Here is a 144,179-nt window from a genome sequence, read left to right as displayed (position 1 = left end):
TGCCTAAACTCCTAACTCAGGAAGGATTAAAGATGTCTTATTGAATTCTGATTGGTACTTTGTATATTTAATTTAATGCCAAGAAATGTGTTGGGACCAGAGGTATAATGGTGAGTGAATAAGACAGAAGTGCTATGTGGCTCAAGAATCTCATGGTCTGGTAAAGAAGACTAGATGATTACATCATATGTGAAAAGTGTTGTGGTGGAGGTAACCATGGAGTGTGGTGAGGGTACAGAAGAGAGGCTTCTTACCAAGTGTAAAGGGTACAGATGACAGTAAAATCTGCCAGGAAGAGGAGAAACCTGAGTTGAAAATCACAGAAGGAATGTTGTCGATGCACAATTGGATAGCAAATGCAAGAAGTAAGATTTATCTTTTCCTCATTCCATAGATATTAACAAAGTAGTCCTTATTTACAATTGATATGTTTGTTCTATTTTGATTTTAAGGTTGGAAGTGAACATTTATTTAGTTCCTACTATATGTAAGATGCTGTGTCTAGGTACAATTAAGGGATCTTTTCTGAAATTTGTGCTTTGGAGCTGAGAATGTCCAGCTCTACTACTGAACCTAATACATTTTTTTTCAAAGCTAGAGTCTTTTTATTTTCATAGAAATATGTAATTCAAAAGAGGATACTAGTAGGAAAAATGCATACAAGATAATACTACCTGAGATTTCCTGTACTTTTGAAAATGTAATTTAATGGAATTAATATGTTATCAATTCTCTTTTTCTGCTATTTTATTTTGTTGTTTTTTTGGTGACTACACTTTTATAAATATTGAAGACCAATTGAATGAATGTGGCATATATATGTGTATATACATATTGAATATTACCATATTAGAAATTAAAGGTGATACAAGTATAAATTATTAAAACTAATGAGTCATTTATACATTAATCCATTAATATATTAATGCATTTAATGCAAAATGTCATTTCTAAAACCTGGCTTCTTAAGAAAGAACTGAAATTTCCTATCTACTTCATTCATACTGTGAAGAAAATATGGCCTTACACAGATATATTGATAAATATTGGGAAGCATTTGATTAGCTTTTTAAATCAACATTCTTTCATTATTCTAATAGTCTACAAAAGTTCAACAAGGAGTGATTTATAAAAAATAGTTGCAGTTTATAATCTGAGACCATATTAAAAAACTTACATATAATGTAATATTTAAACCCATTGAATTAAAAGTACTGAATTTATTCACACCCATTCATGATTTTGTACCATTATATATATTTTTCATCTAGAAACTCTTGATTTACATGGAGATGATGAACTTCCAAATAAGAAACATCTCTTAAACAATTAAAAAACACATTTATTTATAAAACTAACCATTCTAACACACAAATCTTTAAGTTGGAGGCTTCAAAGGTTATGTAGGGGACACATTTTTATAAATTTCACCAAAAATGTATAAAAGTCTACAGGATAAAATGGAAACCATCATGTAAACCATAATGTAACTAAAAACTTAAAAAAAAAGTACAGTCTAAAATATAAGCCATAATGTAAATCAAAATGAAACCATTTTTAGTAGCTATGTTTCAATATCTGTACATCAGCTACAGAAAATATAATATGAACATGTAAAAATATCATTTCTGGGGAAGGAGGAAAGGGTTTGATGTTGGATATATGGAAGTCCCCTATATTGTATATGTGACTTTACTGTGATCTAAAACTTTTTAAATTATAAATTTAAAAAAAGAAAAGGATATAGACACTGAGGAAGGAATGAAAGAAATTGCCTTGCCACTGTACATACAGGGCATCACCTATTACAGTGATGAAGGACAAAATGTCAAAAACAAAATTTTATGATATTTTTCATTTTTTAAATACCCCAATTTATTTTTTACTTTATTTTAGTTTTTCTAAATTAGTATGTATTCTAATACATTTTATAAGCAAATGTTTCCAGAATGAAATTCCATAGAGAACTTAATTTTCCCAACTGGAAATTGTACTTAATGAACAATATTGACTAAACTTGTTATTTTCAATATGTACTACAATGTTATGCTTTTGTATATTCCTTTTTCTTTTGATTCTGTCTCTCATTTATAGCTGTGTGAGGCAACGCACGTGTTTGTTTTTGGTTTGTGAGGATGCATCATTGTTGTTCAAACCTTCCAAGTTGGAATTCACAGAAACATATGTCCCCTAGTGATTTTATAACTGACCGCAAGAAAAGTTGATGAAGTTTTCCTAAATATTCTCCAAGCAGAGTTCTGTTGGTCCTTTTGGCCACCCAAGGACACATAGACAGACTCTGGCTTTGCTATCAAGTGTGCCACTGAGTGAAGACCAATGACATGAAGATCTGCAAATCTTAGAATTTATTTTTGAATTTTCTGAAAGTCTACTTTATTGAGAGTCCGTGATATCAGCGTAACTGTTCACTTAACACTTTAGTTTACTCATGAAAATCAATGTATCTGCCATGCCTGCTAACTGACAGAATCAATATATTTGTTCTGGTCAACTTAGTTATGAGTGCTTGGGTTATTTCAAGCATGATGTTAAGCACTTTACATGGATTATCTCTTTTCATTTTCACAGCAACCCTGGGAGATAGGAGCTACTATTAATCCTATATTACAGGTGAGAAAATAGAGGTTAAGTGATTTGTACAATGTCATATGATAAGTGGCAAAAAACAGTAATCAAATCCATGTCTCTCAGACCTAAAAAGCCTATCATCTTAATCTATATACTGTCCTAGAAAAGCCTGCATTCAGCTGCTTTTTCCCCAGTTACTGTATTGGAAAAAATATGACAATTACAATGGATATTGTGATGGTTAGTCTAATGTGTCAACTCAGCCAGGTAATGGGACAGGGTTTTCTGGTCAAGCAAGCACTGGGCTAATTATAATACAAAGGCATTGCATGGACTTTAATCATCAAAGAGCAATCATAGATGATTACTGTATTAGTCAGCCAAAGGGGTGCTGATGCAAAATACCAGAAATTGGTTGATTTTTATAAAGAGTATTTATTTGGGGTAGAAGCTTACAGTTACCAGGCCATAAAGCATAAGTTACTTCCCTCACTAAAGTCTGTTGCTTTGTACTGGAGCAAGATGGCTGCCGAGGTCTGCCAGGGTTCAGGCTTCCTGGTTTCCTCTACTCCTTGGACTTGCTTCTCTCTGGGCTCAGGGTTCTTCTCTTCCCAGGGCTTGCTTCTCTTTCCTCATAGCCAAGGTCCTCTGTGTGCTTACTTCCTAGGGCTCCAGCTCAAGACTCCAACAACAAAACTCTAACATCAAAACTCTAGCATCAAAAAGCTCCAATTCTGTCCTTTTCCATGTCTTTTATCTGTGAGTCCCCACCCACCCATCAACACCCTACTGACGTGGCCCAATCAAAGCCTTAATCATTATTTAGTGAAGTAAAAATAAAACATCTGAATCCAATACACTCTAATACACCCGGAGGAAAAGACCAGTTTACAAACATAATCCAATATCTCTTTTTGGAACTCATCAATAATATCCAACTGGTTCAATTGTTGACATGTACAATCAACTGAGGAGATTGCTGTCAGCAGTGAGTGATGTCTCCTCAAATCAGATGGTCTTAAAAGGAGAAGTGATTTCAGCATTCAGAAAGAGAATAGCCAGCATTGCCTGGGGACCTTCATCTGAGTCCCTGACTTGCAGCCTGTCCTACAAGAATTTGGACTTGTGCACCCACATGGTCATGTGAGACAAATTTATAAAATCTTATACTATTTACAGACATCTGCCGTCGGTTCTGCTTCCACAGAGAGCCCTGATTAATACAGAAAGAGTAAGGTGGCAGGAGTGGTGACCATAGGCAATTGGTCCAATTTCTCATGTAACATTCCTATGCCTTCAGGACCCACTTGAGCCCTGTCTCATATATACCACTTCTACTTTATTATGGAATGCTGCCATGCATTCCCAACTTTATGGTTTGGTGGATCAGGCAATATCCAGCTCATGGTAGGCAACTCAGTTCGCATGGTAAATTGGTGGCTCATGGTTAAGCATTCAGTCTCTACAAAGGCCTAGTAGCAGAGCAAAAGTTGTTGCAAAAAGGAGAGTAGTTATCTGCAGAGGATGGCAGGGATTTGCTGCAAAATCCTAAGGGTCTGCATTGTGATTCTCCTATAGGGGCCTGCCAAATGCTCCAGGCAGCATTTCCATTTGTCACTGCCACTTCAAGTACCATTGGATCTGCTGAATCAGAGGCTCCAAGTGGCAGAAAAGCTTGCGAAGTAGCCTCGACCTGTCGCAGAGTACCTGTTGTTCTGGTCCCACTCAAAACTAGCAGTTTTTCTGGTCACTCGGTAAATGGGATGGAGAAGCACACCCAAATGAGGAATATGTTGTCTCCAAAAGCCAAATAAGTGAACTAAGCATTGTGCCTCTTTTTGGTTATGGGAAGGGCCAGATACATCAGCTTATCCTTCACTTTAGAAGGCATATCTCAACACGCCCCACAACACTGGACACCTAGAAATTTCACCAAAGTAGAAGGCCCCTGTATTTTGGTTGGATTTATCTCCTATCCTCTCTTACATAAATGCCTTATCAATAAGTCTAGAGTAATTGCTACTTCTTGCTCACTAGGTTCAATCAGCATGATATCATCAATATAATGGATCCACATGATGTCTTATGGGAGGGAGAGACAATCAAGGTCCCTGCAGACAATATTATGACATAGAGCTGGAGAGTTGATATACCTCTGAGGTAGGACAGTGAAGGTATACTGCTGACTTTGCCAGCTGAAAGCAAACTGTTTCTGATGGTCCCTACTAAAGGCAATTGAGAAAAAAGCATTTGCCAGATCAATAGCTACATACCAGGTACCAGGGGATGTATTGATTTGCTCAAGAAATGATACTACATCTGGGATAGCAGCTGCAATTGGAGTTACCACCTGGCTAAGTTTATGATAATCCACTTTCGTTCTCCAAGATCCATCTGTTTTCTGCACAGACCAAATAGGAAAGCTGAATGGGATGAGGTGTGAATCACCACTCCTGCATCCTTCAAATCCTTGATGGTGGCACTAATCTCTGCAAACCCTCCAGGAATCTGGTATTGCTTTTGATTTAATATTTTGCTAGATAGGGGCAGTTCTAGTGGCTTCCACTTGGCCTTTCCTATGATAATAGATCTCATTCCCCAAGTCAGGATTCCAATGTGGGGATTTTGCCTGAGTATGTCTATGTCAATTATCCATTCCGAAACTGGGGAAGTAACACAGAACGGGTCCAAGGACCCACTGGACCCACTGTGAGATGGACCTGAGTTAAACTCCATCAATCACCTGATCTCCGTAAGCCCCTACTCTAACTGGTGGACCACAGTGATGTTTTGAGTCTCCTAGAATTAGTACTGCTTCTGAGTCAGTGTCTAATAATCCCCAAAATGTCTGATCATTTCCTTTTCCCCAATGCATGGTTATGCCATGTATTGTCAGTTAAAGGGGTGCTCATGTAAAGTACCAGAGATATGTTGGCTTTTATAAAGGGTATTTAACTGGGATAAAAGCTTACAGTTACAAGGCCCTAAAGATGGCAACTCAAGTTTGATTTTTTGCACAAAGTCAGTTGCCACATGTTGAAGTAAGATGGTGGGCAATTTCTGCCTGGTCTGTCCTGCCTTCTTCCTCTTAAGGCTCTGTGAACCCAACTTCTTCCAATCTCAGCTAAAGGCTGGTGTAGCAGTTCGGTATTATTTATGAATTCCAAAAAGAGGTATTGATTATGTTTGTAAATTGGTCTGTTCCTCAGGGCATGATACCCTTTGATTGTATTAAATTCAAAGGTTTTATGTTTATTTGATTATGTTAAGATTAGGGCTTTCATTTGACTGCATCATTAAGGCATGCAGGGTTGAGTCCCTGCCTCCTTGGTGGACTATATAAACTGACACCCTATCAAGAACACAGAAGAAGCAGATACACAAAAAAAGAGGAAGGGAGCTCCATAGACACAGAAGAGGATCCTGTGGCCCTGGGAAGAGCAATGAGACATTCACCTGATAGTTTACAGCTGACCTTGTGAAGAGACCAGAGCAGGTGGGCCTGGAGAGAAACAAGTCCTCCAGCCTACAGCTGAGACCAGAAGGAGCTGGGACCATGGAGCCTTAAAAGGAAAGAGGAAGGCTGAACCCTTGCAGACATTGCCTGTCATCTTCCATCAACACGTGGCAACAGACTTTGGGTTAAAAAATACCTCTATGGTACATTGAGTTGGACTCTTTAGGGCCTTGTAATTAAGCTTTTACCCAAAATAAATACCCTTTATAAAAGCCTACAAATTTCTGGTACTTTGCATCAGCACCCCTTTAGCTGACTAATACAGCTGGCATAGGGCTCAACTGCTCTGTTCTCTTCAGATGCAAGCCATCAGGCTAATGGCTTAGCTATCTCCAGGGCCAAGGATCAGAACTACCAAAGTTTTCTCTCTCTTCTTCCATGCATCTTCTTCTTTGTGTCTACTTCTGTGTGAGTGTTCATTTTTATAGCCCACCAAGGGAGAGGGGACTCCACCCTGCATGCCCTAATGACGTGGTTGAATCAAAGCCATAATCTTGATTTAATCAAGTAAAAGTAAAACCTTTGAATTTAATACAATCAAAGGTTTTTACACCCAGAGGAACAAACCAGTTTACAAACATAGTCTTTACCTCTTTTAGGAATTCATAAACAATATCAAACTGCCACATTGGTAAAAGATTGTAGGTCTTTTTGGGGAAATCTGGGAGGAAGATTAACATTATAAACTTTTGACAACAGGATCCTTCCCTAAGGGGACCTCACCCTCCCTTCTTTCAAGGGTCTCTGGGTCTGTTAACTGTCTCAAGTCCAGGAATTGATTAGGAAGCTGTAACACTCATTTGTGTAATTCAAGTTAGGGTTTTGTTCATTCAACCTGGAACTCTTCTGCTTATACAGATAAAGTAGGAATTTAGTAGACTGCCTATCTATTTTATTTTATTTCTAGGTACCCCATGATTTATCAGTCAATGCCATAGGTCTACGCAACACAGACTCTTTTGATGGCTGCTTTGAGTCTACCTTTCATTGTGGTAGCCATGCCTACATTGTTTTTGGCAATTAAGTACTGCTACTTGGCTTCAACCAGCCTGGGATCCAATCATCCCCACAGTGTTTAAGGGTCCTAGTTCTGTGACAGCAGTCCCCACACTAATATCTGACCTACAGATAAGAGCAACTACAGAGCTCTTCAGGGAAGATGGAATTAGTCTCACAGATTTCGTCCTCACACTCCTGATGAAAGGTGTGTCCTCTGGACATCTCTGAGGTGGGTGGGCAGGTCTTCAATGGTAAATCCATTCCAGCATCCCAATCTCTCTAAACCTTTGGATCATCTCATCGACAATATACCATGTAAATCAGGCTTCTCAACATTAGCATTGTGGGCGATCATTTAGTTAATTTTTCAGCCAACCACCTGAACAACTGTTGGAGCACTTTTTAACCCCTCAAGATACAATATTGAATCCAAATACTCTGCTTAGTGGGTCCAAATCAACAAATTTAGCCTGATTCAACTTTATATTCCTTTCACCATTATCCCATATCCTTAATTTCCATTCCCATACATATTCCCCTGAAGTCTGTCTATATAAATTGGAAAACTCATGTAGTTCTTTTTGAGAATAGCATATTTCCTCATGGGTCACACTTTGTACTTAACCTTTGGGGGCCTGTTGTGACTTTAGTCTAGTTATAGGTCTGGAAGAGACTAGGAGTGGTGGGGGTGGGTAAGGAGAAGCAATAGAAATGTCATGCAAGTCAATTACCTCAGGACATTGCCTTGCAGGTTCATCTGGTGAGACAGGATTAATCTCTTCAGGTGGGTGTTGGATGGCAGACTCTTCAGAGCAGGGTGGAGGTTGCATGATGGTTTCCTGAGGGCAGGGAGCAGGACAGGATTCTTTGGAGCAGGCCAGAGATTAGGTGGTATAAGCTTGACATTGGATGGTCTCCTCAGAGCAGACAATTACAAGATTATCTGACAAAGTCTCAGCAGAATTTAGGGTTTCCACATCCCCACTGCCCTCATTGTCAACCCATTTGTATTTGTCCCAATCCTCAGGATTCCACTCCTTTCCAATCAATGCCCCCACTCTAATAGCAGACATGCTGCAAGATTGAGATTTTAGTTTCCTTTATAGTTCTGCTACTGATATAATGAGACTCTCAGTCTGGTTTTCAGAGATATCAAGTCTGCAGCTGCATGAAACAGCAGCTGCATGAAACAAGATTTTATTTGAGAGCACACATAGGAACTTTCACATTATTCATACAGCACTAAAATTGCAAATATGAAAACTTCAGCTCATCCCTTTCTTTTGTAAGTGTATCCAGCATATTTAGGAATAGCTAGTCAACATTATTGTATCTTTTCAGTCCACAAAACTTTGTTAAGGTTTTAAAAACACTCTCTCCCAGATCCTTGCCTCTTATAAGCTTTGAACTAGTCATATCCAGTGGTGATATTTTGTGTATCTCTATTGCCAATTCATGTCATGGACTGTCAGTGACATCTTGATTATTGGAAACAGAGTCATTAGTGCCCTTGAATCTAACAAAAGTAGAGAGCCAACTGCAAAAATCCCATAACCAATTAAGAAATCCCATTTTTAAGATTCTATTTCTCAAGTACCACTCCTAGTATTAAACTGAATTAATCAGGGTTCTCTAGGGAAACAGAGCCAATAGGAGATATGTGTAAACAGTATTAGATTTTATAAAATTGTCTCACAGGAGCATGGGGATGCATAAGTCCTAATTCCATAGGGCTGGCTGCAAGCCAGGGACTCAGGGAGGTCCTCATTGAATTCTCCAAAAGATGCTGGCTATTTGAAGTAGAGATGACAATCCCCTCTCTGCTAAAGTCACTTCTCTTTGTAAGCCTTCATTCCATTATGATTGTTGAAGATAAAATATATGATTTCAATATCTTTTAATATATTGAGACTTGTTTTATGACCTAACATTTGGTGTAACCTGGAGAATGATCCATGCCCACTAGAGATAAGTGTGTATTATGTTGCTGTTGGGTGACATGTTTTATCTATCTGTCTGTCTGTCTGTCTGTCTGTCTGTCTATCTAGCTAGCTAGCTAGCTAGCTATCATCTATCTATCTATCTAACTAGATTTAGTTGGTTCATAGAATCATTAAAATCTTCTATTTCCTTATTGGTCTTCTCTCTAGATGTTCTATCCATTTTTGAAAGCTATGTATTGAGGTCTCTTACTATTAGTAGAGAAGCATGCTTTCTACCTTCAAATATGTCAATATTTGTGTCATATTTTTAGAGCTCTGCCATTAGCTGCATATATATTTATAATTTCCATGTATGTTTGTTGAATCGACCTCTTTGCTAGAGTATAAAGACCTTCTTTGTACCTTATAACAGAACATAGTCTAGTTTATCTGATATAAGTATAGCTACCTCAGCTCGCTTTTGGTTGTTTGCAGGATATATTTTTCCATTTTTGCTCTTGTAAACAACATATAGTTGGACCATGCTTTCTTATCTGTTCTGCCAATCTTTGCCTTTTGAGTTGAAAATTTAATCCATTTATATTTAAAGTAAGTAATGATAATGCAGGACTTTCCTCTGCCATTTTCCTATTTTGTCTTTGTAAGTGTTATGTCTATTTGTCCCTCAATTCTTCCATTAATGTCTCGTTTCATATTTATTTGATTTTTTTGCAGTGTACCAATTTGAGTACCTTTTCATTTAACTCTATATATTTTTTTCAACTATTTTCCTTATGGTTACAATGGAGCTTAAATTTAATGTACTAAATCTAAGAATCATGTTTGTTTTGATACCAACTTAACTTTAAAAGCATAAACAAATATTGTTCTTGTATTCCTATGTCCCACCACCTCTTTTTTGTACTTGTTACAAATTATACCTTTATACATTGTATGTCCAAAATCATAGAGTTAATATTACATTTTATATATTTGTATTTTGAATTAAAAAGTGGAGTTACAAACCAAAAAATACAATATGGTAGTTTTGGCACTTATAATTACCCATATGGTTACTTTACTGGATGTCTTTCTTTCTTTACACCACTTTGATCCATTGTCTACAGTCCTTTCCTTTCAGTCTCAAGGAATCCCTTTAGCATTGCTTTCAGGGCACGTCTATTGGTGACAAATACACTCAGCTTTTGTTCATCTAGGTATGTCTTAAACTAACCTTCATTTTTGCAAGACAGTCTTGCCAGATATAAAATCCTTGGTTGAAAATTATTTTCTTTCAACACTTTAAATACTTCATCCTACTGCTGTCTGGCATCCATGGTTTCCAATGAGAAACTGGCACTTAATCTCATTGTGGCTCCCTTATACATAACACATTGCTTTTCTCTTATAGAACTCTCTCCTTGTCTTTGGCATTCAACAGTTTTAATACTCTGTGTACAGGCATGGGTCCCTTTGAGTTTATCTTGTTTGGGGTTCACTGGTGTTCTTAAATATGCATATTCATGTCTTTCATTACATTTGGAAAGTTTTCCGTCATTATTTCTTTGAATATTCATTCTGCCTCTTTCTCTCTTTCTTCTACTTCTGGGACCTCCATAATGTAAACATTCTTATACTTGATGGTCTTTTAGGCCCTATTCACATTTGTCATTCTTTTTTTGTTTCCGCCCTTCATCATGAACCAGTTCCATTGTCTTGTCTTTGAGTTCAATGATTCTTTTTTATGACAGCTCCAGTCTGCTGTTGAAACCTTCTAGGATATTTTTTTTTTCATTTCAGTTAATGTAGTCTTTAATGCCAGTATTTTTTAGTTTCCTTTTTAAAATTTCATGTCTTTATTGAGATTGTTCAGTTTTTCATCATTTTCCTGATATTCTTAATTTTTTTCTCCATATTTTCCTCTATCTCCTTGAGCATATTGAAGATCTTTTTTTTCTTTTTTTAAAATTAAAGTTAATAGATCACAAGGAATTTTACATTAAAAAAACATAAAAAACAAAAAACATAAGAGGTTCCCAAATAACCCACTCCTCACCCCCACCATATCATTTTTGTAAGTTATAATTTTTGAAGAAACATACATCACAAAAAAAGTTACACTAAAAAATATGAGTTTCCTGTATACCCCCAACTCCCCCACCCCACTCCTCCCACACCAACAACCTCCCTCATCATTGTGGTACACTCATAATACTTGGTGAACACATTTTGGGGCACTGCTGCACTACACAGATAATAGATAATAGTTTACCCTGTAGTTCACACTCTCCCCCAGTACACTGAGTGGTTTATGGCGTGATATATAAAGTCCAGCATCTAACCCCCCAATATCATTAAGGACAACTCAAAATCCCCAAAATGCCCCCACACCACATCTCTTCTATCCTCTCCCTGCCCTCAGCAACTACTGTTGCCACTTTCTCCACCTCAATGTTAAAATTTCTTCTATTACTAGTCACAATAGTTTTAGAATAGAATATCAGTAAGTCCACTCTAGTCCATATTTTATTCCTCCATTCTGTGGACCCTGGGATGGTGATATCCTCTCCACCTCTAGATCAAGAGGGGGTTTAGATTCCACATGGATGATATATGCAATTTCTCTGCTTGCAGTTGTAGGCACTCTTGAGTCCCTGGTGTGGTGGTTGACCATCTTCACCTCCCTGTTAGTTGACCTGAGTAAGACCAACGAACCAGAGAGTAGGAGTCCAGATATTCAAGTCTCCTGAGTATGGACTATCCCTAGCACCAACCATAGGTTCAGTAAAAGTGACAGAAGAGGCATGTGTAGAGAGGTCACACCTGAGTCCAGCTCCATCACTCTCAGGGATACCAATTCCAAAGTAGGGCCCTCTGACATGGCACAGAGCTCCAAGTCAATCTGCCATGACTATATACCCTGTGGATCTCCGTAGACTTCAGGATAACCAGTACCTAGGGTTGTATCTACTTGGCTTTTTCTGGGGTCCTTCATGACCTCCCGGCTCTTTTTGGAAGACTCTTAACCGTATCAACTCATTTGTCTTTGCCATTTCCCCCTTTCATTCAAGGTCAAAGAGCAGTTTTTAACACTTGATCCAATATGTAGGCTGAGATATTCTGCTGGCTTGAGTTGACATTTTTATTCAAGGCGTTCCCTATATACATGCCCTGGAGAACTCCCACCCACTCATGTGCCCCCCATCAGTAAGACCCCAAATCAGAGTTCCTCCCCTGCCATAGTTGAACCTCTCTATGGTCCAAAACTTCTTCAACAATGAATCCTAATATATTGCCAAATTCAATTACTAGGAAATTGAAATACAGTGATGGGTATAAAGTTTAGAAATAGAATACATAGTAATTTAGAAATACTAAAATAAAGTAAAAATAAATTGGTGTATTAATAAAATGAAAAATATTATAAAGCGTTGTTTATAACGTTTTACCTTTCATCACTGTAATAGATGTTGTTCTGTATACAGTGGCAAGGCACTTTCATTTCTTCCTCAGTGCCTAAATCCTTTCTTTTTCTTTTCTAATTTTTTATTTTGTTTTCAAAAAAGTTTTAGATCACAGTAATTCACATACACAATATAGGGGACTCCCGGATTTCCAACATCAAACCCTTTTCCCCTTTCCCCAGCAATGATCTCTTTACATGTTCATGTTATATTTGCTGCAGCTGATGTACAAATTTTAAAACATAGCTATCAAACATGGTTCCATTTTGGTTAACATTATTTTTTGTATTTTAGACTGTACAAATTTCTAAACTTTTAGTTTCCTTATGTTTTACATTATAGTTTACATTTTAGTTTATAGACTTTTATACACTTTAGATGTAAGTGGACATGTCCATCATTTCATGATCTTGTGGAGCACTTCTACTGCCCTCCAATTGCCCTCTAATTGCCCTTCTTTCGTCCATGCTATACCTCTCTCCCCCTCCCCTCAGGGCACACCATGACACTCAATCTTCACTGCTTCAGGAACCAGATATACAGATACTGCAAGAATGCTGAGGGCTTGACATACTAGACTGTCCTAACTAATTGGGAGCCAGTGATCTTCTTGAGAGACACAATTCCCTCTCTTTGGGAACATCAGGTCTCCCCAGGATGTGGGTACACCTTCACACTCATCGTATGGATCTCCACCCAATGATATAACACACTATGACAAAATGAGCACTCACATACTCCCTAGAAGCTTGCCCCTGTACCAGATACTCCCCTTAAGCACCTTAAACACGTGATCCTTACTTATTATATTTTCTAAAGTGTTTTCTCAACAGTACAGCTTCAAAAATATGCCTGACATTCTGCCATATTCAATGGTTCCCCTCAGCCATATCCCCAATTCCTTGGGTCATCTGACCCATCCTTCCAACCCCAGCCCACCTCAAACCCACAAAGCCCCACCCAAAGGTATCCCTATGCCCCCATCATATCTCTTCCCTGTACAAATACTTACCTCCAGCTTATAGTAGACTTCACACATGTAGGCGTCAGCTTGCAACTTTCCTCTCCCCCTCAAACTCCTTTAAGCCTATCTTCCAATCTTTAGCTCTCTGAGACAGCTTGGTTTGCTCATTTCATATCAAAGGTCATGTAGTATTTGTCCTTCAATGCCTGGCTTGCTTCACTCAACATAAGGTCCTCAAGATTCATCCAAGTTATCCCATATGTTTGCACTGTATTCCTTCTTACAGCTGAGTGGTATTCCATTGTATGTATGTACCATATTTTATTTATCCATTCATCAATTGATGAGCATTTGGGTTGATTCAAACTTTTGGCAATAGTATATAATGCTGCTATGAACATTGGTGTATATATATCGGTTTGTGTCCTTATTTTCAGATCATCTGGGTATATACCCAGCAGTGGAATTGCTGGGTCATATGGCAAATCTATAGCTAACTTTTTGAGAAACTGACAAATAGTCCTCCAGAATGGCTGGATCTTTCTGCATTTCCACCAGCAGTGAATGAGTGTTCCCATTTCTTCACATCCTCTCCAGCATTTGTATTCTTCTGTTTTTTTCATAGCTGCCAATCTTGTGGGAGTAAGATGGTATCTCATTGTAGTTTTGATTTGCATTTCCCTGATAGCTAGAGATTTGGAGCATTTTTTTCATGTGCTTTTTAGCCATTTGTATTTCTTCTTTGGAGAAGTGTCTGTTCAAATATTTTCCCCATTTTTAAAATGGGTTGTCTTTTATTTTCAAGATATACGAGTTTATTATATATGCAGGATATAAGTCTCCTACCAGATATATGGTTAACAAATATTTTCTCCCATTGTGTAGGCTCTCTTTCCACTTTTATGACAAAATCCTTTGAGGTGAAAAAGGCTTCAATTTTGAGGAAGTCCAATTTGTCTATTTGTTCTTTTGCTGCTCATGCTATGGGTGTGAAGTTCATAAAGGCATTTCCTATTACAAGGTCCTGTAGATGCTTCCCTACATTATTTTCCAAGGTCTTTATGGTCTTGGCTCTTACATTTAGGGCTTTGATCCATCTTGAGCTGATTTTTGTATAAGGTGCAAGATGGTAATCCTCTTTCCTTCTTTTGCATATGGATATACAATTCTATATACACCATTTGTTGAAGAGGCCATTCCCTCCCAGTTGAGTGGGCTTGGTGGCCCTGTAAAATATCAGATGACTTTATATATGAGGATCTATATCAGAACTTCCAATTCTGTTCCATTGGTCAGTGTGTCTATCCTTGTGCCAATACCATGCCGGTAGTGTGATTCCTCCAGTTTCATTTTCTTTTTCAATATGTCTTTGGCTATTCGGGGCCTCTTTACTTTCCAAATAAATTTCATAGTTAGTTTTTCTAGTTCATAAAAAAATGCTGTGTTGATTTTTATTGGGATTGCAATGAATCTGTAGATCAGTTTTGGTAGGATAGACATCTTAATAATATTTAGTCTACCTATCCATGATCAAGGAATATTCTTCCATGTGTTTAGGTCTTCTTTGATTTCCTTGAACAGTTTTGTGTAATTTTCTGTGTATAAGTCCTTTACATTTTTGGTTAAATTTATTCCTAGGTATTTGATTTTTTAATTTACTCTTGTAAATGGTATTTGTTCTTGATTTCCTCCTCAGATTGCTCATCATTGGTGTACAGAAATGCTACTGATTTTTGTGCTTTGATCTTATACCCTGCGACTTTACTGAACTCATTTATAAGTTCTAGAAGCTTTGTTGTAGACTTCTCAGGCCTTTCTATGTATAGGATCATTTCATCTGCAAATATTGAAATTTTGACTTCTTCCTTTCCTATTTGGATTCCTTTTATATCTGGGTCTTGCCTCAGTGCTCAACCAAGTACTTCTAACACAATGTTAAATAGAAGGGGTGATAGAGGTCATCCTTGTCTTGCTCCTGATCTGAGAGGGAAAGACTTTAGGATTTCACCATTGTAAATGATGTTTAGCTGTGGGTTTTCATATATACCCTTTATTATTCATATATACCCTTTAAAAAGTCTCCTTCTATTCCTATCTTTTACAATGTTTTTATCAAGAAAGGGTACTGTATTTTGTCAAATGATTTTTCTGTATCTATAGATATGATCATGTGATTTGTTTCCTTCAATCTGTTTATGTGGTGTACCACGTTAACAGATTTTCTTATGTTGAACCATCCTTGTATACCAGGAATGAAGCCCACTTGGTCATGGTGTATAATTTGTTTAATGTGTTGTTGAACATGATTAGCAAGTATTTTGTTGAGGATTTTCACATCTAGGTTCATTAGAGAGATTAGTCTGTAATTTTCCTTTCTTGTGGCGTCTTTGTTTGGCATTGGTAGTAGAGTAATGTTGGCATCATAGAATGAATTAGGCAATGTTCCTTCTGTTTCAATTTTTTGGAAGAGTTTAAGCAAGATTGGTGTTAGTTCTTTCCAGAATGTTTTGTAGAATTCACCTGTAAAGCCATCTGGCCCAGGGCTCTTCTTATTTGGGAGGTTTTAATGACTGATTCTATCTCTTTACTTGTGATTGGTTTGTTGAGATCATCAAATTCTCCTTTCATCAATGTAGGCTGCTTATGTGTTTCTAAGAATTTGTCCATTTCCTCTAAATTGTCCTTCTTATTGGAATATAGTTTTTCAAAGTATCCTCTTATGATACTCTTTATTTCAGTGGGGTCAGTGGTGATAGCACCCTTCTCATTTCTTATTTTGTGTATTTGCATCTTCTTTCTTTTCTTCTTTGTTAGTTTAGCTAAGGGTTTGTCAATTTTATTGATCTTCTCAAAGAACCAACTCTTGGTTTTGTTTATTTTTTCAAGTGCTTTCCTATTTTCTATTTCATTTCGTTCTGCTCTGATCTTTGTTATTTCTTTCTTTCTTCTTTTTTTGGGGTTAGCTTTTTGGTTTTTTTTTTTACTAATTCCTCCAATTGTGCAGGTAGTTCTTCAATTTTAGCTCTTCTTTTTTGATGTGTGAATTTATGACTATGAATTTCCCTCTCAGTGCAGCTTTTGCTGCATCCCATAAGTTTTCATATGTTGTATTATCATTTTCATTAGTTTCAAGATAGTTATTGATTTCTAATGAGATTTCCTCCTTGACCCACTGTTTTTCTAAGAGTATATTGTTTAACTTCCATATCTCAGCACCAAATCTGGGCCTCTGTCCCTTGCAGATTTCCAGTTTCACTCCACTGTGGTCAGAGAAATTATTTTGTATGATTTTGATCTTTCTGAATTCATTGAGCCTTTCTTTGTGGCCTAATATGTGGTCTATCATGGATAATGATCATTGTGCACTTGAGAAGAATGTATATCCTGCTGTATTGGGATGTAATGTTCTGTATATGTCTATTAGGTCCATCTCCTCTAATATATTGTTCAAAGTCTTTGTTTCTTTATTGATTCTCTTTTGAGATGTTCTGTCCAATGATGATAGTGGTGTGCTAAAGTCCCCCACTACAATTGTAGAGACATCTATTCCTTCACTTAGTTTCTCCAGTGTTTGCCTGATATATTTTGAGGCAGCCTTGTTAGGAGCATAAATGTTTATGATTGTTCTTTCTTCTTGAAAGATTATCCCTTTCACTCATATGTAGTGTCCATCTTTGTCTCTCATAAGAGTTTTCCATTTAAAGTCTATTTTGTCTGATATTAATATAGATACACCTGTCCTTTTTTGGTTATTGTTTGCTTGTAAGATTTTTTTCCAGCCATTCACTTTCAATCTCCTTGAATCCCTGGGGTTAAGATGAGTTTCTTGTAGATAATATACAGTTGGGTCATATTTCCTTATCCAATCTTCCAATCTGCATCTCTTAACAGGTGAGTTTAATCCATTGACATTTAGTATTATAACTTTCAAGTAATTATTTATATTAGTTATATATATTTTTTAATTTGTGTTTGTCTTATGTTTTTTGTTTGATTTTTCCCCTCTTTTTGTAGTTTTAGTTGTTATTACACTCTCCTCCAACTCTGTCTCTCCTGTTTTTTTTCTTTTCTCCTGCAGAACTCCCTTTAGTATTTCATGAAGGGCAGTGTTCTTGTTGGCATACCCTCTTAATTTCTGTTTATCTGTGAATATTTGAACCCTCCATCCCTTTTAAATCCTAGCTTTGCTAGATAGAGTATTCTTGGTTGGAAATTCTTTTCTTTTAGTACCTTGAGTATGTCATACCACTGCCTTCTTGCCTCCATGGTTTCAGATGAGAGATCAACACTTAATCTTATGGTGCATCCCTTGTATGTGATGGTTTGCTGCTTTTAGTATTTTCTCTTTGTCTTGTGCATTGGATAATTTGACAAGTGTATGTCTTGGGGTAGGCCTGTTGGGATTTATGCTGTTTGGGTTGTGTTGTGCTTCCTTCATATGTACATGCATCTCCCTCAATAGGTTTGGGAAGCTTTCAGCCATTATTTCCTCCAACACTCCTTCTGTCCCCTTTCTCTTCTCTTCTCCTTCTGGGATTCCTATAATGTGTATATTTGTGCATTTTGCATTGTCATTCAGGTCCCTAAGTCCCTGCTGGATCTTTTCTATCTTTTTATCGATTAATTCTCCTCTCTGTTTGATTTCAGATGTACTCTCTTCCACATCACTAATTTTCCCCTTTGCCTCTTCAAATCTGCTGTTATTTGCTGAGAGTGTATTTTTGATTTCTTGGATTGTGCTATTGATCCCCATCATATCTGTGATCTTCTTGTGCATGATCACAATTTCTTCTGTATGGCCTCCAGGTGCTTTCTTAATATGCTTAATCTCTTCCTTCACTTCATTGAATTGGTCCATGATACATGTTTTGAGAGCTTTAATTACTTGTTCAATGTTCCACTTCTCTTCCTGGTTTTTAGTTTGTTCATTGGATTGAGCCATGTTTTCATGATCATTGTTATGGTCTGTAGTTTTTTGTTGCTATCTTATCATTATTTTATCTTCTTGGGTTTATTCTGTTGATTATCTTCTTCATCTAGTCTTGGGGTTTAATTAGTTGTTGTTTTTATGTGCCTTTTAAATCTTCTCTTTGTCACTTTGTTCTTCTTATTCTATTTCCTTGTTGTTGGCTAAGTTCCCTTGAAGGAAAATATTAGGTCCAGAGAAAGCAAAAGGCATAGGAAAAGAAAAATATAATAGTAGTATTGATATGGAAGGTTAGCAGAAGGACCATGTGAGATCTAGGAGATTGGATATTGAACTCATGTAAGCTATATATCGTTATAACCATAAAGAAGTGAATACCTATATTGAGATAGTAAACTGAATATCGGGAGGAATATAATATGAATTAAAAGGTCAGTGTGGTCAGGCAAGAGAGAAAAAAAAGAAAGGACAATAATATAAGGAGCAAATAAATGATAGAAAACAGATTAGATGTATTAGAGAGAAAAAGTCAGAAATATTGGGTGCTAAACAGAGAGAGGTGGAATGTAAGAAAATCAGTAAATAATGGAGGAGAGAATGATGTAAAGGAAAGAGGATAGCTTTGGTAGCCAAAATCAGTACACACAGAAAAGAGGAATTTGAGGATGAGGAAGCATAGCAAATAAGAAATGTTGCCTAAAGCACTAATAAAAGAAAAAGAAAAAAAAATAGGAAAAAGAAAGAGAGAAGGAAAAAAGCATTGCAAGATAAAGAGAAGGGAGAAAAATGAAAAAGAAAAAAAAGGGCAGTGGGGGGGATAAAGAGGAAGGAAAAACAAGAAAACAACCCAACAAAAAAGACCAGACAAGGCCTCAGGCAAAGAATCCTCTTTGCAATTGAATAAGCTGCTTAGGAGTCTGGCCTTTCCCCTTTCTCCCTTCCTCACTTCCCTCTCTCCCAAGGCAGCAGGAAGGCTGCATGAGGGCTCCTGTAGGAAATTCAAATGGGTCCCTGGTGAACCAACTCACATGAGAAAATAATGACTCTTAATTTCTTGAGAGAGCACCCACTCCTTGCCAGGAACCCCAAATATGCTATTGAAAGCCTGTAAAGCACCTCCTACTGTCCCTCTCCCTTAGGTGTGCTACAATGGGGCTAGTTAATTTTCTGACTCCACCTTCTTCTAGACCAAGTTTCCTATCCCAGGGCATTTAGGTAAAATAGGCTCTCTCACCAGTTCACCTCTCCTCTCTACCTAGGCTCTCACTAAATCAGTTGTTATGCTCCTCCAAACTCAATAAAAGTGGGGGGGGGGACCAGAACATTGAACCTGGACTCCTCGGCCCCTCTGCACATCCCACCTAAACTCTCCCACTCCCAGAGTTAGCCCATGACCAGAGGGGTAGGGCAATGCCAGATTTCCGGGGGTGTTGGGGTCAGGAAACAGAGACGTGGAAGAATGTGAACTCGGAATATATGGGTCTGTACAACATGGGCCATAGGGATTCAGGGGGCACAGGCTTGGGATTCACCCATTTGGGAAACACAGGGCTAGGAAACGCCACCCCACGACTGGCAGTTCTCAGTGAATGCGATGGCTCTTAGCCCTAGGGGGAAGGACTTACCTTCCCACAGTTTCTGAGTTCAGTGTTAGAAACCCACAGTTCTACCTTGAGCAAGCACCAATTCTGCTGCAGTCTCTCCAGATCGATGTCCAGATACCTCCTGCCCTGCAGGTTCCCGAAACAGCCTGCTCCAGCAGGACTCTGTCACCACACAGCCGGTTCTTTGTAAGGGAGATGACGACAGTGTACTTACTCAGACACCATCTTGCCCCACCCCTTTGAAGGTCTTTTTTAAAGTCTTTGTCTTTTATGTGCAAAATTTTGTCTTGTTTGTTGATGGTTTCTGAATTTTTATCTTGTTCTTTGGGATGTGTTTTAATTTGCCAAAAGGCTGTTGATTCAAAGTACAAGAAATGTGTTGGTGTTTACAATGGGTATTTGTTTGGGGTAAAATCTTACAATTCCAAGGTGGTGAAAAGTTCAGGTCAAGGCACCATAAGAGGTCCTTTCTCATCCAAGCCAGCTACCATGTGTTGAAGCAAGATGGCAGGAGATGTCTGCTTGGTCTTTGCCTTCCCCTCCAGGCTTTACCATCTCCCAGATTTCAATTGTGAGCAACCAAGCATAGGGCTTGTCTCTTACTGAGCCTTCTCTGTCAGGCTCAGATGCTTCAGTTTCTTCCTGATCTCAGCTGTAAGCAATCAGGGATACAGCACCTCTCTCCCTGAGACCTCAGCTCCTTGAGCCTCTCCTTTCTCTCATAAGGCAGGATCAAAAATGGCAGAGCTCTTTACCTGTGTGTTTCGCTTTTTTTATAAGACCCAGACAGAAGAGTGATTCATGCCTCACTGATTTAGTCCAATTTAAAAAGTTCTCAAACCCACAGTAGTGGAACAGTCCATGAACATAATCTTTATCATTTGGGATTAATAATTTCAAACTGCCACAGGATGTGTTATCATTTCCTGTTTCTTTCTTTGTTTCATAATCTTTTGTTGCACACTGTACATTGTAATGTTTTAAAGTGTTAACTCTGAGATTTTTTTCCCTAATCTGTCTGTCCCTAAAGTTTATATTCAGTTGGTTATACATAAAGATTTTATTGAGTGACAGAAGCCAACAAAAATAATTAAATCAATGGAAACAAATACGTTTAACACCCTTTCCAAATTGGCTCTGCTGTGGCTGGTGCCCTCCTTCAGAGTTAGCCCTCCTATCTAGTAATGCATCCAGAAGCAAAAGTGAAGTGCATGCTCTTTTATGCCTTTTCTGAAACGTGTATCTTGCCCCAGGCTTTTGCTTGCTCATGACCTTAGGAATTTCTCCATTTGTAGGACTCTGAATGTCCCCTTTACTTCCTACAAGATAGACTCCCCTCCCTCCCATCTTTGCTGCTCAATTGTATATCCTAAAGCCAGTACTCCTTTGCTGCAGACAGCATTGATTTAATTAATTTTATACTTCTTTAGCTGTCTACAAGGTGCTTCCATGCTGCAAGGTAAATTAGAGAGGAAGGTGAGCTAGAAAAGTGTTTCCTAGTTCAGTCTTCCTGCTACCACCTGATAGATTGACATAGACATACAGGCACTCCAGGCATGTGCATTGGAGTAAATCTTCTCCCTGTGGATCAAGGAGAGGACCCACAAAGGAAACACAGGTTGAATCCACACCATGCTGGGGAGGGTTAAGGGAGGAGCCATCAAAGGCACCATGAGTTTCTCCTACTATATTCAAAAGCTGTGTTTGCTTGATTCAGCACACACCCAGTTACCAAGTTACTGCAACCCTTTAAACATTTTCTGGAGTTTTGAGGAAGAAGGCTCTGCCAGTTTTCTTAGTTGTTCAAAGACTCTGCAGGGGAATGTCACCCTGGAACATCTTACACCACCATTTTGGTCGACTGGTCTTTTGTGTCTCTTAAAAATGATGACTTAGAACAATAACTTATACAGGTATTTATTGATTTATCTCATTTGTTTGCTTATTAACTCTGTGAGGTGGATAGGTCATATCAGAAATATGTTTATTCTTGTTTTATAAATGAGGAAGTTGGGCTTCACAGAGACTGGTTAGTACACACCTAGAAATATCATAATCTAACCACTGAAATATAAGACAGTGAGTGTTTTGAAAGCAGCAAGACATAAATGACTTATCATGTACCAGTGATCCTTCATAAGATTATCAGTTGATTGCTTGTCAGAAAATATAGAGGTCAGAAGGTAGTAGAATCACATATTCAAACTGGTGAGGGAATAAACTCTTAACCAAAAATTTTATATCCAGAAAAATTATGCTTTAAATTTAAGCTGAATTTAAGATGTTACCAGATAACCAAAACTGAGAAATGTTGTTTCTAGTCAACTTGTTTTACAAGATAAAATAAATGGAGTCCTTCAAGCTGCAATGAGCAACATTAGAAAGAAACTCAAATTCATGTGAAGAAATGAATAACACTGCTAAAGTTATTGACAAATTTATTTTAATATATGAGAATTGAACAAAGTAATACACCATGTCAATAGACTAAAAGACAAAGACTACATGATCATATCAAAAGGCTCAGTAAAAATATTTGAAAAAAACACCCAAAACCTTTTCATGTCAAGAAGCTAGGAATAGAAGGCATTTCCTTAACCAGTTAAAGGACGTCTACAAAAAACCTACAGCTAACCTCATACTTAATGGTGAAAAACTGAAAGCTTTCACCACAAGATCGGTATCAAAACAAAAATGTCTGCTATCACCATTTCTATTCAATATTGTCTTGGAGGTTCTAGATAAGGAAAATAGGCAAGAAAAGTAAATAAAAGACATCTACATTTGAAAGGACTAAGTAAAATTATCTCTATTCCCAGACAACAGATCTTGTCAGAGAAAATTCTAATAAAGCCACTAAAATTAGAACTAATACCCCAATTTATTTTTCACTTTATTTTTTTTCTAAATTAGTATGTATTCTATTTCTAATCTTTAAACCTATCATTACTATATCATTTTCCTACTAATTGAATGTTGCAATATATTCACCTTCATTTTTGAAGAAGTTTTGGACCACAGAGGGGTTCAACTATGGCAGGGCAGGAGCACTGGTGTGGGGTGTTATTGATGGGGGACACATTGTTGGGAGGGAGTTCTCCAGGGCATGTATATAGGGTATATAAAAATGTTCAAATATTCGTTGGGTATTTTCATGGTAGTTACAGTTACAAATGACAACTGAGGAAGTACTGAGTTCTTAGCCAGGGGAGATCTGTTACATTCCCCAGTGGATCAGCAACAATCCCCCAAGTGTATGGACAAAGATAAGTGAAGAAGGATGGTCCAATGATGAGAATTTGATAATGAGACTATGCTCATGAATCTGTGTGCCTGAAATTTCAGCTAGGCCTAAAATTGTAGGATGCCTAAGAGTTACCTCCTGAGAGCCTCCATGCTGCTCAAATGTGGACACTCTCTAAGTCAAACTCAGCATGTAAATGCCTTCCCTTCCCCACAGTGTGGGACATGACTCCAGGGGATAAGCCTCCCTGGCGCCAAGGGATTGCTACCAATTACAAACTAGTGATGCAACTAGAAAAAGACCTTGAATAAAAGGGGGAATGGTAAAGATAAGAGTTTATATGGCTAAGAATCTTCAAAAATGAGGCGGGAGGTCATCAGAGGGATCATGCTTACACACACCTCAGCAGGATCCCAGAGACAGTCAAAGTAGATACAACCCCAGGTACTGGATCTCTTGGGGGCTATGGAGACACCCAGGTTCTACAGTCTTGGCAGATGGCTCTTGAGTTCAGTGCCATGTCAGAGTGCCTTGCTTTGGAATTTGTGCTCCTGGGTGTGATGGAGTTGGACTCAGATATGACTTTTCTACACATAACTCTTCTGTCACTTTTACTGAAACTGTGTTTGGCACTGTGGTTGGTGTATACACAGGATACTTGAATCTCTGGACTATCCATGTGCCAGCTTTATCCTGAGCCTCAGCAGAGTTGCAACTCTTACTCTCCCATTTGTTGGATTTGCCAAGGTCAGCTAACAGGGAGGTGAAGATGGTCAATGACCACACCAGGCAACCAAGAGTGCCTACAACTGCAAGCAGGAGAATCACATCCATCAACCATGTGGGACCTAAGGCCCCCCTCTTGATATTGAGGTGGAGGGGACATCACCATCCCAGAGCCCACAGGATGGAGGAATAAAATACAGATTAGAGTGAGCTTATGGGTATTCTACTATAGAACTATTGTGACTAGCCATGGAAGAAACTGTAGCATTGATGTGGAGACAGGGGCCATGGTAGTTGCTGAGGGTAGGGAGAGGGAAGAAGAGATGTGATGTGGGGGTATTTTTGGGACTTGGAGTTGTCCTAAATAATATTGCAGGGACAGATGCTGGGCATTATATATCCTGCCACAACCCACTGAATGTACTGGGGAGAGTGTAAACTACAATGTAAACTATTATCCATGTGGTGCAGCAGTGCTCCAAAATGTATTCACCAAATGCAATGAATGTGCCACAATGATGACAGATGTTGTTGATTTGGGGGGAGTAGGGGTGGGGTGGGGTGTGGAGTATATGGGAACCTCTTATATTTTTTGTGATCTATGTATCTTCAAAAAATACAATTAAAAAATAAAAATTGCATTTACCTATTTAAAAAAAAGAGTTCAGAAAGTAGCAGAATAAAAAAAATCAATATACAAAAACCAAATGTATCACCATACATTGACAGAGAAAAATCTGGAAATAAAATTTCCTAAAGTTCTATTTAAAATAGCATCAAAAATAAGAAAAGAGTTTGGCAAAAATTTTAAACCTGTGCAAAACTTGTGCTCTTAAAATTTTTAAAAAATATGGGGAAGTGGATTTGGCCCAACAGACAGGGCATCCACTTACCACATGGGAGGTCCAAGGTTCAAATCCAGGACCTCCTGACCCATGTGATGAGCTGTCCCATGCGTAGTGCGGATGAGTGCAAGGAGTGCCCTGCCATGCAAGGATGTCCCCCATGTAGGGGAGCCCCATGCACAAGGTGTGCACCCCGTAAGGAGAGCTGCCCAGCGTGAAAAAAGTGCATCCTGCCCAGGAATGGTGCCGCACACACAGAGAGCTGATGCACCAAGATGACGCAACAAAAAGAGACACAGATTCTGGGTGTCGCTGACAGGAATACAAGAAGAACACACAGCAAATGGACACAGAGAGCAGACAACTTGGGGGGCAGGGAAGGGGAGAGAAATAAATAAATAATAAATCTTTATAAATAAATAAATAAATAACATTTGGAAGAAATTAAGGAAGACCAAAATAAATGGAAAAATATTTAATGTTCATGGACCAGAAGATATAATATTGTTAAGATGGAAATACTCCACACATTGATCTACAGACTCAACACAGATTTTATCAAATCAAAGCTGGCATATTTTCCAAAACTGACAAGATGATTCTAAAATTCATATGGAAATCGAGGGGATCTAAAGGAGTACAACACAATTCAGAAATAAGATAACAAAGTTAGAAGACTCACACTTTCCAATAACAAAATCTACAGAGAACTGGCTTGGGCGGTGGGGCAAGATGGCATCTGAGTGAGTGCACCTCATAATCTCTCCTGCAAAGAAGTGGCTGAGTAGGGTTGGAGTCCTGCTGGACTGGGCTGTTTCGAGTGCTTGCAGGGCAGGAGGTGGCTGGACGTCAAATTAGTGAGATGGTGACAGAGGAGATTCTTGCAAGAGGTAGAATTTTGGGTCTCTTTCATGGACGTCGAGGTTGTGGGCTGGACTCTTCCCCCTGGGGCTGGCAGCCCCACAGCGGCAATTCCTGAAGGCTTTTCTGTTTCAGGGGCCTGCAGGGTGGGAGGTGTCTGGAAGTTGATTTGGTGAGACAGTGATGGAGGAGATTCTTGCGAGAGGTGGAATTTTGGGTTTCTGACATGGAGGCCAGAGGGTCTGGGTGGAGCCCCTTCCCCTAGGGCTGGCAGCCGGGCCACGGCGATTCCTGGGATCTTTGTTGTGTGGGGTGTTCCCAAACCCTGAGAGGACTGTGTCAGGGGCTTGCAGGGCAGGAGATGTCTGGATGTCAATTTGGTGAGACAGTGACAGAAGAGATTCTTGTGAGAGGTGGAATTTTGGGTTTCTGACACAGAGGTCACAGGTTACAGGCGGGATCCCTCCCCCTAGGGCTGGCGCCTAGCTGCAGGGATCCCTGAAGGCTGTGCTGTGCTGCGGTTCTCCCAGGCCCCCTGTTAACCAGATGCGTGGTTCCCAGATCTGTGTCCCTTAAACCCTGGTGGCCCACGCTCCAGAGACTCGCACACCTTGAGTCTGCAATATCACAGACTTCCCATCCCTGAATCCACCGCGTCCTGAGGCCCATCTGAGGTCCTTGATTACCCTAGCCCTTGGTGTTTGTGGTTTTTTTTTTCTCTCTCTCTCTCCTTGAACTTGGAGGAGTGTACCAGCTGTCTTGGGGAGAGTCTAGGAAGAAAGGAGAGGTGAATCTGCTGAGAAAGCCCAATTTACCTAAACGTCCTGGGATAGGAAACTTGGTCTGGGAGAAGGTGGAGTCAGAAAATCAATTAGACCTCTCCTAGCACACCTAAGGGGAAGGGACTGTAGGAGGTGCTATCCAAGCTTCCAATAACATATTTGGGGTTTCTGGTGAGGTGTAGGGGCTCTCACGCTGGAAATAAAGAGTCATAGTCTTCTGTGTTGAGTTGGTTCAACACGGACCTACTTGAATCTCCTACAGGAGCTGTCAGGCAGCTTTCCTGCTGCCCTGGGAGAGAGAGAAGTGAGGAAAGGAGAAAGGGTGAAAGTCAGATCCCTAAGCATTTTATTTAACTGCAAAGAGGATTCCTAGCTTGAAATGTTGGTTCTTTTTTTTTTTTTTTTTTTGACGTGGTTGCTAATATTGCATTGTCTCCTCGTCTTCTCTCCTATTGTATCCCCCAAGGTCCTTTTTCATTTATTTGGTTTTTTCTCTGTTTCTTTTTCTTGCTTGTTTCCCCTCCTTTTTCTTTGCCCCCCCTTTTACTCTTCTCTTTTTTTTTCTCTTTTTCTTCTTTTTTTATTTTATTTTCTTTATATAATAGGTGCTGCAGGGAGTACTTCACGCTTGCTGTGTTTCCTCATCCTTCATTTCCTCTTTTCTGTGTGTATTGATTTTGGCCACCTACACTATCCCCTTTCCCCCACATTTATCTATCCTCCATCATCTGTTGTTTCTCTTACATTCTACCTCCCTTTCTTTGGCCCCCGTATGACTTTTTATTTCTAATACCTTTGTTCTGTTTTCTGTCTCTTATCCACTCTTGATATTATTGTCTTTCTTTTCTCTTTCCCTCTCTCATGAAAACAAAATCTACAATAATTACAAAAAAGCTACAATAATCACAGCATTGTGATATTTGCATATATAATAGTCATAAAGATTAATGAAATAGAATTGAGAAGCTAGAAGTAAACACATGTATTTATGGCCAATTGATTTTACGAACGGTTCTCTCTTAGTTTGCTAGAGCTTCTATTAAAAAGTACCAGAATCTGGGTGGGTTGAAACAACAGAAATTTAGTGTTTCCTGGTTTTGGTTAGATATCTAAATCCAGGTCAACAGGGCCATGCTTTCTCTGAAGTATGTATGGTTATGGTGGTGGCTTGCCAGCAATCTAGGTTTTTTGGCGGGTTTCTTTTTTGCTTGTGGCATAACTCAATCTTAGTCTCTGTTACATGGCTGTCTTCTCTATTCATGTCCAAATGTCCTCTCCTTGCAAAGGTCATCAGTCATATTGGATTAGGGCCCAGCCTAACGCAGTTTGACCTCATTTTAAGTAATAATATCTTCAAAGACCTTACTTACAAATAGGATCACATTAACAAGATCATATCTTGGGTTTTGAACATATTCTTTTGAGGGGCATAATTTGATCTGTAACAGGTTCTAAGATCATTCAATGTGAAAAGTATAGTCTTTTCAACAAATGATGTTGCTACAACTGGATATCCCCATGCAAAGTGATGAAGTTGGATCCTTACCTCATACTATATTAAAAAATTAATTAAAAATATATCAAAGTCTTAAATATAAGAGCTAAAGCTCTAAAACTCTTAGAAGAATGTATTGGTATATATGCTCATAGTCTTGGATTTGGCAATGATTCCATAAATTTGACACATAGAGCATAAGCAAATGAAGGCAAAATAACTATATTGGAGTTCATAAAAAATAAAAGCTTTGTACCTCAAAATACCTATCCAAAAAGTGAAAAGACAATGCAGAGAAAAGGACAAAGTATTTGCAAATCATGTATTTAGTAAGAGTCTGTATTAGCTTCTTATGACTGCTGTAACAAATTATCACAAACTTGATATCTCAAAAAAACAGAATTTTATTCTTCCACAGTTCTGAAGTTCAGAGGTCTGAAATCAGCATTAATGGGCCAAATGGAGGTGTTAGCAGAGCTACACTTTTGGAAAACCCTTTCATTTTCAGTATAGATAACATTCACAATTACACGGATTAGGATGTGGATATCATTTGGGGGTTATCGTTCAATCTACCACAGGTCTAATATCTAAGATATATGATTAACTTTTATAATGCGACTATAGAAAGAAATAACCATATTTAATATGGGAAATCCAGAGGATTGTGGGATGATGGCAGAGTAGCGAGCACCAGGAATCAGTCCTGCCACCAGAACAACTATTAAACAGGTAGGAACTGTGTGGAAACAATTATTTTCAAACTCTGGAGGCCAGTAAAACACTGTACAGCATCCAAGATATAGTAGAAGATAGCGGCTGGTAAAATGCAGTGAAGACTAGTACACTGCACTCTCTACTCAGTGGTTACTGGTGCCCATCCCCACAACCCCAATATTCCTGGCAAGCCACTGTGGGGTCCAGCCCCTGGCTATCTTGCTAGTGACAGAAAGGGCCATAAAAATTCTCTTTCCCAAGACCAAGTGTGGGCATGACCAATCATTGCTCATGGCTTTTGATTAGCAACTTTGGATGGCTGCAAACCCTTGTCTGAAGGCAACCATTGTCTAACCTATGTGGGTCTAACCTGCCTGGGACAAAGATGGCAATGGAGGAGATTTAAAAGTACTCTGGTCAAAACTTCACTTATAAACTGATCACCGTAATTTTTCAGCCCTAATTCTAATTAGGTTATTTTTTGTTGGATCATTAATTAATAAGATTGTTCAATGACTTGGTATGCTCCTCTCCCAACTTAAAGGCACACTGTTAGTGACAACTAATCTGGTAGAAGCTATGAGAAAGATTTACAGCACATACCTGTACCAGTGTCCACAAAGGTATGAAGCTATCACTTTAGTCAGAATTCCTAGTTTGTAAACATATTGAGTTTGACAGTAGTGGAGAAGAGGTGTCACTCTCTGATGTAAAATATCAAGGTAGCTGTTTCTTATAATACCAATATTTTTTCTTTTTTTTTCTTTTTTCTTTTTTATTGATTTTGTAAAAATATTACATTAAAAAAAATATGAGGTCCCATTTGACCCCACCACCCCCACCGCACCCCTCCCCCCCCAGCAACACTCACTCCCATCATCATGACACATCCATTGCATTTGGTAAGTACATCTCTGGCTGTGTATGGTCACAAGTATAGACTGATAGCAATGTATTTTAGAGGTGAATAATGGTTTAGTCAAATTCTCATGAACTTGAAAGGAATGGAATTAGAATGTTTGTGATAAGGAGGTCCAGGAGAATTATGATGAAGAATTTCTTGGAGGAGTTACAGATTGTGAGGATATTTGCATCTCATAGAAATGATATAAAAGAACCCACTTCTGAGAATACTCTCAATGACCAGGTCGGTGTGAACATTTCTGTGAATATTAGACTCCTTCCTCTGCACAATTCTTACCCAATAGGCCTACAAACAATGTAGTAATGGATTCAAGGATGAAAGTTATGAATGGACTCAACAACGTAGACCTAACCTCATGAAGATTCACCTGGATAACAAGTGGCCAGCTGAATGCCCAACTTGTCAAGATCAGAGATCATTGTTGAACCCTCCAGCCCACTCCTCATAGAACCAAACAACCATTTCTGGTGGGCTGATTACAAAGAAACACTATTGGTTTGTTCTCAAATAGATCCTTACTCTTGGTATGAATTTGCATTCCTTGGAATCAGACTTGGCCCAGTAGTTAGAGCATCCGTCTACCACATGGGAGATCCACAGTTCAAACCCCGGGCCTCCATGACCCGTGTGGAGCTGGCCCATGCACAGTGCTGATGCACACAAGGAGTGCCATGCCACGCAGGGGTGTCCCCAGTGTAGGGGAGCCCCATGCACAAGGAGTGCACCCGTAAGGAGAGCCGCCCAGCGTGAAAGAAAGTGCAGCCTGCCCAGGAATGGCGCCGCCCACACTTCTCATGCCGCTGACAACAGAAGCGGACAAAGAAACAAGATGCAGCAAATAGACACAGAGAACAGACAACCGGGGGAGGGGGGGAATTAAATAAATAAATCTTTAAAAAATAAAAATAAATAAAAATAAAAGTACTCTGCTACTTCAGGGCTACAGGGAACAGACAGTTGAAAGGCTGCATTAACTGGGCAGGTCAAGAAAGCTTAGCATATTAGCCATTGGGGAAATGCAAATCAAATCCACAATGAGTGGACTTACTGGCATTCTACTACAGAATTACTGTGACTCTAGCAATGGAAAAATTTATATCACTGATGTGGAGACAGTGGTCACAGGAGTTCTGAAGGCAGGGAGAGGAAAAAAGAGGTGTGATATTGAGGCATTTTCAGGACTTAGAGTTGTCCTGAATGATATTGCAGGGACAGATACAGGATGTATTAGTCAGCCAAAGGGGTGCTGATGCAAAATACCAGAAATTGTTTTGTTTTTATAAAGGGTATATATTTGGGGTAGGAGCTTAGAGATACCAGGCCATAAAGTATAAATTACTTCCCTCACCAAAGTCTATTTTCATGTGTTGGAGCAAGATGGCTGCCGATGTCTGCGAGGGTTCAGGCTTCCTGGCTTCCTCTAGGCTCAGCTCCTGTTTTCAAAGTGTTGACCACAAGCCAATACCAGAACACTACAGATTCTGGGCAAAAGCTTGGGTGGAAGATATCTTGATTTAGACTTCTAATCTTGAAAATGAGAGACATAATTTATACTGTTTAAGCCAGCTAGCCTATCGTGTTTGTCATAGCATCCCTGGCAAACTAAGATACCACACAATGGTATCTTGGCAATTTAATGAAATGAAATACTGACACATGCTACAACATGGATCACCTTGAAAACATTATGCTAAGTGAAAGAAGCCAGGCACAAATGGCCACATGTTGTATGATTCCATTTGTAGGAAATGTCCAGAATATGCCTATCCATGGAGACAAAACTAGATTTAGTGATTTCCAGGGTCTATAGCCAGAGGGAAATGAGGAGTGACTGCTAATGGGGAGAGGATTTCTTTTTAAAGTGATGAAAATTGCTGGTATTATTAGTGGTGTTTGTGGCACAGCCTTGTGAGTATACTATACCATGGAATGGTACACATTACAGGTGTAAATTTTATGGTATGTGAATTATATCTCAAAAAAACTAGGCAATAAAAACTTGTGGGAAATGAATTACTTAGTAAGTTTGAGAGATTAGCTCATTCTATGAAAAAAATTTTAGGAGTGGGTGTTTGGGGGGTTGGGTATACAGGAACTTCTTGTATTTTTTAATGTAACATTTTTTGTGATCTATGTATCTTCAAAAATAAAATAAAAGTTAAAAAAAAGAAAATCAGATAGATTAAAGATTTAGATGTGAAGGGTAACATATATCTAGCAGAAGAAAATGGATAAAAATCTTTCAGACCTTGAGTTGGGAAAAAATTCCTTAAACAATATCCAAAAAGCACAAAACAAAAGAGAAAAAAAATGATAGGACAAGCATGTTATTCAAAACTTCTTCATGAAGGATACTATAGACAATAGTAAGAAATGGATGACAGAACGGTGGAAGATGTTTTTAATAACTGAAACCCATAGGAGGTTAATATCTAAAATATTCAAAGCACTCCTGCAAAAGAACAAGAAAAATATAGGAAGTCCAATAGCAAATGATTGAATACATAAGTTAGAGAAGAAATCAAGATAGATAATCCATACATAAAGAGATATTCAATCCAATTACTAATTAGATAAATGCAAATTAAAATAATGAGATAACTCATTATACCCATTAGATAGTTAAAGGTTTGATCATCAGATAATGCTGCCTATGTGACATTATGTTGCATATTATCAGATAATGCTGCACATGAGATTTTATGCCCTCCTGGGAAGACTATACATGGGAGCAGCCAGTCGAATGAGCAGTCTGGTACTGTTTAAAGTAATTCAGTTCAGGTAAACTGTAAAACTTGACAATCCTGTGCCAAGGTAAATACTGTGAGGAAATTCTTGCATAAGACTATAAAGGGGTATGTATGTGAACATAGGATTATTTCCTTATGCGAATTTGCCTTTCTCTAGCTAATTTTCAGATAGTTTTCCTATTTTCTTTAGCTGATGATAGGGAAAATTCGGAAACTATTGAGAGCTCTCTATAAAAATTATGGTATATTTATATAATGGAATACTTCACAGCCATTAAAAATGATGCTGTAGAGCCATTATATTGACAGGGGAAAAGGTTAGCAATATTTTGGAAAAGAAGTAAAGCAAATTGCAAATCGATAAATAGAATTTGGTCCATTTGAGTTAAAAATGGCCATTTATAAATTATAGATGTATTTTTAGTTAACATACTTTGCTTCAGGAATATATGCAGAATACTGTAAATTGGCTGCAATGAGTAATAAACCATGATTATCCTCAGTGATTTTACAGTCTCTAATCACCTCGGGCTCTTTATACTCTTCATGCTCTCCCCAAATGTTTTACAATCATGAACTAGTAATTGGTAATATTAATTTTTGAACAATTTGAAATTTAAAAGATCCTAAAAACAATAAGATCAGAAGTAATTGTCTATAAACAGATGTGATTATTTTAGTAAGAGAAACAAAACCTGAGAAATCACTGTTCTTTTTATTTTATTGCATTATTGTTTGCTTTTTATGTCTGCCTTATTATAAAATCAATGCATCATAATAAAAACACAATAAGGGAATAAATATTACCAAAGAAAAGAATGTAGCTCATAATCTTACTCACCCAGAGACTACCACTATTAACAACTTGGTTCATAATCTTACAGATTATTTTCTTCTATATGAATGAATTAGTTTTAATGGAATCATACAATTTATATTTAGCACCTTAGAGTAAGAAAATTAAATAAATATTGAAAAGGGAAAGTAAGAGGAAAAGAATCCTGTTGGAGTTTTCAGAAGTTTTAGGGGATGAAAGTGATGAGGAGGAAGTTTTCTGAGGAGGTTTCTGGTGTAAAAGAAGAATTTGGTAGGAAGGACAAGGCTGGCAGTGGAAGGGAAAGAGGGAAAAGGAATGCCTGAACATAAGAGATCTCTGACCATCTGCCATGGCACTAGATAAAGTTCTCTAAGTCTTGGAGAACTTGGAAATTGAAAGTGTCATTTTTTGGTCATTGACTTTCATTGTCCAATTTATATTGCGGCCACATAGAAGTTGAATAGAAAATGAGATTTTTAGGTCTGATGTCTCCTTCCCGGTACAGTTTTAAGGTTATGACAGAGACAGCCCAAAGATGTGGATTTGGGGGAGGGGGGCAAAATAGAATTCCCCATTTTAGGTGGCTGGATCAAGACTAAGGATCTCTAGAACAGGGGAGGTTTTGAGTGAGACAGGTGTCCCCAAATCAGTCAGATATCTCCAAGGAAAAGGGAAACCGCACTAGGAGCCAGAAGTCTCTGGAGCCAAGGGGTTTCTTCTCAGGAGAATGCAGTCATACCACTGTGGCCCTTGGGGAATGGTGAGGATCCTGACCTAGCACTAGGTTTTCCCAGTGGGTTGTCTTGGACAATGAAAAAGGAGAAAGAGAGAAACAGCAGGATCCTCCAGTGGAAAAATCCTTAACTTACCCAGCCGAGATTCAATGTCCGGTGATGGATGGGCATTCAGCCATGGCAGAGGGCAGATACCTCACTAGTCAATCAGTCTCAACATGACCCCTCCATTGGGAGAACTTCTCAATAAATACATTCTCTGCCTGTGGTCATATCGGTCTCCATGACCCAGTGAGCACCATTTTTCTCCAACAAATCCCAAATCTAAAATTTAGAGAAACTGATAAAATGCCTCAAATATTATTCATTTGCAAAAAGGAATGAAGTCCTGATATATACTACCACATGGATGAACCTCGAAAACATCATGTTGAGGGAAATAAGCCAGACACAAAAGAACAAATATGGAATGAGTTCACTAATTTGAAACAATTAGTATAAGCAAACTCATAGAACCAGAATCTAGAATATAGGTTACCAGGGACTAGAGTAGGGAAAGGGAATAGGGATCTAAGGTTTAAAATCAATAGAATTTCTATATGAAATAATGGAAAAATTTTGGTCATGAATGAAAGTGATGGTAGCACAATACTGTGGAATGCAATTTATAACACTGAATTATATATTTATATGTGGTAAAAAAATGCCTGAAGTTCCAAAGAATATTACACTTCTTCCTATATTGCACCAATATTACTAATATATTTAAAAGAGTGGTTGGAAATAACATTTTAACAATTCTTCTCTTTGACAAAACTGACGTCTCTATTAAATTTGACTAAAAGTTTTCCTGATAATTTCTGTGCTGCAATGTTTCCAATGCTCAGTCCAGCTTCAAACATCATAATCACATTAAGGATATGCTGCATGCTGAACTCATATCATTAATTCATACATTCATTCAATAAACCAAGTTACAGTTCCAGACTCTAGGAATGGCACAGTGAACAAAAGATACAAAAATCCTTTCCTTCATGGAGTTTCTATTTTGTTATACAGATTTTAAAAATAAGTAAAACAGATGTGGAGATAGGAAATTCTGCTTCTAATTAAGATATAGAAAGTTACAAAAGAACAGCATTCTCTCCCAAACAAAGATAATGAGATGGATAAATTACAAAAGCGTACTTTTCCTTAAACCACCTGAGAGCTAAGAATGTAAAGAAACCCCAGAAAGTGAAAAGCTCATCATAAAAGAGATCATCCCTGGTAAAGAGGCAGAAGGGAAATATTCCCCAGACAAATATAAAGAGTAGCTTTAATGATTTTTTTTCATTTTTTATTATCTTCCTTTGAAAAGATACACAGATCACACAAAATGTTACATTAAAAAATATAAGAGGTTCCCATATACCCCACTCTGCACATCCCCCACTCCTCCCACATTGACAACTTCTTTCAGTAGTGTGGTACATTCATTGCATTTGATGAGTACATTTTAGAGCATTGCTACACAGCATGGATTACAGTTTATATTGTAGTTTACACTCTCCCAGTCCATTCAGTGGGTTATGACAGGATATATAATGTCCTGTATCTGTCCCTGCAATATCATTGAGGACTTTAATAAATGAATTTTTAAGGACTGCATATGAGCTGATGTAAGAGGTTAGAATTCAGACGAGTTCCATCAAAAAGAGGATTCATCTATTTTCTAGTCTTTCTCATATAGCTTCACTGAGTTCTTTGGAACAGTACAACAAAACCTGGGCAGCAGAGAAGGGGAGCTAAGAGATAACGACACCAAGTTATGCAGGACTTTCCCAAGTGCAAAGCAGGCATCCTCTGAAAGTGGAACTCAAAGCAAGTGGGGAAATAATTAAGATATTTACTAGGCTTCCAGCGCCAAGGGCTAGGGGAAAGATAGGAGAACCAAGAGAAAATTCTCTAAGGCATTCCAGATAAAGAAAGAGATTTCTAGATGCAGAAAGCCTGGGGCATGTCTGGAGACCATATGTAATGTTCTGGCAATGCAAAAATATGGAAGTCAGGCTCCAAAATATACTGATATCTTCCATGACTTGGAAAGCTAGAAACTCACCTGAAGAGCACAAAAAAAAAAAAAAAAAAAATCTCCAGAAGTTCACCAACGTTCAGACCCCAAACGCCATAAAAATAAAAACTGGGACTCTCTTATCCAATAAATTGAAGCCACTAATAAATTGAATCAAACTAAAGTTGCAAGAAAGCTTGGACCAAACTCAACTCTTGTTCATATTGACTCATCCCTTCACTCTTCCAGCCTAGTATAAGAATGGACATGCTCTTATCTGGAGGAAATTTTTATGTACAACAATCTTTATTGTTCTTTTACTTTAAAAATTTTTAGCATATAATAAAAAATTATAAGATGAAGAAAAAAATTTAGAAAATGTGAACCAGGGAAACTCAAGCAGGATAAATACAAAGAGAACTTGAGAAACTAACACAGTAAAGATGATGACTGATTTATCACCAGAAACACTGATGCACTGATCAAAATTATGTCTACTAGGAGAATTCCACTCAAAAACTGTCTTTCAGAACTATCCAGATTAAGACTGGGGTGCTACAGCAGTCCACTTTTGTGTGGTGCCTACATATTTTGAACTGATCTTGAATTTTCTCTTATTGAATTAACTAATTGTAGGATATCTCCCATGAGACTACTAGAATGGGCTATGAGAGAGAAGCTGATGTAGTCAGGGCAATGGTCATCTGGGCCACTTGCTCATGCATTTGTACGTACAGGACTTGTTTGAATCTGAGCTAAAATGTCAAACTTCCATTTGATAATGATGTACTGCTCTACGAACCCATATTTGTGCCCTGGTGGTTTAGAGAAGACCCAGTTTAAGAGGGATAGTTTAGGTCACCTGGTAACTTGGAGGATTCCACTAAAGCACAGTAGCAAATCAGATGCTATTTCTCAAGAGGAGAATGCCTGCAGAGGATGGTATATTTCTCTGTGATGGTATATCCTATAAGTCAGTGTTGTGATTCACTTATGAGAACCTGGTAAAGGTGCCATATAACACCTCTTTCTGTCACTGACAATTCAAATGCCATCAGTTCTGCTATGTTATACAGATTAAGTGGTTGGGCAACTTGCCCAGGAATCTGAACCTGATGCAGAGCCCACACAAAACTAGCAGCCTTTTTTATTACTCAGTAGATGAATTTGACTCAACTGAGGAACCAAATAAAGTCCCAAATCCAAAGAGGCCACTAGGCATCGTGCTTCTGCCATGAAGGAATATGTTGATTTGTTCTAGCAATGAAACCATATCTGGAACAGCAAGTGTGACTGAAATGACCAATTGATTACATTTATGGTAATTCATTGTTATTAATTCTCCATGTTCCCTATTCTTTTTACAGACTAAACAGTCTTTAAAGTGCTGAAAGCAAAATAACTCAACTTATAATTCTATATCAAGTGAAAATATCCTCCAAAAGGGGAGAAAGTAATGCCAGAACAGTATTAACATTGAATGTCAATGACTTGAACAATCAAAAGACATATACCATTAGAATGGATTAAAAATATGAGCCATCTACATGCTGTCTATAAGACACTCAGCTCAGGTGTAAGGACACAACCAGGTTGAAAGTGAAAGGTTGGAAAAGATATTCCACACAAATAGTAACCAAAAATGATCTGGAGTAGTGATACTTATTTGGACAATATAGATCTTAAATTAAAAACTGTTATAAAGATGAAGAAGGTCATTATGTATTCATAAAAGAGGCAATTCACCAAGAAGAAATAACTATAACAAATATTTATACGCCTAACCTGGCTGCCCCAAGATACATGAGACACACACTGGCAAAACTGAAGGGAGAAATAGATGACTCTACAATAAAAATTGGAGGCTTCAATATAACACTCTCTTTATCTTTTTTATCTTTGGATATAACATCTGAAAAGAGGAGAAATAAAGAAACAGAGAGCTTGAATAACATGATAAATGAACTATACATATCAGACATTTATGGAGTAATAAACCGCCAAACAGTAGGATATGCATTTTTTCAGGCACACATGGATCCTTCTCCAGGATAGACCATTTGTTGGGTCACAAGATATTCTCAGTAAATATTAATTAAAAGATTGAAATTATGCAAAACACTTCCTTTGATCATAATGGAATGGAGCTGGAAATCAATAATGGATGGATAAAGGGAAAATTCATAAATATATGTAGATTAAACAACACATTTAAATAGTCAGTAGGTCAAAGAAGAAATTGCAAAAGAATTTAGTAAATATCTTGAGATGAATGAAAAGGAAAATACAACACATCAAAACCTATAGGTCACCACAAAAGCAGTGCTGAGAAGGAAATTTACAGCCCTCAAAGCCTACATTAAAAAAGAAGAAGGAGCTAAAATTGAAGACATACCTGCACATCTGGAGGAACTAGAAACAGCAAACTAATCTCAAACCAAGCCAAAGAAAAGACACAATAAAGATCACAGGAAAAAATTAATGAAATTGAGAACAAAAACAAAAATAAAATAACAATAGAATCAACAAAACCAAAAGTTGGTTCTTTGAGAAGATCAACAAAATTGACAAACCCTTAGCTAGACTGACAAAGAAAAAAAGTAAGACAATGCAAATAAGTAAAAAAAAAAAAGAGGGGGGGACATTACCACTGACCTCATAGAAATAAGAAAAAGATCATAAAAGGATACTATGAACAGCTGTATGTCAAAAGAATGCTACCAAACTTGTTCTATGAAGCCAACATCACCCTAATAGCAAAACCAGATAAAGATACTATGAATAAAGAAAATTACAAACTAATATCTCTAATGAATATAGATGCAAAAATCTTCAGCAAAATACTTGCAAACCAAATCCGAAAGTACATTAAAAATATTATACACCGTGATTAAGTAAGTTTTATCCCAGATTATGTGTTTTTCAACACAAGAATCAATTAGTGCAGTAAGTCACATTAATAAATTGAAGAAGAAAAATCACATGATTCTCTTCATTGATGCAGAAAAAGTATCAGACAAAAAAAAACAGCATCCTTTCTTGATAAAAAAAAAACATGACAAAAGATAGGAATAGAAGGAAGCTTTCTCAATATAGTAAAATCCATATATGAAAAACCTACAGATAGCATTGTACTCAATGGTGAGAGATGGAAAGCTTTCATGCTGAGATGAGGAACAAAAGAAGGATGCCCAGTGTCACCACTGTTTTTCAATATTGTGCTAGAAGTTCTAGCTAGATCAGTTAGGCTAGATAAAGAAATAAAAGGCACCCAAATAGGAAAGGAAGAAGTAAAATTTCCACTGTTCAATGATGTTATGATCCCATATCTAGAAAATCTTGAAAAATTCACAACAAAGTTTTTAGAGCTAATGGATGCATTCAGCAAAGTGGAAAGATACAAGAATAATATGCAAAAATCAGTGTTGTTTCTTTACATTACTGATGAACAATCTGAGGAGGAAATCAGAAAAAAAATTCCATTTATAATAGCGACTAAAAGAATTTAATATTTAGGAATAAACTTAACCAAGGACATAAAGGACCTGTATTCAGAAAACTACAGAACATTGTTAAAATTAAACAAAGAAGACTTAACTAAATGGAAGGACATTTGGTGTTCATGGACTGGAAGACTATATATCATTAAGATGTCAATTCTACCCAAACAGATTTACAGATTCAATTCAATCACAATAAAAATCCCAACAACCTTTCTTTTTCAGAAATGGAAAAGCCAATTATCAAATTTATCTGGAAGGGTAAGGGGCCCTGAATAGTCAAAAGTGTCATAAAAAAGAACTAAGTTGGAGAACTCTCACTTCCTGACTTTAACACTTAGTATGTAATTACGGTGGTAAAAATAGCATGGTACTGGCATAAAGATAGATTGACCAATGGAACTCATTGAAGAACTCAGAAATAGATCCTCACATCTATGGTCAAGTAATTTTTTTTTTTAAGATTTACTTATTTTTGTTTTTTTATTCCCCCCCTTCCCTTCCCCATCCCCCTGCCCTGCTGTTTTTGCTGTCTGTGTCCATTCACTGTGTGATCTTCTGTATCTATTTCTCTTTTAGGTCTTTTCTTCTCATTTTTTCTCTTCTAGGATTCACCAGGGTTTCCTGAGGACCTCTGATGTGGAGAGAGGTTCCCTGTCAATCGTGCCACCTCAGTTCCTGGTCTCTGCTGTGCTTCACCTTGACTCTCCCCTTGTCTCTATTTTGTTGCATCATCATCTTGATGAATCACTCATTTGCATGGGCACTGGCTTACCACATGGGTGCTCTTGCTGTGTGGGGGCTTGCTCACCACGCAGGCACTTGACAAGGCTGTTAAGCCCATTCAGTTGGGCTAGAACAATCTATTCAACAAATGTTGCTGGGAGAACTGGATATCCATACCCAAAAGAAAGAAAGAGGACCCATATCTCACACCTTATATGAAAATTAACACAAAATGGATCAAGAACCTAAATATAACAGTGAAAACCATAAAACTCCTAGAAGAAAACATAGGAAATCATCTTTAAGATCTTGTGGTAGGCAGTAGTTTCTTAACCCTTATACCCAAAGCACAATCAATAAAATAGATAAATAAAGTAGATAAATAGAACCTTCTCAAAATTAAACACATTTGTTCTTCAAAATACTTTGTCAAGAAAGTTAAAAGGCAGTCTAGGGAAGCGGACTTGGCTCAATGGATAGAGCATCCACCTACCACATGGGAGGTCCGCGGTTCAAACCCTGGGCTTCCTTGACCCATGAGGAGCTGGCCCATGTGCAGTGTTGGTGTGCACAGAGTGCCGTGTCATGCAGGGATGTCCCCCACGCAGGGGAGCTCCATGCACAAGGAGTGTGCCCTGTAAGGAGAGCCGCCCAGCTCAAAAGAAAGTCCAGCCTGCCGAGGAGTGGCACTGCACACTCGGAGAGCTGACGCAGAAAGATGATACACAAAAAGAGACAGAGATTCCCGTGCCACTGACAAGAATAGAAGCAGACACAAAAGAACACACAGTGAATGGACACAGAGAGCAGACAACTGGGGGAGGGGAGGAGGGAGAGAAATAAATACAAAATAAATAAATCTTTAAAAAAAAGTCATTCTATTCAATGGGAGAAAATATTTGGAAACCATATATCCAATGAAGGTTTGATATCCATGCTATATAAAGAGACAATACAATTCAACAACAAAAAGATAAGCAACCCATTTTTAAAATGGGCAAAAGAGTTGAACAGGCACTTCTCCAAAGAGGAAATACAAATGGCCAAAAGTATATGAAAAAATGTTCAGCATCACTCGCTATTATGGAAATGCAGCTCAAAACTACAATGAGATATCATTTCACACCTTATAGCCTCATAGTTATATTCCATATATAGAGAGTATGTATAATAGAGTGATTCCTGTGGAAGATGATGATTGTGGTTAATAGTATAAAAATAAGAATGCTTTTCTTTTACAAAATGCTAAGAATATGGTGATATACAGAAAAAGTAAAACTAATGTAACTTATGGACCATAGTTAACAGTAATATTGTAATATTTTGCAGCAATGGCAGAAAGCATTTTTTTCAATACTAAGGGACAACAGTATGAGTATGTAAGGGGTGTGAGATTTTTCTTTTGGAATAATGAGAACATTCTAAAATTCACTGAGATGATAGCACAACTCTGTGATGAAAATGAAAGCCACTGAGTGTACACTTTGAATGGAAAGTACAGTACAAAGCATAAAACTGTATAACACAGGTAATCCAGTTGTGAATGATGGACTGTGGTTATCAGGACAAATATGAGAATATTTTCTCCTAATCATAACAAATATATAATACTAATATAGGGTGTTAATCATTAAGTGAGTTGGGAAAAATACACCAAATGTAAGACATGGCTATAGATAGTAGCAATATTTTGATGATGTTCTTTCATAGTTTGTAACAAATATTTCACAGCAATTAAAAGTATTGGTGGTGAGGTAAAGTATAGAAGCCCTGTATGATGATATATAGGTTTTGTAAATTCACAAATGTTTCTATACATTTATTGTTTATGTACGTCCATGTAAAATTTTATTTTAAAAAGTGAGGGGGGAATAAAGATATTTTGGAGAAATAAAAGCTAACGCTAGGACTACAGAAGAGTATCAGAAAGGGAAAATATATAGTTTTTAATTATTAGTGACTCTCTGAAACAAAAATAATAAAACAATAACAAGTCTTTGTGGGGATTTATTGTACTTCACGCCCGTCTTTCATCCCTGATTGCTGACCCTGATGCCTTCATGTCCAACACTAGATGCAGAAACAACTGCCTTACATAGACTGCTTATCCAGATAATAAAACAGCATAATGGAAAACTGCTCTAATAAATTCTTTAGTTTGCATTGATCATAGTGATTCTCCTTCTCTGACCAAACCCTGATTGATACAGAGAAGTTATATGAGTTATAGATAGAGCGTACAGTGTTTCTGACATCCTGGGTAATTCAAATGACAGGATTTGCCCTTTTTGCTTTGTTTGGTTGATCTTTAAATGGCAAAAAAAGTAATTACTGTTTGTTGTGGTCTTTCATCTTTGCTCCTGTAATTTGCTACTCTGGAGCAATGTTTCTTGTTTCAGGTTCTAAGTAAAATGGTAATGCATTTCAAAATGCTGAAACTAAAAGTAAAACTATCAAGAAAGGTGTCCCTTTGACCGAAGACTTCATATGGGTCAGGCAATTTCATGGTTCTGTCCTAACTTAACCTCCTTTCTTTCTATACCTGTGCTGATTTAGAAAATATTATTTTATTTGCAAGGAAAATGAAAAATTACCATCAAAATGAGAACATAGGATTATGTGTAATTATAATTGTCAGAATAATACAATATACACAATGCAAAATCAATCTGGTAAAACTTTCTGCATAGACCCTGTCTTTCTCTTGAGCTCAACTCAACTTACCCTGGGAGATTGCAGTCAGCAGGAACAGCTATAGCAATTCCACACTGAATATGGTCAGGTACTTTCTTCTAACATTGATTGCTTGTTTTTTTTAAAAAAATTAAACTTTGGGGTCTCAAGGGGTGGTGATTGCATTACCCTCCCCTACCAGGATGAGGGAATATCTCAGGAGATCCATTAGATCCCTGGGTCTGGTGGGATATAACTATGAGACTGATGAACCTCATGTGTCCATCCATCTGCACTCCTAGAACAAGTACACGAGTTGATCGCTTTGATATTCTGTCCAGCACTATCTGCTAGCTAGTGCTTAAGAGATGCCTCCCGGCCAGGCCCAAGAAATATTGTGAACCTATGCCTAAAATGTGCAGCCTTAAGGAGGAATAAAAGTAGGTTCTTACTTTTCTCTTCATGACCATAGTTTACCCTCATGTTAGATGTGGTAGGCCAAATAATTTCCCCTGGTCCACACCCCTTGCAAAGTATCTGTGTCTTAATTCCTAGAATCTTCGAATAAGTTGCATTACATGGCAAAGGTAACTAAAGTTATAGATGGAATTAAGATTGTTAATCAGCTGACCTTGAGATGGAAAGATTATTCTGAATTATCTGGATGGGCCCAATGTAATCACAAAGTTCATAAGTGAAAGAGGTAAGCAGAAGAGAATTTATAATATGGCACAATGAGAAGGACTTGGTTCGACATTGCTGTCTTTGGATATGGAGAAAGAAGGTCATGAATCAAGAACTGTGAGCAATCTGTAGAAGCTGGAAAGGGCAAAGAAATGTATTCTTCCCTAGTGCCTCCAGAAAAAACACAGCCCTACCAACACCTTAATTTTAGCCCATTTCAAACTTCTGGCATCCAAAATTGTAAGAAGAATAAATCTGAGTGGTTTTAAGCCATTAAATTTCTTGTAATTTGTTATAGTAGCAACAGAAAACGAATATAACAGGCAATAAGTGTATGTTTCAACATTCAATTGCTTCTGTCCTAATCATGTAAACGTCAATTTGGGAAGGCCTGGGCACTCTCTTCTGGCTTTTTATCTTTGCTCTTCTTCTCTACCCTGTTTTGTACAAATTCTGATTTTTGGAAGCCCTTTTATTTCCCATGTGAAATCTGTTTTTTCAAATCAATTTAGATCCACCTCTGAAAGTCTGCTTATGATCTACTTTAATGTATCCTCATCTTCCTCTTAATCTTGTCTCCCTTAACCCAATCCAGTCTGTATTTTTACATGCTCCCTTGTGGTCCCCAAAGACCTGCTGAGACTTGTCCGAATGTCCCAGTTCCCACACCAAGATTTAAACACAAAGCCCTGGTCCCACTCTCCTAGTCTGTTAAAATTCCTATTTCTCCAGTGAAGCTTGGTTACTAAACATTAGAAAAGCAAATTGATTAATCTACTTCACACTGAGTCCCTTTCCTCCAGCCATCCAACGAGTGTTTGCCACAGAGAAAGTTGGGAATGAGGTGTGTGTTGGGACTATGGATTAAAATATAAGAATTGCTTCCTTTTAATCTACCAGCCTGTTGTGACTGTTTGAAATATCACTTTTCTGATTGCAGGACTATCTCTTCACCTTGTCCCCTCTTCAGATTTCTTTGAGACCAGAGGAGTTATTTATCTGGTACCATATACTTCTGTAATTCCACACTCATTATTCCTCAAAATAATTTCTTCTCTTGTCTTTATACAGTAGCTAAACTGGAATATCACATTTATTTCTACATTTATTCACTCAAAGCACATTCACTGAACACCTGCTCTATTCTAGGCATTCTATCCAGGGATATTGTAGTGAGCCAGTCTTGAATCTCTGAAAGTAGTAAGCATTTTTCTGGGAGGGCAAGGTGTGATGGAAAGTATTTTAAGCAGAAGGAACAGAATAGGCAATGTGATGGTGGCATTAAATAGATAAATCAATTTATAAGGTTAGGAAATTTTTAAAAATTGGTGTGTATAGAGTATAAGTGGAGGAGGGGAAATGAGGGCAAGATATGAAGCTGGAGAAGTAAGAAATGGGCCTAATTTAAATCCACGCTAAGGGAGTGAGTTATTCTTTGCCCTAAGATAAGTGAGAAACTGTCAAATAGTATTAAGCAAAAGAGTGATATGGTGAAATATGTGTGTAACTGTGGTTAATCTAGACTTCATTGTGGAGGCTTAGTAGAGGGGAAAAGAGTCGTTGGAAAATTATTACAATAGTACAAACAAGAAGATATGAGATCCAAAATAAGGCAGTGACAGTAGTGATAGAGGGGAGAGGACAAGTTGGAATAATATTCTAGAAGTTGGTGAATGATTAGAAGTAGAAGGATGAATGAATGTAGCTTGTTTAAGGAGAATCCAAAGAGTCAGTCCTAAGTGATTAATGTGATTAAACAGCTTACAAATACTTTTCAAGTGCCTTTTATGTGCCAAACAAATATCTACAAATGTAAATAAGACACAAGCCTTTCCCTCATGTAGTTTATTGCCTGTAGAGAAGATCTTTTCAGTAAAATATGGTTTGTGCTATGCTAAAAGTCTATCAGATGCCATGGGAGTTCTGAGGAGGGACATATAGACCAGCCTGTAGTCTCTTAGAGAAACTGATTTCTGAGGGTGTGCCGGAATTTTTCTAGATGAAGAAAGGTGGGAAGGAAAAATATGACAAGTCTGAGTCACCATAGTATGAACAGAGAATGACATTTAGTTTAGTAGTAGTAGACTACACAGAGGAAATGAGAAAAGATTGGAAATGATGCTTAAGTGCCACAAAGGGGCCAAATCATGAAGGACCTTGTAAATCATAAGGATATTGACTTATATTCTCTAGATGACAGTTATACATTGAAAGTTTTAAATTGTTTTAAATTGTCAGATTTATGTTTTAGAAATAACATCTTGGCCGCTAGAGGCAAGAAGAGATATTAAAAGGTTGTTGCAGCAGTCCAGACAAGAGATGATGGGGCATGTACTAGGGCATAAGATGGTGTGGCTAGAGAGAAAAAAAAAAACAGGTTGAAAGATTGGAAAAGAATGGCCAGAGAGACAGAGGAAACATCAAAAAAGCTAGTATTATTATGGAAACCCAGGAAACAAAATGTTTTTGAACAAGAGTGGTGGGAAATAAATTTCAAATATAGCAAAGATATCCAATAAGTTAAAAATAGATATCCATTGGATTTGTCAACTTGGAGATAATTGGTAACCTTGGTAAAAATTCTTTCACTGGAGTGATGAGAACAGAAGCCAAATTGCAATGCAACAAGAATTGCATAACAAATGAGGAAGTGGAGAAGGCAAGTATAGGATTTTCTTTCAAGAAACATGGCTTATAAAGGAAAGAGTATAGAGTGATTATCAGAGGAGGATGAAAGTTCATTGAAGTATTTTTGTTTGGAAAGGAAAATATTTGAATATACATCCATATGTGTATAGACAGAGATAGATGATAAGATAAAGCTAGCTAGATAAACAGACTTTGGAGAAATTAAGAGAGAGATTGGGTGCAGGTGAAATATGCTATGAGAGGCTAGTCACCTGGCAAGGTCATCTTATAACTTTATTCATTAAATAGGGCAAGATCATCTACTAAGAGAAATGGTTAGGTGGGGGGCTGTTTTTGTTTTCCAAAGGCTGTTGTTGCAAAATACCAGAAAGGTTTGGATTTTTAAAAGGGCATTTATTTGGGGTAGAATCTTACAGTTCCAAGGCTGTGAAAAGTCCAACTTGAGGCACCATAAAAGGTACTTTCTCACCAAAGTCAGCTGCCATTTGTTGAAGCAAGATGGTGGGCAGTCTCTGCCAGTCCTCAGCCTTCTCCTTCCCCTTGGGCTTCCTCTCTCAGGCTCAGCTGTTCTACTTTCTTCCCAATTTCAGCTGCAAGCTGGTATGGGATTTGTATCTTGAGGCCTTCTATATCAGTCCTGGCTGTTTCACTCTCTTCCCAAGTTCATCTGAAAGTTATCAGGCATATAGCAGGGCTGGTGTCCTCTCGAGCTGTTCAGTGGGTCCAACCACTTGGGGGTTCATGCTTAAGCAATCCTCTTTCTCACATTTCAGAATCACAACTATGCCAGCTCCTTTTTTGTCTCTGTCTCTTTGAGTTAGCGTCAGTTTATATCAGACCCAGCAAGGGGTAGAGACTCAACCTGAGTCATGCCTCACTAACGTAATCCAATTGAAAGCCTTAAAATAATCTCATCAAATGTTCTAATCACTCTCGCGAAACTCCTCTCTTACCCCACATTTACCTCCACACATTTAACATCCATTTTCCCCTCCCCTTGGGGCCCACAGTGACAGTCAACCTCTATTTCCCGAGGAGCCACGTCCAGAGATACTTGCAATAGTGGTCAAGGCCTAACTTGCTCAACTGCCCCAATGCCCTGGGAGCCACCCTTTCTCTCGAGAGATACAGTTCCCTCTATTTGATGGCATTAGTCCTCCCCAGGATGCTTCAGGGACAATCACCGGTCATTGTAAATCCTCCCAGGGCCCACTGGATGGAACGTGGAAGAGTATGGGCTATGATGTGGACCATTGACCATGAGGTGCAGAGATGCCCAGAGATGTACTTACCAAATGCAATGGATGTGTCATGATGAAGGGAGTGAGTGTTGCTGGGGGGGAGTGGTGGGGTGGGGGTGGTGGGGTTGAATGGGACCTCATATATTTTGAATGTAATATTTTTACAAAATGCGTAAAATTAAAAAAAAAAAACAAATGTTCTAATCAATGGCCCCTCGCCTGAATTTAATGCAATCAAAGGGTTTCATACCCAGACTAGGTTAGTTTACAAACATAATCTTTCTCTTTTGGGTATTCATAAAATAATCTCTAACTGCCACAGGAATTCAAGACTAGTAAAATATTGGGAGAGTCCCTGGTAAAAATGACAAACAAAAAGATGGCTCAGCAGTATCAACAAGCCAGCTGAGATTACGGGCTAATTTGTAGCAGGATTTTCTCTAACAGCACAAAGTGACTCTAGGGAGATAGAGAAGAAACAGATTGTTGGATCAATTCCAGATGGTGTTTGGCCAGGAAGATTCAATGAAATAACAGCAATGCAATAAGTGGTAAGTAATGACACTCCCTGAGATAGGGAGATATATTATCTCTGGCTTGTTCTTTCTCCAATGTCCTTTCTGCTTTGTGGTGAAGAAAAAGCAACAGATAGAGGTGTCAGAAGATAAAGGTTCTAGTCCTAACACACATTTATTGTCTCTGAGACCTCGGATAAATCACTTTCCCTCTCTGGATCTCAGTTTCTCCATTATACCAAGAGGACTCTAGACTAGATAACCACTAAGGTCCTTGCAGGCTCTGACATACTTTGACTGTGAAATATATTATGATTCTCTGAGTCAGAATCAAAAAAGTCTGGGAAACATACAAATACATGTGGACATATTGTAATGCCAGGTTCTGATAGCACAATTTGGACAAATTCTCTCATATCTGCCCTCTTCACTGATCCAGACCACCTTTAGTCTCTTAAATCTCTTGAGTCCAAAGGTACAGGCACAAATCAGCACACAAAGTTCTCAAGGTCTTTCCAACTTGCAGCAATTACGTGGCTCAAGTCTAATCATGTTTGACATATTCAGAAAGGTCCCAAAGCATATCTTCTTTACTCTGGCTCAGAGGCCAAATCTTCCCTTTTGCTTATGAATACCAATGCATTTGTTCTGCCCAGAGGGTTCTTAATCCTGTGCTTTTATAGACACTAAACGCATCTTAAATTCGGGAGGAAAATGCCCTCAGCATTTAAGCTATGAGAACCTGAAAGTTTTTCAGTTTTTTTGGTCTCTGTGGAATATATCAAGGCATTTCGAATTTAACTTGACTTGAAATTCTAAGCCAAGTATATAAGGATTAGCGCTGAGGTCACATAAGCATCCTGAGGTAAAATGCAAAATGCATGTCTACTTCTAAAGCAAATCTTCTGATCTGGGTTGGATTTTAGAAGTTATTTATCTTGGATGAAGTTATTTTTTGACAGGACTTGTTCAGTCTTCTACCCATAGGTGGGTACTCTATAATCTTTTTCATCCCAGTACCTATATCTGCCTTTAGTCAAGCCTCTATATGGTCCATACTTTCATTCATTAATTTAGTCAGTCAACATACACTGAAAGAACCTACCATATACTTGGTGTTGTGTTAGGTGGTTAAAATGTAGAAATAAATAAGATATGCCTCTTTCCTTCAAGGAGCACGCAGGCTTTTTGTGGAAATGGGCATAGAAATACACCATTAATTTATAGAAGAGAAATTCAATAGTATGTAATGGTTACAGTCAGCCCAACATTGGTCTGTATCTAAGCTAAGACATTTTCAGCAGTATGAACTTGGGAAAGTTATTTATTTTCTCTTAGTATTAAAGTCTTCTATATATTAAAAAAGATTATGTTGGAACTTACTTTGGCACATTGTAGTGATGATTAGTGGCTGGTGTGTATAAATATAATAAATAGGTGTTTTTATTTTTACTAACAGTAACATTAGTAATAATAATAACTACATGGATTTTTCTTGGAGAGGTGACTGACTGTATGAAGGTTTTACAGCCTTTGAGTCAAGGCCTGAAAGCGTAAAATTTCTCGTAAAGCTAAGGAGGGGGGAGTAATTCCAGAGGAGGCAGTTTGTACAAAGACATAGACATTTATTGAAAAGTTTAGTATGTGTAAGAGTTGGTATCTAAGTCATAGAAGAGCTAGAGAAGAATAGAAAACATGAGTCTGGAAAAGTTGCTTCTCAAATGTAGAGTCATTTGCTCTCTAGTATTTCAAAATAGGATTAAGTGGAAAGTCATATATATGTGAAAATTGCCCAACAAACTCCTAGTTACCAATGGGTTAAATAAGAAATTTCATGGAGTGAAAACATAAAAACAACGTATCAAAGCATATGTTATGCCACAAAAGCAGAGCTTAGAGGGAAATTGTACCTGTATAAACCTACATTAAAAATGAAGAAAAATCTCAAATCGGTAACCTAAACTTCCACCTTAAGAAAATAGGAAACAATAAGCAAACAAAACCAAAGGAAAGAAGAGTTAGGAAATAAGAAAGACAAGAGGAAAAATAAAAAGAATTAGAGAACAGAAAAACAACAGAGAAAATAAACATAACCCAAAAAGGTTTTAAAAATTGATGAAACATTAGATATATTGATCAATAAAATGAAAAGGAGAGGAAACAAATTACTATAACGAAGAATAAAAGATATTACAGGGAAACGGACTTTGGCCCAGTGGTTAGGGTGTCCGTCTACCATATGGGAGGTCCGCGGTTCAAACCCCTGGCCTCCTTGACCCGTGTGGAGCTGGCCATGCGCAGTGCTGATGCGTGCAAGGAGTGCCGTGCCACGCAAGGGTGTCCCCCGCATGGGGGAGCCCCACGCGCAAGGAGTGCGCCCGTGAGGAAAGCCGCCAGCATGAAAAGAAAGAGCAGCCTGCCCAGGAATGGCGCCGCCCACACTTCCCGTGCCGCTGACGACAACAGAAGCGGACAAAGAAACAAGACTCCCGTGCCGCTGACGACAACAGAAGCGGGCAAAGAAACAAGACGCAGCAAATAGACACCGAGAACAGACAACCAGGGGAGGGGGGGGGGGAATTAAATAAATAAATAAATCTTAAAAAAAAAAGATATTACAGAAGATACTACTAGTGGTCTCACAGTAATTTAAAAAGAGGGTTATAAGGGAAAACTAAGAACAATTGTGTAACAACAAATTAGAAAACCTACATGAAACAGAAAAATCTTAAAAAGACACAGATTACTGAAACTGATTCAAGAAGAAATACAAAATCCAAATAGGCTTATGACAAGTAAAAATAACGAATTAATAATCAAAACACTTCCAATAAAAAAGCCCACAATTAGACTTTTTCACAGGTATATCCCAACAAACATTTAAAGAAGCATTAATACCACTTCTACAAAAACTTTTCCAAAATATAAAAAGAGAGGGAAAACTTTCCAACTCATTCTGGAAGGCAATATTGCCCTGACCAGAAAAAGACATCACAAGAAAATAAAACTAAAGACCCATATCCCTTAAGAATATAGACATATATTAGCAAAATAAATTCAGGAACATATAAATATACCATCACCAAGTATGATTTATCCCAGAGGGCAAAGTTGACATAACAAATGAAAAATCATTAATGCAATAACCATATAATAATAATAATTTATCATTATCAATAATAATATATCAATAGACATAGAAAGAACATTTGACAAACTAACACCCTTTCATAATTTAAAAAAATGGTTGTAGAAGGGAACTTCCTCAAATTGATAAAGGGCATCTGTGAAAAACTCACAGCTAAACATCATGGTCAAAGACTGGATGCTTTCTCCATAAGATCAAAAACAAGGTTTTTCCCCGTCAGAACTGAAAGATCTAGTCAAGTTAATTATCCACAAAAAAAAGAAATAAAAAGCATCTAGTTTGGAAAGGAAGATGTAAAAAACCTGTATCCACAGACACTGTGATCTGTTTTTTAAAAAAACTTTTTTAAAGTTGAAGTTTATCATTCAAAAATGAACATCCATAAACAATAAGTGTATAGTAAAAATTGTGAACTTACAAAACAAATACATACATCATCATTCAGGTCTCCTATATATTACCCCACCACAAACAGCTTACATTGTTGTGAAACACTGTTACGAACTATGAAAGAGCATCATCAAAACATTACTACAACCTATAGCCAGTGTCTTACATTAGGTGTATTTTTTATCTTTCTTTTTAAATTTTTTTAAAGATATGTAGATCACAAAAAGTTACATTAAAAAATATAAGAGGTTCCCATATACTCCACTCCCCACACCCCCACTCCTCCGACATCAACAACCTCTTTCATTAGTGTGATACATTCATTGCATTTGATGAGTACATTTTGGAGCACTGCTGCTCAGCATGGATTATAGTTTACATTGTAGTTTACAGTCTCTCCCAGTCCATTCAGTGGGTTATGGCAGGATATATAATGTCTTGCATCTGTGCCTACAATATCATTCAGGACAACTCCAAGTCTCAAAAATGCCCCAATATCAAACCTATTTTTCACTCTCCCTGCCTTCAGCAACTCCCGTGGCTACTGTCTCCACATCAATGATATAATTTCTTCCATTGCTATAATAATTCTATAGTAGAATATCAGTAAATCCACTCAAATCCGTATTTTATTCCTCTATCCTGAGGACCCTGGGATGGTGATGACCACCCCACCTCTAAAGGAAGAGGGGGCTTAGATTTCACATGGCTGATGGATGGGATTCTTCTGCTTGCAGTTATAGACTCTCTTTGTTCCTTGGTGTGGTGTTTGACCATCCTCACTTCCTTGTAACCTGACCTGGGTAAGTCCAATGAACTGGAGAGTAAGTGTTGCAACTCTGCTGAGGCTCAGAGCACAGGTGGCACATGCAAAGTCCAGAGATTCACATCTCCTGCACATACACTATCCCCAGCACCAACCACAGGTTCAGTAAAAGTGACAGAAGAGGCATGTGTAGAGAAGTCACGTCTGAGTCCAATTCTATCATGCTCAGGAGCACAAATTCCAAAGTAGAACACCACTGGCAAGGCACTGAATTCGAGAGCCATCTGTCATGGCTGTAGGGCCTGGGTGTTTCTGTAGCCCTCAGGAGCACCATTACCTGGGGTTGCATCTACTTTAGCTGTCTCTGAAATCCTGCTGAGATCTGCAGAAGCATGACCCCTCTGATCACCTCCCAACTCATTTTGAAGTCTCTTAGTCATATAAACTCATTTGTCTTTACCATTTCCCCATTTTTTTTCTGACATTATTTATTGAGTCATCTACTAGCTCTTTATTTTATTTATTTTTTTTACTTAAAATTATTTTTTACAAATTACATTAAAAAAATATGAGGTCCCAATCAACCCCACCGCCCCCACCCCCCACTCCCCCCACAGCAACACTCTCTCCCATCATCGTGAGACATCCATTGCACCCAGTAAGTACATCTCTGAACATCACTGCACCCCGTAGTCAATGGCATTTCCCCATTTTATTCAAGGTTTTTTTCTAGTTGCATCACCAGCCAGTGCTTGGTAGTAATCCCTCAGCATCAGGGAGGCTCATCCCTGGGAGTCATGTCCCAAACAGGGGGGAAGGTAATGCATTTATATGCTCAGTTTGGCTTAGAGAGTGGCCACATTTGAGTAATATGGAGGCTCTCAGGAGGTAACTGTTAGGCACCCTGCAGCTCTAGGCAAAGACCACATGATCTTGTATGTAGAAAATGTTAAGAAATCCACTAAAAATGATTAGTGTTAATAATCGAATTCAGTAAATTTGCAGGATATAGGAACAATATGCAAAAATCAGTTGTATTTCCATATGCTAGCAATAAACAATCCAAAAATGAAATTAAGCAAACAATTCTATTTACAATAGTATAAATAAATTAAAATTCTTAGGAACAGACTTCACAAAAGGAGTGCAAACATTGTACAAGGAAAACTAAAAATATCACTGAAATAAATGAAAGAAGACATTGATAAATGGAAAGACTTCTCATATTTGTGGATTGAAAGATATATTATAAGGGGCGGGGCAAGATGGTGGCTGAGTGAGCATACCTGATAATATCTCCTGCAAGGAAGTGGCTGGGCAGCGTTGGAGGTTCTTTGGGACCAGGCTGTTTCAGGATTTTTGCAGGGCAGGAGGTGTCTGGACATCGATTTGGTGGGAAGGTGCTGCAGGGAACACCTCACATTTGCTGGGTTTCCTCATCCTCCACTGCCTCATCTCTGTGTGAATTGTTTTTGGCTACCTACACTGTCCCCTTTCCCCTACATCTTGATATCCTCCATAATCTACTGTCTCTCCTATATTCCACCTCCCTTTCTTTGATCCACAAAGTGTCTAACTCTTAATTTCTAGTACCTTTGTTTTGTTTTCTGTCTGTTATCCACTCTTGAATCTACTGCCTTTCTTTTCTTTTTCCCTCTCTCACGAAAACAACAGCTTTTCAATTCACACCATATTCCTCCCATATTCAGTTGACTACCTCATTATAGGTACTCTACCTACTGCTATAACTCTACACAACTTACATGAATCTAACATCCATCCTCCCAGATCTCATATTGTTGCTCTGTTAACATATATCAGCAATACTACTTTACACTTCTTCCTTGCTTACACAATTGCCTTTCCCTGGCCCTAATACTTTGCTTTAAAGTGAAAAATTAGAATAAGAAGAACAAAGTGACAAAGAGAAGATATAACACTTATGGAAAAAAAACAGCTAATTAATCCCCAAGACTAGACAAAGAAGCTAAGGAACTGATTAAACCCATCAAGATAAAATGATGACCAGACAGCAACAAAAATCTACAAACCAAATGAGTAATCAGGAAGACGTGGCTGAATCCAATGAACAAACTAAAAATCAGGAAGGGGAGCAGAACTTCGCACAAGTAATGAAAGATCTCAGAACATTTATCACCGACAAATTTAATGAAGTAAAGGAAGAGGTTAACAACATAAAGACAACACTTGGAGGGGAAATTGCAGACATATGCAAAAAGATAACAAATATCATGGGAATGAACACCACAGTTCAAGAAATGAAAAATACACTTGCAGCAAATATCAGCAGACTAGAAGTGGCAGAGCAGAGAATTAGTGATGTGGAAGACAGTACATCGGAAATCAAACAGATAGTAGAATTGGTCGATAAAAAGATAGAAAAACTCCAGCTAGGACTTAGGGACCTGAATGACAATGCAAAACACTCAAACATATGTATTATAGGCATCCCAGAAGGAGAAGAGAAGGGAAAGGGGACAGAAGGGGTGTTGCAGGAAATAATGGCTGAAAACTTCCCAAATCTACTGAAAGAGACAGATGTACATATCCAAGAAGCACAGCACACCCCAATCGTCATAAACCCCAACAGGCCCACCCCAAGACATATACTTGTCAAATTATCCAACGCTCAAGACAAAGAGAAAATTCTAAAAGCAGCAAGAGAAAAGAAAACCATCACATACAAGGGAAGCTCCATAAGATTAAACACTGATTTCTTATCTGAAACCATGGAGGCAAGAAGGCAGTGGTATGATATAGACAAGTACTAAAAGAAAAAAATTTCCAACCAAGATTACTCTATCCAGCTAAACTAGCATTCAAAAATGATGGAGAGTTCAAAATATTCACAGATAAACAGAAACTGAAAGAGTATGCCAACAAGAAACCTCCCCTTCAAGAAATTCTAAAGGGAGTTCTGCAGGAAGAAAGGAAAAAACAGGACAGGCAGAGTTGGAGGAGAGTGTAAGAGCAACAAAAAAGACAAAAAGAGAAGGGGAAAAAAAGCAAACAAAATATGACAAACACAAATCCAATCAAAATATGGCTAACACAAATAATTCCTTGAAAGTAATAACACTGAATGTCAACGGATTAAACTCACCTATCAAAAGATTCAGACTGGGACATTGGATAAGGAAATATGACTCATCTATATGCTGTTTACAAGAGACACATCTTAGACCCAGCGACTCATGGAGGCTGAAAGTGAATGGTTGGAAAACAATCTTACAAGCAAACAATAACCAAAAAAATGCAGGAGTAGCTATATTATTATCAGACAAAATAGACTTTAAATGTGAAACAATTGTGAGAGACAAAGAAGGATACTACATTTTTGTGAAAGGGACGATCTGTCAAGAAGATTGAACAATCATAAATATTTATGTTTCTAACAAGGGCACCTCTAAATACGTGAGGCAAACGCTGGAAAAACTAAGTGAAAGAATAGATGCATCTACAATTATAGTGGGGGATTTTAATACACCACTATCAACTCTGGACAGAACATCTCAAAAGAGAATCACTAAAGAAACAAAATATTTGAACAGTATATTATAGGAGCTGGATCTAATAGATATATAGATCATTATACCCAAACACAGCAGGATATACATTTTTCTCAAGCACATATGGATCATTCTCCAAGATAGACCATATACTAGGCAACAAAGAAAGGCTTAATGAATTCAGAAAGATCGAAATCATACAAAATAATATCTCTGACCACAGTGCAGTGAAGCTGGAAATTTGTAAGGGCCAGAGGCCCAAATTTCACACTGTGATTTGGAAATTATACAGCACACTCTTAGAAAAACAGTGGGTCAAAGAGGAAATCTCAAAAGAAATCAATGACTACCTTGAAACAAATGATAATGATAACACAACATACCAAAATTTATGGGATGCAGCAAAAGCAATACTGATACGGAAATTTTATAGCCAGAAATTCATATATCAAAAAAGAAGAAAGAGCAAAAATTGAAGAACTAACTGCACATTTGGAGGAATTAGAAAAAACAACAACAAAATAATCCAACAGGAAGAAGGAAGGAAATAACAAAGATAAGAGCAGAACTAAATGAAATAGAAAATAAGAAAGCACTTGAAAAGATAAACAAGACCAAGAGCTGGTTTTTTGAGAAGATCAACAAAATTGACAAACCTTTAGTGAGACTAACAAAGAAAAAAAGAGAGAAGATGCAAATACACAAAATAAGAAATGAGAAAGGAGATATCACCACTGACCCCACAGAAATAAAGACTATCATAAGAGGATACTTTGAAAAAATATATTCCAACGAAAATGACAATTCAGAGGAAATGGACAAATTCCTAGAAACACATAAGCAGCCCATATTGATGAAAGAAGAAACTGATGATCTCAACAAACCAATCACAAGTAAAGAGATAGAATCAGTCATTAAAAACCTCCCAACTAAGAAATGCCCGGGGCCAGATGGCTTCACAGGTGAATTCTACAAAACATTCCGGAAAGAACTAACACCAATCCTGCTGAAACTATTCCAAAAAATTGAAACAGAAGGAACATTGCTTAACTCCTTCTATGATGCCAACATTACCCTAGTATCAAAGCCAAACAAAGACACCACAAGAAAGGAAAATTATAGACCAATTTCTCTAATGAACCTAGACGCAAAAATACTTAACAAAATACTTGCTAATCATATTCAACAACACATTAAACAAATTATACACCACGACCAAGTAGGATTCATTCCAGGTATGCAAGGATGGTTCAACATAAGAAAATCAATCAATGTAATACAGGAAAAAAATCACGATTATATCTATAGATGCAGAAAAAGCATTTGACCAAACACAGCACCCTTTCTTGATAAAAACATTCCAAAAGATCGGAATACAAGGAAATTTTTTGAACATGATAAAGAGTATATATGAAAAACCTACAGCCAACATTGTTTACAATGGAGAAATCCTAAAATCTTTCCCTCTAAAGTCACGAACAAGACAAGGATGCCCACTGTCTCCCCTTCTATTTAACATTGTCTTAGAAGTACTTGCTCGAGCACTGAGGCAAGAACCACATATAAAAGGCATTCAACTTGGAAAGGAAGAAGTCAAAATTTCATTATTTGCAGATGACATGATCCTATACATAGAAAACCTTGAGGTCTACAACAAAGCTTCTAGAACTCATAAATGAGTTTAGTAAAGTCACAGGTTATAAAATCAATGCGCAAAAATCAGTAGCATTTCTGTACACCAATAATGAGCAAGATCAGGAGGAAATCAAGAAACAAATACCATTCACAATAGTAAATTTAAAAAATCAAATAATTAGGAATAAATTTAACTAACGATGTAAAAAACGTATACACTGAGAATTATACAAGACTGTTCTAGGAAATCAAAGAAGACCTAAATAAATGGAAGAATATTCCCTGTTCATGGAGAGGAAGACTAAATATTATTAAGATGTCTATCCTACCAAAACTGATCTGCACATTCAATGCAATCCCAATAAAAATCAACACAGCCTTCTTTAAGGAACTAGAAAAACTAACTATGAAATTTATTTGGAAAGGAAAGAGGCCCCGAATAGCCAAAGACATATTGAAAAAGAAAAACAAAATTGGAGGAATCACACTACCTGACTACAAAACATACTACAAAGCTACAGTAGTAAAAACAGCATGGTATTTACATAAGGAGAGACACAGAGACCAATGGAATCGAATTGAAAGTTCAGATACAGAACCTCATGTATATAGCCATATAATATTCGATAAAGCCACCAAACCCTCTCAACTGGGAGAGAATGGCCTATTCAACAATGGTGCCTGGAGAACTCGATATCCATATGTAGAAGAATAAAAGAGGATTATCATCTCACACCTTATACAAAGACCAACTCAAGATGGATCAAAGACCCAAATATAAGAGCCAAGACCATAAAGACCTTGGAAAGCAGTGTAGGGAAACATCTACAGGACCTTGTAATAGGAAATGGCTTCATGAACATCACACCAAAAGCATGAGCAGCAAAAGAACAAATAGATAAATGGGACTTCCTCAAAATTAAAGCCTTCTGCACCTTAAAGGAGTTTGTCAAGAAATTAAAAAGGAAACCCACACAATGGGAGAAAATACTTGGCAACCATATATCTGATAAGAGACTTATAACTTGCATATATAAAGAACTCCTATATCTTGAAAATAAAAAGATAAACAACCCATTTAAAAAATGGGAAAAAGATTTAAACAGACACTTCTCCAAAGAAGAAAAGCAAATGGCTAAAAATCACATGAAAGGGGAAACGGACTTTGGCCCAGTGGTTAGGGCATCTGTCTACCATATGGGAGGTCCGCGGTTCAAGCCCCGGGCCTCCTTGACCCGTGTGAAGCTGGCCCGTGCGCAGTGCTGATGCGCGCAAGGAGTGCCGTGCTACACAGGGGTGTCCCCCGCGTAGGGGAGCCCCATGCTCAAGGAGTGTACCCATAAGGAGAGCTGCCCAGCGCGAAGGAGGGAGCAGCCTGCCGAGGAATGGCACCGCCCACACTTCCCGTGCCGCTGACGACAACAGAAGCGGACAAAGAAACAAGACGCAGCAAAAAGACACGGAAAAACAGACAACCGGGGGAGGGGAGGGGAATTAAATAAATAAATATAAATCTTAAAAAAAAAAATCACATGAAAGAATGCTCCAAATCTCTAGCTATCAGGGAAATGCAAATCAAAACTACAATGAGATACCATCTTACTCTCATAAGATTGATAGCTATGAAAAAAACAGAAGAATACAAATGCTGGAGAGAATGTGAAGAAATGGGAACACTCATCCACTGCTCGTGGGGATGCAGAAGGATTCAACCATTCTGGAGGACATTTTGGCGGTTTCTCAAAAAACTAACCATAGATTTGCCATATGACCCAGCAATACCACTGCTGGGTATATACCCACCAGAAGTGAAAACAAGGACACAAACCGATATATGTACACCAATGTTCATAGCAGTATTGTTCATTATTGCCAAAATTTGGAATCAACCCAAATGCCCATCAACAGATGAGTGAATCAATATAATGTGGTATATACATACAATGGAATACTACTCCGCTGTAAGAACAAATACACTACAAACACACGTGATAACATGGATGAATCTTGAGAACCTTATGTTGAGTAAAGCAACCCAGGCATTGAAGGCCAAATACTACATGACCTCAATGATATGAAATAAGCAAGCTGCCTCAGAGAGCTAGAGACTAGAAGATAGGCTTACAGGAAATCGGGGGGATGGAGGAAGGATGTGAGCTGACGTCTGCAGGGGTGGAATCAATGATGAGCTGGCGGTAAGTATGAGCACAAAGAAGAGATAACATGGGGGCTAGGGGTTGCCTTTGTGTGGGGCTTTGCGGGTTTGAGGGGGGCTGGGGATGGGCGGATGGATAATATTGCCCACAAAATTGGGGGGAGCGAGGGGCAACATATGAACATAGGAGAGTGTCAGGTGTTGGTTGAGAGTAAAATGCTCAGAAAATCGTATCAAAATATAATTTGGAGGGTTACCTGTTTAGGATGCTCAGAGAAGATGGTCTGACATGGGACTGACTCCTGGGGAATGTCTGAATGCTCATTTTGCCAGGGTGGGTTGTACAATTGGGTAGAGACCCAAGTAATGAGAGTGGGGGTGGACCCACATCCTGGGGAGGACTAATGCCATCAAGAAGGGGGGAACTGTATCTCTCGAGAGAAAGGGTGGCTCCCAGGGCATTAGGGCAGTTGAGCAAGTCAGGCCCTGAACACTGTTGCAAGTATCTCTGGACATGGCTCCTCGGGAAATGGAGATTGGCTGTCACTGTGGGCACCAAGGGGAGGGGAAAATGGATGTTGAATGGATGGAACCAAGGGAAATGTGGGGGTAAGAGAGGAGTTTCGCGAGAGTACACAAGGATGGATATAAAACATGTAATATTACACCAAAAACATATAGGGGACAACAGACTAATAATGTAAACCATAATGTAAAACAGGATAACTAAAAATTTAGAAAACTGTATATCCTAAAGTATGGACCACAATGTAAGCACAGATGTCACCTTGTTTGAAAGCTATTGTCTCGGAGTCTGTACATCAGTTTAAGTAAATATGATATGAATAAGTTATAAGATTATTGCTGTGGAAGGGAAAAGGTTTTATGGTGGATGTGTGGGAGTACTGTATATTGTATATATGAATTACTGTGATCTAAGGCTCTTGTGAAGAGAAGCTCAATAATTAGGAAAAAAGAAAAGAAAAAGATAGGAGAGATAGGAGGTAGAATTTTTCCAAATCAATACGTATTCTATATCTAATCTTTCAACTCATCGCTATATTCCATTTTACTAGTAAGGGAACCTGACATTATATTGGGCTTCACTTTTCAGGAAGTTTTGGATCACAGAGTGGTTCAACAATGGCAGTGGAGGAATATTGGTATGGGATGTTATTGACAGGCGATATATGGTTGACAGGGAGTTATACAGGGCATATGTCCAGGGTGCATGGTAATGTTTGGATATACTCATAGTAGAAACAATTAGAAACAACAGCTGGGGGGTACTGAGTTACTGGCCAGGGGGGACTCTGTCGTGGTCCCTGGGGGAGCAGCAGCAGTCCCCCAGGTGCAACGGTAAGGACCAGGAAGGAATGAGGGTCCAACCGTGAGCCCCTGATACTAATGACTATGCTTGTGAGCCTATACGCCTGAAATAAGAACAAGGCCTAGAGCAGCACTGTGCCTAGGAGTTCCCTCCTGACAGCCTTCGTGTTACTCAATGTGGCCAGTCTCGAAGCCAAACTCAGCATGTAAATGCAATGCCTTCCCCCCAGCGTGGGACATGACACCCGGTGATGAGCCTCTCTGGCACCGAGGGATCACTACCAAGTACTAGCTGATGCTGCAACTAGAAAATGACCTTGAATTGAAGCTTCAACGCAGACCAGCAGAATATCCCTGTCTACATATAATAACAGAGTTAAAAATGCTGTTTGACCAAAAGTAAAGGGGAAATGGAAAGGACAAATAAGTTTATATGGCTATGAGTCTCTAAAAAAGAGTCTGGAGGTTGTCAGAGGGATTGCCCTTATGCACACTTGAGCAGAGTCTCAGAGACAGATAAAGTAGATACAACCCCAGGTATTGGTCCTTTTGAGGGGTAAAGAGAACCACAAGTTCTATGGTCATGGCAGATGGGGTTCACTGCCATGCCACTTGCCCCTTCTTTGGAGCTGGTGTTTCTGCATGATGGAGCTGGACTCAGATGGGATCTCTTTTCACAAGCCTTTCATGCTACTTTACTGGAATTGTAGTTGGTGCTGGGGTTTAAGATATATCTAGGGGATTTGAATCTCTGGACTGGCAATATGATAGCCAGGCCCTGACCTCAACAGACTTCAGCTCCTACACTCTGATTTATTGGACTTATTCCACTCAGCTAACATGAAGTTGAAGAATGTCAACCCCCACACCATGGAGCCTAGAATGCCTACAACTGAAAGCAGGAAGATTGCATCCAGTATCCATGTGGAATCTAAACCCCCTCTTGACATAGATGTGGAATGGACACAACCAAGCCAACATCCACAGGAAGGAGGAATACAGTAAGGAGCAGAGTGGACTTAATGATATTCTATTCATGAACTATTTTGGTTAATAATTGAGAAAATGTGGCATTGATGTGGAAAAAGTAGCTATGGTGGCTGCTGGGTGCGGGGAAGGGGAGGAAGAGAAGAGATGTGGAGGCATTCTCGGGACTTGGAGTTGTCCTGGGTGGTGCCCCAGGGACAATTACCGGATGTTATATGTCCTCCCATGGCCCCCTGGATGGAACGTGGGAAAGTGTGGGCTATGGTGTGGAACACGGGACATGGGGTACAGCGATGCCCAGAGATGTACTCACCAGACGCAATGGATGTGACATGATGATGGGGGAGAGTGTTATTGGGGGTGGAGTGGTGGGGTGGGGGCGGTGGGAGCGAATGGGGACCTCATATTTTTTTAATGTAATATCTTTTTAAAAAATGAATAAATTGAGTAGAATTTGAAAAAAAAAGAAAGATATTATTGTTAAAATGGCAGTATTCCTCAAATTGATCTGCAGATTCAATGCAATTTCTATCAAAATCCAGCTTCCATTTTTGCATAAATTAACAAGCTGCACCTCGAAGTCATACAAATATGCAAAGAATCCATAATAACTAAAGCAATCATTATGAAGAACAATTTGGAAGACTCACAATTTCTGATTTCAAAACTTACCACAAAGCAATAATAAACACAGCAGTATGGTGCCTGCATAAGGATAGGTATATAGATAAATGAAATAGAGTTAAGGGTATAGAAATTAAAGCTTACATTTATCATCAATTGATTTTCCACAAGAGTGTCAAGACCATTTAATGGGGAAAGAATAATCTCGTCAAAAAATGATGCTGAAACAATTGGAAATCTACATGAAAAGTAATTAAGTTGGACCTTTATTTCCCACTAGACACAAAAATTAACTCAGAATGGATGAAAGGCCTAAATTTAAGAAATAAAGCTCTAAAAGTCTTTGAAGAAAACATAGGCATAAATCTTGATGACTTTCGATGAGATATGATTCACCAAATGCAATGAATGTGCCACAATAATGAAAGAGGTTGTTGATGTGGGAGCAGTGAGGGTGGGGCGGGTATATGGGAACCTCTAATATTTTTAATGTTACACTTTTTGTGATCTATATCTTTATAAAAAGATAATTAAAAATAAACCAAAAAAAAGAAATTAAAAAAATATAATAGTGAAAATATGTAAACAATCTAAAAGAAGCCAGCAAAAAAGAAACAAAGGGGAAAAAACATACGGGACAAATAAAAATATAGTGCAAAAATAGTAAAAAAAAAGTATATGACAAATTAAAAAATTAAAAATTGTTACTAAATTGAAATCAAAACCTTTGTTCATTAAAGGACAACATAAAGAAAGTGAAAAGATATCCCATAGAATGGTAGAAAATACTTGCAAATCATATCTGATAAGGGACTTGTATCTAGGATATATAAAGTATTCTTACAACTCTACAAGAAAAATGCAAATAACTCAATTACTTAATAAGGAAAGGATTTGAACAGGTATTTCTCAAAAGGAGATATCCAAATCACCAATAAGAACAGGAAAAGACACTCAGCATCATTAGTCATTAGAATAAGGCAATTAAAAACCAAACTGAGATACCAATTCACATATTCTAGGATGACTGTACTCAAAAAGAAGAAGAAAATGCGTTGACAAAGATGTGGAGGAATGTGAACCCTCATATATTGATGGTAAAATTGTAAAATGGTTCTGCCACTTTGGGAAAACATTTCGCCATTTCTGTAAAAAGTTAAACCTAGAGTTACCATATGACCCTATAATTCCACTCCTTGTTATATACACAAAAGAAATGAAAATATATGCTCGCAAAAATCTTGCACATGACTGTTTATAGAAGCACTATTCACAATACCCTGAAGTTGGAAACAACCCAAATGTTCACCAACTGAAAAAATGATTTTAAATATATGGCATACAGTGCAAAGGAATATTATTCAGCCATAAAAAGGAATGAATACCTTAAAAACATTATGTTAAGACAAAGAATCCAGACATAACAGGCCACATATTGTATAATTCCATTTATATGAAATGTCCAGAATAAACATACCCATAGAGGCAGACAGTAGGTTGGTGGCTGTCAGGAGTTGGAGGAAGGAAGTAATGATAAGTCTCTGGTAATGAAGACAGCATTTCTTTTAAGAATTCTGAAAATATTCTGGCATTAGACAACTTTGTGAATATGTTAAAAACCACTCAACTGGAAAGAAAACCTACCTCTATCAAGATGGCTGAGTGAGATGCTTCAGGGCTCTATCGTCCAACATATGCTGTGATTAACAATCAAGAACTGGCCTAATCATCTTTTTCAAATTTCCAGAAAACAGTTAAAGGACTGCAGTAAAAGGGCAAGTGCCAAATCAAGAGCAGTAGGATCTAATGGTGCCCTGGTTGGCCCCTCCCCAAACCCACTCTTGCGTAAATCCTTGGTCCCAGTTCCAGAGGGAACAGAGTAATCCATGGGCACATATTGGAAAAATGTATGTCTGGTCCAATCTGTCTGTTGGTGGCCTGAGGGACTTGCCTCCCAGAACTTGGCCTTTATGTAAAAGGCAGCTCACAGAACTCTCCTAAGGAATGCTGTGGGAGAGCAGTCAAATGGCTGCCTGGGTCAAGGGATTGCTGGCTGTAAGAATTACAGTGCACTGCCTGTGGACCATAAGGAAATCATTTCCTAAGGAAGAGACATTCATAACCATGTTAATGAAGGAATTCCCAAGGCCACAGGCACATGCAAGATATCTGCATAAAGGTTCAGGGCAGCCTCTTAGCCTTCCATTCTTCAAATGCACATGAATAGACCTTGAAGAAGAGCACTTTCACAGGTAAATCTGCAAAGGCTTGGAAAGGTGTTTACTTTTTTATTGTTAGCTACTGCCATTTGAGGAAAGCTCTGTCATAACACTAGCTGGATAAAAATTTAAGGAACAGACACTTCAGAGTCTCAACTACAGTGATAAATCATTAAAGTATCAAAATGTCCAAGTTTCAACAAAAAGATTACAAAACATTAAGAGAAACAGGAAATGATGGCTGAGGTACAGGTGAAAATCAAAGCATTAGAAACCATGAATGAGGAAGACCAGATCTGAGACATTCCAGACCAAAGCCTTTCACAAAATGGTCCTAAATTTGTTCAAAAAGAGCTAAAGGAAAACATGAGCATAGAATGAAAAGAAATGAGGAAAATGATAGATGAATACAAAGAGTATCTCAATAGACAGATGGAAAGTATGAAAAGGAGCCAAGTAGAACGAAAGACCACAGTAACAGAAATTAAAAATTCTTTGGAGGGGTTCAACAGCTCACAAAAGAAAGAATCAGAACTTTAAGATAAGACAATTTAAATAATCCATTCTGAGCAGCAGAAAGAATAAGGAATGAAGAAAAGTGAATAGAACCGAGACTGTGGGGCACTATCAACCATATCAATATAATTATTGTGGGAGTCCCAGAAGGAAAAGAAAAGGAGAGAAAGGGGCAGAAAGAATATTCAATGAAATAATGGCTGCCAATTTTCCAAATTTAATGAAAGACATGACTATATACATCCAAGATGGTCAACAAACTCCAAACAGGATAAACCCAAGTATAATACCACAACATATAATAATTAAACTATTGAATGCCAAAGATAGGTAGAGAATTCTGAAAGTCTCAAGAGAGAAATCTGTTGTGTACAAAGGAACTACAATAAGGTTAGGTGCCAATATCTCATCAGAAGCCATGGAGGCAAGAAAGCAGTGAGATGGCATATGAAATACTGAAAGCAAAGTATTGCCAGCCAAGAATTCTATATCTGACAAAACTACCTTTCAAAAATGAGGGGGCAATTAAGAAATTTCCTGATAAACAAAAGCTGAGGCAGTGTGTTCTGCAGGTTGAATGGAAAGGACAGTTGATAATAAATCACAGCCATGAGAAGAAATAAAGATCTCCAGTAAGGTAATGAGAAAGGTAAATATAAATGCCAGTACTATTGTTTTTTTGGTTTGTAATTCCACTTTTTTACTTCACATAGGCTCTAAAAGGCAAACACATAAAATGTAATGATAAATCAGTCATTTTGTACCCATAATGTATTAACCCGCAATTTGTGACAAGAAGTACACAATAGTGTGGGAAAGGAGGAGTAAAGGAACATAGTTGTGCATACTATTGATTTAAGTTGGTATCAAAGCAAATGAGACTGTTACAGATTTAAGATGTTAAATTTAAGCCCCATGGTAATTACATTTAAAAAATCAGAGAATATCCAAGCTCATTGAGACAGAAATTAGAGTGCAGATTGTTGTGGACAGGGGAAATGGGAGAGCTAATGTGAAATGGGTGTGGGGTTTTTGTTTGGGGAGATGAGAAAGTTTTAGTGATGGGAGATGGTCAGAGTACTGCAACATAGTGAATGTGATTAATCCCATGGAATGGCACGCTTGGGAGTTGTTGAACTAAGAGCTATATGTTGTATATATGTTCCCACGATAAAAAGGAAAAGAAAGAGCAACTAAAAAACAATGATGATTAAAGGCAATACATGATCCTGGATGGAATCTAACAAGGGAAGAGAGAAGGCTCAAAAGGACATTATTGATACATATGAAAAAATTTGGAATATTGACTATAAGTTTCATATAATGTTTCTTTAACTTGATAACCACCCTTAAGGTGGATACATAAGTGAATATCCTTGTTCTTAGGAAATGTACATGGCAGTATTAAGAGTTCAAGGTCCATGATGTATACAATCTACATTCAAGTGTTCAGAAAATGCCTTTATATTTAGATAGATAGACATACAGATAGACAGATTGTTGGAGGATAGATAGATTGATATGGCAAATGTGACAAAATAGTAAAATTGGTGAATGGGGGGATATGGGTATGTTGGAGTCTCTGTAATGGAGTTTGTATTAATTTTAATTGTACTGTAAGTTTGAAAGTATTTCAAAATAAAAAAAGATTAAAATAAAAATCAAGGAATTGTACACTATAAGGTGAATTCGATGGCATGTGAATTATATCTCAATAAAGCTGTTTAAAAAAAGAAAGTCAAATAAAGACGTTTTGAGACATACAAACCTGAGAGAATTCATCACTAGCAGAGCTATACTACAAAAAATGTTAAAGTTCTCAGGCAGAACAAATTTACTTTAGATATAAATATAGGTCTACAAAAGGTATGAAGAGATACCTAAAATTATAAAATTTCAATCAGAAAACGTAGGAGTATGTCTTTTTCTCTTGAATTAGGGAATGTTTTCTTAGATATGAAGACAAAAACACTGACTGTAAAAAGCAAATTAATAAATAGGACTACAACAAAACTAAAAGTCTCTGTTCCTGAAAGACACTTTTAAGATCATGAAAAGACAAGCCATTGTCTGGAAGATAATATTTGCCAAGCAGAGGTCTCATAAGTGACTTGAATCCAGAATATATAAACAATTCAACAATAAGAAAATAAATAACCTAATAGAGAAATATGCAAAGTAGTTGATCGGACACTTCAACAAAAAAGATATAAAGATAGCAATAAGCACGTGAAAAGGTGATCGAAATCATTTGTCATTAGGAAATGTGAATTCATACTGCACAGAGATACTACTACACATGAATTATAATGGCTAAAATTTAAATAACTGATCATACAAAATGTTGTTGAGGGAGTAGAGGAAATGAAACTTGTACGCTGTTGTTTTCCTCTTTGGGAAGTGATTTGGCAGTATCTTAGAAAGTTAAAAATACCAGCCACTCCACTCCTAGGTGTTTACTCAAGAGAATAGAAATTATGTGTTCATAGAAAGGATGTACACAAATTTCATATCAGGTTTATTGATAGGAGCCAAAAACTACAACCAACTCAAATGCCCATAGCCAGATGTATGGATAGAGTGTGGTATATCTATACAACAGAACACTACTCAGCAATAAAAAGGAGAATACTTGTTACTCACAACTACATGGATGAATCTCAAAATACTTACTCTGAGTAAATGAGAGCAGATAAAAAGAGTACATTCAGTCAATTTTATTTATATTAAATTCTATAAATTGCAAACTAATCTCTAATGACAGGAAGTAGGTCAGTGGTTACTGGGGGCAGGGACGGGGAGGAGGAAGGAATTCCAAAGGATAGGAGGAAACTTTATGGGGGTAATGGATGTGTTCACTGCCTTGCAGTGATGGTTTTATGGGTGTCCATATAGATCAAAACTTATCTTTTTGAAGACTTGAAGTATGTGCAGTTTATTGTATGTCAATTTTATCATGATGATATTTAAAAAGAAAAAGAAGGAAGGCAAAATAATGCCAATTATTTCTATTAGGACGGGATTGGGAAAAAAATCTATATATCCAACATCAGAAGACTGCATAATTAATTTATGGTACTGCTATATGATAGACTATAGAAATATCTTTTTAAATGATGCTTATCAGAACCATAGAGGGAAAAAGAAAGTATTGTGTGGTATAATAATGAATATAACAGAATAAAAACACCTACCCACACTGTGGTTGAAACAACTATCAACAATTTTTTTATATCGGTTGGAAGGGAATACAGGAAATGAAAAATGGTTCTGTGAAAGGATAGGGATAAGTAACATTTTTCCTCTTTTTTCAAATTTTATTTAATATTAATATTATAGTGCTGTTATATAATATGGAAGATCAAATGTTCTTTAAAATAAATTAAATAACAAAGGCATTAAAAACTAGGATTAACAACAAACAAAAAATAAAAACTAGCATTGAAGGCTTGGGGAATTCCATTGAAATCTTTCTGCTTAAGCTATTTTAAGAAAAGCTAATCTGTTTCTAGAGCATCAAAATCCACTTTATATTCACAGGACTAGAGAAGGCCTTTTTTTAGGTGTATTGCATCTCTTTAGGATTGGCGAAAGAGGCACCAAAATCTAGGGTTTCAAAAGGCATTATTTATCTTAAAATAATTTTGTATTCAGGCTGGATGGAAGCATAACTGCTAGCTTGTCTTTCTAAAGAAGAAAGAAGCATCTTAGGGCTAGTGAGAAAGGTAGCCTGGATGTCGAAAACAGATTCTGGTGCACTCTAGGTCCAGAGTGGCTAGAAAAAACTTGGGAGACAGATTGTTCAGTACATACACACTCCAGGCCCATATTTTTTCTGGTCAAATTTAGCTGATGATGACGATACCAAATAAAGCTCTCTCTGCTCTGGCCTGTACTACAATGAAGTATGAAAGCTATCTCAGAGGCATTCCTGGAATTCATGTAGGAATGAATGGTCAAGGAGCCTCTGAATTTGGGACTCTGTTAGTGAGTCCATGTTTCTGAGTCCAGTCTCTCACCACAGGGCTTGCTGTCTGGAAAAGCTGTTGTCTATCTCAAATTTCATCAATGGTTTGATTATTTTCCATTTATAATTTGAAAATATATAGCTTCTCCCAAGCCATGTGATTATTCATCAGGACAACCGGGGTGCTATTTTTTTTTTCCTCAAGGGAGCAATAATCAAATAATAATGGTTGAGGATGTGCTTTTATGAAATAAACATTTTGACAAAGCAAGTATATTTAAAATAGGTCTTCAGGGGGCAGAGGAGTGAAAAAACATGGAGTTGCAAGTGAAAGCACTAGAATCTCAATTCCCTTTTGCAGCCCCAAGGGCTAGACAATCAACAGCTAGATTTTCAAAACTCTCTCACCCACAGAACTTAGAGCTTAAAAAGACTGTAGACATCATCTAATCCAATGTTTTTCAAGCCTGTGTAGCATATAAACCTTTGTTGACGTAAAGTATTTTAGGAACCCTTCCCTTTTCTCAGCCTCAGTTTCTCTGTATATATAATGCTGCCTTGATTGAAGCAGGGATGGGAAGTTCAGAGTGCTGCCAGCTTCACCTCCATTTTCCCAATCATAGCTGTACAGCCTCTGGCCTTTAGCTCTTAAAGGAGCTCTAAAAGGCAAGGCTTTTTCATATGATGAAACTGAGCCACAAAGAGAGGAAGAGTCTTACCCAATATCACAGTTAGTGATGCTGGTCAGATGCTGTGACTAGAACCCAGATCTTTAAGTGTAATTGTTCTCTGTTATACCACATTTCTGAAAAGTTGGCAGACTTTTAAGAAAACTATAATACATTCCATTTCATGTACATTCACTTTATTTGGGGGGAGTTAGGTATCAGTAGCCTTGATTTTTTATCACATTTCCCTTGCTCCTCTTGTAGTTAGTTTTCTTAACGTACATGGATGAGAGGCAGGGATTAGATCAGTCACGTGATTTACGAGAACTAATATTCTTGTTAAAATGCTTCCTGAGCAGCAAAGGGCATGTCATTTTGAGGCGGGTACTTAATTTGATGAAAGATAAGTGTACTAGAATAGTGCCGGGCACATTGTAGATGTTAAATTAATGTTAGTGCCCTTTCTTTTTCTTCTCTACTTCACGAATGACATATTGGAGGCCATGTTTCCAAGGTCACCATAAGGAATGGGGGACTAGATATCACAATAGTAAATCACTCACCAGACAATAGGATTCTTTTTGTGCAGATGAATACCATAGCTGTGTTCCTCAAGGACCCAGGAGATCTTGAACATTTTACTTAAAGCAACACAAACAAAGGCTCTCATGTTCTTTCTCTTTCCATCTGGCATCTAAACAGCTATCTCCTTCTGCAGCTATTCTAAATGTGATGTGTACTCCAGATCACAAAACAAAAGAGATGAGCGTTAGTCCTGCTCAAGTGCATCATTGTGCTAATGAAATGAATCAGTCGCAGTGACAGACTTGGAACAGCAGGGAAGCCTACAAAATGGTAGCAGTTAAGAAGTGGCTGCTGGAAAGAGAAGCAGAATGCAATCAAGGATGAAATAAAGCAAAACAAGATTGGGATTTAAAAAAAACACTCAGCAATCAACTGTCAATAGGACCCTGGATAAAGGGAAAAGGGAGTTATTATTCCAACTCTCATGAAGAAAGAGATTTCCGAGATTGTTGTCCCCATCCTGCTTTAATATTTGTTTTTCATAATAACCTCAGTATCTGTAAATCTAACAAATAAGAAGGAAATGTTCTCATTAAATTGTATGAATCTGTGTCTACCTGGACACGGCTTAATTTAGTAAACTAGGATATAGAGAAAAGATGACAGGAGTGCAGGGCCCTGGGTTCAGTTCTGCCAGTTGTCTGTCTTTCACTGAGTAAGTACCTTCCTGTCGCAGTGTGGGCTCGCCCGGAGGGCCGCTGCAGGGGCGGTGTGGGCTCGGGCGGAGGGCTGCAACACACGGAGGGGCCTTCCAAGAAGGCGCTCCGGGGCCGGCAAGGTGCGGAGGACGCGCGGTAGGAAGAAGACTACCGAGGAGACCAGGATCTGTGCGCAAGTCTGATTTATTCAGGAAGTACAGCTGTTAATATAGGGCGAAGACGGGGGAGGGGCAGGGGGCATGGCCAGGGGGCAGCAGATGGCTGATAGGTTCGTGCAGGGGTGCGTCACGGGTTGCGGGCAGAAGACGGGGTAGCCAGGGTTCTCGGCGGCAGCGAGGCGGGGCTGTCATGGCGCGGCGGTGGCCCTCGGGGGAGAGGCGGGGTTAGGCCACCAAGGGGGAAGCGGGTGCAGCTGGGCAGAGGGGCGGGCAGTATGCCCGAACCCCAAGCGGAGGGCCTTAACGCCCGTTCCCGCCACCCGGGTCCGACTCGCACCGGCGCCTGGACATGAGCCAACCCTTGCTGTCACCGCGCTCCCACACAGTGCCACCCTACACCTTCCCTCTTCTAGGCCTCAGTTTCCCCATCTGAAAATGAGAGGGGAGACTAGATACTCTAAGGCAAGGGTTCTTAACAACAGGTCAGTGAGCTTGAACTGAAATTAAAAAAAACATTCTAGTCAGGATGTGTTGGTGCAGGTGTGATATATTTATTAAATAATACACAGTACAGTGTGGACTTAGTGAGGGGTCTGTGGTTTTCACCTGATTGGCAAAGGAGTCCATGCCCTATTGGGGAATGAAAGATGGACTAGAGTAGACTTACTGTTATTCTACTATAGACTTATTGTGATTCTAGCAATGGAAGAAATTTTACCCTTGATATGGAAGCAGTGGCCACTGGAGGTTCTGAGAGGAGGGAGAGGGAAAAATAGGTGTAATTTGGAAGCATTTTTGGGACTTGGGCATTGTCCTGAATGATATTACAATGATAGATACAGGCCATTATGTATCTTTTTTTTAAAAAAATTATTTTATTTATTTCTCTCCCCTTCGTCCCATTGTCTGCTCTCTGTGTCAATTCAGTGTGTGTTCTTCTGTGTTCCCTTGTATTCTTGTCATGCAGCACTGGGAAACTGTGTCGCTTTTTTGTTGTTGTTGCATCATCTTGCTGCATTAGCTCTCAGTGTGTGGCACCACTCCTGGGCAGGCTGTGCTTTTTTCATGCCAGGCAGCTTTCCTTGCAGGGTGCACTCCTTGCATGTGGGGCATCCTTACGCGAGGGACACCCTTGTGTGGCATGGCACTCCTTGCGCGCATCAGCACTGTGCATGGCCAACTCACCATACAGGTCAGGAGGCTCTGGGTATCAAACCCTGGACCCTCAATATGGTAGGCGGAAGCTCTATCAGTTGAGCCACAACCTCTTCCCCCATTATATATCTTGTCATAATTTACAAAATCGTGCAGGAGAGAATGTAAACTACAATGTAAACTATAATCTATGCTTAGTGGCAATGCTCCAAAATGTGTTCACCAATTGTAACGAATCTATCACACTAATGAAGAATGTTGTTAATGTGGGAAAGTGTGGGAGGAGGAGGGAATGGAACAGATGGGAATCCCCTACATTTTTTAATGTAACATTTATGTAATCTAAGTAGCTTTAAAAAAATAAAAAATATACATAAATAAATGCAATACCTAAAAAAAAGAAATCCTGCCCTAAGGTAGATCTTTCTAGTTCTAACATTCCAAGACCCTGGGGCTCTAAGGAGAATTTTTATCATGAAACCTTTAATTTTATTGAGTAGATACTCTTCGTTAGGTGGGAAACTTGAATCCTAAGTAGTAAGCTCAATTTTCTTGGTGAGGTTATAGATTATTCCTATGTTTGGGATAAAAAGATGCTATGAAGCCAATAGATTAATGGCTATCTGAATGAGTTTGTTTTGGCTACTTCCATCTTGCTTTCATCCCTAGACCTCAGCTTCTATATCTAGGGACATTATTTCAACATTTTTCAATTCCATAGTGAATAGACCTCACTGTCAGGAAGCTTTATGTGATGCTTATCATACATTTTCTCTCCTGCACTATCATCCATTTCCTCCTTCCTTCAGCTTCAAGCTCAGCACGTTTTTTTTTTTTAAAGCTGATGTTAATAGTCTAGGAAGAAAATGCTGGAAATATAAGAAAAACAAAAGTTTGTAAGACTAAACAGGAGTGAAAGGTCATAAACATTCCTCCGAGGACCCTTAAGCTGGAAAGGACCCTTAAGCTGTTTAGTTTTATTCACAATAAATCTGGGTGAAGGAATTTGGTTTTGGGGGTGGGAAAGAAAAATGAAGTTTGTGAGGTCCTTATATCCATAGGCATGGCTAAGTGATCATCTATAGGGCTCCAGATATGGCTGGGGTCCCCAAAGATTATTGACTTTCATGATGTTTTCAGAAGATATTTAGAGGCTGGGTTTGAATAAAATTGATGAAAATGCCCTGGGGAAAAAGTAATTTGAGGGATCTTAGAATTGGATACTTCCCCATTCTTTTACAAGAAAATCAAAGAAACAAAATGGTATCTACCCCATGCTGTGTAACATGAGCTAATTCTTTTTTTTATAACTAATTTTTAAAAATTTTTATAGATTTAGATTACATAAATGTTGCATAAAAAATAAAAAGGTTTCCCATATATCCCATTCCCTCCTCCTCCCACACTTTTCCACATTAACAACATCCTTCATTAGTGAGGTACATTTGTTACAATTAATGAACTCATATTGAAGCATTGCTACTAGCCACGGACTGCAGCTTACATTATAGTTTACACTTTGTCCCGCACAATTTTGTAAGTTATGACAAAATATACAATGGCCTGTATCCATCACTATAGTGTCACGCAGGACAAATCCAATGTCCTGAAAATGCTCCCATATTACATCTATTCTTCCCTTTCCCACCCTCAGAACCTCTGATGGCCACTGCTCTTACACTAATGATAAGAGTTCTTCCATTGTTCTTGATGAGGGCTTGATAACTCTTCAGGTTTCTCAGATTGTGTACTCTTGGCTCTTAAAGCCTAGAGAGACAATATCTAATGTACTCAGGGATGACTACTTATTTCATCAGTTACTACCTTCATTTGTATATTCATCCCTTCAACAAATATTTATAGCATCTATTCAGTTTTTTTTATTTTATTGAAGTATATTATTCATACATGAACGTACATAAATAATAAGTGTATAGTAAAAGTTGTGAGCATTCAGTTATAACAAATAACTATTGAAAACTAGTGTGTCCTATGCATTATAATAAGCATTGGGAGTACATTTGGAAAATAAACACACCCATGAATGTTATAATCTAGAGAATAGAGATTTTAATTTTTAAAATTAAACAGTAATTACTAAATTATGATTGTAATAAGTGCTACAAGTTCAGGATGCTAACAGAGCATATAAGAGACTTGGCATAGTCCAAATTGGACATTGAAATTTTCCCTGAGGAAGTGGTATGAGGAAGCAGAACTGAAAAGTCAATAGAATGAACAAGGTAAAGAGGAGGAAACTTGACTACTAATTTGTAAGTTTTTGGGGTTATGAAAATGTTCTAAAATTAGATTGCATTGATGGCTACATAACTCTGGGGATGTGGAAAAATACTTCATTATATCTCAGTAAGGCTGTTTAAAAATGCCAATATTACTGAAGAACTGAAATGTTAAGAAGAACGTGGAGCAAAATGATTCTTTAAAGCCTCCCAGGAATGGATCACGCAGGAATATGTAATCCATGTTAAGAATTTTGGACTTTATTTTAAGAATAATAGTCAATCCAGATGAAGGGTATACAGGAATTCATTGTGCTGTGTTTTAGTTTGCTAAAAGCTGCTGGGAGCAATATACTAGAAATTGATTGGCTGTTACAGTGGGAATTTATTAGGTTAAAAGCTTATAGTTCTGAAGCTGTGAAAATATCCACATCAGGGCATCATTAGAGATTCTGTCTCACTGAAGGTTGGCTACTGGCAAACCTGAACCCTTGCCACATGGCAAGACACAATGACAGCAATGCCAGCCTTGGTCTCTGTCTTCTACTCCAGGCTTACTTTCTCCCCAAGCTTAGCTGTGGACAATCAGACAAGGGCTCGTCTATCCCCTCTTCTCTAGGCCTCATCTTTTTCAGCCTCTCAGTGGCCTTTTTCCATGCCTCTGTGCTCTGTGCTGATTCCAGACTCCAGGACCTCTCCCCCAGCCTCCTGAGGTTTCTCTGTCTCTGCCACTTTTTTTCCTGTGTCTGCTATTTTTAGTCCTCCAGTAAAGGGATTAAGACCCACCCTGGGTCACACAATCAAATCAAAGGCTCTCATAGAATTTATTTAATCAAAAATTCCCACCTAAAATAGGTTTACTTGTATAAGAATGGATTACCTGTAAGGACATGACCTTTTCGGGGATTCACAAAAAGTTTTAAGCTGTCACATTGTGTTTTTGCAATTATTCTGTAGGGCAAAGTTTTTAAAAAAATTCTGCAAAATAAAAAGTTAAAAATTAAGGGCTTTCAGCTGGGGAATTCTTGAACCAATTTGCAGTTTAGAAAATCCATCTGTGATTACAGAATACACAATAGAAGGATGATCAAATACAGTCAGGAGGTTTTTGCAGTGGTCCAGGTTAGAGATGCTGGCGATTTGAACTAGGGTGGAAATGGAGAGAAGTGTGTGGATAAGAGATATACCTTGGAGATACAATTAGGAAGCTTTATAACATGCAATATGAAGGGTGAGGAGAAGGAGGTGGTAACGACGACTCCCAGATTTAGGATTTAAGCAAATGCTGTCTTTTACTGAGTATGAAATCTTTTACTAGATGAGGAATCCTGGGGAAGGACCAAGGCCTCAGAATGGGAAGGGAGGTATTATGGGTAGAATTAATTTTATTCTCCAAAATATATATGTTGAAGTCTTAGCCAGTACCTTAAAATGTGACCTTATTTGGAAATAGGGTAATTTTAAATGTTATTAGTTAAGATGAGGTTATACAGCAGTAAGATGGGCTTTTATTCTAAAATAATTTATAAAAAGAGGAGAAGAGACACACAGAGGTGAAAGCCATATGAAGACATAAGCAAGGAACAGATGTGTCTCAAGTGGTTGAGTCCCTGTTATCCACATGGGAGGTTCCAGGTTCTGTTCCCAGTGCCTCCTAAAAACAAAACAACAAGCAAACAATCGAATAAACTAACTCAGGGGAGCTGATGTGGCTCAGTGGTTGAGCACTGGCTTCCCACATACAAGGTCCTGGGTTCAATCCTCAGCATGGGTACCTCAAAAAAAAAAGAAAGAAAGAAACAGAAGCAGAGACTGTGAGTCATGGACTACCAAGGATTGCCATCCACCACCAGAAGATAGGAAGAGCCAAAGAAGGAATCATCTCTGGAGTTTTCAGAGGGAACACAGCTGGCTGATACTTCTTTCTGACTTCTAGTTTCCAGAAATGTAAGATAATAAAACTATGATGTTTGTGGTACTTTGTTACAGCAACCCTGGGAGCCTAACACAGAAGGAAAGTCAATAAATAAACTGACATGAAAATGAAAAAACAATAAAATTAGAAATATTTGAGAAGAAAATAATAAAATGAGAATGAACAGGAGGGGAGACAAAAGAGCAGATCAACTTTCTGTGTTTTTCTTTTTGGTCTTCGTTTGTTTTCTTTTTCACAGTATCTGAAGTGTTTTCAATATGAGTTTCTTATGCCCAGTTTAGCCATTTCAGGGGTTTTATAAGCATTTAATCAGACTAAAAATTTTTAGGAAATGTTATTAATACTATTTTGCAAACAGAATAAGGGAATGTTGATCTAATCCTGTTTTATCAATGAAGTATACTAGTGAAATCATCCAGTACTTTCCTCAGAATCTTCTGGTAGTGCCCATTCTCTAAGGATACTTTTTAGCATATCATAGAAGGACCATCACCTTCAGACCTCAACCTGTATCACTTTCTCCTGCCATACTTTTCTTCTTTTCTTATGTTTCAGCTCTATAGAATTTATCATAATTGTCTAATAAATAATGATTTTCCATGGCTACATGCATTTGCCCATACTATTTCCTACCCCTGAATTGGTCTTCACTCTCTTTGCCATGCAATAAACTCCTTATTTTCCTCTAGACTAAAAAAAAGTCATAATACTTAGTGCAATGATGGAAGGCAAAACATCAAAAACAAAGCTTTTGCATTTTTAAATTTTTTGATACCCCAATTTATTTTTCCTTAATTTTTCAAACTTAATATGTATTCTATATCCAACCTTTAAACTCATCACTGTATTCGATTTTACTATTAACGGAACCTGGCAATATATTGGGCTTCATTTTGAAGAAGTTTTGGATCACAGAGACTTTCAGCAATGGCAGGGGAGGAATACTGGTGTGGGATGTTATTGACAGGGGACACATGGTTGGCAGGGAGTTCTCCAGGGCATATATCCAGGGTACATAAAAATGTTTGGATATTTTCATACAATTAAAAACACCAACTGAGGGAGTGCTGAGTTCCTAGCCAGGGGAGCTCTATCACAGTCCCTAAAGGAACAACAACAATCCCCCAAGTGCAACAGCAAAGATCAAAAAAGAAGGAAGGTCCAACAATGAGCCCTTGATACTAATGGCTATGCTTGTAAGCCTGTGCACCTGAAATAAGAACAAGGCCTAGAGCTGCAGGGTGCCTAAGAGTTACCTCCTGAGGGCCTCCATGTTGCTCAAATGAAATGTGGCCAGTCTCAAAGTCAAACTCAGCATGTAAATGTGTTGCCTCCCCGCCAGCATGGGACATGACTCCTGGGGATGAGCCTCCCTGGTGCCAAGGGATTACTACCAAGTACCAGCTGATGATGTAACTAGAAAATGACCTTGAATAAAAGGGTCAACTCGGACCAGCAGAACATCTCAGTCTACATATAATACCAGGAGTTAAAAATGCTTTTGACCAGAATAAAAGGGGGAAATGGAAAGGACAAATGAGTTTATATGGCTATGAGTCTCCAAAAAGAGCTGGGAGGTTATCAGAGGGGTTGCCCTTATGCACACCTCAGCAGAGTCTCAGAGGCAGATAAAGTAGATACAACCCCAGGTATTGGTTCTTCTGAGGACTACAGAGACCCATAGGTTCTATGATCATGGCAGATGGACTTCAGTGCCATGTCAGTTGGCCCTACTTTGGAGTTTGTGTTTCTTTGTGATGAAGCTGGACTCAGATGTGATCTTTGCCCACAAGCCTCTCCTGTTACTTTTACCAGAACTGTAGTTGGTGCTGGGGTTTAGTGCATACCCAGGGGACCTGAATCTCTGGACTGACCATGTGATAGCCAGGCCCTGAGCCTCAACAGACTTGCAACTCCTACACTCTGGTTTATTGGACTTACCCCACTCAACTAATATGGAGGTGAAGAAGGTCAACCACCACACAAGAGAGCCAAGAATGCCTACAGCTGAAAGCAGGAGGATTGCATCCAGCATCCATGTGGAATCTAAGCCCCCTCTTGATATAGATGTGGAATGGACACAACCATTCTAAGATCCACAGGATGGAGGAATAGAGTATGAATTAGAGTGGAATTACTGATATTCTATTCATGAACTATTGCGATTAGTAATCGAAGAAAATGTGGCATTGGTGTGGAGAAAGTGGCCATGGTGGCTGCTGGGGGTAGGGAGTGGGAGGAAGAGATGTGATGTGGGGGCATTTTCAGGGGTTGGAGTTGTCCTGGGTGTGCTGCAGGGACAGTTACCGGACATTGTATGTCTGGCCCATTGGGTGGACTGTGGGAGAGTGTGGGCTCTGGGGTGACCATTTACCATGATATGCAGCGGTGCTCAGAGATGTATTCACCAAGTGCAATGAATGTCTCATGATGATGGAGGTGGTTGTTGTTATGGGGGGAGGAGTGGGGTGAAGGGGGTGGAGGGTGTATGGGGACCTCATATTTTTTTAATGTAACATTAAAGAATAAATAAAGACAAAAAAGAGAAAAAAAAAACAAATGTTTTAAAAAATGCCATGAAGTCCATTGTTCTTACTCCAGCCATTTTTCTTGAATATATGCTCCCTGGAGTGCTGTAAGCCTTTGGTTACTTTTTAGAATTCTGAGTATATAATTCCGATAAATTTTGCTAGTATTCACATTGGTTTTTTGGAAAAGAGAATTTTTGGTGGTCCTTACTTCATTTTTCCCATATTGTACTAGAAGTTGAAAAGTTAGTTTTTACACTCTGCTTCACATCACATAGTCAATACAAATATAACATTCAACAAAGTACTTTTGCCTGAGTAGCATAGTTGACCAGATTTTTGGCAACCTGGAGACAGTTCTAAGAAATAAAAATCAATGACATGATGGCAGCACGGAATGACCTTATTTACTAAATTGATTGGTAAAGAAGCTGAAATACTGCTAAAATGTATGTGCCCCAACTTTTAAGGAAGTTAGTAAGCCAAAATCAATCTCCCAAGCACAGAAGTGGGTGTTTCAATATTTTATGACCTTATCCCCAACTATTAGGAAGCAGGGGAGATGCCCCAGATTTTTAGACTTCTCCAATATTTCTATCTTTAAAAAACCATGTGAATTATCACAATCATCATTCGACTTCATACACTGCTTTCACTAAGATCTTGAATGAATACATTCTAATGGATTTCCCCCAAGTCAGGAACTGTGCACATTCTATTGAAATTCTAGGTGCTTTCCTTATTCAATATTTATCAGATTAATCATTTCGAATGCATTCACTAATAACTTAATCAGACAATAATTAGTAAATGATGAACTTCTCCTTGCAATTAATTTCATTAAAATGTTAGAGTCCTGTTTCAAAAATATTTCTAGCCATAAACAAAATGAAATATATGTGATCTTTCCAGTTGTCTTTGATATCAACTATTTTCTCTTTCCTGAAACTTTCTACTCCTTTGCCTGCCATTATACCTAACCTTCCTTTAGTTGGCTACCTAACTCTCTAACCATTTTTCTCCATCTTCTTCTATGGCTCTTATTCTTCCTTCTTAAACTTTAGCATTTCCCTGGGGTCTATTCTCAAGCCTATGCTATTCTACCCTATATGTTGTCATAATTGATCTTATTCACTTTTATGATGTAGTTATCACCTGTGATGGTTAAATTTGTCTCAACCTGTCAAGGTTATAGTCCCCAGGTGTTTGGTCAAACATTAGCCTAGATGTTGCTTTGAAGTTATTTTGTAGATTTGATTATCATCTACCATAAGTTAACTTTAAATAAAGCAGATTACCCTCATTAATGTGGGTGGGCCTCATCTAATCATTTGAAAGCCTTGAGAGCAAAACACTGAGCTTTCCCAGAGAAGAAATTCTGCCTCAATACTACCATATATTACAAAAACACTTGTCTGAGTTTCTAGCCTGCCAGTGGTATCCTTACAGACTTTTTGATTTTCTATCCCACACTATCCAGAACCAATTCCTTTTTAAAAATCTCTCTCTCCCTACCCCCCAAAAACACACACACACAAACAAATTGTTTGTTCTATTTCTTTGGAGAACACTGACTAAGATGCTGTCTGATGAATCCTAAACCTATACTTTCAGTAACACTCTTTATCCTGAGTATACATCAAGAATATCTTGCTGTTTACTGGACATTTCTTCCTAGATTTTCCAATGAGTATCTAAAACACAACAAGCTGTCTCAGGAGTTGTTCCACGGCTAGAATTGAAATCTCTGCTTCCCAAAAATGAGGGAGGAAGAGAAGGTTGGGCACCAACTTCAGCTACTGATGAGTAAATTTGGTGGGCTAAAGTATAATCCTAAGAACAGCTGAAGTTTGAACCTGTCCAAGTCAGAAAGAGGCCAGGAGCTGCCATCTTAACTCCACACCTGAACAAGGGCAAGCAGAGCAGAAAGAAAATCAATGTGCTGGTAGGGACCAGCTTCTTTCCATCCAGGTCAGATTGCAGCTCTAGCATAAGCCCCAGCTCCACCCAAGGCAGGGAGGAAGCTGGGGGCACCTAGACCAGCCTTTCTTGGAAATTACCAGCCAAGCTGTGGAGGCCAGTGATTATCCCACTTTGCAGTGTGGGCCGCCCTAGGAGCTATTCTATGGCTGGAATTGGAAGCTCTGTTTCCAAAAAACAGGGGAGGAGGAGATGGTTGGCAACTGATTTCAGCTACTGATTAGTAAATTATAACCCTATGAACAGTTAACCCTTTGAACAGCTAAAGTATAACCCTATGGACAGTTAAAGTTTGAACCTGTCCAAGTCAGAAAAAGGCCAGTAGCTGCCATTTTTACTCCACCCCCAGTATGAGGGGAAACCTGGCTAACTGAAAATCACAATGACAGTAGGGACTGATTTCTTTCACCAGTATCAGCCTGCAGCCCTAGCCAAAGCTTCAGCCCCACCTCTGGTAAGGAGGAAGTGGATGGGCCCTGCACCAGCCTATCCAGGTAACTGCAAGTACATTTGGCTGGCACAGACTGTCTACCAGAAGTCTACCAGGGCAACTGTGGTCATCTTGGACCTGCACTGCTTAGATTGCTGCCCACACCTGCAGCTCCATCCCTGCCCCAGGCAGGGGGAGAAAGGGGTGTAAAACTTCATCAGTCTCTCTCGCCAACTACAGTCTAGGCCTGCATGACTTGGATTACTTTACATAGCTGTGATGCTGTCCCTACCCCTGGCAAGGGAGAAAGTTGGGAGAAATTTCATGGGTTCCTGGGGCAATGAGGGCAGATTGAGCCTCCACAGCCTATAGCACCAACTACATCCTTGGCTCCTACTGCATAACCAGCAAGGGAGAAAGGGCAGGAAGCCCTAAACTAAAGAGAAAAACTGCACCCTAATGAATACTCTAGTAAGCCAAGACACCAGCAAGAAATTACAATCCACATCAAGAAACAGGAAGATATGGCCTAGTTAAAGGAACAAGATAAGCCTCCAGTTGACATAAAGGAATTAAGACAACCAATCATTGACATTCAAACAAATCTCCTTAATAAATTCAATGAGATAGCTAAAGAGATTTAGGATATTAAGAAGACACTGGATGAGCACAAAGAAAAATTTGAAAGCATGCATAGAAAAATAGCAGATCTTATGGGAATGAAAGGCACAATAAATAAAATTTTAAAAACATTAGAATCATATAATAGCAGATTTGAGGAGGTAGGAGAAAGGATTGGTGAGCTTGAAGAAATGGCCTCTGAAAGTGAACATACAAAAGAACAGATGAAGAAAAGAATGGACAAAAATTGAACAAGGTCTCAGGGAATTAAATGACAGCAAAAGATGTACAAACATACATGTCATGGGTGTCCCAGAAAGAGAAGAGAAGGGAAAAGGAGCAGAAGGAATATTTGAAGAAATAATGGTAGAAAATTTCCCAACCCTATTGAAGGACATAGATATCCATGAACAAGAAGTACAATGTACTCCCATCTGAAAAAAATCCAAGTAGACCAATTCTGAGACACATACGAATCAGAATGTCAAATGCCAAAGACAAAGAAAGAATTCTGAGAACAGCAAGAGAAAATCAATGCATAACATATAAGGGATACCCAAGAAGATTAAGTGCTGATTTCTCACCAGAAACCATGGAGGTAAGAAGAGAGTGGTATGATGTATTTAAGATACTACAAGAGAAAAGTTTCCAGCCAAGAATCTTGTAACCAGCAAGATTGTCTTTGAAAAATGAGGGCAAGTTTAGACTATTCACAGATAAATAGAAACTGAGAGAATTTCTAACCAAGAGACTGGATATTCAGGAAATATTAAAGGGTATGCTAGAGTCTGAAAAGAAAAGACAGGAGGAGAGGCCTGGAAGAGAATCCAATAATGAAGATTTTATCAATAAAAGTAACTAAATGTCTCAAAAGGTGGTGAAAATAAAATATGACAAATAAAACTCAAATAGTCTTGAATAAACTTAACCAACAATGGAAAGCACTTATATTCAGAAAATTACAACTCAATGTTAAAAGAAATAAAAGACCTAAATAACTGGAAGAACATTCCATACTCACAGATTGGAAGACTAAATATCATTAAGATGTCAATTCTACTCAAATTGATATACAGATTCAATGCTATCCCTATAAAAATTCCACCAGCATTAAAAAAATGAAAATATGATTATCAAATTAATTTGGAAGGGTAAGTGGTCCTGAATTACCTGAAACATTTAAAAAGGAAAAGTAAACTCTCGTCTCCAGACTTTAAATCATATTACCTAATTATAGTGGTAAAAACAGCATGATACTGGCATAAAGACAGACACATAGACCAATGCAACCAAGTTGATGGCTCAGAAACAGACCCTCACATGTAGGTCAAGTGATTTTTGACTAGCCTGACAAACCCACCAGCTAGGACAGAACAATCCATTCAACAAATGGTGCTGAAAGAAATAGATATTCATAGCCAAAAGAAGGAAAGAGTACCCCTATCTCATACCTTATCCAAAGATTAACTCAAAATGGATAAAAAACCTACAAATAAAAGCAAGAACCATAAAGCTTCTAGAAGAAATTGTAGGAAAATATCTTCAAGAGTGGGTAGGTGGCGGGTTCTTAAAGGAGATCAGAGGAGCACTGAGATGGACTACTGATGTTTAATGTACGTAGAAGTTTTAATTAGCTTTACTGTAAAAGTGCAGAAATGTATACAGTGTATGGTAACACATAGTGAGTAACAACTAGTTTATAAATGGGAATGTGGCTGAAAATGGTAGTCTAGGTTTGTAAATGCCAATTTACAGAATGCTAGAGAATAATCTAGGAACTGAATAGCATAGTAAACCAGAGGTGGATGAAATTGTGGTTGATGGTATAGATGCAAAACTGTCATTTTTTAGCTAGAGCAAATGTACATCACTACTGCAGGGTGGTGGGAACATGGAGAAGCATGGGAAAAATACAACTGGAGTGACCTATGGACAGTTGTTAGCAGTAATAATATAATATTCTTGCATTCATGCCAAAGATGTACTGTGCTGATATATGGAAAATGTGTGCCAAATATACACTATGGCCATAGTAACAATCAGATGATATTATCTTATCTGTAACGAATGTTCCACCACACTGTGGTGTGCTGATAGAGTGGTATCATATGGGAATTCTGCACATGTGCATGATTGTTTTATAAGTTTACAACTTCTGTCATAAAAACATTTAAAAAAATAATAATAGGGTGCATTGGGGGAAAAGCACCAAATGTAAGATAAGGACTATAATTAACAGTAAGATTTTGAAAATATTCTTTCATAATTTGTATCAAACATCTCATTACAATGCAAGGTGTTTGTGGAGGGTTGATGCAAGTGACCCCTGCATGATGACATGCATGTTTGCTTTGTAAGTTCACAACTTTTACTATACACTTATTGTTTATGTATGTTCGTATATAAATAATATAAAGATAAGAATAATATGGTGGGTTGGCTCCTCCTCCATGAACTTCCATGAAACCTTCCCCCACTTACCCCTCAGCCCTATGGAAATCAATCTCTAACTTTCTTAGAGAAAATATTGTGATGGTATCATAAATTTGCCTCATAATAGCTTAGGGATGTGTGTGTATGTGTGTTCCCCCAGTAACTTGAAAAGCAGGGGCTATGTATGATACTGATCAAGAGCCCATCGCAAGGGCTGGTATAGACTAGATGCTTGAACGTATTATTTAGATTGAGGTGAAACTGTCTTTTTTACAACAATTTTTAATTGAAATAAAATTCACATAACAAAGTTAACCATTTTAAAGCGCTCATTTCAGTGGCATTTAATATATTACAATATTATGCAACCATCACCTCTCTCCAGTTTCAAAATGAAACCTCATACCTCTTAGCAGTCACTCACCATTCCCCCAAACTCCAGCCTCTGAAAAAGATCTCTATGGATTTACCTACTCTGAAAAGTTCATATAAATGGAACCATACCATGTGGCATTTTTTGTCTGGCTGTTTTCACCTAGCATGTTTATGGGGCTCATTTACATTGCAGCTTGTATCAGTACTTCATTATTTTAATGACTAAATAATATTCCATTATTTGTATATACCAAAATTTGTTTATCTTACACCCATTAAGGACATTTGGGCTGTTTCCACTATTTGGCTAGTGTGAATAGTGATGCTATGATTATTCATGCACAAGGAATTGCTTCAGTATCTCTTCAGTTCTTTTGGGTATGCTGGGTTGTACATTGAATCTATGTTTAAAATTGAGAGGAACTGTCAAACTATTTTTTACTTCAACTGAAGCATTTTACATTCACACCAGCAATGTACAAGGGTTCCAATTATTCCACATCCTTATCAACGCTTATATTCTCTGATTTTTAAAATTATTTATTATTATAACCATCCTATTGCTTATGAAGTGATATCACATTTTACCTTTAATTTGCATCTCCTGAATGACTAATGATGTTAAACACCTTTTCATGGGCTTATTGGCCATATATATAGCTTGGAGAAATGTCTACTCAAGTCTTTCACCCACTTTTAATTGGCTTGTTTGTCTTTTATTTTGAGTTGTAGGATTTTAAAAATATTTTTTATATATTTATATATTTTATATTTTTATATATTCTGGATTCTAAACCCTTGGAATGTATATAATTTGAGAGTATTCTCTCCCATTTTGTAGGTTATCTTTTCACATTTTTAATGGAGTCCTTTGGTGCAATACGGTTTTTAATTTTGTTGGAGTCTGATTTATCCATTTTAATTTGGTTGCTTGCATTTTTGTGTCACATTAAAGAATCCCATGTGCAAGGAGTGTGCCCCGTAAGAAGAGCCACCCAGCACAAAAGAAAGTGCAGCCTGCCCAGGAATGGTGTTGCACACATGGAAAGCTGACACAGCACGATGATGCAACAAAAAGAAACACAGATTCCCAGTGCCACGGATAAGGATAGAAACAGTCACAGAAGGACATACAGCGAATGGACACAGAGAGTAGACAATGGGGGAGGGTTGGGGGGGGGAAGGGGAGAGAAATAAATAAAATAAAATAAAATAAAATAAAAAAAGAATCCATTGCCAAATCCAAAGTCATGAAGTTCTACCCCTGCGTTTTTTTCTGAGTTTTGTTTTTTTTTAATTTTAGCCCTAGGATACAGGTTTCTGGTTCTTTTTTCTGCTAAATTTTGTGTATTATGTTAGGTATGGGCCTAAATTTATTCATCTGCATGTGGATACCCACTTGTCCCAGCATGATTTAGTGAAGAGACTATTCTGTTCCCATTGAATGATCTTGGCACTCTTGTTGAAAATTCATAGGTGTATGGACTTATTTCTGGACTTCCAACTGTATTCCATTGACCTACATGTCTATCTTATTCTGTTACCATGCTCTTTTGATTACTATAGCTTTTTAACATAAATTTTAAAATCTGAAAGTGTGAATCCTCCAAATTTATTTTTCTTTCTCAAGGCAGTTTTGCCTGTTCAGTATACCTTGAAATTCCATATGAATTATAGGATCAGCTCTTCCATTTCTGCAAAATGTGGCTTTTGATAGAGGTTGCATTTAATATGATGAGTTCTTGGTGTAGTATTGTCATCTTAACAATATTGTCTTCTAATCCATGACCATGGGATGTCTTGTCATTTATGTCCATTTGGTGTAGTTGATTTATAGTATTGGACAAATCATCTATTTCTTTATTGATATTTTCTGTAGCTGTTCTATCAATTATTGAAGTGGGCTATTTAAGTCTCCAGTTATTATTTTTGAATATTCCTTTTCTCCCCTCAATTTTGTCAGTTTCTGCTTCATGTAGTTTGGGGCTGTGTTTTTAGGTGAGTATATGTTCATAATTGTTATATTTTCTTGACACCTTTACAAATATATAATGCCTTTTTTGCCTCTTGTAAGAAATTTTTAATTAAAGTCGAGTTTTTTCTGATATGTGCATAGACTTCCCAATTCTCTTTTGATTATCATTCGCGTGGAATATCTTTTCCCATCCTTTCACTTTCAACCTTCTAGTGTCTTTGAATCTAAGATGAGTCTCTTGTAGGCAGCATATAGTAGGATCATGTTTTATCAAAAATTCATTCTGCCAATCACTGCATTTTTTCTTTTTTTATATTTTTTAATTGTATTTTTTAAAGATATATAGATCACAAAAAAATGTTACATTAAAAATATAAGAGGTTCTCATACACCCCACACCCCACACCCCCATTCCTCCCACATCAACAACCTCCCTAAAGATATTTCAGGGTCAGATGCTGGACATTATACACCCTGCTATAACCCACTCAATGGACTAGGGGAGAGTATAAACTATAATCCATGCAGTGCAGCAATGCTCCAATCACTGCCTTTTAATTAGAGAGTTTCATCCATTTACATTTAACATGGCTGCTAAGGAAGGACTTACATTTGCAAATTTGTTGTTTTATATATGTCAAAATATTTCTATTCCTCAATTCCTCCATTACTGCCTTCTTTTGTAATCAATTGATCTTTTTCTTGTACACATTATGGTGATTTTCTCATTCTTATTTGGTGTATTTTTTTTTTTTAGTTTTTTCTTTACTGGTCATCCTGGTTTTTGCAGTTAAAATTTTAACTTTATAGCAATTAAAATCTTAACTTTAATACCAGCTTTCTTTGAATAATATACAAAATAGTATACAAAGGAATTTCCAGTCAACAAAGATGAAATATAAACACTCTAGGGTTGCAATAACCACAGAATAGTTGAACCATTAACCAAAATTGGGAAAGCCATCATCTTCAGAGATCTGTAAAACAGTTAGTGTTGTAGTAACTTACAGAGTACTGAATCAAGGGAAAGAGAATTTAAAAATGGTAAGGAGGTGAGGGGGTGGGGGGTATATGGGGATCTCATTTTTTTAATGTAACATTAAAAAAATAAATAAAGACAAAAAAAGAAAACAAACAGAAAAATGGTAAGGGAGTGATGCCATCAACCTGGAGATGTAAGACATCCCCTGGAAAAGTCTCCCCTAAGAATCATCTAGTAAATAATAAAATAACACATTCCACTTGCTTGGAACTCTGAAGGATGATAAGGAATGGAGAAGGACTTGTCAAGTGCTGAATTGAAGAAAAAGAAAAATAATCTTAGAGATCACGTAGGAGATTTTCTTTCAGGATCTTCCATTATGAAGACTTCCCCCTCATTCATTTTCATACAAATTGGAAATTATACAGAGGCAGCACTGCTCAGGTACCTCCTGCCATGGATGCAGACTATAGATGCAAGTGTGAGTTAGGATCCCATGCATATCAAGGTAGATGCAAGATTGCAGAGACCCAGAATGGAACACAAGCTAATAAGGCAGGCTACATGCAAAAGAGACCATGGAGGAAAAAAGAGAGAGAAAGAGAGACCATGGCAGAATTGTTGGCAAAAGTGTACAAGCTCAACCATGTTCCTGTTGGTTATATCACCTAAACACAAAACAAACTTTTATGGATTGACCAAGCTTTCTGAATTGACCCCATCTGGATTCCCGGGGCAGGATAACATAATGGAGAAGAAACTATAGGCAGAAAAGCCTCAGAGAAAAAAGGGGAGGGGGCAGACTGAAGTGCATTGGTTGAGGGAGAGCATTTAAACAAATCATAGGAACTGCAGAAAAAATTCTGCATAACACACCCCCAAAAAACAAAACGAAACAAAACATATCAATATTCTTGGAAGAGGAACAGAAGAAAGGAAGTTTTCTTCTGGAGGTGAAATAATTGCACAAAATGTGCAATCTTAAAAATTGTACCATATATCCAGGGCAAGAATCAGGTGAAGAAAGAGCTGAGAAAATCTTAACAATTAAACATGATGTATTCTAAAGACCCAAAATAAGGTAGACCAAATGTCAGAGAAGAGCCTTAATACAAAGTCAATCAACAATAATTCTAGACTAGAGGGAGAAACTGACCTTCATTGTTAACTCATCAAGGTAATCAGATGTTCAGACATCAGCAAAAAATTACTATCCATACTAAGAAGTGGGAAGATATGACTCAGTCAAGGAAACAAATTAAAACTGCTGAAGAGACACAGAATTTAGAACAACTAATCAAAGAAATTCACACAAATTTCTTAAATCAATTCAAGGAAATGAAAAAAAATATGGATATAGAGCTAAATGATATTAAGAAGGCAGAGTGTGAGCATAAAGAAAAATTGCAAAGTTAAAAAAGAGACATTCAGAAATTATGGGGAGGTAAAGTACAATAATGGAGATAAAAATACCTTAGAGGGGGACAACCAGCAAGCTGACCTCAGAGTAAGCAGCTCCATGAGTCAGCTTGTGCTACAGGGCAATTAGTAATCACCCAGAGCTATCTAAAGCACCTGCATGAGGGCTCCAGGAGACCAGAAGAGCATCCTGTAACATCATTGAAAGAATGGAAGGAGGAGACTGCCCATCTGAAGAGAAGATTCATGAGCAGATCAGTCCATGCCATGGAGCTGGTGCCCATCCTCCACTAGCAGCACAAACTGCTTTGGGAGCTATTCCATGGCTGGAATTGGAAGCTCCATTTCCCAAAAATGAGTGAGGAAGAGATGATTGGGCATCAACTTCAGCTACTGATTAGTAAATTAGGTGAGTTAAAGTATAATCCTAAGAATAGCTGAAGTTTGAACCTGTCCAAGGCAGAAAGAGGCCAGTGGCTGCCATTTTAACTCTGCCCCTTGCATGAGGGGAAGCAGGGCAGACGGAAAATCACAGTTTGGGTAGGGACTGGCTTCTTTCTATCCAGATTGGATTCCAGCTCTAAGCTAAACCCCAGCCCAGCCTCTGGCAGAGAGGAAGATGGGAGGACTTGTGCCAATCTCTCCAGGAAAATACAGGCCACACCAAGGAGACTGGTGATCATACTACTCTGGCTACTCTGGCAGCACAAGCTGCTTCACAAGCTATTCTGTGGCTGGAGTTGGAAGCTCCATTTCCCAAAAATGGGAGGAAGAGATGGTTGGCCACCAACTTCATCTACTGATTGGTAAATTCAACTGGCTAAAGTATAAACCTCAGAAAAGTTAAAGTTTGAAATTGTCTAAGTCAGGAAGAGGGCAGTAGCCACTATTTTGACTCCACCTCTGACAGGAGAGGGAGCCAGTCTGATTGAAATTCACAGTGAAGGTAGAGGCCAGCTTCTTTCCACCCTTTTCTTTTTTGTTTTTTTAAAGATTTATTTATTTATTTAATCCCCCCTTCCCCGGTTGTCTGTTCTCTGTGTCTGTTTGCTGTGTCTTGTTTCTTTGTCCGCTTCTGTTGTCATCAGTGGCACGGGAAGTGTGGGCGGCGCCATTCCTGGGCAGGCTGCACTTTCTTTCGCGCTGGGAGGCTCTCCTTATGGGTGCACTCCTTGCATGTGGGGCTCCCCTACGTGGGGGACACCCCTGCGTGGCACGGCACTCCTTGTGCACATCAGCACTGCACATGGGCCAGCTCCACACGGGTCAAGGAGGCCCGGGGTTTGAACCGTGGACCTCCCATGTGGTAGACGGATGCTCTAACCACTGGGCCAAGTCCGTTTCCCTTTCCACCCTTTTCATACTGCAGCCCTAGCCTAGGCTTCAACTCCAACTCTGGCAAGAAGGAGTCTGGTGGTACATGCACCAGCTTCTCCGGGTAACTGCAGGTACATTTGGCTGGCACAGACTGACTTGTCAGAAACCTGCTGGAGCAACTGTGGCCATTTTGGACCCACACTGCATAGATTGCTTCCCACAACTCCAGTTCCATCCCCAACCCAGGCAGGGAGGAAGGGGAGTGAAGCTTCATCAGTCACTCTGGGCAACTACAGTCTAGTCCTGCCTGGCTTGGATTATTACACATGATTGTGGCTCTGACCCTACACCTGGCAAAGGAAAAAGTTGGAAGAAGCTTCATCAGTCCCTGAGGCAATGTGGGTATCTTGAGCCTCCACAGCTTAGAGCACCAACTATATCCTCAACTCCTACTACACAACAAGCAAGGGAGAAAGGGCAAGAAAACCCTTAGCCAAAGAGAGATACTGCACCAAAAACAAATACATCTACTAAGCCAAATGCCAAGACACCAAAAAAAAGTTACACTCCATACCAAGAAACAGGAATATATGGCCCATTTAAAGGAACAATATAAGCCTCCAGATGAAATAAAGGAGATGACACAACTAATCAAAGATGTTCAAACAAATATCTTTTTTTTTTTAAGATTTATTTTTTATTTACTTCTGTTCCCTTCCCCACCCTCCCTCCCCAGTTGTCTGCTCTCTGTGTCCATTCGCTGTGTGTTCTTCTGTGTCCGCTTGTATTCTTGTCAGCAGCACCTGGAATTTGTGTCTTGTTTTGTTGCGTCACCTTGCTGTGCCAGCTCTCCGTGTGTGCGGCACCATTCCTGGGCAGGCTGCACTTATTTTGCACTGGGTGGCTCTCCTTACGAGACACATTCCTTGTGCATGGGGCTCCCTCACGTGGGGGACACCCCTGGGTGGCACGGCATTCCTTGCGTGCATCAGCACCACGCATGGGCCAGCTCATCACACAGGTCAGGAGGCCCTGGGTTTGAACCTTGGACCTCCCATGTGGTAGGCGGACGCCCTATCCGTTGGGCCAAATCCACTTCCTGGACTCATTCTTAATTCCTCACTTCCTCTAATAGTTCACATAAACTTTGTTAGCAAATCCTGTTGGCTCCACCTTCAAAATATATCCAGAATGTGACCATTTCTTACTCTTCCATTGCCACCACTGTGATCTCTTACCAGAAATACCTAAATAGGTCTCCGTACTTCAAGCTTTGCTGTCACTACATTCCATTTTTGACATAACAGAGTGATACTTTCATAAAAGATGCAAGAATCTCAAGGACTTGGGATCTTTAATGAAGCAAAATCGCACAAATTTCTCAAACTGTAATTTGGTCTCCGAGTTACAAAATGCTGAAACAGGAATGGCTGACAGCTTCTTATTTTTAGTCATCCACTTCACAAATTTATAGTCATAAGGTTCATTGTTCTTCATATCAGAGAGGTCTGCATCTAGCAAAGACACATCAGCGATGATGAAGTATCCTCCCTCAGGAACTATGGGTTTTAGCCCAACACTTTCAAGTAAATGGACCATCCGATCTCTTTTTACTTCTAACTCTTTTGGCAGAGAATTAAAGTAACATTCTGGGTCATCCATGCGCTTGATATCAATCCAAAAAGCTTGAGCCAAGGCTTCCTGTAAAGGAGTTGCACAAGTATAGATAGTATTTTGTTGAACTGTCTGTAAATGTTTGATCAAATGATTAGGACCAATGGACCAGCCAAGCTTCCAGCCAGTTACACTAAAAGTCTTTCCAGCACTTCCTATTGTTATTGTTCTTTCCCACATACCTGGAAAAGTGGCTATTTTTAAATGCTTATTTCCAGTATATACAAGCCCTTCATAAACCTCATCACTGATGCAGAGTGTGTCATATCTGATGCAAAGGTCAGCAATTACTTGGAGTTCTTCTTTGGTATATACCTTGCCCATGGGATTATCAAACAAATATCTTTAATAAATTCAATGAGATGGCTGAAGAGATTAAGGATATTAAGAAGACACTGGATGAGCACAAAAGAATTTGATAGCATACATAGAAAAAGAGCAGATCTTATGGGAATGAAAGGCATAATAAATGAAATTTTAAAAACATTGGAATCATATAATAGCAGATTTGAGGAGCCAGAAGATAGGTTTGGTGAGCTTGAAGAAATGGCCTCTAAAAGCAAACATACAAAAGAACACGTGGAGAAAAGAATGGAAAAAATTGAACAAGGTCTCTGGGAACAGAACAACAGCAAGAGATATACAAACGTACATGTCATGGTTGTCCCAGAAGGAGAAGACAAGGGAAAAGGGCAGAAGGAACCTTTGAAAAAATAATGCTGGAAAATTTCCTAACCCTATTGAAGGACATAGATATCTGTGAACAGGAAGTACAGTGTACTCCCATCTGAATAAATCTGAATAGACCAACTTCAAGACAAATACTAATCAAAATGTCAAATGCTAAAGATGAAGAGAGAATTCTGAGAGCAGCAAGACAAAAGAGATGCATAAAATATAAGGGCAACCCAGTAAGATTAAGTGCCAATTTCTCATCAGAAACCATGGAGGTAAGAAGAGAGTGGAATGATATATTTAAGACACTGCAAGAGAAAAATTGCAATCCTAGAATCTTATATCTGGCAAGACTGTTTTTCCAAAATGAGGGCAAATTTATAATATTCACAGATAAACAGAAACTGAGAAAATCTGTAGCCGAGAGAATGGCCTTGCAGGAAATACTAAAGGGTATGCCACAGTCAGAAAAGAAAAGACAGGAAAGAGATGCTTGGAAAAGAGTCTATAACTAAAGATTATGTCAGTAAAAGTAACTAAAGCCTCAAAAGAGTGGTGAAAATAAAATATGACAGATGAAGCCCAAAGGTCAAAATGGGTGAAATAAGAAGTGCCTTTACAGTAGTAACATTAAATGTTAATGAATTAAACTCCTCAATCAAAAGACATAGACAGGTGGAATGGATAAGAAAATATGAGCCACCTGTATGCTGTCTGTAAGATACTCACATTAGACCCAAGGATTCCAATAGATTGAAAGTGAAAGGCTGGAAAAAGATATTCCATGCATGCAGTAAACCACCACCCTGCAAAAAAAAGACTGATGTAGCTATATTTATATCAAATAAAATATTCTTTTAATGACACTAGTAATGCACAATCTGAGGAAGAAGTCAGGAAAAAAATCCATTTACGATAGTAACTAAAAGAATCAGTATTTAGGAATAAACTTAACCAAGGATGTAAAGCACTTGTATTCAGAAAACCACAATGCATTGTTAAAATAACAACAACAAAAAAGATCTAGATAATTGGAAGAACATTCCATGCTCATGGATTGGAAGACTAAATGTCATTAAGATGTCAATTCTACACAAATTGATACACAAATTTAATGCAAACCTGACAAAAATTCCACCTGCGTTTTAAAAATAAATGGAACATACAATTACCAAATGTATTTGGAGTGGTAAGGGGTCTCAAATAGCCAGAAACATCTTAAAAAGGAAAAGGAAAGCGGGAGAACTCTCATTTCTGTATTTTAGATCATATTATCAGTGTGGCTGGAGAACGACCTCGAATAAAAGGGTCAATTCAGACCAGCAGAATATCTCAGCCTATGTGCAATATAAGGAGTTAAAAATGCTTTTTGACCTTAAATAAAAGGAGGAAATGGAAAGGACAAATGAATTTATATGGCTATGAGTCTCCAAAAAAGAGCTGGGAGGTCATCAGAGGAGTCGCCCTTACGCACACCTCAGCAGAGTCCTAGAGACAGCTAAAGTAGATACAACTCCAGGTATTGGTTCTTCTGAGGGCTACAGAGACCCACAGATTCTACGGTCATGGCAGACGGACTTCAGTGCCATGTCAGTTGGCCCTACTTTGGAGTTTGTGTTCCTGAGTGTGATGGAGTTGGACTCAGATGTGAACTTTGTTCACAATCCTCTCCTTTTACTGAACCTGTGGTTGGCACTGGGATTTAGTATATACTCAGGGGACCTGAATCTCTGGACTGTCCATGTGATCACCAAGCCCTGAGCCTCAACACACTTGCAACTCCTACCCTCTGGTTTATTGGACTTACACCAGCGAGCTAACAGGGAGGTGAAGAAGGTCAACCACCACACCGGCTAGCCAAGAGTGCCTACAACTGCAAACAGGAGAATTGCATCCATCATCCAAGTGGAATCTAAGCACCCTCTCGATACAGAAGTGGAGCGGACATAACCATCCCAGGGGCCACAGAATGGAGGAAAAGAGTATGGATTAGAGTGGATTTACTGATATTCTATTCTGGAACTATTGTGATCAGTAATGGAAGTAAATGTAGCATTGAGATGGAGAAAGTGGCCATGGTAGCTGCTGAGGGTGGGGAATGGGAAGAAGAGATGTGATGTGGGGGCATTTTCAGGACTTGGAGTTGTCCTGGGTTGGTACTGCAGGGACAGTTACTGGACATTGTCCTCCCATGGCCCAATGGGTGGACTGGGAAAGAGTATAAACTATGATGTGGACCATTGACCATGAGATGCAGTGGTGCTCAGACATGTATTAACCAAGTGCAATGAATGTCCCATGATGTTGGAGGAGGTCATTGTTATGGGAGGAGTGGGGTGAGGGGGGTGGGGGGTATTTGGGGGCCCCATATTTTTTAATGTAATATTTTAAAAAATAAATAAAGACAAAGACAAAGAAATTTTAAAAAATAAATCATGTTATCTACCTATTGTGGTAAAAAGAGTACAGTACTGTCATAAAGACAGAAAAATAGACCATTGGAGCTGAACTGATGGCTCAGAACAGATCTTTACATCTATGGTCAAGTCATTTTTTAAAAAATAATTTATTGAAATATATCACCCACACACAAACATACATAAACAATAAGTGTATAGTAATAGATGTGAACTTACAAAAGAAACACATATAACATCATACAAGACTCTCATAACTTACCCTACCACCAACACTTTACATTGTTGTTAAACCTTTTTAACTAATAACTAAAGAGCACTGTCAAAATATTACTATTAACCAAAGTATTTCCCCCCAACCCTCCCTAATATTATTATCTTTATGTCATTTATATGTGAACATACATAAACAATTAAGTTTATAGTAAAAGTTGTGAATTTACAAAGCAAACATGCATAACATCATGCAGGGGTCCCATACATCAACCCTCCACCAACACCTTGCATTGTTGTGAGATGTTTGTTAAAAATTATGAAAGAATGTTGTCAAAATCTTACTACTAATTATGGTCCTTATCTTACATTTGGTGTGTTTTCCCCCAAACACGCCTTATTATTATTTTTAAATAAGTTTTTTATGACAGAAGCTGTAAACTTATAAAACAATCATGCACATATGCAGAATTCCCAAGCAACACCCCTCTATCAACACACCACACTGTGGTGGAACATTTGTTACAGATAAGATAATATCATCTGATGTCCATAGGGTACATTTGGCTCACATTTTCCATACTGCCCCATTAGCAACACAGTACATCTTTGGCGTAGATGCAAGAATACATTATTGCTGCTAACCACAGTCCATAGGTCATTGCCGTTGTATTTTTCCCATGCCTTCCCAACACCCTGCCATAGTGATTTACATTTGCTCTAGCTCAGAAAGGACACACTTGTATCTGTACCATCAACCACAATTCTCATCTACCTCTTGCTTTACTGTGTTATTCAGTTCCTAGATTATTCTCTAGCATTCTGTCAATTGGCATTTACATCCCTAGAATACCATTTTCAGCCACATTCCTATTTATAAACTAGCTATTACTGTTTTACCATCCATTCTATACATTTCTACACTTTTACTGTAAAGCTAATTAAAACTTCTATATACACTAAACATCAGTAGTCCATCTCAGTCCTTCTCTTATCTCCATTAAGAATCCACCACCTTGCAGCAGTGCTCAGAGATGTATTCATCAAATGCAATGCATGTCTCATGATGATGTAGGAGATTGTTGTTATGGGGGGAGGAGTGGGGTGAGGGGGGTGAGGGGTAAATGGGGACCTCATATTTTTTTAATGTAATATTTTAATAATTAAGACAGAAAAAAAAAAGAATCCACCACCGAACACCAGGTCTTGAAGATATTTTCCTACAATTTCTTCTGGAAGTTTTATGGTTTCTGCTTTCATTTGTAGGTTTTTTTTAATCTATTCTGAGTTAATTTTTGGATAAGGTGTGAGATAGAGGTCCTCTTTTCTTTTGGCTATAGACAATTAGTTCTTTCAGCACCATTTTGCTGAATGAGACAGTTCTGCCTGAATTGTGTGGGTTTGACAGGCTAGTCAAAAATCACTTGACCGTACATGTGAGGGTCTGTTTCTGAGCCATCAATTTTGCTCCATTGGTCTATGTATCTGTCTTCATGCCAGTACCATGCTGTTTTTACCACTATAGCTTGGCAGTATGATTTGAAGTCCGAAGATAAGGGTTCACTTTTCCTTTTATGATGTTTCTGGCTATTCAGGCCCCTTACCCTTCCAAATAAATTTGCTAATTATGTTTTCAAATTTTTTAAAATGCTGGTGGAATTTTTATCTGGGTTGCATTAAATCTGTGTATCGATTTGAGTAGAATTGACATCTTAATGATATATAGTCTTCCAATCCATGAGCATGGAATGTTCTTCCAGTTATTTAGGACTTTTTCGATTTCTTTTAACATTGAGTTGCAGTTTTCTGAATACAAGTGCTTTATATCATTGGTTAAGTTTGTTCCTCACTACTTGAGTTTTAACTGTCATATATTATTTTCACTACTCTTTTGACACATTTCATTACTTTTTTTGATATAATCTTCTTTTCTAGACTCTCTTCCAGGCCTCTCTCTCCTGTCTTTTCTTTTCAGGCTCTAGTACACCCTTAAGTATTTCCTGAAAATCTGGACTCTTAGAACTTCTCTCAGTTTCTGTTTATCCATGAGTATTCTAATCTTACCCTCATTTTTGAAAGAGAGTCTTGCTGGATACAAAATTCTTGGCTGGAAGCTTTTCTCTCATAGTATCTTAAATATATCAGACCACTGTCTTCTTGGCTCCATGGTTTTGGTGAGAAATAGCACTAAATCTTGGGTATCCCTTATATGTTATGCATTGCTTTTCCCTTGCTGTGCTCAGAATTCTCTGTCTTTGGCATTTGACATTCTGATTAGTATGTGTCTCAGAGTTAGTCTATTTGGATTTTTTTTGGATGGAAGTACCTTGTCCTTCAATAGGGTTGGGAAATTTTCCAGCATTATTTCTTTAAATATTCCTTCTGCCCCATTTCCCTTCTCTTCTCCTTCTGGGACAACCATGACTTGTATGCTTGCACATCTCTCTCAGTCATTTACTTCTCTGAGACCTTTTTCAATTTTTTTTCCGTTCTTTTCTTCATCTTTCTTTTGTATGTTCACTTTCAGAAGCCATTTTTTCAAGCTCACCAATCCTTTCTTCTGCCACCTCAAATATGCTATTATATGATTCCAATGTTTTTAAAATTTCATTTATTGTGCCTTTCATTCCCTGAATATCTGCTATTTTTCTATGCATGCTTTCAAATTCTTTTTTGTGCTCATCCAGTGTCTTCTTAATATCCTTAATCTCTTTAGCCATCTCATTGAATTTATTAAGGATATTTGTTTGAACATCTTTGATTAGTTGTGTCAACTCCTTTATGTCATCAGTAGTCTTATCTTGTTCCTTTAACTGGGCCATATCTTCCTGTTTCTTGGTGTGGATTGTAATTTTTGGTTGGTTTCTTGGCATCTGGATTACTAGAGTATTTATTCTGGGTGCAGTTTTTCTCTTTAGTTTAGGGCTTCCTGCCTTTTCTTCCTTGCTGGTTGTTCAGTAGGAGCCAAGGAAGTAATTGGTGCTATAAACCCTGGGGGCTCAAGCTGTGCTCATTGCCCCAGGGACAGATGAAGCTTCTCCTAACTTTCTCCTTTGCCAGGGGTAGGGACAGAGTCACAGTTGTGTGGAATAATCCAAGTCATGCAGGCCTAGACTGTAGTTACCCAGAGAGACTGAAGAAGCTTCACACCCCTTTCTCCCCTGCCTGGGGCATGCATAGAGCTGCAGGTGTGGGCAGCAATCTATGCAGTGCAGGTCCAAGATGACTTCAATTGTCCCAGGAGACGGTTATTTATTCAGTTTGTGCCAGCCAAAGGTACCCTCAGTTACCTGGAGAGACTGGTGCTGAGCTAGCCAGCCTCCTCCCTGCCAGAGGTGGGACTGAAGCCTAGGCTAGGGATGCAGGCTGATCCGGGGGAAAGAAACTGATTCCTACCATCACTGTGATATTTGGTTGGGCTGGCTTCCCCTCAGGCTGGGGGTGGAGTCAAAATGGTGGCCACAGGTCTTTTTCTGACTTGGACAAATTCACACCCCAGCTGTTCCTAGGCTAAGGAATAACCAATCAGTAGCTGAAGCCAGCAGCCAACCCTATCCTCCTCCCCTGTTTTGGGGAAATGAAGCTTCCAATTCCAGTCACAGAATAGCTCCTGGGGAGGCTTGCATCACCAAAGTAGGACAATCACCAGCTTCCACGGCTTGGCCAGCAGTGTCCCAGAGAGGTTGGCACAGGTCCCTGCAGCTTCCACCCTGTTGGAGGTGGCACTGAATCCCAGGCTAGACCTCCAATCTGACCTGGATGGAAAGAAGCTGGTCCTCACCAGCACTGGGATTTTCAGTCCATCCTGCTTCCCCTTGTGCCAGGTGCGGAGTTAAGATGGTGGCTCCTGGCCTCTTTCTGACTTGAACAGGCTCAAACTTTAGCTCTTCTCAGGATTATACTTTAGCCCACTGAATTTTACCATCAATAGGTGAAGTTGGTGCCCAATCGTCTCTTCCTCCCCTATTTTTGGGAAGTGGAGCTTCCAATTCTAGCCGCGGAACAGCTCCCAAGGCAGCTTGTGCCTCCGATGGAGGATGGGCACTGGCTTTCAGGGCATGGAATGCTCTATTTATGAGTCTTCTCTGCAGATGGGCAATCTCCTCCTTCTATTCCTTCAAGGATGTTGCCGGATGCCCTTCCAGCCTCCTGAAGCCCCCAAACAGTGCTTTAGCTAGCTCCAGAGAGCTCTGGGTGTTTACTAACTGCCCTGTAGCAGGAGCTGGCTCTAGGAATTCCTTACTCTACTGCCATCTTGTTTATGGTCAAGTGATATTTGACAAGCCTTTCAAACCCACCCAGCTCGGGCAGGACATTCCATTCAACAAATGGTGCTGAGAAAACTGTATATCCATAGCCAAAATAAAGAAAGAGGACCCTATCTCAAACTTTATACAAAAATTAACTCAAAATGGGGTAAAAAACCTAAATATAAAAGTAGGAACCATAAAGCTTCTAGAAGAAAATGTAGGAAAACATCTTCAAGTCCTGGTGGTAGGTGGTGGATTCTTAAAGGAGATTTGAGGACGACTGAGATGGACTACTGATGCTTAATGTATATGGAAGTTTTAATTAACTTTACTGTAAAAATGTGGAAATGTATAGAGTTGATGGTAACACATTATAGTGAGTATAGCTGATTTATAAATGGGAATGTGGGATGTAAATGTCAACTGACAGAAAGCTAGAGAATAATTTAGGGACTGAATAACACAGCAAATTCAGATGCAAGTGTGTCCTTTGCAAGCTAGAGCAGATGTACATCACTATTGCAGGGTGCTGGGAATGTGGAGAAGCATGGGAAAAATACAACTGGAGTGATTTATGGACTGTGGTCAGCAGCAATACTGCAATATTCATGCATCTATGCCAAAGATGTACTGTGTTGATAATGGGGGAGTATGGAAAAATTGTGCCAAGTATATGCTATGAACCATGGTTAGAGGTAAGAGTCTGATGACATTATCTCATAAGCTCTAACACACTGTATTCCATCAGAGTGTGATGTGTTGATAGAGGGGTGTTATATAGGAATTCTGCACATGTGCATGGTTTTTTGTAAGTTCACAATTTCTTAATAAAATTTTATTTTAAAAAATAATAGGGTGGATTTGGGGAGGAAATACACCAAGATATAGGTGAATGTGGTTTAAAGAGGAAATCTTAGGATGTATATATTACTAGAATAAAAATTTTAAAATGAGGAAGCAGGTGTAGTTCAGTGGTTTGAGCTCCTGCTTCCTATGGACAAGATCTTACATTCAATCCTTGGTACCTTCTAAAAAATATAAATTAAAAATACCCTAGAAACATATGAGAGCAGATAAGAACAGGCAGAAGAAAGACTCAGGAAACTAGAAAATAGGACAGTTGACATCGGTCAGAAGAACAGACAGAGAAAATAAAACAAAACACTGAGCAGTGTCTGAAGGGTTTGAATGAAAAAAGAAGTGCACAAACACATGCATCATGGGAGTCCCAAAAGGAAAAGAGAAGGGAAAAATGGGCAGAAGGAGTATTTGAGGAAATAATGGCTGAAAATTTCCCAACTCTTATGAAAGACATAAATAAATACGTCAAGAAGTGCAACATACTTCAAACAAGATAAATCCTGATAGAAATACTCCGAGACACATACTAATCAGAAAGTCAAACACCAAAAAGAAAGAGAGAATTCTGAAAGAGAAAATGAATTTGTTACACACAAGGCATCCTCAATAAGATTAAGTGCCAATTTCTCATCAGAAACTGTGGAGGTGAGAAGTCAGTGGTATGGTATACTTAAGGTACCAAAAGAGAAAAACTGCAAACCAAAATTCTATATCCAACAAAACTGTCCTTCCAAAATGAGTGAGAGTTTAAAGTATTCACAGATAAACAGAAACAGACAGTTCCTCAAGAAAAGACTTACCCTATAAGAATTACCAAAGGGAGTTCTGCAGATTGAAAGGAAAAGACAGGATAGAGTGTCTTGGAGTAATGTGAAGAAATTAAGAACTTCAGTGTGGCAGTTTGAGATTATTTATGAATCCCCAAAAGAGAGAGATTAAGTAAACTAATCTATTCCTCTGGGTGTGATACCCTTTGATTGCATTATATACAGTTGAGGGGACATTGATTAGATTACCTGTTAAGATTGATTTCGGGCTTTTGATTCAACTACATCAGGGTGTGTGACTCAGATTGAAACCCTGCCCCCTTGCTAGGTCTGATATTAATGGACACTTACTCAGACAGACATCAAGAAGAGAGAGCTCTGTCATTTTTTATTCCACCATGTGACAGAAAGGAGAAGGCTCAAACAGCTGGGGCCCCAGGAAGAGATGAGAGTGATAGCTTACAGCTGAAACTGGGAAGAGAGCAGAGCAGTTGAGACTGATATAGGGGGGCAGGAAAAGAGACAAGTCTTATGCCAGAAAAGAGAGAGAGAGGACTACAGGATTACTTAAGCACAAGGCTTCAAGAAGCTGAGCCCATGGAGCTGAAGAGGAAAGGGTGATCCCAGAGGGGAAGAAGATACCTGGGCAGAGATTGTCCACCATCTTGCTTCAACATGTGGCATCTGACTTTGGTGAGAAACCACCTCTTATGGTGCCTTGAGTTGGACTTTCCATGGCCTTGGGACTGCAACCATTTACTCTTTACCCCAAATAAACCCATTTTACCAAAACCAACTGATTTCTGGTACTTTGCATTGGCATCCCTTTGGCAGAATAACACATTCAGTAAAGGTAAAAAAGGGTAAATAAAAACCTCAGTAGTACTACATCATCAATATTCAACTCTACTTTGTAGTTCCTGCAACAGTAAGAATACAGTTTAACAAGAAAAAATATATTTCCTGATAATGGACCCAAAAATATAAACAGGTAATGGGGGACAAAACAACTTAAAGAAGGGAAATAGAGGGATATGGGAGCAAAGAATGTGTGCGCTGTTGAAGCTAAGTTTGTATCTTTTCATATTTGTAGCCTATAGATGTAGGTTATGTAATACAAACCCCAGGGTAACCACAAAGAATGTATTTTAAAATATAATGAAAAAAAAAAACGTCAAGAAAAGGATCAGTCAAATACATCATAAAAGATCAATAATACAGAAAATTAGGTTGCAGTAAAGGAAAAGTTAGACAAAAAGATATTACATATAAAAATCAAAGGACAAAATGGCTGAGGTAAATACTTCCATTATAGGAATAACACTAAGTGTTAATGAACTAAAAACCCAAATCAAAAGATACACATTGGCAGAATGGATAAAAAATAAAACTCTGTTCAACTCTAAGTTGTCTACAAGAGACACCTTAGAACCAAAGACACAAACAGGTTGAAAGTGAAATGAAAGTAAAAGATATTCCATGAAAATTATAACCAAAAAAGAGCTGGGGTAGATATACTAATATTGGACAAAATAGACTTTAAGTCAAAAAAAGTTGTAAGAGGCAAAGAAGGACACTACATATTAACAAAAGGGGCAATCCACCAAGAAGAAACCAAGATCAAAAATTTTATGAACTTGTCCACAGTGCCCAAAAATATATGAGGCACACACTGGAAAAACTGAAGGGAGAAATAGATACCTCTACAATAATATTTGGAGACTTCAATGCACCACCCTCATCAAGAGATAGAACATCTAGATGGAAGATCAATAAGAAAACAGAAACTTGAATAATATGTTAAATGAACTAGGCTTAACAGACTTATACAGAACTTTGAACCCCAATGACAGGATATATATTCTTTTCAAGTGCACATGGATAATTTTCCAGGATAGACCACATGTTGGGTCACAGAACAAGTCTCACAAGATTTAAAATGGTTGAAATTATACAAAACGTCTCGGATCATAATGGAATGAAGCTGGAAATAAATAACAGATGAAGAACTGGAAATCCACCAATATATGGAATTAAAATAATACACTCTGAAACAATCAATTGGTGAAAGATGAAGTTACAAGAGAAAACAGTAAGGATCTCCAGACAAATGAAAACTAGTACACAAAACCAAAAGTTGGTTCTTTGAAAAGACCAATAAAATTGACAAACCCTTAGCTAGATGGACAAATAAAAAAGAGAGAGAGAGAGAGAAAGAAGATGCAAATAAATAAAATCAGAAATGAGAGAGGGTGCATTATTACTCACCTCACAGTAATAAAAAGGATTATAAGAGGATACTATAAACAATTTTATGCCAACAAATTAGGCAACTAGATGAAATGGTCAAATTCCTACAAAACACATGAATAACCAACACTGACTCTCTAAGAATTAGAAGATCTCAACAGACAAATTACAAGAACAGAGATTAAATCAGTCATCAAAAATCTCCCAAAAAAGAAAATTCCAAGACCAGATGGCTTCACACTGGAATTCTACCAAATATTCCAAGAATAATAAAATACCAAATCCTGCTCAAACTCTCCCAAACAATTACACACGAGGGAACACTACCTAACTCATTCTATGAATTGATGGTTTGGAAAATTCTGAGCTTCTGGAAAATAACTAATCAGAGAATAGTGCTCCATGTGAGGGTTTAACTGAGCATGGATCCAACCAGCCATTACAGTGTATGTCAGGATTGCAGATGCAAGTTATCCAGGAATGATCTGTGGAAAGTTCTTTTGCCTGATGGTTTGGACCACTGTGTACCACATGCAAAACGGACAAGTGTTTTTGTGAGATCTGTATGAACAGAACCACAACTAGCCTGGGCTAAAAGAGAGAAATTGAAGGAAAAATCACTTCAAGAACAGAACCATGGAAGCTGAGGTCTGGACCAAAGATATCTTCTCAGACAAAGAGAGCAGAACCACACGTGTGTGTGGAAAGAGTGACTCTACCAGGTGCTTGGAGAGGGTGGAACTTCTACCCTTTTGTTCAGGAAGAGTGTTGCCACCCCACTATTTAAAGACGGTGGAGCACAAATCCCTGGGATTGCAGGAAGCCTGGCCATCACCTCACTATTTGACAAGGGTAGAACCAATGTCCCAGCATTCCATGAGAGTCTGGCCACAATTTTAATGTTTGAAGAGGGTGAACCCTTCAAGCCCAGTTTCAAAAGAGATCATGGCCACTGAGCAAGCATTTGGAAAGGTTGGGGCTGCTACTCTTCATGACAAAAGGACAAAATATAAATCTAATGATGCCTCTCAGACTTTGAAACTTAATGGAGTATGCCCTGTAGGATTTTGGAATTGCTTGGGAACCATGGTCTGTGTTTTCCTGCCAATTTATTCATGTGGGAATGGGAAATTTTATCCCATGTTTATCCCCCCATTGTATATTGGAAGCAGATAACTTGTTCTTTAGGTTTGCACAGGTCCAAGACAGGGGAGAATTTTGTCCCAGAACAGAACACACCTATATCAATTTTGATGAGACTTTGTACTTAGTATTTTTACTGAGATGATTTAAGGCTTCAGGATATTGCGATGGGATGAATTTATTTTGCATATGAAGTGTCATAGTTTTAAGCTGGATGTACCCTAGAACAGCATGTTCTTAAATTTAATTCATCCCTATGGGGGTAAACCCATTGTATGTAGGATCTTTTGATGAGGTTACTTTATTTAAGTACCTCATCAAAGATGGGACTTAATCTTATTACTGGAGTCCTTTATAAACAGAATGAATACTGAGAGAGAGAGAGAGAGAGAGAGAGAGAGAGAGAGAGAGAGAGAGAGAGAGAGGGAGAGAGAGAGAGAGACCACAGAAGCAAGAAACTGAAATCAGTGAAACCTGGAAGAGAAAGGAGAGACAAGCCGATATTGCCATGTGGCAGAGGAGGCAAGGATTTCTGACAGCTGGTCTTCAGAAAGCATCACCACAAAACTGTAAAGTAATAAATTCCCATTTTTCTAGTCGAACCATTTCATGGTATTTGCTTTAAGCAGCCTAAGAAACTGAAACAGAAGAAAAGTTCCTCAACATGAAAAAACCCACAATTAACATCATACTCAATGGTGAAAGACTGAAAACTTTCCCCCCAGGATCAGGAACAAGACAAACCTACTTGCTGTTACCATTGCTATTCAACACTGTGCTGTAGGTAGTAGCTAAAGCAATTAGACAAGAAAAAGAAAGAAAAGTTGTCCAAATTGGAAAGGAAGATGTAAAACAATCTCTATTTGCATATGACTTGACCCTATGTTTTAGTCAGGGTTCTCTAGGGAAACATAATCGACAGTAGATATTGTAAATATTATGAGATTTTTAATAATAATTGTCTTATGTGACTGTGGGAATGTGCAAGTCCAAATTCCATAGTCCAGGTCACAGGCTGGGAACTCTGATGAAGGTTTTTGATGGATTCTCCAGGAAAAGCTGGCTGGCCAAAGTGGAGATGGAAATTCTCTCTTCTGACAATTGAAATCATCATGTCTCTTTCTGAAGCCTTCAACTCATTGGAGGAGAATTCCTTTATTGTTGAAGGAAATCTCTTCAGTTGATTACAGTTGTAATCAGCCATAGATGCAATTAACATACTGATGATTGAAGTCCACAAAACGTCCTCACAGTATCAATCAGGCCCAGTGCTTGCTTGACCAAACAATTGGATACCAAAACCTGGCCAAGCTGACACATGAATTTAACCATCACACTATATATAGAAAATCTTGAAAAATCCACAATAAAGCTACTATACCTAATAAATGAATTCAGCAAAGTGTCAGGGAACATGATCAAAAACAAAAGTAAGTGGTATTTCTATATAGCAGCAATGAACAATCCAAAAAGGAAATCAAGAAAACAATTCTCTTAACAACTGAAAGAATAAAATACCTAAGAATAAATTTAAGCAATGATGCAAAGGGCTTATATGCAGAAAACTAAAAATTATCACATGCACATTTACCACATTCCCAATCAACATTCCAATAACCTTCTTTGCAAAAATGAAAAAGCTGATCATCAAATCCACATAGAAGACAAGGGATCCTGAATAGTCAAAAACATCCTGAAAAAGAACAATTTTGGAGGACTTACACTTTTTTATTTGAAAACTTACTACAAAACTATGATAATCAAAATAGTGTGGTACTGGCACAAGGACAGAGAAATAGATCAATGGAATAGAATTCAGAGTGCAGAAATAAATCCATATATCTATGGTTGGTTGATTTTTTTAATTTTAAAAATTTTTTATTAAAAAAGTTTCAAGCTTACAAAACAATCGTGTATAACATGCAGAATACCCATACATCACCCCTCCACCAACACCTTACATTGTTGTGGAATATTTGTTACAGATTATGAAAGAGCATCATCAGACTATTACCACTAACTAAGGTCCATAGCATACACTTGGTATATTTTATCCATACTCCCTTATTATTATCACTATGTATTAGTATTATACATTTATTATGGCTCATGAAAGAACACTATCATATTTTTACCATTAATCACAGTCCACCTTCCACCACATAGTTCACTGTTATATAGTCCTATGCTTTGTACATTCTATTCAAAGTGTACAGTCAGTGGCTCTCACTTTCATCACAGAGTTGTACAGTCTTCGCTCCAGTAGGTCAACTGATTTTTGACAAGGTTGTCAATTGCATACAATGGGGAGAGAATAGTCTCTTCAACAACTGGGTATCCACATGCAAAAGAATGCAAGTGGACCTTTACCTCACACTATATACAAAGATTAATTCAAAATGGAGAACAACCTAAATATAAGAGCTAAAAGTATAAAGGTCTTATAAGAAAGCATAAGACAATATATTTAGGAACCTATATTAGGCAATAGATTCTTAGACTTTATACCACCAGCATGGGCAACAAAAGAAAATATAGATGAATTTTATTTCATCAAAAATAAAGGTTTGTGCCTCAAAGGACATTATCAATGAGTGACAAAACAACTATCAGAATGTGTGACAATATTTGAAAGCCATAAATCAGATCAGGGTTTAATATTCAGAATATATATATATATCCTACAATTCAATAACTAAAAGACAAACAACCCAATTAAAAATGGGTAAAGAACTTCAATAGACATTTATCCAAAGAATGTATATAAATGGCCAATAGAACAAAAAAAGGATGCTCAACATCATTAGCAAGCCCAGATACAAGCCATTATACATTTTGTCAAAAGCTATAAAATTGTGCAGTGCAGGGAAGCAGACTTGGCCCAGTGGATAGGGTGTCTGCCTACAAAATGGGAAGTCCGCGGTTCAAACCCCAGACCTCCTTGACCCATGTGGAGCTGGCCCATGCGCAGTGCTGAATGGGTGCAAGGAGTGCCGTGCCATTGCAGGAGTGTCCCCTGTGTAGGGGAGCCCCACATGCAAGGAGTGCACCCTGTAAGGAGAGCCGCCCAGCTTGAAAGAAAGTGCAGCCTGCCCAAGAGTGGCACCGCACACATGGAGAGCTGACACAACAAGATGACAGAAAGAAACACAGATTCCTAGTGCCGCTGATAAGGATAGAAGCGGTCACAGAAGAACACACAGTGAATGAACACAGAGAGCGGACGACTGGGGGGGGGGTAGGGGGAAGGGGAGAGAAATAAATAAACAAATCTTTTTTAAAAATTGCACAGTGCAAAGTGTAAACTATAATGTAAACTATAGTCTACAGTTAGTAGCAGTGCTTCAATATGTGCTCATCACCTGCCATAAATGTACCACACTAATGAGGTGGTGTTAATGGGAGAAAGTGTAGGAAGGAGAGCATATGGGGTATATGGGAATCCTTATATTTTTGAGGTAACATTTATGTAATCTAAAGCTTCTTGAAAAATAAAAAATTAAGATACCACCTCATACCCACTGGAATGGCTACTATTAAAAAACTGAAAATAACAAGTGCTGGTGAGGATGCAGAGAAATAGAAACCTTAGTATATGTCTGATGGGAATATAAAATGGTGCAGCCACTGTGAAAAACTGTGTGGCGGCTCTTCACAAAATTTAACGTGGAACTGTCATGTGACCTGACAATCTTATTGCTAGGTATGTCCTGAAAAGACCTGAAAAGGACCTGGAAAGATATTTTTACATCAATGTTCATTTCAGCATTATTCACAATAGTCAAAAGGTGGAAGCAGCCCAAGTGTCCATCAGCAGATGAATTGATAAACAAAATGTGGTATATATGTACAAAGCAATATCATTCAACCCTAAAAGGAATGAAGTTTTGATATATGTGTCTACATGGATGAATTTCTGAGGACATGATGTTGAGTGAAATAAGTTAGATACAAAGGGACAGATATTGTATAATTCTGCTTATATGAAATAGCTAGAAAATGCAAATTCATAGAGACAGAAAGTAGGATACAGGTTTCAGAGGGAGAAGAATGGGTAATTAATGCATAATGGGTATAGAGTTTTCTTTGGAATGATGGGAAACTTCTGGTAATGGATGTTGGTGAGGGTAGCACAATGTTGTGAATGTGATTAATCCCATTGAATTGTATGGTTGGAGTGATTAAGATGGGAAAGTTCTTACTGTGTATATATTTCCACTATATACAAAAGAGAGAATAAAGAAACAATGACAATTAAATGCAATACATAATCCTGGACTGGATCTAATGATGGAGAAGAATGTACCCAAAATGACATTATTGGGACATATGAAAAAATTAGAGTATAGGCTATAAGCATATATCAATGTTAAATTTTCTGAACTTGATAACCCATTAAGGTAGTTGCATAATGAATATCCTTGTTCTAAGGAAAAGTACACAGAAATTTAAGTGTTCAAGGAGCATGATTCATACAATCTACTCTCAAATGTTTAGAATATATAACAACAGATAGATGGATCGACAAACATGTATAGATATAGATATAGATATGGGACCCAAAACTTGAGGGGTGGATGTCAACCAAATGAAGCAAAGGAAGTTACACACAATATGAGTAAAATATTCTAGAGCTTGACAGTCAGTCTCAGGGTAGTTCTGATCACGCACCAGGCAAGACCAGCTACAAGCACACAACATGCTGCTTTCTGCCAGCATTATCAGAAAAAGCAAGGAAGAGGGTATGACTAGTCCTGAGGCTTGGTGGCCCATTGAGGTGACTATGCTGAGTGCTCATTCCAGGGTCCCTTTTGAAGACTTTGCTCCCTCTGCTCATCTCATCCATGACTAAAGCAGGCACTGAAAACACCATGAGGAATCTGTCACTTGGTCCAGGCTCAGCTTGTAGCTTTGAGAAAAACCAGATTGTATGACAAGAAAATGGCAAAGAGCTTCCCGTCCTTTTCTTCCTTTCATGACGTGGCTCAGGAGGAAATTCTTAAGGGGATTTGGCAGGGAGGGTATAAGGGAAAAGTGCAATGCTGGGCAGAAAACCCAGATGTGGAGTCAGACAGGCCTGGATTGCATTTCCAATTCTTCTCTTTCCAAGGAATCTTTAGGCAAGAGAACTTCCCCTTTTTAGTTTTAATTTTCTCTTTGGCAACATGGGCATGACCCTGTTTCATGGCATTGCTGTGGGTATTCCATAAAACAACACAAGTGAATGGCTTAACAATGTGCCTGTTGTATACTAAGTGCTCAAAATATGACGCTTTCTTCCCATCCCACAGGCCCAGCTTGTTTGGCAAGTAAAGTCTTTAACAGAGATGCAGGCAGCACCTACAACTCCTTCCCCTCAAAGTGGTTGCTTAAACAGGAGCTACAGCTACAACAGGAGTTCCTTTTACAACATCTCTGCCTCTCTCCCCTACTTTCCTTCCATTTTACTCCCCCTCACTGTTCTGTCAAATAATTCCAGCCTGTTCGAAATTTCCTTATGCAGATCCCCAAAAGTGCAAAATCCCAATTAAAAAAACATTGGAAGGAACTTGAAAATTCTCTAATTTCAGTTTCACATCAAATGTAGGAATTGCCTCTTGCCTCTGCTGGAATGCCTCTGAAGATGGGTAGCTCCTACCCATTGCAGCAGTCCTTTCTACCTTGGAATAACTTTAGCTATTATGCAGCTCTTCTACAAGAAAGAACCCAAATATTAGAAGATGTGATCTTACTGACAATCTTTCCTGAACCTCAGGTGGGCATACATGGACTGATAATGGAATTGGATATTTGAAATTGGCACATTCGGTAAAAATCCTAAGCATCTGATTAACAAGGAATTAGAGGATCATGCAAAGGGAAAACAGAAAAAGGAAGAGACAGTCTCAGATTAAAAGGTGAAAATGACTGAGGTCAACCTGGCTGAGATTATGGTGGCCTTAGGTAAAGGAGGAGAATGGGAGTGGAAAAGAAGTGTGTGTGCCTGTGTGTGAATACCTATATGCACATTGTTACCCAAGAATAGGGTTGGAGAAAAGGCAATAGCAGTTGCCCACAGGGGGTTCAGAGCCTAAACTCTGGTCTGCCTCATAAAACCTATACCACTGGCAGAACTGCCAGTTTACCAGTATGACCAAGCCCAAATGCCCTGCCTTATGATTTCAAGGTCCATTTGATTTCGACCTTGTCCAAGTGACATGACTGTGCCCTGGAACACACTAAGAGGATATGTGTTGGTCTAGAGAGGTGCCATAATTAGAAACTCAATCATTCCCATTCTTGGAGACTGTTTAAGGGTCACATCTGATCTAGACATAGACATGATGTGAAGGTTTAGCTATATCTAAGACAGTCTTCATTCTGCCTGAAGGGGGAGCTGCTCAGAATGATGGAACTGGGGAGAGGGACTATTGGATTTAGTGTTCTCCAATCTGACCCTCTCTTATCATCTTCTGCTTAATGGCTTTAGGAGCCATGAGTACCACTCCATCTTTCCTTGGTGACAGTCACACAAGCTTTGAAATTTGATTTTCCACACATTATTTTGCTGTTTCAAAACTGTCCCCAGAGAGGTGTTTATTAGAGCAGGCTGAACTTTTCTCTAGAAACATTGGGAGCATAAACACTCTATATGAAACACATGTGGTTTGAAAGTGCTTATGATAGCATTCTGCAGTTTTGAAAAATCAATAAACTTGCATTAAATATTTATGTCAAACTGTTTCCTGCTACTCTGAGTGTAACTGAAATTCTGAAAAAATCATGTATTATCTGGGATTGCTGCTTAAAGTCAGGGTAACAATCAAATACTCTATATATGCTTATCTAAATACATGAGTACAATACATCTGTGTTGTGTGGTGTATACTTAAATAAGATGAGCTCTCAATGTCTTCACCCAATTGGAGAGAGTCTCTAAAAGGGCTATACTGGTTGGTTGTGGTCATTGCTTTTTCAAATTCAGACTTAAACGAACTGCAGTGGACCTCCATTCCCAACTGTAGTTTTTGGTCACAAACTCTGGACCCATAATATCAGTTTTTACAAGTGTTATTAAAATGGAAATCCTTTTTACTCTTCTAGGTTTATTATTCTAGCAGGAATCACTTAAATCTGTGGGCCCAAGTACAATTCCCCTTTATGATTAGATTACTTGCTTTTAGAAAGAGTTAATGTCCTAAATATAAGTCCTTAAGTTCCAGCTCTGTTTTTCCTAGCTGTGTAACAACTAGCATGACCCTCAGTTTTCTCATATGAGAAATAGAGAAAACACTATATACACTTTGAGTTATTAAGAATAAATGGGATAAAATTATCCAAGCACCTAGCACATAGCATCTGCCTCATAGTAGGTGTTTAGTAAAACTAGCTATTTTCATTCCGATGTAATCTTTAAGTACATGTTTTATTAAACAAGTAGGGTCACAATACAATAATGGCCACTACCTTCAAGCTTTGATGGAAACTGGGACAGCTTATTGTGGTTTCTATATTTATTGTTTTCTTCCGCTAGGGCATCTATTTTTAGTTGAATAATATTCACAGAGACCAAGATACCCCTTTGATTAAGGTCTTTTTGCTTTCTACTGATCTATATTTGATGCATTTTATCTTTGTAACTAACTTACTCTTAAATATCACAATTCATCATTCTATTTGTCCTTATTTGTTTTAGCTTTCAAGACAAAGGAAAATGATTCTTTTCTTTTCTTTTTTTTAGAGATTTATTTTTTATTCTTGTTTGTATTTTCAAGGGATTGGACTTAAAAATTTTCCCTGAGAAATGCAATGAGCCCTTTATTTCTTTATAAACTCGGAACCTAGTAGTAAAGTCACAGAATGAAAGGGGGAAAATATTGTTTAGAGCAATTTGCCAAGATGAAAAAAGCAAGAAGATGGCTATGACATGTTACATGCACTCACATCTAACTCCTACTTCTCATGCATACAGAAGAAGGGGTCTGGGAGATAATGATGATAGGAGTGGTATTTAGATCACAAGGTAATCAAAAAGGAGGGAACAGAGCTTCTGAGCCAGTCAGGGAGAAGAAATTCAGTGCAGGCAAAAGCATGGGACACCCTTAGGTAGGAGATAGAAGCCTGGAAAAGACAGTTATTAACAAAATTCAGTCCCAAGATTCTTCTGGAAGGATAATCAACTCCACCCCACCCATATCTAAATAGCCAGGTCCTGGTTTCCACGCATGTGCTATGTATAGGTGAGTCAAAGAAAGCCCAGTGTGAGAAGTCAGAAGACATGGGTACTACTCTCAATTCTGCCACTGACTAGCTGTATGACACTGGACAAGTCCTTTGCATCTGTTGCCCTATCTGTAAAATTAGAGGATTGAATGAAATGAGCTTTAGGGGGTCTTTCAATTATCATCATTCTTGGTTTTTGAGTCGCAGAAGACAAAAACAAAGAGATATGAAAGCAAGATTTTTTGTCATTGTTGTTGCTTGTTTTTATCCCCCCTCTTTCAGAATAAAGATCAGGTTCTTTCTTTTTGTTGTTGTTGTTTTTGTTTTTTTATTAGAGAATTTGTGTGCTTACAAAGCAATCGTGCATAATATGCAGAATTCCCATACATCACCCCACCACCACCATCACCTTACATTGTTGTGGAATATTTGTTACAGATTATGAAAGAACATGATTAGACTATTATTAATACCACTAACAATGGTCCATAGTATACACTTGGTATATTTTTTCCATACACCCCCTATTATTAACACTAAGCATTAGAATTGTACATTTGTTATAGTCCATGAGAGAATGTTCTCATAATTGTACTGTTAACCACAGTCCATCTTGCACTACATGGTTAACTGTGTTATACAGTCCCATTAGTCCAGTGCTTTCTTTTTTTAATATTTTTTAATTAAGATGCCTTTTTTTAAAGATACATAAATCACAAAAAAAGTTACTTTAAAAAATATAAGAGGAAACGGACTTGGCCCAGTGGTTAGGGCATCCGTCTACCACATGGGAGGTCTACGGTTCAAACCCCAGGCCTACTTGATCCGTGTAGAGCTGGCCCATGTGCAGTGCTGATGTGCGCAAGGAGTGCCCTGCCATGCAGGGGTATCCCCCATGTAGGGGAGCCCCATGCACAAGGAGTGCGCCCCATAAGGAGAGCCGCCCAGCGTGAAAGAAAGTGCAGCCTAAGAATGGCGCCACCCACACGGAGAGCTGACACAACAAGATGATGCAACAAAAAGAGACACAGATTCCTGTGCCGCTGACAACAACAGAAGCGGACAAAGAAGACACAGAAAAGAGACACAGAGAACAGACAACTGGGGGGTGGGGGAGGGGAGAGAAATAAAAAATATGTATATATATAAGGGAAGTGGCTGTGGCTCAATCAGTTGGGCTCCCATCTACCATATGGGAGACCTTGGGTTTGTGTTCCAGGACACCTGCATGAAGGCAGGCTTGCCCACACACCACAGAGAGCTGACGGCCCATGCACCATGGAGAGCTGACAGCCTGTGTGCCACGGAGAGCTGGCAAAGCAAGATGATTGAACAAAGGGAGTCAAGCAGATACAGAAAAATTATGCAGCGAATGGACACAGAGAAGAGACATCAAAAAAGAAAGGAACAGGGAAGCAGATTTGGCTCAATTGATAGAGCATCCGTCTTCCACAAGGGAGGTCCAGGGTTCAAACCCCAGGCCTCCTGACCAGTGTGGAGCTGGCCCATGCACAGCGCTAATGTGCGCAAGGAGTGCCATGCTATGCAGCGGTGTCCCCCGTGTAGGGGAGCCCCACGTGCAAAGAGTGTGCCCCGTAAGGAGAGCCACCCCACACAAAAATTGTGCAGTCTGCCTAGGAGTGTTGCTTCAGACATGGAGAGCTGACGCAGCAAGAGAATGCAACAAAAAGAGACACAGATCCCCAGTACCACTAACAAGAATGCAAGCAGACACAGAAAACACACAATGAATGGACACAGAGAGCAGACAATGGGGGAGGAGAAGGGTAAGGGAAGAGAAATAAATTTAAAAAATAATTTTTTTAAAAAATTAAAGGAAATAAATCTTTAAAAAAATATATAAAAGGTTCCCTCATATCCCACACCCTACTCCACCCCCACTCCTCCCACATCAACAATATCTTTCATCATTGTGGCATATTCGTTGCATTTGGTGAATACATTTTGGAGCACTGTTACACAGCATGGATTTTAGTTTACGTTGTAGTTTACACTCTCCCCCAGTCCATTAAGTGGGTTATGGCAGGATATATAGTGTCCTGCATCTGTCCTTGCAATATCATTCAGGACAACTCCAAGTCCCGAAAATGCCCCAATATCTTATCTCTTCTTCCCTCTCCCTGCCCTCAGCAACTACCGTGGCCCCTGTCTCCACATCAATGACACAATTTCTTGCATTACTAGTCACAATAGTTCTATAGTAGAATACCAGTAAGTTCACTCTAATCCATATTTTATTAATAAGGACCTTGAACAAACACTGTTCATATAGAATTCAGTAAACAATTAATTTTAATACTACCACCACTTTGATTTCTGTATAAAATATGTCCTTTTTGCACTGCCATGAACCTGAAGAGTGTGGATTTCTTAGTTTCTACCCAAATCAAGTTTAAGTACTTGAGCTTAGAAATGTTTTAGAAAGACTTATCCCTGGATAAAAAGAGGCATTTTAACTGCCTTTTGTTTTGAATGGTTTGTCTCGGGTAGTATTTTACACTGTACAACTGCAGTGCCTGGGCTTGGCTGTGATTGCAATCACAGAGGTGCTGGAGAATCTCCCACTGATTTCAGCAGTTCTCTGAAGAGCCAGGCAAATGTTCAAGTGTGAAAGTTCCCATCAAATCCTGATCGCTGCAGTGGAGTAGTGTTTTCAAAGCAAGCTCAAGACCGCAGGGGTTGCTGGGCTTCGTGTGAACAATCAAATTCCAAGTAAACAGCATCATCCCCCATCCCACCCCCATCTCACTTTCTCCCTCTGGGCTTTCCTATCCATTTGGGAGCTGCTCTTTCATTTGGCTTGGGGGACCCCCTTCTGAGTCAGAACCCTTTGTTTTGGGTCAGGGTATGTTCCGGATATGGCAGAGCTGCATTAACTTCACTGTTTGTCAATGCCAAGGTGTTGTTTAAAGTTGCTAACTTGCCCTTTGGTGGGTATGCTAAATGTAGAGGGAATGAAAAAATACCATCATTCCTTCCTAATTAGCCCATTAGGCCAAACCAAGGATAAATTCTTCCTTTGGGGTGACAGAAGGTGACAAAAGGCAGCTGCAGCAGCACACATATAATAAAGTTCTCAACTTTTGCCTTGGGTCTGTTAGTACAGTTTATACCATTCATTGAGAAATATCCATTTCTGTCCCATACAGAGGGGACACCATGCACCCTAGATTTTCCAGGAGAACCCTCTTTTTAAGTGTTCTGCTCCATTGTCCAATGACCCACTCATATTTGTGACCTGATTTTAGATTTGAAATAGTGGATTCCATAGCCATTCTGTAGGTGGCATAACCGAAACTCTCAACTGAGCATGCCATTTAACTTTGGACACTCCTAAGAAGTTAGGTCATTTATATTTTAAATAGAGAGAATTCTTTCCTCCCTCTGTGGTATACATTTGATGAATTTGAAAGGAGGTTGAAGGGTCAGTGGAAAAGTTTATATCTCTGTAATAATATCTCCCTCCAAAGCAATCAAATGAGGATGAACATCTCAGCCTGTCTTTATGAAGTGCTGCCCTTTGACATGAAGTTTGAGACAAAGAATGTCAGAACTACAGGGAACCTTAGAAATCAGTACCTTATACAGATAAAGACACTGAGGCCAAACATCATGAGGATGGTTGAGCTGGGGCTTAAGCCTGAAACTCTTGAATAGAACCTGTTAATATTTATCAAGCAAAAAAGATAAGGATCAAGAACATATAAAGAACAGCTACCACTCACCAACAAAAAAGACAAACCAATTTAAAAATTGGCAAACATCTTGAATAAACATTTTTCTAGAGAAGATATGCAAATGGCCAATAACCACATGAAAAGATGTTCAAAACCATTGGACATCAGGGACATGAAAATCAAAACCACAATGAGATACCATTTCACACTCACTAGGATGGCTATTTTTTTTTCTTCCCTCTTCCTCCCACCCTGCTGGTTTTGCTGTCTGTGTCCATTCACTGTGTGATCTTCTGTGTCTATTTTTCTTTTTGTCTTCTTTTATTTTCTCCTCTAGGATTCACCGGGACGCTATCCTGGGGACCTCCAATGTGGAGAGAGTTTCCCTATCACTTGTGCCACCTCAGTTCCTGGTTTCTGTTGCGTCTTGCCTTGACTCTCCCCTTTTGTCTCTCTTTTTGTTGTGTCATCACCTTGCTAAATGGCTTGCTGCACAGGCCTGGTTCACTGTGCAGACGGCCATGCAGGCACTGGTTCACCACATGGGTTGCCATGCAGGCACTGACTGACTTCATGGGCACTGGCTCACCACATGTGTTGCTGCACAGGCACTGACTCTCTGCACGGACCTGGCTTTCTGCATGGGCATGCCTTTACCAGGAGGCTCCGGGGATCAAACCTGGGCCCTCCCATATGGTAGACAGAAGCCCAGTCACTTGAAGCACATCCACTTCCCAGATGGTTATTATTAAACAGAACATAATATGTATTGGCTAGGATGTAGAGAAATAAGAATGCTTACACATATTGCTGGTGGTATTGTAGAATGGTGCAACCCCTGTGGAAAGTAATTTGGTGGTTCCTCAGAAAATTGAAAATAGAATTACCATATGAAGGAATAATCTCACTTCTTGGTAAATACCCGAAAGAACTGAAAACGGGGACTCAAACAGATATACACACACCAAGGTTTATAGAAACATTATTGACAATTGCCAAAAGATGGAAGCCACCCAAGTTCCATGAACTGATGAATGGATAAACAAAATGTGGCATATGCATACAATGGAATATTATTCAGCCCTAAAAAGGAATGAGGTTCTAATATACACCACAACATGGATGAACCTTGAAGACCATTGGATCTTGAAGGTTCCTTGCATCATGTTCTGTGAAGCAAGCCAAACACCAAAAAACAAATATTTATGATATTATTTATAAAAAATACCTAGAAGAAACAAACTTCATGGAGTCAGATGGTGGCCTATAGTTTACCAGGGTCTGGGAGGTAGATGAAAGGAGGGAATTATAGCTTAATGGATGAGTAGTTTCTCTTTGAGGTGTAGCCTAATGGGTGAGTAGTTTCTCATTGAGGTGATGAAAAAGTAGGGGTAATGGGTTTCAGTGACAGCAGCACAATATTGTGAATATGATTAACATTATAGAATCGTACACTTGAATGTGGTTAAAATGGGAAATTTTGTGCTGTGAGTATTTGTTAATACAATAAAAAGTTTTTGTTGTTGTTGTTGTTGTTTTTAAAAGTAAGAGCCAGGATAGAATGGAAAAGTAAGGCTATTAACTAAGAATGAGCTTGGACTTTAGAGACCAGCTAAGGCAGAAAGGTTTTACCTTAAAGACTTTTCCCATTAGGGGCAGCTAAAGAAAACTGAACATAGATCTATATTCCCAGAGGAGATGAGACAAGGGAAGTGCAGTCAAGAGAACCACCATACTGTCAGGGAAATTGATGAAGAACTTGGGAAAGGATTTGTTTTCCCAGACACTAAAGATATTAAGAGAAAGGGCTCTGCTGCTGGGCTAAACCATGGAAGACATGAGCTGTAAGAGCAAAAAGGCTCATTGCGGCCCAATAGATGGGATGATGACAGGGATCAACTGGTCCATGGGGAAAATGGGGAAGACTGGAAGGAGTGCCAGTATGGTTTGAGATAGAGTCTTTAACCTGGAACTATTCCAGACTTCCATCTTATCCACTATACTGGAAAGTCTCTTCTTGTAACACAGCCCAAGTGCTGCTGTCTGAAGGTTTCATATACTGGTGGTAGAATCTCATGGTGTAAATATTACATAGAATAGTTCCATGTTAATATCTTTAGTGTCTGGGAAAACAAATCCTTTCCCAAGTTCTTCATCAATTTCCCTGACGGTATGATGGTGCTCTTGACTGCACTTCCCTTGTCTGGAATACAGTTTGTACCCATACATGCTAGCTGATAATAATAATGATCAGCAGAGTGTGAAAAGGCCCACAGAATTCAGACAGAAAAGGACTTAGCTCACTAGCATATCTGCTTTTCCTTGATGAAAGTATAAGAGCACTCTGCCTCTCTTAGCTGTACTACCTTATCTATAAAATGAGTACAATAATAATACTAATGCCTTGGGGTTGCTATGAGAGTTCCTCAAAATGTTATGTGTACAGTGTCTGATCCACAGGGGTGTTTATTATTATTAAATTGTGGTTAGAGTTTCCATAGATAAGGAGAAAGAAAAAAGATCAAGTCCAAAAGGCCAGATCTTCAGAGAATTCACCCTTCCCTTGAAATGGTGGGAGTGTAAAGATACCCATACAACTACAGAAACAAGGCATGGGCTTTCCTGTTGGGGACTTACCCAGACTGGCTTAAGCCAGAAACCTCTAAAATAATTAGAAATGCCTCCCTTCCTTTTCAATTAACTTAGAGTTGCTGGCAGGTCCTTGGGTGCCTCCCTGGCAATCCAGATATCCTCACAACAATGTCATACTTAGGGTGGCCACAACACACGGTCCGTGGTCCCATCAGTCATTTGGTGGTGGTGTTTTGATACCCTCCTGATTGTATCAGCGAGCATACTTCCAATTCTAGGGGCTGAATTTGGAGTCTATAAATATCAAGTGATCCCTTAGTGTGTGTGAGACATTATGTCTGGCTCAGAGTAGGCCCTCAATAAATATTTGTTAATGGGTTGATTGGAGGGGTTAGACAAAGTTAGTCAAACAGTCTCCACTTTCAAGATACTGACATCCAGTGGGAAGCTTGATTCATACCAAGCTAGTTTGCACTTCTGTAACCTGTGATAAATGTTATATAATAAGTACAAAAAGTATAACTAGGAATAATTCCAACTAAAAGTATCTGGAATGCTTCAAGGAGGAGGATGCATTTGATATAGACTTATGACTAGTTGAGATTTTTGACAGGCAAGGAAAGGGCATTTCAGTCAGAGGGAACAGGTACACAGAAGAAAGCAAGAAAGAGCAGACCTTTTTATTGGCAAAAGATATTAATGTGGAGGGGGCAAGATGGCGGCTGAGTGAACATCCCTGTTAGAGTCTTCTGCAGGGAATCGGCTGGGCGGCGTTGGAGACTCTTTGGGACCGGATTGTTTCGGGATTTTTGCTGGTCCGGAGGTGTCTGGACATCGATTTGGAGGGAAGGTAACAGAGAGGATTCGTTTGTGAAATATACACGGAGATCCCAGCTACCTGTAGAGGATTCCCTTCTTGGGTAGGCGGAGACGAGGCATCTAGCCCCGCTCGGTGGGGCTGAGCCAGGCCGGGCCGCAGCGGCGGACGCCGGAGCCGGGCCGCGCTGCGCCGGCGGTGAGCGGGGCCGGGCGGGGCCGAGCCAGGCCGAGCCGGGCCGCGGTAGCGTTTGGAGCCGGGCGGGGCCGGTGCAGGCCCCGGCTGCGGGCCGCGGTAGCGTTTGGAGCCGGGCGGGGCCGGTGCAGGCCCCGGCTGCGGGCCGCGGTAGCGCTTGGAGCCGGGCGGGGCCGGTGCAGGCCCCGGCTGCGGGCCGCGGTAGCGCTTGGAGCCGGGCGGGGCCGGTGCAGGCCCCGGCTGCGGGCCGCGGTAGCGCTTGGAGCCGGGCGGGGCCGGTGCAGGCCCCGGCTGCGGGCCGCGGTAGCGCTTGGAGCCGGGCGGGGCCGGTGCAGGCCCCGGCTGCGGGCCGCGGTAGCGCTTGGAGCCGGGCGGGGCCGGTGCAGGCCCCGGCTGCGGGCCGCGGTAGCGCTTGGAGCCGGGCGGGGCCGGTGCAGGCCCCGGCTGCGGGCCGCGGTAGCGTTTGGAGCCGGGCGGGACCGGGTCAGGCCGCGGCGGGTACGGAGCCGGGCAGGGCCGGTCCAGGCCGCGGTGGCGGGAGGTGGACGCCGGAGCCGGCTGGGCCGCTGTAGCGAGCGGAGCTGGGCGGAGCCAGGCCAGGCCAAGGCGGCGTGAGGAGCCGGGCAGAGCCGGTCCAAGCCTCCGCGGCGGGCGGAGCCGGGCCTGCGGAGGGGTTTCTGTTTTTTTTTGTTTGTTTGTTTGTTTGTTTTTTTGTTTTTTTTTTAATTTTACTTAATTTTTTTTTTTTTTTTTTTTTGAGCTTCTGCATTACTGGGGAGTTCGTGGGCCCTGGGCGGCCTATTGGGGGTTTGTGGGAAGGGAGGTGCTTGCAGACCCATTTGGGCAGACAGACGGGGGGGTTTTAGGGCAAAGCGGGGGGAAGTTGTTGTTTTAGATAGTGTTGCAATTGTGACACGTGTGTACCTGATCTCTCTTCTCCCTATCCGTTCCCCACCGTTTGCCCATCCTCTTTTTCTTTCTTCCTTTCTTCTTGCCTTTCTTTTTTCTTTATTATAATTAGTTTTTTTTTTTCTTTTCGGTTTTCTCTTTCCCTCTTGTCCCTCATCTTCCACTTATTTTTACTTTAATTCAAGTATACAATAGGTGCTACAGGGAACACCTCACATTTGCTGGGTTTTCCCATCCTCCACTGCCTCATTTCTGTGTGAACTGATTTAGGCTACCTACACTATCCCCCTTCCCCTGCATCTTGATATCCACTATCATCTACTGTCTCTCCTATATTCCACCCCCCACCTCCCGTTCTTTGATCCACAAAGTGTCTAACTCTTAATTTCTAATACCTTTGTTCTGTTTTCTGTCTATTATCCACTCTTGAAACTATTACCTTTCTTTTCTTTTTCCCTCTCTCATGAAAACAATAGCTGTGTAGTTCATACCATATTCCTCCCAAATTCAGTCATCAACTTCATAAAAGGTACTCTACCTACAGCTATAACTCTATACAATCTACATGAATCTAACCTCCATCCTTCCAGATCTCATATTCCTGCTTTATTAACATACATCACCAATACAACTTACACTTTTCCCTTGCTTACACAATTGCCTTTCCCCAACACTAATACTTTCCTCTAAAGTGAACTTAACCAACAAGTAACTAGAATAAGAAGAAAAAAGTGACAAAGAGAAGATATAACACCTGTGCAAAAATAACAACTAATTAACCTCCAAGAGCAGACAAAGAAGCTAAGGAACTGATTAAATTCGTCAAAATAAAGAGATGACCAGAAAGCAACAAAAATCTACGAACCAAACCAATAATCAGGAAAACATGGCTGAATCCAATCAACAAACCAACAATCACGAAGGGGAGCAAAACTTGGCACAAGCAATGAAAGATCTCAGAACATTTATCACCGACAAATTTGATGCAGTAATGAAAGAGGTTAACAACATGAAGACATCACTTGGAGGGGAAATTGCAGACATACGCAAAAACATAACAGATATGATGGGAATGAACACCACAGTTCAAGAAATCAAAAATACACTGGCAGCAAATATCAGCAGACTAGAAGAGACAGAGCAGAGAATTAGTGATGTGGAAGACAGTACATCAGAAATCAAACAGATAGTAGAAGGGGTCAATAAGAAGATAGAAAAAATCCAATTAGGATTTAGGGACCTGAATGACAATGCAAAACGCTCAAACATACGTATTATAGGCATTCCAGAAGGTGAAGAGAAGGGAAAGGGGTCAGAAGGAGTGTTGCAGGAAATAATGGCTGAAAACTTCCCAAATCTACTGAAAGAGACAGATGTACATATCCAAGAAGCACAGCGCACTCCACAAGTCATAAACCCCAACAGGCCCACCCCAAGACATATACTTGTCAAATTATCCAATGCTCAAGACAAAGAGAAAATCCTAAAAGCAGCAAGAGAAAAGAAAACCATCACATACAAGGGAAGCTCAATTAGATTAAGTGCTGATTTCTCTTCTGAAACCATGGAGGCAAGAAGACAGTGGTATGATATAGTCAAGGTACTAAAGGAAAAAAATTTCCAACCAAGAATACTCTATCCAGCTAAACTAGCATTCAAACATGATGGAGAGTTCAAAATATTCGCAGACAAACAGAAACTGAAAGAGTATACCAACAAGAAACCTCCCCTTCAAGAAATTCTAAAGGGAGTTCTGCAGGAAGAAAGGAAAAAACAGGAAAGGCAAAGTTGGAGGAGAGTATAAGACCAACAACAACAACAAAAAAGACAAAAAAAAATATACAAACAAAATATGACAAACACAAATCCAATCAAAATATGGCTAACACAAATAATTCCTTGATAGTAATAACACTGAATGTCAATGGATTAAACTCACCTATCAAAAGATTCAGACTGGGACACTGGATAAGGAAATATGACCCATCCATATGCTGTCTACAAGAGACACATCTTAGACCCAGAGACGCATGGAGATTGAAAGTGAAAGGCTGGAAAACAATCATACAAGCTAACAATAACCAAAAAAAGGCAGGAGTAGCTATATTAATATCAGACAAAATAGACTTTAAATGTGAAACAATTGTGAGAGACAAAGAAGGATACTACATTTTAGTCAAAGGGAAAATCTGTCAAGAAGATCGAACAATCATAAATATCTATGCCCCTAACAAGGGTGCCTCTAAATACGTCAGGCAAACGCTGGAAAAACTAAGTGAAAGAATAGATACATCTACAATTATAGTGGGGGATTTTAATACACCACTATCAACTCTGGACAGAACATCTCAAAAGAGAATCACCAAAGAAACAAAACATCTGAATAGTATATTAGAGGAGCTCGATCTAATAGACATATATAGATCGCTACACCCAAACACAGCAGGATATACATTTTTCTCAAGCACACATGGATCATTCTCCAAGATAGATCATAAGCTAGGCCACAAAGAAAGGCTGAACGAATTCAGAAAGATTGAAATCATACAAAACATTATCTCTGACCACAGTGGAGTCAAGCTGGAGATTTGCAAGGGAAAGAAGCCCAGATTTCACACCACGATTTGGAAATTAAACAACACACTCTTAGAAAAACAGTGGGTCAAAGAGGAAATCTCAAAAGAAATCAATGACTACCTTGAAACAAATGATAATGATAACACAACATACCCAAATTTATGGGATGCAGCAAAAGCAGTACTGAGAGGGAAGTTTATAGCCATAAATTCATATATCAAAAAAGAAGAAAGAGCAAAAATTGAAGAACTAACTGCACATTTGAAGGAATTAGAAAAACAACAACAAAGTAACCCAACAGGAAGAAGAAGGAAGGAAATAACAAAGATAAGAGCAGAACTAAATGAAATAGAAAATAAGAAAGCACTTGAACAGATAAACAAGACCAAGAGCTGGTTTTTTGAGAAGATTAACAAAATTGACAAACCTTTAGCAACACTAACAAAGAAAAAAAGAGAGAAGATGCAAATACACAAAATAAGAAATGAGAAAGGCGATATCACCACTGACCCCACAGAAATAAAGACTATCATAAGAGGATATTTTGAAAAACTATATTCCAACAAAAATGACAATCTAGAGGAAATGGACAAATTCCTAGAAACACATAAACAGCCCATATTGACAAAAGAAGAAATTGATGATCTTAACAAACCAATCACAAGCAGAGAGATAGAATCAGTTATTAAAAATCTCCCAACTAAGAAGAGCCCAGGGCCAGATGGCTTCACAGGTGAATTCTACAAAACATTCCGGAAAGAACTGACACCAATCCTGCTGAAACTATTCCAAACCATCGAAACAGAAAGAACATTACCCAACTCCTTCTATGATGCCAACATTACCCTAGTACCAAAGCCAAACAAAGACATCACAAGAAAGGAAAATTACAGACCAATTTCTCTAATGAACCTAGACGCAAAAATACTTAACAAAATACTTGCTAATCGTATTCAACAACACATTAAACGAATTATACACCACGACCAAGTGGGATTCATCCCAGGTATGCAAGGATGGTTCAACATAAGAAAATCAATCAACGTAATACACCATATAAACAGATTGAAGGAAAAAAATCACATGATTATATCTATTGATGCAGAAAAAGCATTTGACAAAATACAGCACCCTTTCTTGATAAAAACACTCCAAATGATTGGAATACAAGGAAATTTTTTGAACATGATAAAGAGTATATATGAAAAACCTAAAGCCAATATTGTTTACAATGGAGAAATCCTAGACTCCTTCCCTCTAAACTCAGGAACAAGACAAGGATGCCCACTGTCGCCGCTCCTATTTAACATTGTCTTAGAAGTACTTGCTCGAGCACTGAGGCAAGAACCAGAAATAAAAGGCATTCAAATTGGAAAGGAAGAAGTCAAAATTTCGTTATTTGCAGATGACATGATCCTATACATAGAAAACCCTGAGAGATCTACAACGAAGATTCTAGAACTCATAAATGAGTTTAGTAAAGTCGCAGGTTATAAGATCAATGCGCAAAAATCAGTAGCATTTCTGTACACCAATAATGAGCAAGATCAGGAGGAAATCAAGAAACAAATACCATTCACAATAGTAAATAAAAAAATCAAATACTTAGGAATAAGTTTAACTAAAGAGGTAAAGAACTTATACACTGAGAACTATACAAGATTGTTCAAGGAAATCAAAGAAGACCTAAATAAATGGAAGACTATTCCTTGTTCATGGATAGGAAGACTGAACATTATTAAGATGTCTATCCTACCAAAATTGATCTACACATTCAATGCAATCCCAATAAAAATCAATGCAGCCTTCTTTAAGGAACTAGAAAAACTCACTATGAAATTTATTTGGAAAGGAAGGAGACCCCGAATAGCCAAAGACATACTGAAAAAGAAAAACGAAATTGGAGGAATCACACTACCTGACTTCAAAACATACTATAAAGCTACGGTGGTGAAAACAGCATGGTATTGGCATAAGGAGAGACATATAGACCAATGGAATCGAATTGAAAGCTCTGATATAGAACCTCACATATACAACCACATAATATTCGATAAAGCCACCAAACCCTCTCAACTGGGAGAGAGTGGCCTATTCAACAAATGGTGTCTGGAGAACTGGATAGCCATATGTAGAAGAATGAAAGAGGATTACCATCTCACACCTTATACAAAGATCAACTCAAGATGGATCAAAGACCTAAATATAAGAGCCAAGACCATAAAAACCTTAGAAAGCAGTGTAGGGAAACATCTACAGGACCTTGTAATAGGTAATGGATTTATGAATATCTCACCAAAAGCACGAGCAGCAAAAGAACTAATAGATAAATGGGACTTCCTCAAAATTAAAGCCTTCTGCACCTCAAAGGAGTTTGTCAAGAAAGTAAAAAGGGAGCCCACACAGTGGGAGAAAATATTTGGCAATCATATATCTGATAAGAAACTTATAACTTGCATATATAAAGAACTCCTACATCTTGAAAATAAAAAGATAAACAATCCATTTAAAAAATGGGAAAAAGACTTAAACAGACACTTCTCCGAAGAAGAAATACAAATGGCAAGAAAGCACATGAAAAAATGTTCCAAATCTCTAGCTATCAGGGAAATGCAAATCAAAACCACAATGAGATACCATCTTACACCCATAAGATTGGCAGCTATGAAAAAAACAGAAGAATACAAGTGCTGGAGAGGATGTGAAGGAAGGGGAACACTCATCCACTGCTGGTGGGAATGCAGAAGGATCCAACCATTCTGGAGAACAGTATGGCGGTTTCTCAAAAAACTAGCCATAGATTTGCCATATGACCCAGCAATACCACTGCTGGGAATATACCCAGCAGAACTGAAAACAAGAACACAAACCAATATATGTACACCAATGTTCATAGCAGCATTGTTCACTATTGCCAAAAGGTGGAATCAACCCAAATGCCCATCAACAGACGAGTGGATCAATAAAATGTGGTATACAACTGATGATGCAACTGGAAAATGACCTTATACGGAAGGTTCAATGCGGATCAGCAGAATATCCATGTCTACATAAAATACCATGACTTTAAAATGCTGTTTGACCTAAAGTAAGGGGGAAATGGAAAGGAGAAATGAGTTTATACGGCTACGAGTTTCTAAAAAAGAGTCTGGAGGCTGGCAGAAGGTTTGCCCTCATGCACAACTGAGCAGAGTCAGAGAGACAGATAAAGCAGATACAACCCCCAGATATTGGTTCCTTTGAGGGCTAAAGAGACCCATGGGAGTTATGGTCATGGCTGATGGGGTTAACTACCAGGGCAGATGGCCCCTCTTTGGAAATGGTGTTTATGTGTGATGAATCTGGACTCAGATGGGATCTCCCTTCATAAGACTTTCATGCTAATGTGCTGGAGGTGCAGTTAATGTTGGGGTTTAAGATATATTTAGGGGATTTGAATCTCTGGACTGACAATGTGATAGCCAGATCCTGAGCCTCAACAGACTCCAGCACCTACAATCTGATTTATTGGACTTACCACACTCAGCTAAGATGGAGGTGAAGAAGGACAACCACCACACCATGGAGCCTAGAGTGATTACAACTGAAAATGGGAGGATTGCATCCAGCATCCAGGTGGAATCTGAGCCTCCTCTTGACATAAAGGTGCAATGGACACAACCAATCCAGTGTCCACATAGAAGAGGTGGCATTGGATTGGGAAAAGTGGACATAATGGACAAAGGGTATGGGGAAAGGCAGGAAGAGATGAGAGGTGGAGGCATCTTCGGGACATGGAGCTGCCCTGGATGGTGCTTCAGAGGTAATCACCGGACATTGTAAATCCTCACAGGGCCTACATGATGGAATAGAGGAGAGTATGGGCCATGATGTGAACCAATGTATATGAGGTGCAGAGGTGCCCAAAGATGTACTTACCAAATCCAATGGATGTGTCATGATGATGGGAACGAGTGTTGTTGGGGGGGGGGGGGGAGAGGGGGGGGTGGGGGGGTGGGGTTGAATGGGACCTCACATATATATTTTTAATGTAATATTATTACAAAGTCAATAAAAAATAAAAAAATTAAAAAAAATAAATAAATAAAATAAAATGTGGTATATACACACAATGGAATACTACTCGGCTGTAAGAACAAACACACTACAAACACATGTGATAACATGGATGAATCTTGAGAACCTTATGTTGAGTGAAGCAACCCAGACATTGAAGGACAAATACTACATGACCTCAATGATATGAAATAAACAAGCTGCCCTAGATAGCAAGAGACTGAACGATAGGCTTGCAGGAAATCGGAGGGTGGAGGAAGGATATGAGCCGATGTCTGCAGGGGTGGAATTTAAGACGAGATGGTGGTAAGTATGAACACAAAGAAGAGATAAAAGGGGGGCAAGGGGTTGCCTTTGCTTGGGGCTTTGCGGGTTTGAGGGTGGCTGGGGAGGGACGGGTGGGTAACGTTGCCCAAAAGTGGGGGGAGGGAGGGGTAGCATACGAACCAGGAGAGGGTCAGGTGTTGGTGGAGAGTAAAATGCCGAGAAAATCATATCAAAATATAATAAAGAGGGTTACCTGTTTAGAATGCTCGGAGGGGAGGGTCTGATGCAGGACGGGCTCCTGGGGAATGTCTAAATGCTCATTCTGCCAGAGTGGGTGACACCATGGGGTAGAAACCCAAGTAGTGAGAGTGGGGGTGGACCCACATCCTGGGGAGGACTAATGCCATCCAATAGAGGGAACTGTATCCCTCGAGAGAAAGGGTGGCTCCCAGGGCATTGGGGCAGTTGAGCAAGTTAGGCCCTGAACACTATTCCATCTATCTCTGGAAGTGGCTCCTCAGGAAACGGAGGTTGGCTATCACTGAGGGCACCAAGGTGGAAGGGAAAATGGACGTTAAATGTGTGGAACCAAAGTAAATGGGGGGTAAGAGAGGAGTTTCTTGAGAGTACACAAAGATGGATATAAAACATGTAATATTACACCATAACATATAGGAGATGACAGACTGATAATGTAAACCATAATGTAAAACATAGGATAACTAAAAATGTAAAGAACTGTGTATCCTAAAGTATGCACCATAATGTAAGCACAGATGTCACCTTGTTAGAAAGCTAATGTCTCAGACTCTGTACATCACTTTAAGTAAATATGATATGAATAGGGCGTAAGAGTATCACTGTGGAAGGGAAAAGGTTTTCTGGTGGATGTGTGGGAGTGCTGTATATTATATATATACATTGCTGTGGTCTAGGACTCCTGTGAAGAAAAGCTGAATAATTAGGGGGGGGGGGGAAAAAGAAAAAGAAAAAAATAGGATGTGGAATTTTTTCAAGTCAACATTCTTTATCTAAGTTCTTTATCTAACTTTATCCAAGTTCTTTATCTATCCTTTAAACTCATCGCTATATGCCATTCCCTAGTAAGGGACCATGACATTATATTGGGCTTCAAATTTCGGGGAGTTCTGGATCACAGAGTGTTTCAACAATGGCAATGGAGGGATACTGGTATGGGATACCAATGACAGGTGGTATATGACTGACAGGGAGCTGTACAGAACATATGTCCAGGGTGCATGGTAATGTTTGGATATACTCATAGTGGCAACAATTAAAAACCACAGTAGGGGGGGTACTGGGTTCCTGGCCAGTGGTGCTCTGTCGTGGTCCCTAGGGGAGCAGCGACAGTCTCTCAGGTACAGTGGTGGGGACCGGGAGGGAGTGAGGATTCAACAGTGAGCCCCTGATACTAATGACTATGCTTGTGAGCTGATAAACCCAAAATAATAACAAAGCCTAGAGCAACTTTGTGCCTGGGAATTTCCTTCTGTCAGCCTTCATGTTACTCAAATGTGGCCAGTCTCGAAGCCAAACTCAGCATGTAAATGCAATGCCTTCCCCCCAGCGTGGGACATGACACCCGGGGATGAGCCTCCCTGGCAACGAGGGACCACTATCAACTACCAACTGATGATGCAACTGGAAAATGACCTTATACGGAAGGTTCAATGCGGATCAGCAGAATATCCATGTCTACATAAAATACCATGACTTTAAAATGCTGTTTGACCTAAAGTAAGGGGGAAATGGAAAGGAGAAATGAGTTTATATGGCTACGAGTTTCTAAAAAAGAGTCTGGAGGCTGGCAGAAGGTTTGCCCTCATGCACAACTGAGCAGAGTCAGAGAGACAGATAAAGCAGATACAACCCCCAGATATTGGTTCCTTTGAGGGCTAAAGAGACCCATGGGAGTTATGGTCATGGCCGATGGGGTTAACTACCAGGGCAGATGGCCCCTCTTTGGAAATGGTGTTTATGTGTGATGAATCTGGACTCAGATGGGATCTCCCTTCATAAGACTTTCATGCTAATGTGCTGGAGGTGCAGTTAATGTTGGGGTTTAAGATATATTTAGGGGATTTGAATCTCTGGACTGACAATGTGATAGCCAGGTCCTGAGCCTCAACAGACTCCAGCACCTACAATCTGATTTATTGGACTTACCACACTCAGCTAAGATGGAGGTGAAGAAGGACAACCACCACACCATGGAGCCTAGAGTGATTACAACTGAAAATGGGAGGATTGCATCCAGCATCCAGGTGGAATCTGAGCCTCCTCTTGACATAAAGGTGCAATGGACACAACCAATCCAGTGTCCACATAGAAGAGGTGGCATTGGATTGGGGAAAGTGGACATAATGGACAAAGGGTATGGGGAAAGGCAGGAAGAGATGAGAGGTGGAGGCGTCTTCGGGACATGGAGCTGCCCTGGATGGTGCTTCAGAGGTAATCACCGGACATTGTAAATCCTCACAGGGCCTACATGATGGAATAGAGGAGAGTATGGGCCATGATGTGAACCAATGTATATGAGGTGCAGAGGTGCCCAAAGATGTACTTACCAAATCCAATGGATGTGTCATGATGATGGGAACGAGTGTTGTTGGGGGGGGGGAGAGGGGGGGTGGGGGGGGTGGGGTTGAATGGGACCTCACATATATATTTTTAATGTAATATTATTACAAAGTCAATAAAAAATAAAAAAATTAATAAAAAAAAAAAGATATTAATGTGGTGTGTGCTTGTGTCCATGCTTGCACACACATGCATGAGTGTGCATGTGTGCTGGTATCAATGCTTGGAAAACCATGAAGATCATGCGAATAATTTTGAACTTTTCTTCTGTAGACAAAGGGGATCTGGGGAAGATTTTGAGCAAATCAATGATGAAAAGACCAGCATAGTTTGGGATTTGCTATTAGACAAAGACACACCGAAATTATTCAGGTATAATTTTCTGCAATCACTAAGGCCGCTGGGGTCTGGAGAATATTCAGAAAACCCCGAAAGTTTGTTCAGATGAATAAACAACTGATGAGAACAATGTTAAGGAGGAAGCAGTGGACAACTTCTGGGAGCTGGTCTCCCAAGTTGATGACCGACAGCTACCCTTGCAACATCACCATCATCCTTGTTTTTTTATTATATTTGATACCATCTGTCAACATCAGGATCAATACTTGCTGCAGCACAGGCAACTGTTGGCAGATCTCCACCAAACAGAGGTATCCAGTTTTACTTGGACTGAGTTTGAAAGAAGGGACTGCTCTTCAGAGTTCAACAGAGAGAATGCATTGCAGATGAAAATTATACCAGTGGTAAGGATTTCATGAGATACAATTTCTGCCAAGTGTTACTAGATTTCCAAATTGTGGGAAAATACACCAAATGCAAGCTATAGATTATAGGTAGCTGTACTATTTTGATGATGTTTTTTAATCATATGGAACAAATGTTCCATAACAATGGAAAGTGCTGGTGGTGGGAGATGTATAGGAGTCCTGTATGTTAGGCATGGTTGTTTTGTAAGCTCACCACTTTTCTAATTAATAATAAAAAATATTAATGATCGGTTAAGAAAGGTTAAACATATTTCCTAGATGCAGGAATTCTCAGAGCTGAGGTGAATAGAAACACATGTAAAGCAGCTGTTTAGCTTAATCAATGACACTTTCCTACATTATATTGTAAACTTCAAGAAGAGGCTAAAATATGCTGCATTTTTCATACTTATTTGACCTCACAACCCTTTGTGATTGAATCATCATATAGAGTAATGGTTCTCTGGCACGCACTTTGGGAAATGCTGTTGCAGAAAATAAAATTAGATTCAAAACATCATCTCACTCTTGTACTAGATCACTGATATAGAGCAATCTCTATCCACTCAGCTGTTCTCTGTTTCTTGATATAATGCTCATCAATCAGAACAATACCCTTTTTTATTCAGTTCAGTGCATTTGTCTTGTAAAATCACTTCTATGATTGAGTTTTTCAGGCATAAAATACATTGTCTTTCTTAACACTATACTTCTAGCCATCTTGTTAGATCTATTGCAATGGTCTTCTAACTGGTCCTCATGACTGTTAGGTCCTTTCTCCAATTCAGCCTATGTGATTTTAAAAAAAAATTAATTTATTGAAATATATCACCCACACACAAACATACATAAATAATAAGTACATAGTAATAGTTGCGAACTTTAAAAACAAACATAACATCATACAGGACTCTCATAACTCACCCTACACCAACACCTTACATTGTTGTTAAACCTTTTTAACTAATGATTAAATCGCATTGTCAAAGCATTACTACAAACCAAAGTACTTTCCCCCAACCCTCCCTATTATTATCTTTATGTCATTTATATGTGAACCTACATAAACAATTAAGTGTATAGTAAAAGTTGTGAATCTACAAAGCAAACATGCATAACATCATACAGAAGTCCCATACATCAACCCTCCACTACCACCTTGCATTGTCGTGAGATGTTTGTTACAAATTATGAAAGAATGTTGTCAAAATCTTACGACTAATTATTGTCCTTATCTTACATTTGGTGTGTTTTTCCCCCCAACGCACCTTATTATTATTTTTTAAATATATTTTTTATAACAGAAGTTGTAAACTTATAAAATAATCATGCACATGTGCAGAATTCCCAAGCAACATCCCTCTATCAACACACCACAATGTGGTGGAACATTTGTTACAGATAAGATAATATCATCTGATTGTTACCATGTCCACAGGGTACATTTGGCTCACATTTTCCATACTGCCACATTATCAACACAGTACATCTTTGGCATAGATGCAAGAATATTATATTATTACTGCTAACCAGAGTCCACAGGTCATTGCAGTTGTATTTTTCCCATGCCTTCCCAACACCCTGCCATAGTGATATACATTTGCTCTAGCTCAGAAAGGACACACTAGCATCTATACCATCAACCACAATTCTCAACCACCTCCTGCTTTACTGTGCTATTCAGTTCCTAGATTATTCTCTAGCATTCTGTCAATTGGCATTTACATCCCTAGAATACCATTTTCAGCCACATCCCTATTTATAAACTAGTTATTACTATTTTTACCATCCACTCTATTCATTTCCACACTTTTACAGTAAAGCTAATTAAAACTTCTACATACACTAAACATCAATAGTCCATCTTAGTCCTTCTCTTATCTCCATTAAGAATCCACCACCTGGAAGGGAAAATGGACGTTAAATGTGTGGAACTAAAGTAAATGGGGGGTAAGAGAGGAGTTTCTTGAGAGTACACAAGGATGGATATAAAACATGTAATATTACACCATAACATATAGGAGATGACAGACTGATAATGTAAACCATAATGTAAAACATAGGATAACTAAAAATGTAAAGAACTGTGTATCCTAAAGTATGCACCATAATGTAAATACAGATGTCACCTTGTTAGAAAGCTAATGTCTCAGACTCTGTACATCACTTTAAGTAAATATGACATGAATAGGGCGTAAGAGTATCACTGTGGAAGGGAAAAGGTTTTCTGGTGGATGTGTGGGAGTGCTGTATATTATATATATACATTGCTGTGGTCTAGTACTCCTGTGAAGAAAAGCTGAATAATTAGGGGGGGGGGGGGAAAAAAATAGGATGTGGAATTTTTTCAAGTCAACATTCTTTATCTAAGTTCTTTATCTAACTTTATCCAAGTTCTTTATCTATCCTTTAAACTCATCGCTATATGCCATTCCCTAGTAAGGGACCATGACATTATATTGGGCTTCAAATTTCGGGGAGTTCTGGATCACAGAGTGTTTCAACAATGGCAATGGAGGGATACTGGTATGGGATACCAATGACAGATGATATATGACTGACAGGGAGCTGTACAGAACATATGTCCAGGGTGCATGGTAATGTTTGGATATACTCATAGTGGCAACAATTAAAAATCACAGTAGGGGGGGTACTGGGTTCCCGGCCAGTGGTGCTCTGTCGTGGTCCCTAGGGGAGCAGCGACAGTCTCCCAGGTACAGTGGTGGGGACCGGGAGGGAGTGAGGGTTCAACAGTGAGCCCCCAATACTAATGACTATGCTTGTGAGCTGATAAACCCAAAATAATAACAAGGCCTAGAGCAACTTTGTGCCTGGGAATTTCCTTCTGTCAGCCTTCATGTTACTCAAATGTGGCCAGTCTCGAAGCCAAACTCAGCATGTAAATGCAATGCCTTCCCCCCAGCGTGGGACATGACACCCGGGGATGAGCCTCCCTGGCAACGAGGGACCACTATCAACTACCAACTGATGATGCAACTGGAAAATGACCTTATACGGAAGGTTCAATGCGGATCAGCAGAATATCCATGTCTACATAAAATACCATGACTTTAAAATGCTGTTTGACCTAAAGTAAGGGGGAAATGGAAAGGAGAAATGAGTTTATATGGCTACGAGTTTCTAAAAAAGAGTCTGGAGGCTGGCAGAAGGTTTGCCCTCATGCACAACTGAGCAGAGTCAGAGAGACAGATAAAGCAGATACAACCCCCAGATATTGGTTCCTTTGAGGGCTAAAGAGACCCATGGGAGTTATGGTCATGGCCGATGGGGTTAACTACCAGGGCAGATGGCCCCTCTTTGGAAATGGAGTTTATGTGTGATGAATCTGGACTCAGATGGGATCTCCCTTCATAAGACTTTCATGCTAATGTGCTGGAGGTGCAGTTAATGTTGGGGTTTAAGATATATTTAGGGGATTTGAATCTCTGGACTGACAATGTGATAGCCAGATCCTGAGCCTCAACAGACTCCAGCACCTACAATCTGATTTATTGGACTTACCACACTCAGCTAAGATGGAGGTGAAGGACAACCACCACACCATGGAGCCTAGAGTGATTACAACTGATAATGGGAGGATTGCATCCAGCATCCAGGTGGAATCTGAGCCTCCTCTTGACATAAAGGTGCAATGGACACAACCAATCCAGTGTCCACATAGAAGAGGTGGCATTGGATTGGGAAAAGTGGACATAATGGACAAAGGGTATGGGGAAAGGCAGGAAGAGATGAGAGGTGGAGGCGTCTTCGGGACATGGAGCTGCCCTGGATGGTGCTTCAGAGGTAATCACCGGACATTGTAAATCCTCACAGGGCCTACATGATGGAATAGAGGAGAGTATGGGCCATGATGTGAACCAATGTATATGAGGTGCAGAGGTGCCCAAAGATGTACTTACCAAATCCAATGGATGTGTCATGATGATGGGAACGAGTGTTGTTGGGGGAGGGGGGAGAGGGGGGGGTGGGGGGGTGGGGTTGAATGGGACCTCACATATATATTTTTAATGTAATATTATTACAAAGTCAATAAAAAATAAAAAAATTAAAAAAAAAAAAAAAAAAAAAAAAAGAATCCACCACCTACCACAAGGTCTTGAAGATATTTTCCTACAATTTCTTCTAGAAGTTTTATGGTTCTTGCTTTTATTTGTAGGTTTTTGATCCATTCTGAGTTAAGTTTTGGATAAGGTGTGAGATAGAGGTCCTCTTTCCTTTTGGCTATAGACAACCAGTTCTTTCAGCACCATTTTGCTGAATGGACTGTTCTGCTTGAGCTGTATGGGTTTGACAGGCTAGTCAAAAATCACTTGACCATACACGTGAGGATCTGTTTCTGAGCCATCAATTTGGCTCCATTGGTCTATGTATCTGTCTTCATGCCAGTACTATGCTGTTTTTACCACTATAGATTGATAGTATGATTTAAAGTCCAGAGATGAGGGTTCACTTTTCCTTTTATGATGTTTCTGGCTATTCAGGCCCCTTGCCCTTCCAAATAAATTTGCTAATTGTGTTTTCAATTTTTTTTAATGGTGGTGGAATTTTTATCAGGGTTGCATTGAATCTGTGCATCAATTTGAGTAGAATTGACATCTTAGTGATATTTAGTCTTCCAATCCATGAGCATGGAATGTTCTTCCAGTTATTTAGGACTTTTAACATTTCTTTTAACATTGCGTTGCAGTTTTCTGAACACAAGTCCTTTACATTATTGGTTAACTTTATTCCTGACTACTTGAGTTTTATCTGTCATATTTTAGCTTCACCACATTTATTTACTTTTATTGATATAATCTTCATTTCTAGACTCTCTTCCAGTCCTCTCTCTCCTGTCTTTTCTTTTCAGGCTCTAGCACACCCTTTAGTATTTCCTGAAAATTTGGTCTCTTGCCTAGAAATTCTCTCAGTTTCTGTTTATCCATGAATATTCTAATCTTACCCTCATTTTTGAAAGACGATCTTGCTGGATATAAGATTCTTGGCTGGAAATTTTTCTCTCATACTGTCTTAAATATATCAGACCACTGCCTTCTTGCCTCCATGGTTTCTGGTGAGAAATCAGCACTTAATTTTATTGGGTATCCCTTATATGTTATTCATTACTTTTCTCTTGCTGGTCTCAGAATTCTCTCCTTGTCTTTGGCATTTAACATTCTGATTAGTATGTGTCTCAGAGTTGGTCTATTCAGATTTTTTTGGATGGGAGTACATTGTGCTTCTTGGATATGGATATCTATGTCCTTCAATAGGGTTGGGGAATTTTCTAACATTATCTCTTTAAATATTCCTTCTGCCTCTTTTCCCTTCTCTTCTCCTTCTGGGACACCCATGACACATATGTTTGTACATCTCTTGCTGTCGTTTATTTCCCTGAGACCTTATTCAATATTTTCCATTCTTTTCTTCATCTGTTCTTTTGTATGTTCTTTTTCAGATGCCATTTCTTCAAACTCACCAATCCTTTCTTCTGCCTCCTCAAATATGCTCTTATATGATTCCAATGTTTTTTTTTTAATTTCCTTGATTGCACATTTCATTCCCATAAGATCTGCTATTTTTCTATGCATGCTTTCAAATTCTTCTTTGTGCTCATCCAGTATCTTCTTAATATCCTTAATCTCTTTAGCCATCTCATTGAATATATTTAAGGAGATTTGTTTGAACATCTATGATTAGTTGTCTCAACTCCTTTATGTCGTCTGGAGGCTTATCTTGTTCCTTTAACTGGGCCATAGCATCCTGTTTCTTGGTGTGGATTGTAATTTTTGGTTGATGTCTTGGGATCTGGATTACTAGAGTATTTATTCTGGGTGCAGTTTTTCTCTTTAGTTTAGGGCTTCCTGCCCTTTCTCCCATGCTGGTTGTGCAGTAGGAGCCAAGGATGTAACTGGTGCTATAAAATCTGGAAGCTCAAGCTGTGCTCATTGCCCCAGGGATGGATGAAGCTTCTCCCAACTTTCTCCATTCACAGAGGTAGGGACAGAGTCACAGTTGTGTGGAATAATCCAGGTCATGCAGGCCTAGGCTGTAGTTGCCCAGAGAGACTGATGAAGCTTCACGCCCCTTTCTTCCCTGCCTGGGGCATGGATGGAGCTGCAGGTGTGGGCAGCAATCTATGCAGTGTGGGTCTAAGATGATGGCAATTGCCCCAGGAGACTTTTAATTATTCAGTTTGTGCCAGCCAAAGGTACCCTCAGTTACCTGGAGAGACTGGTGCTGAGCTCCAGCCTCCTCCCTGCCAGAGGTGAGACTGAAGACTAGGCTAGGGCTGCAGACTGATCCAGGTGAAAGAAACTGGTACCTACCATCACTGTGATATTTGGTCAGGCCGGCTTCTCCTCAGGCTGGGGGCGGAGTCAAAATGGGAGCCACCGATCCTTTTCCGAGTGAACAAATTCACATCCCACCTGTTCCCAGGGTTATTCCTTAGCCATCTGAGTCTAGCAATCAGTAGCCGAAATCAGCAGCCTGCCATCTCCTCCCTCCCTGTTTCTGGGAAATGGACCTTCCAATTCTGGTCACAGAGCAGCTCCTGGGGCGGCTTGCACCACCAGAGTAAAACAATCACCGGCCTCCGCAGCTTGGCTGTCAATTTCCCGGAAAGGCTAGTGCAAGTCCCTGTAGCTTCCTCCCTGTCAGAGGTGGCACTGGGTCTAGGCTAGACCTGCAATCTGACCTGGATGGAAAGAAGCCAGTCCCCACCAGCATTGGGATTCTCAGTCTGCCCCTCTTCCCCTCGTGCCACACTTGGAGTTAAGATGGTGGTTCCCGGCCTTTTTCTTACTTGGACTGGTTCAAACTTTAGCTGTTCTTAGGATTATACTTTTGCCCACTGAATTTACTCATCAGTAGCTGAAGTTGGTGCCCAACTGTCTCCTCCTCTCCCATTTTTGGGAAGTGGAGCTTTCAATTCCAGCTGCAGAGCAACTCCCAATGCAGCTATGTGCCTCCAGTGAAGGATGGGCATTGGCCTCCAGGGCATGGAGTGCTCTACTTACAAGTCTTCTCTGCAGATGGGCAGCCTCCTTCTTCCATTCCTTCAAGGATGTTGCAGGATGCTCTTCTGGCCTCCTGGAGCCCCCAAACAGGTGCTTCAGCTAGCTCTAGAGAGCTCTGGGTGTTTACTAACTGCCCTGTAATAGAAGCTGACTCTAGGAGCTCCTTATTTGGCTGCCATCTTGCTGTCTCTCCCTATATGATTTTTTAAACATCAATCTTATTGTTATTATACTGCTCAAAGAGTAACAATAGCTAACTCATGCCTACCAAATAAAAACCAAAATCCTCTCTATGGCATTCAAATCCCATTCAACACAGGCCCCAATCTACCTTGCCAGCTTTCTCTTGAACCCCTTTTCCTACCCTGTGTGATTGTCATGCTGAAATCAAACTTGTAATTCTCTGGTAATCTCTATTCTTTGGATCTTATTTCTTCCATGATTGTACTAATTATGTTTATTTGTCTGGGAAGGCCCAGCTGAAATACCAGCGCCTCCATGAAAACACCCCCTGATCAAACCCAATAATCACTCCCTTTTTTTATCAGAAGGACACTCTATTACCAGGAAAACGCTTACACTTGTATATATATATTTTTTGAGTTAGACCAGTAATTTCTTCAGGTAGAGACATATCAGATTTGGGAGAAAATAACAGACCATGGGTCCCAGATAGAGATGAAAGGGCTGAAAAGTGATAAAGTGGGCTGATTTACAGAATACAGTTAGTTCCTCATTATAGATTATAAATGCCCAGATTTTACTTGTGTGGCCATGATGGCAGAGGGAAAACAGCAAGAGCGATGCACAGAGGGGAGTAACAGGGGTCCAAAGGTGAGAGAGTACATTCAGGCCTCAAACCTACTTGTTTTACCATTAAATTATTCCACCCCTTTGCTAATGGCAGGGGAGGAGTCACAGCTGTTTGCTGTTTTGATTGAATATCCCCACCCCCCCATCAATCCCCCATGAGGGCCCAATGAGAACTTCCTTAAGGAATATCCTGGGCTTCTCCTGGCTTCTCTTATCTTCTAGAATGCTCTGAATGGCAGAATCTTGGGGAGGGTCTTCCAGCAGCCATCTTGAGGTTATTGAAGTCCATGTGAACTTCTTGCCACGTTCCAGATCCATCTTTTCATTCCCTGTCTTACTAACCAGCTTCATTCCCCCTTCAGAGAGTTTACACCTTTATTCTTAAAGGAGTGCTGAAGAGAGATGGTCATTCTTCTGTAGCTACTTCCTGCTGGTTAGGGGCAGTAGGCCCTACCTGACAAGGTGTAAAACCTTCTGCTATTCTATCTCAGTTGGAGGAAGATGGATCTGGTATCTTGGATGAATCTGGATGAAGTCCCCATATGGCTAACAAGATGTTGATTCTGGAAAAAATAGAATTGATTAGAATTTTGAGAAAATATGGTCACACTAAGAGGATACTGGACCACAAAAGTAGAAAAGGCCAAGTGCCTGCAAAGTCTGCATTTTCCCGAAGTTGGTGGGAAATGGTATTCTTCCTTCAGTTACTTTATGCTGTTGGTCAACTCTAGGGAGATTGCAATAGACAATGGGGTTAGGTATAAATTGCCAATCCCAGTTCTTATGGTAGAGGAGAAGAATGAGAAGAGGCATTGCCTTTTCAGTTAAGTTACAGGAGATGAAAACAGACAAGATTATTTAATGAGGTGTCTCACTTGCCCTCCACCTAGCAATAGGCATTTGGACTAGAGTTAGAGGGAACAACTGACTTTGAAACAGACACTACTTAGCTTTTTCTCTTGAAGAGGTATTTCAGGCCATCCAATGACTGGTATTGATGCATCCTGTCAGATGCTTCTGGTGAGTTGGCACTTTCTTGGGCAGCTGGCTTTACTCAGGATTAGTGCACCAAACTGGAAATTTCTTTAACTTTAACAGCTGTGGGAGTGATCAGAACTACAGAATAAAGTTCCTTTCATTTTGGCTCTATTTGAGAATGAGGCTTGTTTTCATGCCAAGTTGAGATCAGAACCTGGTTTCCAGGCCCTGGGTGAGGAAAGAGTGTCCATGGACCATCTCAAATGGGCTGAGATGAAGTGGGTCTTAGCCACCTCATTTGCCATTTCTTTTCTGGTGGGAAACGTTTAGCCCTGGTAGGATGGCATGTGGATCTGCCAGTCCTCTCCAGGGTATGAGTGGGACAGGTTTTGGAATGAAGGTTAGGAGGGAGATCTGGGCTAAGCATGTCTTCCACCTGGTGTGGGGTGAAGACTGAGAGGTTGCCCCCAAGTTAATTTGGTGGCTTTTTAAATTAAAAGGGCTGTTGTCCCCACTGCTCTTAGGCAAGGTGGCCATTCCTTTATCTTATAGACATGTTTGTTAGCTACTTAGAAAATGAAGTTTACCAGGACTTTTTTCCATGTTTTTTGTCTTTATTTATTTTTTTAATATTACATTTGAAAAAATATGAGGTCCCCATATACTCCCCAACCCCTCACCCCACTCCTCCCCCCATAACAACAATCTCCTCCATCATCATGAGACATTCATTGCATTTGGTGAATACATCTCTACCAGGACTTTTAACATGTTCAGTGTTTCTCTGCATTTGGTCTAGAATAAAATAATCATCAGGCATATATCTAGAATAGGATATAGGTACAGTACTTAACACTAATTAATGTACTACCCAATGCATAAGTTTCTCTTTGAGCTGCAACTAATAGATTCAAGTTCCAGGTTTGCAATACCTTACATGTTATCTATCCATGGGAGCTGGCCATAATGCCAATTGTGTTTAAGTTCTGTTCACAGTACTCTGGTGATCATTGCTCCACTTGTTATGTTCTTCACCCAGCCAGCAAGCTGCAGCACCATTGACCTTAGAAAGAAGCTAGGAAGGTAGTTTCCAGTATTCCACCAGCCTGGTGCATAGTGCCCTTCAGCACTATGAAACAGTGCCAGTTTGGAGGCAATGTCCATTGTACATTTGGCTATATCAAGCCATCATTGGCTGCTGCAGGAGTTTGAAACTGCAATGTAGTCTCCATCGGCTTCAGGAGCACAACCAGAGATGTAGATATGTTTGTTTTAGGGATCAGTGGCCAATCTAGCCAATAACTCATATGGAGAGGCAACCTGCAGTGTATTGAAGGCCTGGTTTGAATGCACAACAATTTGACAATGCTGAAGTCTATTTCTTGAAAAACCTTGCAAAGTTTCCTGCTTTTCTAACAGTTGAATATTTATACAATAAATCCACCAGCAAGACAGTATTGACATTTAAAGACTCAGTTTTAGGTTACCTTTCACCATTATCCAATTTGTAGCAGGTGAGCCCCAAATCTGATTTCCTAGGCACAAGCAAACAAAGTTAAACACAGATTAAAACAGAAGAGAGAATTTTATGCCCTTAGCATTTCTAGGAACTCTTTGATTTTAATTGATGGGATATGAGGCTTCCTGTTTTCCAGGAGAGGTTTGTAAACTGGTCTGGATCTTGATCTCTATTCACACCTTTTATAAGCACAAGTGAGTTTAAACTGAGATGGTAGTTTTTAAAAAGGGAGTTAGTAGAAGTTTGAGATTTATTTCCTCATTTCTTTAAGGAAACATAACATGAGATTTTTGGGCCTCAGATCTTTCTGTCCTCTTTTCTTACACTGGTTTAACTGGAATTCAGGGTTCTATACAGAGGCTGCTCTTGGCTATACTGTGGCCATTTAGACCAGCAGTAGGCAGAATTTCCAGATTCTTGAGAAGACACTCCTATGGGGAGTTTGCTGGTCTTCTAGAAACCATGCTCATTATTCTAGGAAAAATGAAGAAGCACTTTTTAGTCAACTCACCTAGTGTTTCAGATTTCAAGTCTGACTAAAACGTTCACCACTCCACTTAATTTGGAGCTGATGCTCTGGTCTCAGTGTTCTGAGAATTTAATCCAGAGCCTGGCCAACAGGTTTTCCTGTGGCTGACTTAGGTCTTGGGGAGTGCCTGATAATTTCAGAGATCAGACCAATGCTCCCAAGCCGAGTTGGTGGGAGACGTTCTGGAGCAGTTACCAGTGCCTGAGATAAGTCTCAGGGGATATGTGGCTGCCCTCTGAATGGAAGGGCCCAAGGAATGGGGGCTGTTCAGAGTTTACTGCTCTGGTTCTCAGCACCCCTGACATTTCAAGGTCTGAGACTGAATGCATTGTTACTCAAACAGAAGTGCCTGAAATCTCAGGGGACCTTTGGCTGCTCTCTGATTCCCTCCACCCCAGGAATCACAAAGCCCCTGACACCGGGCATTCCCAGGGTCATTCTGGACTTGGGAGACAGACCAAATAGATTTGGGGGTCGAATAGATTTCAGTCTGAAGCTGCCAAGCCAAATATTGCTCCTCCTTGAAGAAGGAACAAATAGCTACTTCCCCCTATTCTTCCAGAGGTCTTAGACACAGTCCTAGTTTTATAACTTTACCACCTGATGGTTTCCCAGTTAGACCAGCCATCAAAAGGCTATTAAATGATTAGAGATCAATTGTTCTAGCTACAGAACTTGGGGCCCTGAGGCAATCACTTCCTTGCCAGCAAGGGCATTTTCCATTCTACAGTTTTGAAGACATTTCAAAGCACTTTAACACAAACCTGTAATGAGAGATTCAGTAGCAAGGAGTAAGAAGGTACAACATAAGTAAAGGTTAATTGTACAAGTGTGTCCTGGTCTGTGACGCCCCTGGGGAAGGTACTCCCGTGGCATTCACCTTTGGCCCTACCCTCCACCTTCCCACTTCATCACCCAGGTAGCTGGATGTGGTCAGATAGGAAGGCCTCTTGCAAAGGTGTGGACCCGCTGGGAGGGGCAAGCCTCCAGCTCTCTGCCATTACTGTGCTGCCACTAAGGGGAGAGGGCAGGATAAGGCAATGGCAGGCAGGCCCGAGGGCAAAGCCGCTGGCTGCTAATAGAACTTGAAAAAGAGGCTTTGCAGTACCCGGCACGGTGCTGGGGAACATCTGTCTTAGCAGGGCCATCCATGATTTGAGCCACTGCCCTATGCCCCAGCCATCTCAGCTGAGGCCAGATCTAACAAGCTTGGGCATGCTGCACAGATGCAGAGAATTCCCGTGCCCCAGCCTCTTCCCTCCCAGAATTACGTCCCATGGGGGCTCATAGATGAACCCATTTAAAATGGAGAACCATGGTCATGGCAGATGGGGTTCACTGCCATGCCAGTTGACCCTTCTTTGGAGCTGGTGTTTCTGCGTGATGGAGCTGGATTCAGATGGGATCTCTTTTCACAAGCCTTTCATGCTACTTTACTGGAATTGTAGTTGGTGCTGGGGTTTAAGATATATCTAGGGGATTTGAATCTCTAGACTGACAATATGATAGCCAGGCCCTGACCTCAACAGACTACAGCTCCTACACTCTGATTTATTGGACTTACTCCACTCAGCTAACATGGAGTTAAAGAATGTCAACCACCACACCATGGAGCCTAGAGTGCCTACAACTGAAAGCAGGAGGATTGCATCCAATATCCATGTGGCATCTAAACCCCCTCTTGACATAGATGTGGAATGGACACAACCAAGCCAAGGTCCACAGGAAGGAGGAATACAGTAAGGATCAGAGTGGACT

General features: G+C 39.1%; 1 pseudogene; it reads right to left on the bottom strand.

The window, feature by feature from the left end:
• Positions 1–91,614: 91,614 nt before the first annotated feature.
• On the bottom strand, positions 91,615–92,650 carry LOC101439395 (kynurenine--oxoglutarate transaminase 3 pseudogene; annotated as a pseudogene).
• Between the last annotated feature and the right edge of the window lie 51,529 nt (positions 92,651–144,179).

The sequence above is a fragment of the Dasypus novemcinctus genome, chromosome X, assembly GCF_030445035.2.
Source record: "Dasypus novemcinctus isolate mDasNov1 chromosome X, mDasNov1.1.hap2, whole genome shotgun sequence".
Taxonomy (NCBI): Eukaryota; Metazoa; Chordata; class Mammalia; order Cingulata; family Dasypodidae; genus Dasypus; species Dasypus novemcinctus.
The sequence above is the reverse complement of the archived record's forward strand: the minus strand, read 5'-3'. Positions and strand labels throughout refer to the sequence as shown.